The sequence below is a fragment of the Medicago truncatula genome, chromosome 1 (genome assembly GCF_003473485.1).
Source record: "Medicago truncatula cultivar Jemalong A17 chromosome 1, MtrunA17r5.0-ANR, whole genome shotgun sequence".
Lineage (NCBI taxonomy): Eukaryota > Viridiplantae > Streptophyta > Magnoliopsida > Fabales > Fabaceae > Medicago > Medicago truncatula.
In genome coordinates this window covers 14,708,681-14,839,089 of record NC_053042.1, presented here as the reverse complement: position 1 = coordinate 14,839,089, position 130,409 = coordinate 14,708,681, and the positions used below count along the sequence as shown (strand labels likewise).

Sequence of the window (130,409 nt, the reverse complement as noted above, 5' to 3'; positions counted from 1 at the left end):
AGGTATCTTCAATGGGGAAAAAAAAAATTATTGGAAGTTTTAGTATTGTTAAAGGCTTAATTGGACATTTGGTCCCCTAAATAATTATGAGTTTACATTTTGGTCCCATAAATTGTAAAACTCACATTTTGGTCCCCTTGGTTTTGCTCCATCAGTCAAATTGATCCCCTCCGTTAGTTTTTTAATGATTAAAATTTTTGATATTATATTAGCCGTTTGATTGCATGTCCATTATACCTATAGTGAGCCGTCAGCACCTAATTTTTCCAGGACTATCATCTTCTCTCTTCTCCCTCACTCTTGTTCATCATCTAATATTCATACATTCATCACAATTCACAACAACCCAGAAAAAAGAAGAATTTAAACCCAAAAAATTAATAAAACTTGGAAACACACAGATCTATTTTTTTTTTCTTTAGATTCTCGAAATACACCACAACAACAATCAGTTCTCATTTCCCCATCAATCTGAGCTTTCTTCAAATCAAATCCAAATCTATTTCACAAAACCAATCCAGCAAAACAAAACACAACACAATAAAGAAAAAAAGGAAACCATGAGGCTTCAAAGTCCAAAACAGTGAACACAAAAAACATAACAAATGCCAAACTGTTATTGTCCATTGTCCGGCACGGTGGTGGGTCGTTTTCCGGTGCGGTGGTCGCCGAGAAAATTCACCCGTTCGTGGTTTTTCTTTGTGGATTTTGTAGAGAATATGAAGGAGAGTATGTTTATGGTGGTGGTTTGTCATGAAACAATTTGTGGTGGTCTAGATCTAATAATGAAAGTGGCGGTTTGGAGACTAAAATATGTCTCCGATCCAAAATTAAATTTCAGAATGAGATAGAGAAAGAAGAGAGTATGTAGATTATGTATTTTGTTTGACAAAAGATGGCCGGAAACACCACGGTGGGTGGCCAGAAAATTCGGTTGGAAAGGAGGAGAGGGAGAGTATGGCTTTGTTTTGTAGAGAGGAAGAAAGAAAAGGAAATGAAAGAAGAGTGGGGTAGATTTTGTAAAGAGAGGAAAAAATTATGGTTTTTTTTTTCTTTTGGATTTTTGTTCATGAATGTTGGTGAAAATGATATGAATATGATGAAGAAAAGTGAGGAAGAAGATGAAGAAAGGGAGAAATAATTAAGTGTTGTTGACTCACCGTAAGATAAAATACACCTGCGTAATTCAATGACCCTCCTTTTAAAAAAAAAATCAAACGGTTTAAATTAGAATAATTAATAGGATCTATGGTGGACCATTTTTAAAGTCGGTCCACCATAGACATTTGGGGGTTAAAGTTAATAGTTAGGACCTTTTTGACTGACGGAGCAAAACCCAGAGGACCAAAATGTGAGTTTTACAATTTATGGGATCAAAATGTAAACACATAATTATTTAGAGGACCAAATGTCCAATTAAGCCATTGTTAAACTATGTAAAAGAGGTTGTATGTTCAGTTTGTTTTTTCATCAGACAAATTACATGAATGAAAGCAGTTATTTCTCCTTTGTCTTGTTCATTTCCTGCAACTGTTTTCTTGTTTAGTTAACAACACTAATTGATGCAGTTGCAAATATCGGTCATCTGATGAAAGTTACACTTTAAAGCTGATTTGTTGCACTTTAAATTGGAGCTATCCAATCTTCATTGGACAGCTGAAATCAGACGATTTCATAACTGTAGGATTACCTTGACATCGGAAAATCCTTGTCCCTTTTCCCATTATAGTTCACTTTTCTGATAGACCAACAAGTATAAAAGGGTTAATTAAATGATGGCTTATTTGATCCAATGGTCCCATAAATAATTTTAAGTTTTCACTTTGATCCCACAATTAATAAAACGTACGTTTAAGTCCCTCACTTTTTTCTCCGTTTGCCAAATAAATCCTTCGATGTTAAGTTTAACTCTAAATGTCTATGGTAGATCAATCTTAAGAGTTGTCCACCATAGACTTCATTAATTTTTTAAATTTTAACCGTTTGATATGTCTTTTTAAAAGAATGATCATTGGATTACACATATGTATTTTATCTTACGGTGAGGAAACAACACCTAATTATTTCTCCATTTTCTTCATCTTCTTCTTCACTCTTCTTCATCGTATTCATATCATTTTAACCAACATTCATAAACAGCAACAAGATGTTGTCTCTACTGAACTTTTTATCATTCATCAATAACAATAACAACAACAACCATAAACAAATTTACAGAAGTGCAACATCAAAAATCAAAACACGAATTCCTTTATCCATGAATTTCCAGAATTGTAAAATCACATGAATTTCTAGAAATCAAAAATTAAAATAAAAAATCAACATCACATGAATTTCCAAAATTGTAACATTCCTCATTCCTTCATCTCAATATTCTTCATCTTCGTTTCAATCTAACATTCCTCATTCCTTTTTCCATGGAATCCATAGCTTTGAAAAGAACCCACGAAGAGAAGAACGAGATCTGATGATGCAGATCAAGAAATTCATAGAACCTATTAATTGCACCACCCCTAGTATTCATAGGCTCAAGGTCACTTACATCATCCCTTACCTCATTGAAGCCACCATGGTTGAAACACAACCACCTAGCCACTTATGTTGACATTTTATTTCTTGCATTCACATTAATTTTCAGCATTCTACAGTTGCATCTAAGGCCTCTAGGATTACTATAAATAAGGCCATTTCCTTCATGTATCATCACAATTTGAAATATATAAAACTTGAGTTTCTCATTTGAGAGTTAGAGAGTGGATTCTCTCTTGGTTTCTGAGCCATATTGGCATCAGAGCAAGGTTCCAAATCCGGAGTTGAGTTTGAGTGAAAGAATCAACGGAAAGTTTGAGTTTTCTAAGGGTGTTCTTGAAGAAAAAGAGCTGCCACCATCGAAACTCTACTTTGCGGCCATTTTTCGCAAAATTAACGCCGCCATTGCGTTCGGAAGGCCGAAAAACCTTGGACTGGAGGTTTTTGTCACCAACGGAGCCTCCACGAGCCGCCAAACGACTCGCCGGACCACCACCCGCCGCCACTAACCATCGCCGGATGGCTAGAGGTTGAAGACGACCAGTCAGCAGCCACATCAGCTGCCACGTGTCACTTCCAACCAATAACTTACCGCCACGTGTCAACCTGACACATCACCACTGACCTGTCCAGTCATCGACAAGTCAGCCCCCACATCCCTGCCACGTGTCACTCAGTGCCACGTCATCACCCAGTCACCCAACATTTTCAGAAATTGCAAATTTGCCCCAAAACTTTTCCGAAATTTCAGATTTGCCCAAAACTTTCTGAAATTAGAAAATTGCCCCTAAACTTTCAAAAATTGCGGAAAATACCCCTGTACTTTTTGAAATTGCAAATTTTCCCCTATTCTTTCTGGAATTACAATTTTACCCTTGTTCAAAAATTGTGAATTTTCAGGAAATCCTTCCTTTTTAGTGCTATCATAATAGACAATTCCTATTATGCTCTATGGTTGCAGTTTAATCGGATCTTCCACATCAGAAAAGAATTATTCTATTTTATAGTACTTATACTCATTTCACCCTTTAAAAGAAAAAAATAAAAAAATATGCCTCCAAGAAAAAACGACCAAACACTTAGGGATATTCAAATGGAAGAAATGAGAAGACAAATCCAACAGTTACAAGAAACTGTAAATGCACAACAAGCACAATTGGAAGCCCAACACATGCAATCAGACGTTGATGAATCAAGTAGCGAATCATCATCATTAAGAAGTCGTCGTCCACAAAGACAATCATTCAGAGACAACGACATCAAGGTAGATATTCCTGATTTTGAAGGAAAGCTACATCCAGATGAGTTCGTTGATTGGCTCCAAACTGTTGAACGAGTCTTCGAGTATAAAGAGATACTTGAGGAAAAGAAAGTCAAGATCATTGCTGTAAAATTAAAGAAGCATGCTTCCATTTGGTGGGAAAATCTAAAAACGAAGCGAGCCCGTGAAGGAAAAAGCAAGATCAAGACTTGGGAGAAAATGTGTCGAGAACTAAGCAAAAAGTTCTTGCCTTCTCACTATTATCAAGATAGTTTTATTCAACTACAAAACCTTCGTTAGAAAAACTTGTCTGTAGAAGAATACACTAGAGAATTTGAGAAGTTAATGATGAAGTGCGACATTCATGAAAGGGAGGAGCAGACAATAGCTCGTTACCTTGGTGGATTAAACACTGACGTTGCTCATCCAGTTCAGCTCCAACAATACTGGTCATTAGACGATGTTGTTCGTTTGGCCATGCGAGTGGAGAAACATTTACCCAAGAAGCATTCTTATAGGAATTTTTCCTCCACTGAGAATTCTTCTTATCCCCGCAAAACAGACAACGATCAGCCCAGTACTTCTACAAAACCTTCTCCTAAAACCACTACAGAAAATAAACCCAAAGCTACCAAGTGTTTCAAATGTCAAGGTTTTGGACATATAGCTTCAAATTGTCCAACACGAAGAACCATCACCATCATCAAAGGAGAAGCTTATGAAGATGTTGATGAGGAAACAAACCGAGATGAACCAGAAAAAGAAGAAGTGTTAGAGCCAATTTATGATGAAGAGCTCATTGTTGCTGATCATGGCGAGTCTCTGGTGATCAGACGAAGCCTACACGCGATGTCAGCTCAAGAAGAGCATTGGTTGAGCAAAAACATTTTTCATACTCGTTGCACCACTGCTGGAAAAGTTTGTGATGTTATAATAGACAGTGGTAGTTGTGAAAATGTGGTGTCGAACTACATGGTAGAGAATTTAGAGATGCCAGCACAAAGTCATCCTCATCCTTACAAACTACAATGGCTCAACAAAGGTAGTGAAGTGAAGGTTACGAAGTGTTGCCTTGTGAGTTTTTCCATTGGTCAGAAGTATCAAGATCAAGTTTGGTGTGATGTCGTCCCAATGGATGCATGTCATCTTCTCCTTGGAAGACCCTGGCAATATGATCGTCGTGCACATCATGATTGTTATGCCAACGCCTACTCCTTTGTCAAAGATGGAGTAAAAATCAAGTTAACTCCATTACCACCGAGTGGACTTGATAAAAACAAAAATGAGTCCAAGCCATTAGTGTCTTTAATCACTAAGACTCAGTTCAAAGAAGCTGTGGACGAAGTCCAAACCATGAGTTTTATTCTAATGTTCGAAGAAAATGCAGAAACTGTCCTTCCAGTAGAAATTGAACAAATGCTCAGTGAATTCCCAGATGTAGTACCAGAAGACGTTCCACAAGGATTGCCGTCGATGTGAGACATTCAACATGCTATTGACTTTATTCCTGGAGCTGTCATTCCTAATAGACCAGCTTATAGAATGAGTCCACAAGAGCATGCTGAAATCACACGTCAAGTTGAAGAATTGCTAAAAAAAGGACTAATACAGGAAAGTGTTAGCCCTTGTGTTGTTCCTGCAATTTTAGTACCCAAAAAGGATGGAAGCTGGAGAATGTGTGTTGATAGTCGAGCTGTCAACAAGATTACCATCAAGTGTCGATTTCCGATACCTAGACTTGATGATTTATTAGATCAGTTGCATGGTGCCAACATCTTTTCAAAGATTGATCTTCGAAGTGGATACCATCAAATTAGGCTTAGACCAAGAGATGAATGGAAGACTGCATTCAAAACAAGAGATGGCTTATATGAATGGACAGTGATGCCCTTTGGGTTATCTAATGCTCCAAGTACCTTTATGCGTCTAATGAATCAAGTACTTCGACCATTCATTGGCAAATTTGTAGTTGTATACTTTGACGATATCTTGATCTACAGCAAACACAAAGAGGAACACTTAGAGCAGCTTCGACAAGTGCTACAAACTCTTCGCGAACAAAAACTCTATGCAAATTTGAAGAAATGTTCTTTCCTAACCAATGAGGTTACTTTTCTGGGTTACATAATCACTGCTGAAGGTATTCGAGTTGACCCCAGCAAGGTTGAGGCCATCAATAGTTGGCCTATTCCCAAGTCAATTCATGACGTAAGAAATTTTCATGGATTAGCTTCATTTTATAGAAGGTTCATCAAGAACTTTAGCTCTGTTGCTGCCCCGCTTACAGATTGCATAAAGGGAGATAAGTTCCAATGGACCGAGCAAGCACAAAAGAGTTTCGACCATCTAAAACAACTTTTGACTGAAACACCAGTGCTAGCCCTTCCCAACTTTGACCAGGTGTTCGAAGTAAGTTGTGACGCTTCCAATTCAGGAATTGGTGCGGTTCTATGTCAAGAAGGTCATCCTATAGCCTTCTTTAGTGAAAAGCTCAACAATGGTAAACTTAGATACTCAACATATGATAAAGAATTTTATGCCATTGTCCGAGCCTTGCAACATTGGAGTCATTACTTGTTGAATAAAGAATTTATTCTTTATTCTGATCATGAAGCCCTCAAGCATTTGAATTCTCAACAAAAGATCAATCGCAGGCATGCCGCTTGGAGTGAGTTTTTACAAGCTTATCCGTTCTTACTAAAACATAAGGCAGGAGTTCAAAATGTTGTTGCAGATGCTCTTAGCAGGCGTCATACCCTACTTGCCACTATGCAAATAAAAGTCATTGGATTTGAGACAGTCAAAGAGTTATACAAAGATGATCCAGATTTTCAAAAGTTTTAGAATGCCACTGATTCACAATCCTCTCAGGACTACTACAGACATGAGGGATTTTTGTTTAAAGGAAAAACCTTATGTATTCCTCAGTGCTCTCTACGTGAAGCCATTATTTGGGAAGCCCATGATGGAGGATTAGCAGGTCATTTTGGACGAGATAAAACTGTTGCTTTAGTGAAAGAAAATTTCTATTGGCCAAGACTTGAAAGAGATGTCTACAAACATATTCAAAGATGTCGAGTCTGCCATTTGGCCAAGGCCAAAAGCCAAAACACTGGTTTTTACATGCCACTCCCTGTTCCAGAAGCACCTTGGGAAGATGTTAGCATGGACTTTGTCCTTGGATTGCCTCGGACACAACGCCAAAAAGATTCTGTGATGGTAGTTGTGGACAGATTTTCAAAGATGGCTCATTTCATCCCATGCCAGAAGACTAATGATGCCGTTCAAGTTGCTGACTTATACTTCAAGGAAATTGTTGCTCTTCATGGAATTCCAAAAACCATCACTTCTGATAGGGATGTTAAATTCTTAAGTCATTTTTGGAGAACCTTATGGAAGAAGATGGGTACTAAACTTCAGTTTAGTAGTGCTAGTCACCCCCAAACAGATGGACAAACTGAAGCTGTTAACAGGATTTTGGGAAACCTACTTCGAAGCTTTGTCAGTAAAAATCTAAAACAGTGGGATCTCATATTAGCACAAGTTGAATTTGCATACAATAATTCAACTAATCAAGCAACCGGAAAAATGTCCTTTTGAAGTAGCATACGGAACTCGACCACACAGTCCGTTAGACTTAACTCCATCAACAGATAAACATCAGTTTAGTGCAGATGCAGAAAGCAGAGCAAAAGAGATCAAGAAACTGCATGAACAGGTTTGACAACGGATAATCAAGCAAAATTTAAGATACAAAACTAATCGTGACAAGCACAGAAAGCAACAAATCTTTAACGTTGGAGATTTGGTATGGGTACATTTTCGCAAAGAACGATTTCCTAAACAACCAAATGCCAAGTTGTCACCAAGAGCTGATGGTCCCTTCAAGATAGTACAGAAAATCAATGACAATGCTTACAAGGTAGAATTGCCAGGAACCTATGGTGTCTCAGCAACCTTCAATGTTGCCGACCTTACACCATATCTGGATGATGAACTAGATATAAACTCGAGGACGAGTTCTACTCAACCCGGGGAGAATGATGCAGATCAAGAAATTCATAGAACCTATTAATTGCACCACCCCTAGTATTCATAGGCTCAAGGTCACTTACATCATCCCTTACCTCATTGAAGCCACCATGGTTGAAACACAACCACCTAGCCACTTATGTTGACATTTTATTTCTTGCATTCACATTAATTTTCAGCATTCTGCAGTTGTATCTAAAGCCTCTAGGATTACTATAAATAAGGCCATTTCCTTCATGTATCATCACAATTTGAAATATATAAAACTTGAGTTTCTCATTTGAGAGTTAGAGAGTGGATTCTCTCTTGGTTTCTGAGCCATCTGAAATCGGAAGAGAGGAGGTTGGTGGTTGTGGTACTAGGTGGTGCACCGGTTAAGAGAGAAAGAAGTGGAATTCACAAAAGCCCATTAACAAGAAGAAGAAATACAAAGTATGGTGGCCGGAAAAGCCCCTTCCCGCGGCGGAGGAAGAAAAGGGTCGGCGAAAAAGTTGTTCCTTTCGTGAAATTAGTTGGACCAATGGAAAGCCCTAGACGAGAGGATAAAGAAAATGGTCTTACTTTTTCCGATCAGTGCACGTGGTCGGCAGAGCGACTCCGGAATGGGGCGGCGACAGTGGTGGTTTTAGGAGAGAAGAAGGAGGAGATCTATGAACCTTTGTTTTTTATTATTTTTATATATATATAACATGATCCATTTAATCCAATGGTGGCCTCTTTTTAATCCAATGGTTGTTGTTGGAGGATGATTGTAGGATAAAGTAGTCCTTCATAATCTAATGGTAGCTTGTTTTTAAAAGATCAAACGGTCAAAATTTAAAAAATTAATGAAGTTTATGGTGGACCACTCTTAAGGTTGGTCCACTATAGACGTTTGGGGTTAAACTTAACACCGAAGGATTTATTTGGCAAACGAAGGAAAAAGTGAGGGACTTAACCGTACGTTTTATTAATTGTGGGACCAAAATGAAAACTTGAAATTATTTAGGGGACCATTGGATCAAATAAGCCTTAAATGATCTAACTAAAGTACACATTAAAATAAGTCGAGCTGAGTCGAACTTCACAAATCTGGGTTCAACTTGATACTAAACTCGAGTTCGCCGCCAACTTTTTTCAGCTGAACTCGGCTGAATTCAAGCTCGTGATCAACTTAGTTTAGCTCGATAACTCGAATCAAATGAACCAAAAGATTTATATTTTGAAATGATTGTTTAGAAGATCATACGTAGTTGTATCACATGTCGTAATCTAATCTTTGGTTGTTGCATCATTGGTCAATTTAAAAAAGCAATTGCCTTGTTTAGAGAATTGGAAGCATCAAAATACATGCATGGATCCAAGTTTTTATGTTCTTACTTTAATTGACGAAAGAGTGCTGAAATTCGCTAAAGGTACAATTACTCTAATGGTAAAAGGTGGTGTCGAATCTATTGTTGTTAGTTATCACTCAGAGATTGATCGATGAACTATACCAAGGTGAAGGAAGAGTTAATAAGATTGCACAAACGATGGAAACATTGCAACGTTATAAAAAGTGGGATTGTTCGGTGAAGCGTTGACGTTACCAAAAGACAATGGTTGCATTCTTGATGCCGAAGGTATTGTAACTTGTAGAACAATTAGTCACGCTCTTTCTCTAGAACAGTTAGTTTACAAAGGAGCCAATTCTAAAATAATCAAGTCTCCATATAAGCAAACAGAGATATCATGAAGGTAATAAAGGAGCCAATTATCTGTGACTGTTAATAGAAACTCTTAAATGTTAAACTTCTATTTGATGCACGACATTTGCCTTCGTTATTGTATCCGATGAGGACAATACATGCATATTTCTACTATTTTGTTCTGGCCTTGAAGGCAGTAAAATACCAAAACTCTGGCATTTCTGTTATCTTGACACATGGTTAAGTACCGACTTTGCTTTTTCTTGGATTCTACGGAAACATGTTTGGTGTAGCAAGCATTTAAGGAGATCAATGTCATCATCAAGGGAGGAAGAAACCGTCGTAGCGCTTAACACTAAGCAGCATCTGGAGTTCCGTTGGTACATGATAATCATTTATTTTTCTCGTAAAAAAATTCTTTACCCAGGTCAACCATTTACTGTTCATAATATCCATGGATTCTTGGATTGTTGATTTTGGTTCTAGTTCACAACTTCACATATGACATTCCTCAACTATTTCTAGTATCTCAAGATGTTTCTAATAGATTTCAGGCATCATTCTTTATCTTTGGGTGCTTAAAGTCTACTGTCTCACATTATTTCGCTTCTTCTTGAGTGTCATATTTGACCTCTTCCAAAACATAATTAGAAGGTTATCTTTTATCTCACATAATCACTTCTCTAAATCTACCTTTGATGACCAATACAAAAAGAAAAGACAGGTATTGGTATTATTTCTAAAGCAAAATAATATGACTTTACAATACAATATAGGTTCAAGAGAGATTTACCAATACAAAACAGAGAAGCAATGGTATTATTTTTAAAGAACCTAAAATTAGTACACAAACTCATACAACAACAGAGAAATACATTCTCTACCTCCAAATATCTGAGTGAAAGCAAAGAAAACATTCAAACTTAGCTATAATTTATTCCTTATATAAATCACCCCTTTCTCTATCATGTACATGACCTGGAAGATGACTTTGATATTGCGATCTCCTTGCAAACTTGCTCCATTGTAGGGCGACTATGTGGGCTCTCAGTTAAGCAATGAAATGCAATCCTTATAATTGATACCACCTCTTTCTTGATATCATTAGTAGGATAAAGGAGGCGTTGATCCAACATATCAGTCAACAAAACAGCATCAATTGTTTGGCCTACAGAACTTGATTGCAACATTGTAGATACAATGTCTCCAGGATGTTTTCCAAGAAGCATTTCCAAGGTTAATACTCCAAAACTATACACATCACACTTCTCATTTACTTCCATTGTGTATGCAAGTTCTGTAACAAACAATAAGAGTTATCATTTTGATAAACTGCAAAATCATTATGATTCACAATTGTAAAGAAATAAGTCTATTAGTAAGGAAGAATATTAACCTGGAGCAGTGTATCCAAAGGTGCCTACAAAATTAGAGGTCCAATTGGAAGCATTGGGATTGAGAAACTTAGCTGTTCCGAAATCTGAGACATGAGCCACATATTCCAAATCCAAAACAATATTCTTACTGGATATATCGCGATGAACAATTGATGGTGAGCGATCATGATGCATGTAGTATAGTGCATTAGCTACATCCTTAATGACATTCACCCTCCTATTCCAGTCAAACATAGTAGCTTGCTCATCTTCTTTCAAAATCTTGTCCACGCTACCCTTTTCCAAGAACTCATAAACCAAAAATGAGTGCAATGGATGTGAACAATAACCGCATAACTTCACAATGTTTCGATGTCGGATTTCTGTTAAAGCTTGGATCTCACTTGCAAATGCTTTCAGATTGGACATTTCTCCATTTTGTAATGAATGGAGTTTCTTCACAGCTACAACTTGACCTGTAGGCAACTCTGCTTTGTAAACACTTCCATGTCCTCCAACCCCAATGAGATGCTTGTTGTCAAACTCTTCTGTGGCTTCAACAATGTTTTCATACACAATTTTTCCATCAAAACTCCATATTGAAAATAGATTTTCAGTGTGTGATTCTTCTGCAACCTTGGATTCTTTTCTGTTCGAAGTTCGAAATAGATAATAGGAGATCCCATAACCAAATAATGCTAACAAAAAAATGCCTAGAGTGATGGGTAAAATTACCACCAATTTTTTGTTAGTCTTATGAGTATTAGGGTTCCTATTGGATGTTGGACAAGGCTTTAGGCTAGAAGCATTACCACACAAGTCTTTGTTGTTTCTCAGTGCTTCAATTGGAGCCTGTTGGAAGGCTGGAATGCTTGGAATCGGACCCTCCAACTGGTTGTACGATATATCTACAGTTGTCAAGCTTAACATATCAACTGAGCTGAAGAGAATGGTACCAGAAAGATTATTATGTGAGAGATTCAATGTTTCTAAGTGATTTAACTGTCCAAACATTGCTGGAATGGTTCCGTTCAAAAAATTCTCACTAAGATCAAGATCTTCAAGAACATTTAATTGGCCAAACTCGACAGGAATGTTTCCTTCAAACATATTTTTGCTTAAATTCAAGTGTAATAACATTGACAAACTTCCAAGTTGTTTTGGGATTGAACCACTTAAATTATTTGTTGAAAGCTCCAAGGTATCTAGTTTTTGCAATGATGCAACTTGTGCAGGAACTTCTCCTGAAAGATGATTGTTACTTACCGAGAGTTGGATCAACAAAGATAAGCTTTCTAGCTCCTTTGGAATTTTTCCCGTAAGATGGTTTGAAGACAGGTTTAGTTCATGTAAATTTGTTGCTCGGCCTAGTTCTGGCGGTATGCTTCCTGTTAAATTGTTATTGAAGATTTTAAGGCATGTGAGATTCATGCATTTTCCCCAATTCGGTGATAGATGGCCATACAAATTATTATCACTCAATTCCATGTAGTCCAATTTTGGATGCACGCCAAAGGCATCAGTTATATTGTCAGTTAGTTGATTTTGTTGAAGCCTTACTCTATAAAGGCTAGAGCAGTTCTTCAAACTCTTTGGAATTGGGCCTGTGAATTGGTTATTGCTGGCGGAGAACCAAGTTAACTTTCCACCAGCACATATGTTGTGAGGTAAATGACCTGTGAAATTATTATCTGATAATTGCAGACTTTTCAAATTGCCAAGGTTATTCATTTCTATCGGAATATTTCCAGTGAGGGCATTTGAGTAAAGATATAACGAATTAAGTTTTGTCAAATTTCCGATAGTAGAAGGAATTTGCCCCAAGAGGTTGTTATGGTTCAACACGAAATCTGAAAGGGAAGAGAGCTTTCCGATTTCACTAGGAATCCTACCAATGAGATAGTTGCTATTCAGGTAAAGCCAAAATAAACTGCTCATGTTTCCAATTGTAGAAGGGATTGTACCAGTGAGAGAGTTTTGAGAGATATCAACTTCAGCAAGTTGTTTTAGAAATCCAATTTCTCGAGGAATGGAGCCAGAAAGATTATTATTTCTAATATATAGTTTCTTGAGATTGACCAACATCCCAATTTCACTAGGAATCCTACCAATGAGATAGTTTCTATACAGGTAAAACCAAAATAAACTGCTCATGTTTCCAATTGTAGAAGGGATTGTACCAGTGAGAGAGTTCTGAGAGATATCAAGTTCACCAATTTGTTTTAGAAATCCAATTTCTTCAGGAATGGAGCCAGAAAGACTATTATTTCCAATATATAGTTTCTTGAGATTTACCAACTTTCCAATACCACGAGGAATGTGGCCAGAAATTCGGTTGTTATAGAAATTAAGAGTTGATATATTGGTCAACATTACTATTGATTTTGGTATAGTTCCTGTGAAATTGCAAGTGCTAAAATCAAGTTCTGTTAGATTCCTCAGTCTACCTACTTCTTGAGGGAAGGGACCACTAAAACCGTTATCACCTATATACAACTTATTAATACCAACCAATTGGGTTATCTCAGATGGAACAATCCCAGAGAGATGATTATAACTAAGATCAAGATATGAGAGTTTGGATAGATTAGCAATGGTATTAGGAATGATACCATTGAGATTATTAACACCAAGACTAAGAAAAGAGAGTTTGGACAGAAAACCAATGGTACTGGGAATATGACCAGAGAGTTCATTATATGACAACTCAATAGTATCTAGATTGGACTTCACACCAAAATATGGAATAACTCCATAGAAGGAGTTGTTTCTCAAAACTAATTCTTGGATTTTTGGAAGTGATGAGAAATTGAGAGTTTGAAGCGTACCTTTTAGTCCAATATTGGTGAGATTTACCTTGTAGATTGATTTTGATTCATCATCACATGTGATTCCTTCCCAACTACTACAAGGATTATTACCAATCCATGAAGAGAGTAGTGTCTTGCTTTGGTTGTCAAAGCTTGCTTTCCACTTCAACAGAGCATCTGTCTCACTGCTTTTGATTTTTGTTGCAGTATGAGATGATGTGGCCATAACAAACACATAGAAGAACACAAGAAGACACTGCTTTGGTTGTAACTGCTTCATTCTATGAAGCATTTTGGAAATTTGAAAACAATGAGAGTATAGTTAATCACTCAAAGTATAATAGAACAAGAGACTTATTTGGTAGGATTTGTGAATTTTAATCTAAGAAGTGGATGATATTTATACACTTTCAACCTTGGTTGGGTGAATAACCCATTCATTATTCTACTTTAAACTGTTCAAACAAGTATCCTATATATTAGTGTTACTATATTTATGTTGTAAAAATGAATCTTTTGTTTCATTTATAAGTAAATCGAGTATCTTTATGACAATTGCATGGATTAATTCGTCGAGAAGTGTTTGGAATTCGAACACTAGCCCCTGTATATAATATGCAATGTCCCTATCGATTGAGGCAAAGGAACAAAAAATTTTAAAGTTTGTTTGAATATCATTACCTCGTTGGCAAAACTAATTAAAATATGCAAAATTACACTTATTGTCTTTTAACTTAATTTCAAGTAACAAATTTGTCATTTTGTTTATTTTCACGTCATTTTTGTCGTTTTGGCATGTTTGCATATGAGTTTTTATGCATCTAATATAAAATTAATATGAAATATGATTGAAGGACCATAGATTTGAACACTAAAACTCGTATCAAAATAAAATCATAAACTTTAATCTTGAAAATTCATATGAAAATTGATCAAAAGGACGAAAATGATATGAAAAAAAATAAAGAACATAATTATTACCTGAAATTAAGTTAAATGATGATGAGAGTAATTTTTCCTTCAAAATATTATTATTATTTTTTAATAATTTAAAAATAAAAAAAATAACATGACCTAAAATAATTGAATCATAAATATGCACCCATCCAAACTCCAGAGTACCGGGGGACATATTTTTCTTTATATGAAAAATATAAATTCATTTATTCAAAATGATTATCAAATACAACCACAAATTTAGTATAGGTAAAAACGAAAAAATATATATTCATTTATTTAAAATATGAAGTATATCAAATACAACCACAAATTTAGCATAGGTAAAAACAAAAAAAAAATGATGAATCAACAAACAAATTAACAACATCCTAATTAGCAGTATATAACGGCAAAATACTTACAAATATATAATATTATAAAAATCAAATTGGTTAGAGAATTCGTGTTATAAGATTTGCAACATTGACGCTCAAAATTATTGATTGATCATGTAATTTAATAAAATTGATATTTTGATATGAATCAAATGCACATTGAAATTCAAACAACGTTACACCATAAAAGAAGTGAAAAAAGAAATTGATGAGTGATTTCATGTATTATTTTAGCAATTCACATTCATATAAATGATATTATTGTTCATGTACCTCACTCTCACACCACTTGCTGACCTCCATTATGGCTCAATAGTGGACATCGTCCCAGTCAAACATAAATTACATCAACATAAATTATTTTGCAGGGGTTATTATTTATCGTTTCGGGTACAATGCAGGAGTTAGTTTTATCTGGTTGATAAAATAAATTTTAATTGGGGTTGTTGTAATTGTTTTGTTGATTTAATGAGACGAAATGTTAATATGTGTATTTATATATATTTGAATCTTAAAGATTATGTTTGAGTTCATATCTTCTTTAACTTAAGAGTGATCAAGTTGTAGCCAGACGATGATAAGTGCTTTTGATGATTAAAATGAATATAATTAACCTAGATAAGACTTAGGGTTACTAAAAAAAGATTTAGGGGGAGCTTACAACCCTCGCCATATGGACTATCACGCTCAGGGGGAGCTTATAAACCCCAAACTCTGGAGTCAACTCGATAATTAAATTAACAACAATTGTTTTATATATTTGTGATTGAGCATTAGACGTCTCTTGCTTGTGTGCTTGAGCATTTGGAAGTCCCTTGCTTGTGCGGTTGAACAATTTAAATCAATTGCAATTATAGTCAAAGTCCCTTAGAAGTGCAAGGGAACTAGACTACTTTTGAATTGTACGAGGAATCTGTATAATTGTTTTGTGTTGTGTCACTCTTTCTCTCTATGTATTTTATTTATCCGTTGCATTCAGACTCTGCAATCAGATTCTAACTCACTAAGACACTGACCAGACTAAACACTTAAAAAAAGTTTAAGAAAACCAACACAATTAACCCCTTTTTGTGTTTTTGTCTCACCTTCATCTCTAACATTTTCCTCCTCCAAAAAATAAATAAATATTGTGAAAGTCATTATCATTTTACATATACTCCTATTTAAATATGGGTTTTTGTTAGAAGTCATCCATGAAGGTGTCTTTTAACAATCCACATCTTAATGTGTGATTTTCATTTTTTACTTATAACTTTGTTAAAAGACACCTTCATAAAAATTAGTTAGTGTCTTTTAGCAAATGCTCATAGAATAACTTGCTAAAAAACACCTTCATAAAAGGTGTCTTCTAGCAAAATCCTTTAAATATCTATGAAGAAACTCCTATTTCCTATTTATTAACCTTAATAGGTGAATTTGTAGTCAAAAAACTACTTAATAAAAAAAAAAACAACTATAGAGACATTTCCAACACACGTTGTAGAGTGCTAATATCTGGTTGACATGTTACCGACTCCGAAATTTAAATTCTGATTAGAGCCAATTTTTTAACTAAATTATCACTCTTTAATAAACTAAATCATTAATTAAACTATTCAAATCAACTAAAATAACTTTAAACTATGATAAATACATTTATTTAGTCCATAAACTATCATGAAAAACAATCAATTTTATTAATTGAGGAACTAAATAGTTGGATGGACGAGTTATTTTAAGATTTTTTAGTTGATTTTAATAATTTAGAGAGTAAATTAATGATACAATGACGGTTAAGAGACCAAATTGATTTTATTTCTTTCAATTTTTACGATAAATAAATTTCAATTGGTGGGAACCTTTTTTTTTGTTTTTTGAAAGAGGTGGGAACTCTTTTTAACTAACAATCATACTGCGACAAAAAATTGTAAAGGATTCTTCGAGAGAAAAGGTAAAGGAAATATATAGGGAATATTGCATATAGTAAAAAGTTTACTTATAGGAAGAAAATCGAGGGAAAATTGAGAAATGAAATTAATAAAATTTGGAGAAAATTTGGTTTGATTGTTCTTCTAACCATTTACTCTAATAAAAGAGTCAAGCAGTGGATCAATAAACATTGGATCTAACATATATTTGATCTAAATTTCTATAACAGCAATGTTATTTGAACATCTAAAAAGCAACAACTATTTTAACAATGGATATAAAAATATACAATTAATAACTATTGATGTTTCTGTAAAAAGAGAAATAACTAATTGAAAAAGAAAATAATACTTATACCGTATAAATATATGATGTTGAATAACCAAAAAATTAATTGTAGACATAATATTCTTTTTCTATAATGTAGCAAATGAAATTTTAGAAAGTATTCGTGTTTGACAGTGCCTTAATTATCTCCCAATGAAGAAGTTGCCACTTGACATAATTAATTGTAGTTGGGTAGTACGTATAGTAAGGATTAGGGGTGTTTGCGGTCTGGTTTGGATCGGTTTTGAGGTTAAAAATCAACCGATCCAAAATAAAAATTACGTGCGGTTCGGTTCGGTTTGGATGATTATGTTAAAAAAATCCGAACCGATCCGATCTAAATATATGCGGTTTAATTTGGATCGGTTTTTGGATATCCAAAGTGTAACATGTAATTTTTTTTTTAATATTAATATTACTCATACACAATAAAATAATAGGTTTGATACAAAATATGACACAAATTTATTAAAAAAGTTAACATTACACAATGAAAATGATTGATTATATTTGAAATAGATGAAGTAGTAATAATATAGATTAAATTAATGCAATATATAAGATTAAATACCAATAAGCAATATATTAGTGCAATATATAATACTAATAAAATAATAAATAAGAATAAAAATTTACTTTTGCGGTTCGGTTTTGAAAACGCAATCCGAAATCCGATCCGATCATAGCGGTTTTTCCAAAACAACATCCAAACACATCCAAAAATATTCGGGTTTTTGCGGTTTTCGATTTTTTTAGATCGGTTTGCGGTTTTATTTTGGATCGGTTTGGATTTGAACACCCCTAGTAAGGATCCTTGTTTTTTCCTCTTTATGACTAAGTTTGTGTGTCCTAAACTGCAAGACTTTGACTTTTGGAAAGGCAAGACTTTCCTTTTATTGGTTTTTCCTTTTCTTCATATACTAGTAAAAGACCCATTCAATCGTAAGGGTCACGTACATTGCGGTAATTATATAAAAAAAAAAATTTAATATTGTCGAATGTTTTAAGATAATTAACAATATTAATGTAATGTCACCTAAAAAAAACAATATTAATGTCATGTATCTACTAAATATTTTTATCTTATATACACAAAAATCTGTTAAATAATTGAATCACATCAGTTGTTGATTTTATTTGATTATATATGCGGAAAAAAAAATTATGTAGATATGTGAGAAAGTCGATATTATAAATTTTTTAAAACTCGTGGCTATTTTTAAAATATCAAAGTTAATGTAGCGTTTCTATTATAAGTTTGAAACGCTACATTAATCAAATAAAGATACAATTATGTAGCGTTTCTATTTTATGTGAGAAAGTTGATATTATAAAGTTTTTTTTCTTCTCCTCATAAGTTTGAAAACGTAGTTTATGAAAAAACAGTTTATAAAGATACAATTTTCATTAGTGAGAACTTATAAATTAACATAAAAATTTGTTTATTTGCGTAAACTATTTTGCATAGGCTCAAAATAAACTTAATCCAGACAGACAGCATAAAATAGTAGAATAAATTAAGATCATGGTTTAAAAAATGACAATTATAAAATTTTGCTGAAATGTGATTTTTATATATCGTCAGTGGATTTGAGATTACATGAAACTCTAATATCAATGTAAATTTTGATATATTATTTTACTTTTTAAGCAACAAATATAAACACTAGAGGAAAACAAAAACTCATATATCAATATCACTTTTGCTGCATGATTTTACTTTATCAGTGGAAAAAACAAAACATTATTAGATGCATGCATACACAAACTAAAATATCAAAATCACTTTTGTTACGGAACTTACTTTAACAATAGCAGAAAAAATAAGGTTTAATTGTACTTTTGGACCCCTATCTTTCTAAAAGTTGCGGTTATGGACCCCTAACTAATTTAAATACAAAACAGCCCCCTATGTTTTGATTCTTTGGCAGTTTTGGACCCCCAGTCCATTGTTGACTCGGTCAACGTTGACGTGGCACCCTAAGTGAGGTGCCACGTGTCAAATTTTTTATGTTTTTTTTGCCTTGGGGGTCCAAAACTGCCAAAGAATCAAAACATAGGGGGCTGTTTTGTATTTAAATTAGTTAGGGGTCCATAACTGCAACTTTTGGAAAGATAGGGGTCCAAAAGTGCAATTAAGTCAAAAAATAAAAAGTAGATGCGTACAGTATGCAACTCTGTTGAATTGATGTGAAGTTCAAAGAAAATTGCAATGTTGAAAGAATTTTTTTAAAAACAAAAAATTGGAATGTTAAAAGATTTAACACCAAGATTATGTTATGGTGTTTATTTTTTGGTGGTGGTTGAGGTTTAAACCCTGAACTTTGCATATATTATACTTATGGTGTTTATTATATTGTGGTATTTATTTTAATATCCGATAATAAAAAAGAATATTATTTTTTAAATTCGTGCATATCTCTTCCCATACTTTTAGCCCCTAGTCATCCATGATCTTAAATTTCTTCAAAGTGTCTTGTATGTCAAGTTACATTTTGTGTTTCATTTTGTGGCAAAACTCTTTGATCTATACCTTTGAATTGTATCACAAATTATTGATTCGTATAATACTTGAATTGAATCACAATTTGTTAGAAGTTTATTCTAACAAGTCTAGTTCTTCGAAGTGTATTTTTTGTTTTTGTTCAATGTGTTCAAAATCCAATTTTAGTTATTAAATAAATTTGATTTGTATATTGCATTCAATCTCTTGCGATGTTTGGAATCAAGTTTTGTGTTATGTTCAAAATCCAATTTTAGTCATTTGATTCGATTCATATATTGCATTCAAGCTCTGGTGATGTTTGGAGTCATGATTTGTGTTCAATATGTTCAAAATCCATTTATTAATGTTTTGATTTGATTCATGTATATGTTGTATCAATTCATTCAAGTTCTCAGATGTTTGACTCATGAGAATTTATTTTTGAACGAATCTATTCAGAATTCTTTGATTCTTATCAATCTTCATTTGATTGGAATTATAGATTGTATGATTCTTATCAATATTCGTCTGAAATTCATTGATTTGAACCAAAGATTGTCCGATACTTATCAATCTTCATGACAACCTTGATTTCACATTTTACACTATTGAATCAATTCAATACTTTAATGATTCGAATCAACCCTTTTTCGGTGTTATTATGAGCCCAATTTACTCATATCTCACTCCCCTATATATACTCTTACTCGCACACCTGTCTACTCACTTTATCAATTGCAACTATTATTCAAGAGTCTTCAAAGTTCAAACCTCTATCTCCACTTGATCTTCAGAGTAAACACTTTTTCTAAGAATTTTTGTGGTTTTTGAGTCATAGATTGCTAGAGTGCTATAGGGATAGTAGATTGGTTTCTCTCAAGGAACTTCATCAGGAATCAAGGGTCCAAAGGAAAAATAGTGATTTCTTTCCACCTCTAAGGAAATTGGGGGTTCTTTATAATCTTCTCAAGTTCAAGGGGATCTAAGCTCCAGACATAGCAAAGAAGAGTTTGAGGTGAGGAACTTCAAGGATTGCATGGGAGTTTGAGTTTCGAAGACTTGGAGAATCATCACCAATTTCAAGGGCTGCTTGAAGTTTGAGGGTTGTGGTTGCTTAGGATTGAAGATTAGGGTTATCGAGGGAATTCTATGTAATCATAACAATTGTAATCAAATTTCAACAATAGTGGAAATCCTTGATAGAGACATATTCTATCAAGAAAGGTATACGTACCCTGAAGCTATGATGAAAAGGAAAACTACTATAAAAATATTGATGTTATTCTCTTCTCTTTCCTCTTTGATTTTGCTTTATTTGTTATATATGAATTATAATGTTTGCAGTTAGTTGATTTGACTGTGATCAATTTTCATACTTAAACTAATCTTAATTCATTGAATCAAGGTTCTTTTCAAATTCAATTTTATCACAATTAAACTTCAATTTTTCAAATCATTAATTCATATACTTTGTGTTCCTAATTTGGTTTCTTACAAAATATCATGTTCCACAATTTTCACTCAATGTATCATCTTTCCACAATATTTTTGGGTGCTTAAATTCTTGAGAACGTGTGCACTTATTTCTCTTCTTGTTGTCATATTTCTCCTCTTGGAAAAGTTAATTAGGAGGTTATATTTTATGTCATATAACAATTGTCTAAACCTACCTTTGATATATTGTATTGTGATATAAATTCGGAATCGTGAGGATACTCACATGCACTAAATTAAAAATAGTTCAAAATGACTATTATGAATTGTGAAATGTGTATTATTGAATGAGTAATCAAAGAGTACAATGAGGTTATATAGCTAGTTGATGTTGCATACTAAGTAAACATGAGATAGCATCCAACATATAGAAAGTAAACTAAGGCTAAACCTAAGTGACTTGCAAGCTAAGCTATCATGTCAATTGTATTGTTGACATGGTTATTAGGATCTGGTAATAGTGGTGATTGGTAGAGATCTAGGAATCCCAGTTTGGATAGTAGAAGGTTGAAAGACTGAGGAAGCAAAGGCTTAGTAAAGAAGTCTTCAATGTGTTCTTTGGGTGGCACATGAAGAAGCTTTAAGATGCCAGCTTGTAACTTCTCTCTAACGAGATGACAGTCAATCTCCAAGTGCTTGGTCCTTTAATGGAAAACAGGATTAGCAGCAATGTGAAGTGCACTCTAGTTGTTACAAAACAAGATTGGAAGCTTGGTGCAGTGAATATGAAGATCTTTGAGTAAATAGAGAAGCCATTGCAATTCACATGTAGCAAATGCCAATGCACGGTATTCAGCTTCAGAAGAGGATCTGAAAAATCAATTTGTTTCTTGGTTCTCCATGATATCAAGGAAATCCCCAATAAGAAGCATTGTCAGCATCTGAAAACCTAGTAAAATCAAAGAAGAGTTTATGGGGAAGAATAATCATTTTCCAGAACATCCCTTAATGTTGCAAAGTGATGTATTTGAGTAGGCTTGGAAAGAAACTTGCTCAATTTTTGAGTGATAAAGGTAATATTAGGTCTGATATTGTTGAGATAGAGCAATCTTCCAACCAATCTTTTGTATGATGGAATGTCATCAAAAGGGGAAGATGAATCATTGCGAGGCTTAATGGAAGGATCGGAAAGAGTTGAAACAGGTTTAGAACTGATATTGCCTGAATCAGAAAGCAAGTCCAGACAATACTTTCTATGACATATTGATATACCATGCTTAGAGTGAGCTACCTCAAGACCAAGGAAATACTTCATTTTACCCAAATCCTTGATTTTGAATTAGGAATGCAGAATGGATTTGATGTGAATGAATTCAGATAGAAAGTCACCGGCTAAAATGATTTCATCTAAATATACCATTAAAATGGTGAATGAAGAAACAATCTTTTTGATAAAGAGAGAATGATCTGAAGTTGCTTGAGTGTAGTTTTGTTGAATAAGTATGGAGGTGAGCTTCTCATACCATTTTCTGCTAGCTTGCTTGAGGCCATAAAGAAATTTCAGAAGCTTGCAAACTTGGTTTGGTTTAGTGGAAGTGATACCTGGAGGTAAGGTCGTGTAAACATCTTCTTGCAGTTCTCCATGGAGAAAAGCATTGTTTACATCAAGCTGATGTAAATGCCAGTAATGAATGGAAGCTAAAGCAATTACAAGTCTGACTGTTGCGAGTTCAGAAGCTGGAGAATAGGTGTCAAAATAATCTAACCCCTCTATCTGATTATAACCTTTGGCAACAAGTCTTGTCTTATATCTTTCAGTTGAACCATCTGCATGATACTTGACCTTATAAATCCATCTGCAACTTATTGGCTTTACATTATCTGGTAAATCAACAATCTTCCAAGTACCAGTAGTTTCAAGTGCAGAGAGCTAAACTTGCATAGCTTGTTTTCAGCAGTCAAATTTACTTGCCTCAATATAAGTTTTGTGCTCATGGTTAGAATGTATGGACATGATAAAATGAGAATGAAGATTAGACAAGTTATTATGAGAAATATAATTGGAAATAGGGTAAGTAGAAGCATGAATATTGTTACAAACATAATCTTGAAGATAGGATGGAGCATTTATATTTCTGATGGAATGTCTAGTAGTAATGGGAAGTGAAGGAGGTGAATCATTGTTAACAGGTTCAGACAAAAAATCATAATCATCTATTATAGGTGGAGACACAAATGGAATATCATGTGAAATAGGAAACTGAGATGAAATATCAGAAGTAACACTGATTAGAGAAATACTCGCATTTAGAGGTAATAGACTCAGAGTTACAAGGATAGGGAATAATATGTTCATGAAAGACAACATGTCTAGACACAAAAATTTCCCTAGAATGAAAATCCAAAAGAGCGTATCCTTTGTAACCAAATTTATAACCTAACAAAATTGATTTTTTGGCTCTAGTATGAAGTTTAGTTATGTGAGCTTGCAAAGAGGAAGCATAGCATAAACAACCAAAAACCTTAAAAAAAAAAAAAAAAAAAAAATGTCAGGTAGTTTATTGTATAAAATCTGAAAAGGTAATTTATGATTCAGTAAAGGTGTGGTGATTCTATTGATGAAGAAAACAACATGAAGAAGTGCATATGACCGAAATGAAGGAGGGAGTTTAGATTGGAATAAAAAAAGCTCTCCCTACATTGAGGATATGTTGGTGTTTCCTCTCAACTCTACCATTTTGTTGATGAGTTTCAAGTTTCAACACAAGATTTTTGATGAATTATGCCAAGAGAGTTATAAAATGTGGAAAGCATGAACTCAAGACCATTATCAAATCCAACAAACTTAGGGGTGATGTGAAACTGGTTTTGAACCATTTCAATGAATGGTTGCACATGATGAGAAACTCCAGCTTTAGTTTTAAGTAAAATGGTCCAAAGGAATCTGATATGGTCATCAACAATGGTCAAGAAATACTTGTGGCCATACAGAGAAGGAACAGATAAAGGACCCCATATATCAAAATGTATAATCTCAAAAATAGTAGAAGCATGTGAAATACTAGACTGGAAAGCACTGTGTTTTTGCTTAGCAAAATGCCACAAACTGATTTATTATCTAAAGAAATATTTGAATATTTTAAGGTTTGATGCCTGTTTATTTTCTTTCATGCATGCATACTAAGAAAATAGCTTGACAAAGGAAAATATAATAAATGTTGTCAAAGGTTTCAGCTTACTTTTATCTTCCCTTGCACTACATCAAAATTCAATACTACAAGGAAGACATCTTATTCATTCATTGATGAGATAAGTGTCCAAGTATGAAATGCCATATGCTTGTACTACAAGAAATAGTTCTGGAATTATTACAATGATCCTTTATTGAACTACAAACAGCATTAACAAAAACTAAAGGAAGGAGATGAAACTTGTATAATCCATCAACTTGTTTTGCCAATTCAATCATCCTCATTCCTCATGGAACTCTTGTCATGTATAATGCATTGATCAAATGAGAATTGTACAGAACAAGATAAAGTTTGACACAATTTAGCAACAGATATAAGTTTTAATTTGAAACTAGGTGAATATTAATAATTGAGTCTATTTTGGAAAAAAGTACAAAGTAGGAGTCTTGAAATTTTAGTGGCAAACTCTATAAACTGAAAAGAAACGTACTCACCAAGGTCCACAAATGCGAGCACATTTCAAATAAATTGAAAAAAATGTGGTTTAAAAATAATTCAACATATTCCAACAAAGATGTAAATGAAAACTTCAATAATATTGCCCCAAAAAAAAAAAACTAATTGTGACATAACTCAAACACTCGTATAAATTAATACCAATGGATTACAACAAAATTTCATTTGATCAGCCTAACTACATGTGCTAACAGGACCTCCAGTGTAGCATATTCTAATCTAGCAAGCAGGGATTGGTGGTTTTCGTGGCCCAAACAACTACCGTAGGTCTGTTGGAGACAGTCAGCAAAGATATATATGAAACAATCATCATGTTCAGATCATCTCATAACAGACTCTTTCACATACGATCGATTACCTGAACTGCAATGTAAAGGAACGAAGTCAGAATACATAACAAACGAGTTTAAAGGATATTATCTGGAAATTATTTTTTCCGACTCACGTATACTCAAGGTGGATATTCATAAATCGAGCATTCTCTTTGCTTTGTGTCAATGTCACTAAACCGTCGATTACTTGATCTTGTTCCAGCTCAATAGGATCATAGAAGTATACCAATGTCTGTAAAATACAATAATAAAATCAATATCATAAATAAAATACAATTGAACACTATATTCCAACAGATAAGTATAGCTGTAGCACAATACTCATAATATACACTTTGCTGAACATGAAACTAGAAGGCCTATTGAAATTGGAAACTAAATAAAATAAAAAAATCTGCACCTGCTGCCAATGTGTTGGAGGGTCCTCAGGAGCAGTAGATAGGACCAGTGCTTCACTTGGATTTGCTCGCTTTTTTCTCAAACTACCATTCACCTGATGATTCTCAATAACCGATGTAGATGAATGATTATTGGTTGGTGCTATCGTGGGCACATTAAACTCAACATCAAACCAAAATGCAAAACCATGCAGTGGAGCTGTATAAAACAAGAAATAGAATTCAATTTATGCCAATATATTAAAAGATTTCACTAAATGCGGATTTATTGGTTAGTAATTTGAATGACAAGCAAACATTGTGCCCATCCACAAGCAAACATGAAGGAGGTGGCGCAAATATTAGCACTGCTAATATTTTGTGAAATATATATAGACTTACTATCCTATAGTTTCTACGGGACAGCATATCATCGTATCAGTACTAATCTATGCATCATAGATTAGCAGCAAGAAAAATATTCAGAAGTCCAAAATTAACGGAAAGAAAGGACACACAAAAGTAAGTTACCTCGCATCATTGAGTTGAACTTAAAGTTCGATGTTACAGTTTCTAACTCATTGATAGTGACGGAATAACTGTCAATATATTTTACCTGCAATAGTAAATCATCAATTTCTTCAAACTGTGAATTGGGTGGATCAAATGATCCTACAAAAATGTTTAACTATATTTTAATATAAATACGATAATCTAGATAATTGATAGATAATAGTATAAACAAAATTCAAATAACAGCTAGATAATTTGTTTGTTATTTTATTAATAATAGTTTAATATTTATTTATCGTTGCAAGTGATAATGATAGGGCACCTAAGTATATTCTTGAAGGTGTGGGGCCATAAGGGGGAGAATCAAATAGAGCTAGATTCTAGAGTTTGTTAGAGAATGAGAGTATATTGTGAGTGGGGAAGGGGCATCCAGGATTACTGTTAGAGTTGTTAGGAAAGTTTCTCTCTGGTCAGGAGCTATAGAACTTTGGTTAGGAGACTTCTGACTCTGGTTTATCCTTTCATTTCCTATTTCTTAGTTGTAGAGCCTCTGAGGTCATCTTTACCATTCAATAATCTACAGATTTACCTTTTTGATTTTGCGGGTTCTATCACATTATCCCATGAGTTCTATAGAGCTTGGTTAGGAGCCTTCTGACTCTGGTTTATCCTTTCATTTCCTATTTCTTGGTTGTAGAGCCTCCGAGCTCATCTTTACCATTCAATAATCAACAGATTTACCTTTTTAATAACCATATAGAAGTGGCTCATGGTTTTTAATAACCATCGCCAACAATGAAATAACCTTATAAACTAAACATTAAACAGAAGTGAATTGAATAGGAAAACGGTTTGCATGAGCAGAACCAAACTGTTTGTGTTATGTCTAACCAAAACAAACTTTGTTTGTGTTCAGTTCACCGAGTTCGTATATTTCAGAATCGAACCGTTTCGGAGATTAAAGCAGCAAACTGTTTACATATGCAGAACTGAACCAAACTGTGTTAGCTTTCAAGCAAAAATGATTTTATTTATTTTTTTGACAACTGAAATAATATGTTAGAAAACTGTGAGCACTTCCAAAGAAAAATAGAAAATGTGAGAGTACATGCTCATAGAAAGGTTCTTTGTTATAATATAATTTAAACATGGACATTTTTTCACCTGAAAAATTAAATCAATTGTTTGAAAAATCAATAAACAATACGATCCATTCAGTCCAATCAATAAAGCTAGGTGGAAAAAATCCTCATATGTGAGTTCTCTTGACATGACACTCTCCTTCCCTACATACCTTACTCCAGGACAATTGTATCCCTAATCTCTAAGAAAGAAGATATTTCTAATTTAGGGTTCTTGTTAGCAAACAATCATTGAATAGGAAAGAAGGGTGACAGTTTGAAAATTGCAAGTAACAATATGATACTGTGTTGTGAACCTGAAGAATAAATTCTTCTGCAAGTTAGAGAGATCATAAAAAAAATATATAATTACAAGTATTTGTCAAGTGATTTGAAAATAAGTGAGATTGGCAACAATCCAGTTCTTTGATGGTGCAGTTCAGTTCTTTGTGGTTCAGTTCAGGTTGGACTTTTTTTATAACAGTTAGTGAACTGTGTTTAAAACACCAGTTTAGTTTACGTACTGTTAATAACAGTTAGGTTGTTCATAGAGTAATTTGATTTTTTTTTTTATGACAGTCCGAAAAGAAACCCTAGATGACATATTGACTGAGCTTCCGCCCATTTTGTGAAATATACATATATTCATCATATATTGTACATGCAATTATGGAAAACCATCATTCACAGCTTGAAGTTAACCAACCTTTCTTCAAACACAATTCAAGTATGAAAAATAATTACATGTATAACCTTGAAAAGCATGTAATTCAGAATCCGATAGACGTAAAGAGAAGTCATAATAAACAGTGACAATAATACTAGCTTACTCACCACGTGTGGCCATGTCAAAACATTTTCACCAGTTATCGTCTCCACAGCAGGTTCTTCAAATGCACACTGTTTTGCTAATGATAACATGGCAGACACTGCAACCAAAAACAGTAATAAAAACTGATAAGACAAGCAATAGATAGGAAATTGGATATTTACGGATTATTTTACCCAAGTAATAGTATAAATACCTCATTAAAGGTTCAAGGACCATACTTGAAAGATAATCTTAGAATTTTAGTCTAACTTAAACCCAAAATTGTGGCAAGAGGGTTGGCCCTAACATAGGAGTTTTAAGGTTAAGCCTAACTACCAAAATCTAGTTGATTGGGTGAGGGTTACCAACCATTTATAACCACCATCTTGTCCATATCACTAGTCAATATGGGATTTCCAACATACAGGATTCAAAAATTTGCAATTTCTAAGAAACTTGGTTTATCATTTAACTAGCCAAAAAACAAATTTCAAAAATAGGACAGTCTGCCTGCATGGATATTAGACTAAAGTTCATGCATCTACGGGGTGCCAAAAACAATAATTATTAATATTTTAATACAGCAAACACGAGATCTGATCTGAAAAACATTCAAATCAGTCTTATCAAAATTGGAATGTGGAAAATAGTGGAATGCCAAAAGAACAGTAAAAAGTAAATCCAGCTTCAGCAAATGTCTCTACAAAGTACAATAACATAGATTATGAAATCTTATTTACAATCCGGGACGATATCTAAGTTACTGAGTAGTGCACTTACTATCAATTCCATAAACATTGCGCCAAAAGTCAACGCTGTCACTGTATCTGTCAGTATGTGTGACGGGAGCAATGTACAACTAGAGAAAAGTACACCAAGAGGTCAGAACTTGGTCATTTTTTGGTGAAAGTAAATAATAAACTATATATCTACTTATAAGACAAAGTAAATAGAAATACCGTTGCACTCGAAGGAAGAATAAGACCACCAGGTTTGAGCCAGCGATCTCTGGCAGTAATAACACTCCCAAGCATGCTCTGCAAGAAAATAAAATCTCAAACGATTATATTATAAAAGTGAATGTACTGAAAGGATGGGAAAGAGAAAATCATAGCAAGCTGACATCAACGTATCATTTTAGACAGGAGCAGACCCATCTTGAAGTGAAGTAGTCATGCACTTTGACAGGGTGAAATCACATAATTAATATTATAAGAATTAAAAGGGGAAAAAAATAGAAAAAAAAGTTCTAGATCTCGTTTGTTATTTTGGTTCCTCCTCCCAAAAAGAAAATAATTCTCAATAAACTACAATCCTTGCTTTCACATTTCTATAGATGGTAACGATAGAGATAGTACGCCTTTGACTTTTTATCATAAGAATTTAAGTAGTAGTTAGTAATTCGATGAAAACTTTTCATGAACCAACTCTTTCAAAACCTTACGTTTTGGATGAGAGATTTTATATTTTATATGCTGCCTTATCCAATGACGTTGGGCCAGGAATATGGATAATGTACAAGTTCACCCTACCTTTGTCGTACCCTTATTTTTATTTAGAACATTGTTGATGCCTGGGTAGCAAGGTTCGTACCCGTGAGACCACTTGCTCATGAGACTTTGAAACCAGGTTGTGTACAAACTATTCCTAAAAGTTAAGCTGTTAGGTGAAATCACATTAACGCCTTTTATTTTTCACTTGATGATATTGACTGACTATATACATGAAGTGATGTGATGCCGTGTGTTTTGTTAAAAAATAAACAGGTTCGTGACAGGACCATTTCAATAGAAGTCCTCTCTAATGGTTAGACTTGAAAGTTTTTCTTGACCTTTCGTCTAAACACTGTGCCTATCCTCCACTCCACCTTAAAACCTTGTGCTAGCGCTCCAATAGGTCGTCTGGAATAGCAAACCATCGCCATCCCAGGCTCAATTTGATTTTACCATATTTTTTTATATATAAGTTACTCCTTCCTCTCTAACACACTGTTGATTTTATCTAATTCTTTTTTGTCCGCTTATCATAAAACATTGCTAGTTTTGTAACTATGCAATAAAATCTAGTAAAATTTACTCATACGAAAAGAAGAAGAAGAAAAAAAACATGTTGCACTATTTCTAAATCTATTTGGTCAATTATCTAACCAGTGGTTATCTAAAAGCATAATTGATGGATGCAATTAGTGATGGCAGAAATTCCACAGTAACAATATGAGAAGGAGATACGGTTACAATATGAGAAGTCACTTTTCTGTTCTATTATGTATGCAACAAAAATGTGTTTTCACATTCATCTTTCAGATAATAATAAAAGATACTTCAGTTCAATTCCAATTCATTTAAGTAATTAAACTATCGGTCCCCTCAGAGGTTAATTTATGGTTTCATTCACTGATTTCATGATAACTTGTTTTGACTTCTCAAAATATATATTGACTCAGAAAAATCAAAAGTATCCTAAAACGCACCTCATATAGAAGCATATAGCCCATCCATTCTGAAATTATAACATCCACCTCTTCATCAATTTCAACATCCTGCAAAACCCATAAGGCTGCGGGTAAAAATAAAGCTTGATCGTGGATGTGAAGTTGACAAAGGAAAATTATACAAATTTCAGGGTAAGAAGAAATTAAATAAAGTATTAAATAAATTGAACCTGAACATAAATAACATTGATATATTCTATAAGACGGAAAGTTGTTCTAATCTATATTCTATATTGTTGTAAGTTTTGGTTACCACCGGCACAATTATTTGCAGGGATAATAACATTGTAATGGACAAAAGAGTCTTAAATATTTGTTTGGATTAACATTCACCCTGTGACCATTGATCTTTTTTTAGTGGGGGCGATAAATTATAATTTTGAATATCTATTTTCATGACCATTCATACAGGATTCTATACTTAATCATATCATGATGCACACTAATTTTCCTATTTTCTAATATTATCAGTTAAATTATATTAAATTTGGAGAATTGATCCAGTGAGGAAGGGCTTTCAAACAAAGGTTTATGATTGTTTGGTTTTACTGTATTTGGTTGATTTGCAAGACTCAATATAAGGTGGTGTTTCAGTCTAATAAAAATAAATTGATGATATTGCTGAAGAAGCAAACCTGGAATGGTATCGTACGTGTAAGTTGATGGTATTGCTGAAGAAGCAAAATTTGAATGGTATCGTAGAAGAAGCAAAACAGCAGGCTCGGAATTGGATGAACATAAAACTGAAAGGAAACAATTATCCTGCTTCTCTGTGGTTTTTGAATTTAAAGGATATTTTGGCATTTTTCAGTGATCCATTAGTTCAGCATTGAAGTAAAACCTGATTTATGGAAGATGCTACTATATTCCGTGCCATTTATGCTGGTCTAGGCTGGGGTAGCTAATTGGTGTGTATCAGATTCAGGCTGATTTTTATCTGCAAGTGAAGCCTGGTTTGGTTTTCCTGTTTTCCTTCCCCTGGACCTTCGCTGTTCTGTTATTCTCTCTGGCTCTGGTTTGGCTCTCAAGAATTAACACGAGTTTAATTAGCCTTAGTTTTTTTGTATTTATCTTTTTGCCGGTTTTATCATTAGTTTGATGATTTATGATTGAGTCATAAGGCATAACAAATATTCAGTTTTCAGATCAATTTTGTTGACATGGACACTATACTTTTACACTATTTACATGATTAAATAGTGAACTCACTAATTTGCACCAATTATTTTGTCATCTCAATAGCAAACCCTGCAACTTTATTTTCTTTCATTTTACCAAATAGTTGGGATATTATAGAGGTCAAATCTCGCATCAATATTTCAATGATTGAAAAACATGTATTGTTCAGAAGTGCCTACCTCAACTCGTCCATGCAATACAATGACAACATCAGAAAGGTTATTTGCTTTAACAACTTCATTGGCCTGTTTGCAAAAGAAAACAACTAATTGAAACCAGTAACCCAAAGTAAAAAGTGCTATTAAACATCATAAACAACCAACTTGCATTAACAAACTCAACCATTAAACTTATAAAAGACAAACAGAAGAAATATAACAGAAAACCCCAAATATAGATATGGTTTGAGAAGAGTTTAAAAAACATAGGCAATTATCATCATATCAGCTGGTTCCGTGGGATTCACTTAAGCCATTAGCCAAAATTCTTGTAAGGCATCAAAGTCAGGTTAAGTCACTTGAATAATTTAGAATGAATGACTTGCATTATGCAATGGGGCAGTAAAATTGACATATATATATAGACACACACACACACACTCCCATCTATAGGGCCACATCACCCTCTTTACCAGGTAACTGATTTAGCAGGTTGAGAACACTTTTTATCAAAAACTAAATAAAAAAAACCACTGTGTTGCTGCGCATCGTTTAGCTGAGTGGATTTCTATGTTTCTTTCTCTCGGACAAATTGAAGTGGCTATTACGGTGGGTATTATTGATTTTTTATCTGGGTATTGGCTGAATCAATTGAAGAATCATTTATTATTGAACATATCCCATTAGCGGCTGAAAGTTCTTACTTTATAAACCCAACTGACATGTGGGTGTTTCCATTTATTCAAACCAATACTTAATGGACGGGAACAAGGTGTCATGATGATTGTGTGGGGTTGGGGAATAGTTTTGGTTAGGTTAATTTAATTTAATAAATTTAATAAACTAATCAATTTTACATAAGAAATGATTCTGCAATGGAATTGTGTAGAAGATGCGTTGAGAAAATAGCCGAAGAAATTTCGGTGGAGAGTGGAAGATGAACAATTGCCTTCAAATAAAAATATAAATTTTAAATTAATAAAATTTTAAATCTCGATAACTTAGAAACCGGTAACCAAGCAAAAATTATAAAAAGTGAATGATGTGGCCCAATAGATGGGAGTGTGTTTAAGGAGTGTGTTAAAGGGTGTCACCCTAGCATTCCTTATATATGTATATATTAATATAAGGGAGAATGTCTCATAATAAGGAAAAGTAAGAAACTATATCAATACTAATAAATAGAGTGAATAATCTTGATTAAGACTACAGTCAACACACCCCGTCAAGTTGGACCATATATTTCTTATACATCCAACTTGTTACACAATCAGTTTGAGGTCTCTAGAGATTTGGTGAAGATACCGGTCAACTGATTACTGGAGCTCGTTGAAGATGTTATAATGGTGTCTACAGAGGATCTTCTCTCTAACGAAGTGGCAATCAACTTATATGTGCTTAGCCCTCTCATAAAAGACGAGGTTTGAAGAAAGATATCAAGCCGATTGATTATCACAAATAAATTCAGACTTCCCAAATCCCATGTAAAGAACTCCTTATATTGAAAACTACAACAACTACCAAGTCTACTACTGCAGGTAGGGGTGGCTACACAATTCTTAAAGAAAAACTACCCCTTTCAAAAACGCCGTACATAATTCTTAAATAAAAATCAAATTTCAGCACAAAGTAAACACAGTAATATGACTAGAATTCCAGCACATAAAAGTAGATCAATAGAAAGATATTCCAACCAAAAGGAATAGAGGAAGACCTATTGAATGTGAAAAGTGTGTGGTAGCAAGAACTGGGGAGAGTATAATACAGAAAAGGAAATTATTGTCCTATTCTATTTGTATTTTCTATTTCTATTAGTATTATTTAGTGAGCTCGGTTCAGTCAGTCCTTTCTTCCGTCATGAACAATTGGTAACGAGTGGGTTCAATGGAAGACTTTGCTCTAAATGACTTTTTGTTAGAGCCCAGACCAGCAGCTTCAAACTATCCATGCAATGCAACCATGGGCATCTAGTAGAAAACGGGTTGGTTGTTGAATTGTTGTACATTATAACATTAGACAGAGTAAATTGGGTACGAGTTAATTTCTTGTAAACAATGTCATGATCTTGAACATTTTACTTTTATCCATGTTAACTAAATAAAGTTTATATACCAATGAAAATTGTATCTTTGAAATTATTACCTGCAGTGCAATGTCACTGGCATCAACTGCGTACACCTGGAAAGATAAAATTCCATAATATCATCCATGTCAAAAACTTTGGCATAAACCATAGGTTGAAACAACTAAATTAAAATTTAAAAGCTTAATTATGAACACAAAAGACAGAGGCTTCAAAAGAAAAATAAAAATACTGTTTTAGAAATTCTTAATCCAAATAGTTTAAGTCAACTACAGAAAATTTAAATAAACATACACATGATCCTCCACAGTTTAAAAATATTAAACAAAAGGAGTAGAGAAGAATAAAAATTTAAACAATTAAAAGGCAGAAAAGCAGCCTATCAATGGTACAGCCACAGCATCCAGTAACTGCAGATCATATAAATAATATACGGGTGCTAAAACTCAATAAAATTCCTCTATAAATCCTAATACAAACTAAAACAATAGAACAGAATATGCCAGATCTATCTAACTATGTTGATTTAGAAACTAAAAGCAATATTCCTTCTTCTATGATAAAAACATAAAAACATGTAAGGAAAGTAAAATATTGCATGAGGTGGAAACTGGAAAAAGGCTTTACAAAAAAAAAGTAAACATTTTTTAACAAAATATATAATACCATTCTTTCATTATCAACTAAAAGAATAAAATATCAATTTGACAGAGCTTACCCTCTTTGCACCGGCCTGAGCACAAAATATAGAAAGGATTCCTGTACCGCATCCAACATCAACTACGACCTGAAGCCACGCAATACGTAAGAGAGAACAGCGAGGAATGATGTAGAACAGTAGAAAGACAGGGGGACATGAAAAGCAAGAATATAACTTCAATCTAAGAGCGCAATTCATGCAAGAGCCATCAATAGTTAGATCTTATTCTAATATGTGGCATAGATTTAACCTATCAACTGTACAATAACATAACCCCCAACAGTCCAGATGGATCAGAAAGCTACCTAATTCACTTGGAGTTGAACAAAGTCCTCTATTTTGACCAAAAGTTGTAGTAACAATTATGTATGAATAAAAGCATCATATTTATATTAACAATGATTATTAATTTTATCATATTGCAAGAATTCACAAATCGATAATCATTGGCATTTTTTGGTAATAGCCTCCTGAAGCGAACAATTGGGGCCAATTTTTGGCAACAATCAAAATGTCAAAACAATTGTTTTCATTATTTCCATAAGGGTTATGCTGACGAGTGCCCTTAGGACACTAGTTAAGAAAGCAAAAATAGAAATGAAATGTAAATTTGAGGTAGAAATGGTTCATTTTTAAAGTTTCAAGATGTTGAATACGCAATTCCCAAGATAAACTTTCTTTTTTGAACTTCTTAATTAGGGCACTTGTTAGCATTTCCCTTTCCATAAATGCATCACAATGGTTCACTCAAAATCAACATACAAAAAGCATATAAAACTATTTATAACAATCTATGTGTGATAGCGAAATTACTTTGCCAGCAATAAAACTCTGATGCCGCATGATTGCTTCCCTATAAGTTTCAGTCCGCACACGATCCTGTACAAAAATGAAGAAATTACAATGAATAAGATGATGAGGAATCCTCCTTTAGAGGAAAACAAACAAAACTACAATTTGCAAAAAATCCATTAATGAAGCAATGATGTCCTCCTACCCTCAACATAAATGTTGTGAATTGCGGATAGCAGAAAACAGCGGATTATTAAAATTCCACTATGCAATAGTGTTATAGCGCCAATATAACTACTATTTGACAACCTTGTGCACTAAACAGTGTATCAAAAACAAAAGTGGTTTGTACAAATTCCATTACGCTGTAGTGCCGCAATAGCTGCTATTTAACTGTACAGCTTTAAATCAATTTGAAGTACACGATACAATCAATATATTTTAACAATGAAAAACAATTTTAAGGAGTCCAGATCAAATTAACCAAGCTAGACAAGTATAGCATTTACATTTACAAATCAACCACATTTTACAACGAGACAAATGAATTAATGATCTGTGTTACTCACTTCAAGATGAATTAATTAGAGTGAAAACATGAATAATGGAAAGGGGAGGTAAAACAAAAAATTGGAAGATATTAAAGTTTACAATGGGCCTGTTTACATGGCTGATTCGAGCTAATCAATCAGCATAAATTTTGTGAGACTATATGAAAGAATTTATGAAAACAGCTTTTAACATGTTCGTAAGTTGTTTTCACCTTATTTTCATAAATTCTCCAATGTAGCTTATAAAAACACCTTATACGCTAATCATGATAAGTACTTATGCTATAAGCTTCAAATTAAGTTTCTTATCTAAACAGAGCCAACATAAATTGTGTTCCTAATTGTCAAACCGTTCCCTCATTTCCATCAGATATTCAATTCTACAATTCGTATAAAAGGAAAAGTAAAAACTAGCTCTATAAAGCTTTGTAGCACCCACATTTCTGATCGAAGACCGCATATCTAGTGTCTGACACGTGTAACTACTCCGACACATATGATTACAATGAATTAAATCATTTTCTCAAATAATTATCAGAACAGTGTATATGTCAGTGCTAGCAGAATAAGGTAAATTAGGGTTTATGAAATTCAAATTTCAAAAACAATGTGTAACGTATAATTCAGAAACAATCAAATGAAGAAAAAAACAAAATTGAAAAAGAAAAATGGTAGAGTTAAAAACCTTGATCATTTCTTGGTGAATACCGAGATGAGCATAGGAATGAAAATACGCCATATCGTAATCAGTGCAAGGAGATCGATTAGGTAGTTGTTGCTGCTGTTGCGGCGGTTGTTCTGTATCGGAAACCCTAACAGTGGAAGAAGAAGAAGAAACGGAAGCGCGTGAACGGCGAGTGCCACGACGGGCACGGTGAGTTTGCACCATTCCTGACGGTGGTTGTGATGGTGGTTGATGGTGGTGGTAGCCGTTACCGTTACTACTGTTACTATCCTTCAAAAACATCACTCTCTTTCTTATAACTTGCACTGTCTCGTCACAACTCTCGACTAAGCTGTATATATATGATGACGCCACCCACTGTTTTAAGGTGAGGTTAACTAACTACTTTGGTGGTGTACCACTCACTTATACACCATTTGGTGTATATGTTTCTTAAAGTGGTAGGATTTTGTAGTCAAGAATAAAAATTGTAGGATTTTTTATTTTTTTAAATTTCTATTTTTAAATAAAGGTGTATTATTTGAACAATTATTTGGTTGATTAAAGACCATGTACATCATTTATTGAATGAATCTAAAAGGTGAAAAGTTTCTTACATTTGAGACCAGAGGGAGTATGAGATAACCATAGATTTACAAAGAAAAAGTATGTATTGACACAAAAATCAAAGCAACAGATAGATAAAGTAAAAACATGATATGAATATCAGAGAGAAAGTTGTCACAAAATTGTCACAAAATAGTTGTACAAATATCATCTCTCATTTAAATAAATAAAATTGTAATATAATTTTTTAATGTTAAATTAAATATAAAAATATTATACCTTTTTTGTCTATAACTTTCTCGTTTTTTGCGGAAAGAACCATGATAACTCGGAGTACAGTGGAAAGAAAAGTAAAATACAATCGATGATCATTTGGCAAGAAAATGATCAATTTTGGAAGTCAGTTTTGTAAGATGGAAAAAAAGAATTATTTATTTATTGTTTTGCGTGACTTTGTTTTCTATTTTTGTAAGTAACAAATTCGACTTTAGGTTAAGTTAATCCAACCCTAAAGGGGAATATTATTATTATTATTTTAAAATGGAGTTGTGATGAGATAGATGTGACTAGAGCAGTGTTTCATTGGTTTTGAAAGTTATGGGGTGATACCTAAAAGCATTATGATGATCATGTCAGTGAGGGATCACAAAGTGAGAGGTTTCAAGATTTTGAAAGTTATAGGGTGGTACCTAAAAGTACTCTGATGCTCATGTCACTAAGGGATCACAGAGTGAGAGGTTTTGAGATAGAAATAATGTATGTAACTTGTGTTGTTATGAAGAAGGTATTTATACAGTGTCGAAGAAGTCATTAGGGGAGTTAAGAGGGATATGTTACAAACGACACCCTTTAATGGCTTGATCTAGTAGCAATTGACAAGCATTGAATCAATTGAGGCGTTCCAAATTGTAGGAATCCTTGACCAGGTGGATTGGTTTAGAAGGCAAGCATGCTTTGAAACTCTTGTAACCATTCAAAAGTCTCACTCATTATGTATGTATCCTAACCTCAAATACATACTTGTTTCAGACTGATCCAAGGTTTAGTCTCTCGTGACCTTGCACCATTTGGGCTGCAGTTATGATATGTATCTAACCTACATAAGACTAATTAACACACACACACTAAAATACAAAAATTAGTCATAGTATAGTTTAGAAAATAAGGCGCCTATTACAAATGGCTTGGTAAATGAAAGTGCAACATTCTTACCGCATGACGAACTCTTGTGTCGACGCTCTAGCTAATATTGGTTTTAATTGGATCAAATGAAGGCTACTTAGCCTTGTTTGGTTAATTGATATGAAAATTGCTTTTTGACATAGAATACTTCCTATTGACACAAGTAATTTACCAAAAAAACCCCAACAGCAGTTAACAACTGTTAGGCCATGCGCCGATAGTTAACTGCCGCTGACTTCCATCGGTTGTTAACTGCCGTTGCTTTCTGTTATATGAACAAAACAACATAGGAGTTTCCAAAACTCCACTGTTATGTTTTTGGATTTCTCAGGTGCGAATTTCACAAGCATAAGCCATTCCAAGCCAATTTCAAGCACAAAATCAAGTAAGTTTTTTGAATCCTATTGCATTGTTATTTTGTGATTGATTTGTTAGTTTTTTTTTTTGTTAAATTGCGATTATAGAGATTTATTGATTTTATGATGTTATTATAGTTTAGGTTGTTTGAATTGTTAGACCTTTATCCCTTTTTGCTATTAAAAATAAACTCATTAATCTCATTACAAACTCAATATCATTTTAATATATTTTCAATCCTTGGTGGTAACATAAACATACTCTTCTTCTCTATACATTTTAGTTTTTAGGCGTCGTGTCGGTTTAGCTTAAGCTAAGTTTGATGTTAACAAATTATTTGGGCAAACAAAAAAAATTGGAAATCACACTTCTCAAGTGCAACTTCCCTTACGAACAAATTAAAAAAAAAAAACATAACAAAAAATTTAAGAAAAAATTTGCTCTATATTAGGAAATCAAACTTTTAAATGTGTTAAAAATAGGATTTGAAAGGTGAGGAATATTATATTTTGAATTGGATAGTTTGACTAGAATGTGGATGGGATATTCAAGCATTCCACCCTTTGAAGTCTCGTGTTTGGGGTTGTGGACTGGATGGATAGTTTGGCCCACGTACCTATCACTATAAAAAAAAAAGGACATATATAATAAGAGAGTGATAAGACTCGTAATCCGAACCTTGAAGCCCGAACCTTGAAGCCGCTTGAGGGTTAAGTCTCCATCAATCATGGACATAACTAGAGAAGCAAGTAGGTGCTGCCTAGCTACTGCTGAGCCACCAAAGGGAAAAACATAATCCTCCCCTATATATAGAAGCTCAAGTTAAACCCTAATTCACACTTTACCCTTGAAATACTATACTCAGTCGACTTAGTATTTGTTACCCTGTCTACTAGGTCTTACCTATTCTAAACAAAATATATGGATGTTTTGAAGGAAAAAAATATTCTACAACTAAGAAAACAAATTATCACATTTCTTACTGATGAAAGATCCTCTACTCATACCATTAAAATGTGTCATCTCTATTAAATCTTTAAAAACAAACTCATAATTTAAAATACCCATCATTTAACTTACCTGCCTCCGCTTCTCCAAACACTAGGCTTTGTTTGCGAGTTTGGAGGGGAGGGAAACGGAAGACTTTGAGGGGTGAAAAATATGAGGAAAAATGGAGAAATCTTTCAAATTATGTATTAAAGTGTTGCAGTTATAGTTATCATTCATATGATGATAAATTACCAATCTGTTCAGCTTGATTAAACAATTTTGTTGTCCTAGTTTGTAAGATTTTGATTAATTTATGTAAGGTATTATTTAGAAGCAAGCTAACCTATTTTACACAATCAAACATAAAAGGGTGGTTTTCCATTACAAAATTATGCACAGAAAATTTAGTTCTGAAAACATTCAAACAAAGCTAAGTTGCTAGCCCAAAGTAAAACCAAAGGGTTTATTTCCTCTTTATTTTACAAATCAGATATGCTCTTTTTTGTTGCATAATAAAAATTAAAATTGAGTCACTTCAAATCATGTTACATCTGAGACAAAGCCAGAGTGTAGGCATCAAGAAAGGGATAGGTGTCACACCACTTGCTCATAACTCATCTTTTGACGTTCCATCTTTTACACGTTCATCGAAGGATGCATATGCTTTAATAATTGACTCATATACTTTGATCCCTTTCAAGTATTCATCTTTGTGAAGATACTGCATGTGAAGAAGTAACACATAAGTCGAAGTTGAACTCTAAACTAAATGCAAGTACAGTAAGGTGAATGACATTAGGATACAACCAAAAAAAAACATAAGGTGCATACTTTTGTTATTTTGTGTAACCACAATGTTCTGGCACAACCTTTTCGGTTAGGATACAACCCAACTCAAACAAATCTACAGCATTTTTCAGAACACAAAGTTGAGGCAGTTGCATATTCATTGACTCTTGTGTTACATGTTTATGGTGAACACTTCCATTTACAAAAAAACTTATCCCTGATGTGGCAAATAAGCCATAGCAAAAGAGACTAACTCAAGCCGAATATGCAACAATTGGATTGGTTTTGTTAAGAGTCTCACACTAGATTTTACTATATGACATGAAAAATATTTATAAGAGGGAGGCATCCATTACCATGCAAGCCGGTTTTGTGGAGTAGAGTTAGACTTAACTCAAATTCTAAGATGATATCATAGTCTATCCCTGTTAGGCCATCTGTTGCTAGGCCACGCTAAAGATGTTCAATCCTAGTCGTGAAGGGTGTGTATTGAGAGTCTAACATTTGATGTGAAATACCATAAAAATGTGTTCATAAGTGGGAGACATCATTCACCTTATAAACCAGTTTCGTAGGGTTGGGCCGAATTCTAAGAAGTATTAAGAAACATATCAACAAAATAAAGGAAAGAATCAACCTGAATATTTTTTGTACAGGGCTACACTGTTTTAGGCATAACATAGCTAATGCAACTCATCTTCATGAAAGCCTTATATTGGACATAGTGCAAGACTCACTTTCTAGTTCTAAATAAAAGTTCAGATGTATAATCCTACAGATAATGACATGACTTATGATAAGCATACTAGCATCAATTAAGCATGCAATATATTATAAGAGTCACCTCATTGTGGTCATGGAGTAGAATAGGAGTGTTTGCCATAGGTGAGAATCCAATAGCAGGCAATCCAACACGGCGGAAATAGCGGGCATCTGTGGAAGCAGGAAATATCTCCGGCTTACCAAGTTTCCCACCAGACTCTTGGACAGCATTTTCTAACAATGCCCACCAGGGATTGGAACTGTCAGTTTTGGTGATGACTGGTTTCCCGGACGCATCAAGCACAGACAGCTTCTGTTTAAACTGCCCGAGCTAAAATATATTAGAGGAAGAATCTAATAAGACGTAATTTGTTCTCAAAAAAAGGAAACACAAATAATTAACAGTGTTATCTATCAAATTTTGAGAGAAAGCGATTGTAGGTGAAACAGTGATAAAATTTGATACCATCGTTTTCATTATCTACTACCTCTTGCCTTCTCCATAATAATTTAAAAAATGTCAACAAACAAAAAGTTGCACAATTACATTCATCGGAACATGTTATGCAAATACATCGACATTCACATATGTACAGTTACATCTATTTCAGCCCTGTTTTTCAGTTGTTTTCTATGTTCTATACATAAACACCCAAATGCATCAACCATAACATAAGCTTTTCACATAGAAAAGATGAAAAATTGCAGAGAACATGCAGGTCATGATATGAAATGTTCTAATATACAGATGGTGGATCTTAAAAAAACAAAAAAAAAAAAGAGGAAAGTTTCAAGCTTAATGATAGAAATATTTCCTATGGCTACAAATTTCTATAGAAGTGAAAGACAGCAGTAACCTATTAGCTGAGATTACTGTGTATTTACAAGACATGGATGATAAATATAAAGCATAATGGACATTTAGTTAATTACCCTGAAAGACATATTGCGGCAACTAGGTGCCCACTCTTCGGCAATTCGCCTCTCTAATGATTCTGCATCAGCAGTTGGTGGCACTCTAATATCAAATCCAGCTTCTGCTTCAGATGGCTGCAAATTCATGACAAAACCCTGGTGCACAGCAAAAGAAAGATAGAATCATTAGTGGGGAATTCAACAGTAAAAATTGCTGAAATTTCTTAGCGCGCGAGCACAAACATGTGAAATGTATCATTTCAAAGGTAAGCATGGCATCATAGGCACACTCCACTCAAATGTATAACAGAACATTGATATGATAAGAGGAAAAAATGATTTTAAGCAAGAACATGTTTTCGATTATATTCTACTCATGGAACAATCAATCTTATGTGTTACTTAAAGTTTGAAATTGCTGTCTGCAATCATGATTGTGGCCGCAATATTTGTAGAATGGTAACCCTAAATGCAATGTGATGGAATTCAATTTGCAATTGTCTGCAATATCGAAGATTATGACATAACCGCGCAGAACTATAATTTAAGTTTTACATTATACAAGACATGTTTGATGAATTTGATGGAGTATTGGAGTCGTTTGACTTACAGTTGGAGATGGAGTTCCAGCCTTCAAAAAGGCCATGTTAATAGAAACAACATCCCCTTCAGCCTTCAAGCCGGCCTTGATCAAGTCAAATTGTGAGGCGCGAAACCTTCGGATGCTTTCAATACTCTTCAAGAGATTCTCCATAGCAGAGTTGTCATAAAGCTTGGAGCCATGTCCAGGGGCCCCAACAGCCTTGATCACCAGCCACCATGGGCTCCTCTCTGCATAGAATGCCCTATAATGCTCATCCGGAGAAGCCAGCCCTGTTAGTTTGTAAGTGAATAAAAAGTTGGAATGAGTTTAATAATGAATAAAATTTCAAGTCAATGTTCCAAAGTTAGGTATATCATTACAAAATTAGTGTGTTTAGGCAAGCTTTCCATAAAAGTTATTTTGCATGAAATTGATTATATTAATAAAAAAAGAGTTCAAAGAACAACAATTCGTATTTAGACGATTTCACTCTCAATGCAAGTTAGATGCTAAACCAAGAGTAAATTTATTTAATGTCACACAAAATCCAAGGTTTGGAACCAAAATCAAGTTTGCCTAACAGAAGCCAAAGAGCATTTCTACTAAATCAGATTTGTCTCAAGTAAAGATCAATTCTAATGATTTCCAATGTAAAACCAAACACTCTTAGCACGCATTTGGAAACTTCAAGTCACCGCAGCACTATGCAGCTAATCAAAAGCTACACTTTGGAGTTTCTACCAATTGTGTGCTAAGCACATGGTAGCACACGGTCACTACATTTCCAAACACACTGTTAGTCTTGCATAACTTGTATTCAGTAAATTTTCCTTTCAAATACCTAAAAGCTAAAACCTACCCAAATCAATTTTCTATTAATTTAGTGACTCAAATATCTAAATTTGTGGCAACACAAACAAATATTGTGTATCACTACTAATGAATTATCTTCTACTTTGTATTTATGATAACAACGAATAGATCAATGCTTTGTATAGTTAATTTGATAAAACTGTTATTCTCTTTATTTCATTTATAGATTATCCAGTGTGAAATAACCTAATGTAACATCATAATGAGACGGAACTAAAAACAAATACGTGAAATCTCACCACATGCCATGAGGAAAATACTTTTCTTTTTCTTTGAACATAAATAAGTACAACTCAGACTCGAAAAGGCTATCGTGTACATCACTCCTAATGAATTATCTTCTACGTTGTGTTTATGATAACACCGTATAGATCAATAACACCTAATATAGTTAATTTCATAAATAAGTACAACTCAGACTCGAAAAGGCTACCAAGACATTTGATATGTCGCGACGTGGATTTGAACTTGCAATTCCTCACTTTAACACACTAAAAATTAAAACAATGTATTTTACCTTCATCAAGCACTATACCAACATTCAAGTCCTGAAAATCCTTCGAAAGCGAAAACTTTTCAGCACCATCATGACCACCAATCTCCTCATCAGGAGCAAAAACCAAATAAACAGTCCTCTTAGGCTGAAAATCCCAACTTTTAAGAATCCTAACAGCTTCAAGATACTGCATACTAACACACTTCATATCTTGGGACCCTCTTGCATAAATCCTTCCTTCATCATCCACATGGGCCTTGAAAGGATGATGGACCCACTTATCATGTTCAGCGGGGACCACATCAGTGTGAGAGTAGAGCATGATGGAAGGCAGCTCCGGGCTTGTACCGGCCCATTTGAGAATGATGATGGGTTTTCCGGGTACCAATTCGATTGTTTGGGATTCGAGTGAGAGTGATTTGGATAGTGATATTAGAAATTGGGAGGATTGAGTGTAGTTTGGGGTTGGATGGTTGGTTTTGATTTGTAGGTATTGTTGGAAACGGGAAATGATGTTTGATTCTTCTGAAGACGATGATGATGAAGATTGAAGAGATGTTAATGTTGATAGTAGAAAAGCTATAAGGAAGATGCTTCCACGGTTCAACTTCATCATCTGCAGGTGGTGGTGGTGGTGGTCACTGGTCACTGGTTGGGTCAAACGATGTTTTTTGGTTTTTGTTAAACATATAAAATGGCAATAAGTAAGGTTTGGAGCCCCGATCAAATCCTTTAACAATTTTGATATTTTTATCGATTGATATAGAAATGAAATAAATTTTTTGAATGAGACCTTGGTTCACATCAATTGTGATTCTTAAATGCTTTTCCATGGTGGTTTCGTAGGTCAATTATTTTGGATTGAGTTTTTCTTTTCCCTAAAAGATTAAAAAATGATCTAAATATAAGATAAATAGATGATAAGGGGATAAAAATAACACGTGTTTGATTAATTGTGTGGTTTTATATTGTATAGAGTAGGAATTTAGAGTCAAGACTATTTCTAATAATTGAAACGACGTATTGTATATTGTCTAGTCTCGCTCGACTATTTATGTTGGTATTGTGTTGGTTTTTCCTCGTTGAGGATTTTGTGGAGCCCTGGACCGTCAATCTATTTCTCATGGCACAAATGTCCTCCATAAAGGCTTAGGCTCCTTCTAGAAGGGCTTCTGAAGCCTAGGCGTGTTCCCCCGGGCCGCCGCCTCAACAAGCTTCTAGAAGCATCTAGAACACTGTAAAATCACTTAAGGCAAAGTTGTTTGGGGCTTAAGTCACGGAAAAACAAGCCCACGAAGAGCTATAAATACCCATCTTAAGAGCATTCTCAAGGCATGACGAAAACATACTAAACCCAGTTTAAGATATTGTACTCACTGCAAGTACAGTTGGCGCCCACCGTGGGGCCTCGGTAAAACTAACCTAGGCCACACCTCTGAATGGTAATCGTGATTTAGAAAACAAGGTTGTGATCTTTAAATTGTAACCTTAATCGTGATTTAGAGAACAACAAATCACAACCTTTATATCGCAACCCTCGTCGCGATCTAGAAACTCCTTATCATTCTTCCATCACCACGATGACTGACTCATCCGATCACGACGCCGTTGAGGTGATGAAAATTCAGATTGCATAACTGCGAGAGAGGAACGAAGCCATTCAAGCTTCTGTGGAGACTATCCAGCAGCAACATCATGAGCGAGAAGAATCTGCGACTTGGGTGATGCATATCCTCATCCCCTTTCAGCAGAAATCTAGAACACACTAGTCCCAGAGAATTTCAAATCGCCCTCCCTCACCTCTTTCGACGGCAAGGGCGACCTAGTGGAGCACGTCAGTGCATTCAACACCCGCATGGCGTTAGTCGAAGCCGCTGATTCCCTCAAGTGCAAACTGCCGGCGGGAACCTTTCATGACGTCGCCCTCCGTTGGTATATGAACCTTCCACGTGTCTCCATCATCGGATACTAGGACTTGACGAGGAAACTCATCCACCAATTCTTCACTAGCAGACATCGTAAGGTCTCCCCCTGTAACACCCCGACTTCCCAACAGTTATATTAATAAGTAAAATCAGAGTTAAATCAACAACGGAGTGTTACACTGCTTTTCAAAATTTCTTAAATAGGATATAAACTATTTAATAAAACATCCTTCATAAATAGTAATAATTTGCAGCGGAAAATATCTTTCAACGTTAAACAACTTCCAATAAATCCTTGGCACTTGGCCTCAACAAAATATCTTTAATGATTAAAATCAATATCAACAGGTTCATAATGATACATAAGGAATGAAAACATGACAACGATATCCCATCCCGTTACGTATCAGAGCCCTAAGACACTTGAGCCACCACTTCTAATATTCTTCAATACCTGCAAGTTACTCATACGAAGGGCAACAATTCCAAGCAGAAGGGGTGAGATTCACAAACAATAATAATAGATATATATATAAATCATCAACTTAATTAAATAACATAATTAACAACATATACCCAATGATAATATTCATACTTCTTCAATTTTAATAACACTTACTAATCCAATCAACAACAACGACACGTCAGTATTTATCAACGACTACAACAGCTCATTCAACAACACTCAACAACATCAACCACAACAACTCTCTCAACAACATCTACAACACCAACTCGCTCAACAACATCTACAACAACAACAACGTGGTACTAATTTCAACGGGTTGAATGACTAAGCATTCCGGGGCATAAGCCCCCAACAATTTGAATGACAAGGCATTCCAGGGCATGAGCCCTCAACAGTTTGAATGACAAAGCATTCCAGGGCATGAGCCCCCAACAGTTGAATGACATAGCATTCCAGGGCATAAGCCCTCAACAGATTCCTAATCATGAAGGACTCAACTTGTGTATATCAGCATACAACTCAACTACGACAACGATAACCAACGACAACGACCGTGCATAATAACTATGACTCACTCCCCAACTTGATCAACATCAACAACCTATGACTCCGTTACTTAGAACGACAACTCGCCACTTACAACTCGAACTAACACATTGAACATTCTAATTGAATGCAGTTAAGTATAAACCAGCGATCATTAACAATCACAATCAATCAACAGCAACACAACAGTATACAACGGCATGATATAACAATATCTTATACAATCCAACGATGTCTAGCATTTTCACATAATCCAAGTATTACTTATACAATTTTTATCACGTTAATAACCTCAATTTACCCTATCCAGCTTCACAGTTCATCATTTAAATCCTATACATCTTTCATTGCTATCTCAAGGTTCAACTCACAGCCTCTCGTGCGACAAAGTCACATGAAATCCTAACAACGCAGTCTGTCAAGCACTAGCTCGCGAGGCGAGAGCCTCTACTCGCCACGGCGAGTTAGGGTATAACGCTCAAGGATCCATTCTGCCTCATTTCCGAGTTCAATCTCATTCTAAAACTTTGCCTAATCATTAAGGTACATGTTCAGGCCCTCATAAACATCCAAGGTTAAACTCACAGCTCAAAAATGCGAAATTGTGCAAGCTCTCTGCCCACACTCGCTACGGCGAGTAAACTTTCTCGCTATGGCGAGCTGCGAAATGCAACTCGCGAGGCGAACAACTCCTGCTCGCGAGGCGAGCGATGATCTTCATCACTCGCTATGGCGAGGATCATCACTCGGGAGGCGAGCGATGAATAACAGTACGGCCAGGTTACAGTTTTTCTCAAAAATTCACCCAAACCCATTGTTCTAACCTTAAAACTGATTCTAAACATCAATATATGAAACATTTAAGGTCTGTTCATCATTTCTACATCAATTCACCCTAATTCCATCATTTAATCATCAATTCTCATCATAACCCTAATTCCCAATTCTCCAAATTTATTCATAACTTTTGTTAAAACATAATCAGAATCATATACACTAAAATTAATGTAAGTTAGCCTCACCCTTACCTTAGATAATCGAAATCGCAGCCCTTCTTGGTTCTCTTCCCTTTTCTTGACTTTTCTCCCTTTTCTCTGTTGTACGTGAAAACTGCCTCTCCCTTCTATTTTCTATTTCTTAATAAATATATAACCTCTCAATATTCCTTAACTCCTCTTAATTCTATTAAATTCTAATTTAACCCCCAAACTCCAAAATAAATCCTAATTCTCACTTATTCTATTAAATACTAAAAATAACCATTTTATAAAATACACCACACCACAAATCAACATAAATGATTTAAAAATCATATAAAATATTTTAAATCAACTAAAAATAATTAAATAAAATAGGGGCGTTACACCCCCCACAAGCCTTTTCAACGTCTGCCAAGGACCAAACGAGACTCTACGAGACTACCTCGCCAGATATAATGACGCAACCATCAAGGTAATTCAACGAATCACTAGCACAGACACCTGCAGACTCAATGAAGTAAATCATGGCAAGGGTCGAATGTTATATCAAGGGAGAAGAAAGCAAATACCACAAAATAAAAGGCCACACTACCGACGATTTCATACATCCAAAGAGGGAGATTGAGAAATTAATACAAGATGGAAAGCTTTGAGGCTACGTAAAAGGAAACCATGGCGAGGAAAGAAGGCTCCTAGAGGAACCCAACAAGGACAGAAAGGACGACCGCGACATGGATCACAAATAAAGACACACTCTCAACACCATTCCAGGCGGCTTCGCAGGGGGAGGGGAGTCGAGTTCTTCCCTAAAAAAAGTATGTAAGGCAAGTTATGCTTATCGACGATAGAGTCGATCAAATGCTGGGGTGGGAGCCCAACATTACCTTTTCAGCAAAAGATTACGAGGGCGTCGTCCCCCACGACGACCCAATGGTTATTACCCTACACATATTTAATTGGGATGTCAAGAGAGTCATCATAGGCCCAGGTAGTTCTGCCGATATACTTTATTATAATGCCTTCGAAAAAACGGGACTAGATCCAGAGCAGCTACAACCTTTCAAAGGGACCTTATCGGGATTCACCAGGGAACATTTCATGTGCGAGGCTACATTACTTTAAAACCACTTTTGGAGTAGGCGAACATGCTAAATAAATTCGAGTAAAATACCTTGTTGTTAATTCCCTTGATAACATTTACAATATCATTATAGGTCGCCCAACCTTCAATCTCTTAGGCGCCTTTCTATCCATTAAATTCCTAATAATGAAACATCCACTGGACAACAAACATATATGAATGATTCGGAGGGACCAAAAAAATTCCAGGGAATGTTACCTCAACAACCTAAGACTACAAAAAGGAAAGGATAGTAAACCTCATAATGTCAACATGATAGACATAGACCCCATAGAGGAGTACCAACATGAACGTCTAGAACCCACTGAAGACCTAAAAGAGATCCACATAGGATCTCAACCCCATCAAACTATCAAGATAGCAAACTCCTTGGACCCGACTGAGGAGCAGGTCGTGATAAACTTGTTGAGAAAAAACCTAGACCTTTTTAAATGGCAGCCCTCTGACATGCTTGGGCTTATGATGATGAAGAAAGAGGAAGAGGAGGAAGAATAAGGAAAGTAAAAAAAAAAAATGGTGGTGGTTCACTGTTAGATATCATAGACCCACAATCAAACGGTTAAAATCATATCAAGAATATTAGACATTAAAAAAATAACAGAGATGATCAATTTGACTAACGAAAGCGTATATAAGGGACATAAAAGAAATTTTTTAAAGTTATGAGACCAAAATGAAAACAACAAATAAGTTCGGGGACCAAAGGTTCAATTAAACCTAATATTAATTAAAGAGAACAATTAAAAAAACAATTATGGCCATATAAAAATTTAGACTAAGACTCATCTTGGAACAATTTTTTTTAAATATAACCATTATAATGAGGTAAAGAGAGCATTAATAACACTTAGTCAAGACAATAGTCAAATTCAAAATAAAGTTATATTTTATTTCCAAAAGAAATGATTTAAAAAAACATAAAATAATAACAATTAGTGTAAAAGTCAAATATATAATAAATATATATCACAAATAAATAAGTTCTTGAAGGGGACAAAAATAAAAATAAATAATAAAAAATGGTCCACAAATCCTAGCTTAATTGACAAAAATATTGAAATTGTTAGGCTGGATGTCGTGGCCGAGGTTTGAACCCCGAGGCATGTACGCGTTGTGTACGAGTTTTCAATAACTATTGTCTTTTCGTCTATATACCAAAAAAATATAATAAAAAACCAAATATAAAACAAATTTAAACCCTGAATATAATTAAATAAAATAAAAAACTGAAACTTTAATTGTTCTCTCCCTTATTCATCAGTTATTGACTTTTTGGTCCACATTTTTCTTCCTTCGTCATCATTTTGTCATTATCATCATCATACCATTCACCACCTTCGGTTACGTTCATCACTACATATACATACTCATTCACAATTTTATTTCAATCAATCTTTTCTTCACTACGCTACATTTTCATGGATTCTCATGAACCACAACAACCACACCCTCACCCTCACCCAGACCACCTTCAATTGGAAAATGTTGTACTAGTGGATCCTAATCCATTCACAAACACTGTTTTGACCACCATGATGGAACCGATCACTGCTCGATTCCCTCAACTCCACATGAACACTAACCAACCCCCTCATTCCGAGCCTCTCAACAACAACATTCCTTCTACCTTGAAACCATGTGTGACTGCTTCCTCTGGATCTGGTTCAATCCATAAAAAAAAGGGTCGACCGAGGAAGTATTTTCCTGATGGAAACATTGCTTTGGTCTCAAGCCCAGCCCTGGATGCTACCATTACTTCTCATTCTTCTTCCATTGCCAATAAGAGTACTAGGGGAAGAGGAAGGCCCCGTGGATCATTGAACAAGAAGAAGAAAGTTGAAGTGTCTGGTATGATAAAATAAATTCTTTTTCATTTTTTAAATTTGAATTTTGTCGATTATTTAATTTTTATTTTTATTCTGGATGTTTATTTTTTAGGAGTTAGTGGAACTGGTTTCTCTCAACATGTGATCACTGTGAACCCTGGAGAGGTATGTAAAAGAACCTATACTTAATTTCAATGTTAAGATGTCATATATATGATTAATTTCCTTTTACAATTTGAATAATTTGGTTACTTTGTTAATTGAAATGCTCATGTAGACTTTGATGATGTTAAGAAGGTGGTTACTAATGTATGTTGAAATGGTAATGTAGATTTTGGTTAAATTATAAGTTGAAATGATGATGTAGACTTTGATGATGTTAAAAGGGTGGTTATCTTATAGTCTTCTTTGATAAAAATGGTTCTAACAAAAAGTTTATCTTGTTTTGTTTGTAGGACATTGTTATGAAACTTAAGACTTTTTGTCAAGGAGGACCTAATACAGATATGTGCATTCTTTCTGCTCATGGTTTAGTTGGTACTGTAGCTCTTCATCAGTCAGGAACCATTGTTCTTCGTGAGGTAGTCCTTTTTACATATGTTTTTATTAGAATACATTCAATAACAATATATTTGATTATGAGAAATTTCCATTAGTACTAAGTTAATTAGGAGAGATCTGAAATATGATGATGAATTTGTTTGATGGACATATATTCTTAAGCAAACATTTGGCATGAGACAATGTTGTCTTTGCCTAATTATTGATACTAAACATTAAAAAAGCTTATGGAAGAGACATGGTGGATATAATTGGCATTGTGGTTCATGACAACTCGCACATGAGCCACCATGCCATAATGAAAATTTTACAAGCACGAACACATCAAGAGTCAAATGTTTTGCACTAAATGTATTTGACTTTTTTAATCTCTTTTACGTATATTTTGTTACATATATGTTTTGCACAATCTAATTTTAACCATGATACCTAATAGTACAGTACTTTTCATAGAGAACATTAAAATGCAATCTTTTTCACATTTTTTCTATCAACAATATTGAGCTTTTAAAAATGAAATCTATCACTATCATTTATCAATTTATCAAAAAGGAAAGTGTACTTTGTAGGATTCTATCACAAAATAAGTCATTTTTATCCTTTTTTATTGAGTCTTTTATCTTTTTTTATTGAGTCTTTTATCTTTTTTTTTTTGAAGGAGAGTCTTTCTTTTATAATGCATGAGGTGTACAATAGGGTGTATGATTAAAGGGTGTTCATGTAACATTTTCCTTGCTGGAACTACTAATAGGAGGAACTAGCATTTTTAGTTTTGTTTATGTTTAAATTTTTATTGTGTACGTGTGAAAATGTCATTGTGGGTACTTTGATAGTTAATTTACATAACTAAATGTGTTAGTTCAATTTTCTTCTTATGATGTTATTTTTCATTACAGGGTCGATTTGAGATTTTATCTCTATCAGGAATGTTAGAAGAATTTGACAACAAAAATGGCTTTAAGACAATGGGTTACTTTAAGGTGTCTTTAGTGGATCCTAATTTAAACGTTTTGGGAGGTGTAGTTGCTGATAAGCTTATTGCGGCATCCTTCGTAAAGGTATTTCTCTCAAATGATAAATGATTTATGTTGATTTTTTTTTTTTAAAGCAAAATGTGAATGTAAGTTCTTGGGTGTCTATAGTATTTTCTGCACGACGAATTGAGCAAATTTTGTGGGACCGATTTATGACTTTTTAAGAATCATTTTCAGGTTATAGTGGGTAGTTTTACTTTGGATGGCAAAAATTGTAGCTCAAGTAACCTGAAATTGGGGTCTTCTTCAATGACGATATCTCAATTTGCTGCTCCTAGGACTCCAACTAGTGCTGCTGCCTCTCAAGGGCCTTCATCTATGTCCTATGGCAACAATGAGAATATTCCCTTCGATCAAGTGCTTGGAATCTACAATAATGATAGTGAACCCATTCCTACATTATCGATGTACCAACAAATTGACTCACCAAACTCGAAGTGAGGATGAGCTTCTAGGCTCATCGGTGTAGAAGCAGGTTATTTGCATGGTGATTGTTCGATGTTCTGGCTGGAGGTTGAATTCTAAAAGGGTGATTTGAATAATTGGGACAATTTTATGGGAGTTTATCTATCAGTTTTTATTATGTTTCTTTTATATTTTCTGCTGATTTGGATTTAAAAACCATTTATAAAACATTTCAAGCGATGGTTGCTTTTGTTTAATCATATTATTGAGGTTTTAGATCCTCTTATGACAATGTTAGAAATATGTGTTCTAAACCCTCACATCATGTTTTTCCTAAAAAAAATCACATCAAGTTTTTGTTTTGGGTAACTGAATCACATCAAGTTCATATTTTTTACATAAATATATAACATTTCTTATGTTAATGTCAAATTCGATTGTTCGTCCACAATCTTGCACCAATCCATTCAAATCTTTAGTTTAATGTATAAAAGATAATTATTTAGGAATGTTAGTTTCAAATCAATTTGGTAGGTTTCTAACTTCATTTCAAAGCAAGGATAATATACTTTATGCTTTTTTACTTGTAGCCTCTTAGGAATATGGTTTTGCTTTGTAATTTTTTATATGTCCTAGTTTATCAGCTTGTATATTGTATGGGATATGCTCCAAGGGTCTGACAAGCCTTAGGAGCTTGTATTTTGTATTCTCATTGTCCTACTAGAAAAGAACTTTCAATTAATTAAGATATGATGTTCATTCAATGTAGATAGATAGTAATTTAATTTCAATGTCGTTTCTTTTGTTTCATTAGTGCATGGAAACAAGGGAATCAAAACCCTTTACTTCATATAGTAGTATCTCCCATTACCATAATCATATCCTTTTTAGTTCAAACACTAGCAGCTCCCCTTACCATCGTCATCTCTAAAGCTTAAGAGAATCAAAACCCTTTGGATGGTAATTTATTGCAAACGAGGTTGTGGATGAAGCAAAAGAAAGGAAGAGAGACTAGTTTTTTTTTAAAGTCAACTTTGAGAAGGCTTATGACTCCATGCATAGAGTGGGGTTGTCTAGAGATAGTTATGGTAAAGATGTGTTTCTCTTGTAAATGGAGGAGGTGGATTGTATAATAAGTTAGTATAGCTAGTGCGTTAAGCCAAAAGTTTTGGTGCCAAAAGTTCTTCTTTTCTTCTTCATTTAGGTTTTTGCTTCAATGATGCCAAAAGTTTTGGTGTTAAAGCTATTTTCCTAAAGAGCCTATATAGGTGTTGGTGTTTGCGCCGGTTCTTCGTTTCTTTTATTGAGGCGCGATTTTCACTCATAAACCTATGATGCAAATCCAGACTATAGGACTCCATATCTTATAGGTCTTTGTTGTCATCTCTTGTCCATTTGAGCTATCTTCTTCACTTTCAAATTTTCCCTCTCTACTTTCAACATCGTCCTCCTTCACCACCATTTTGTTCTCCCTTTGGGTTATCTAAGATAGTTCTGCAGAATCCTACTATAGACATATTAGAAAGTTGTGTGGAAATCCTCCCAATTTGTGTCTCGAGACTCTTGATTGATGCTTCATTATTTCTCTGAGCTTATTTCTGATTTTTTTGAGATGGCTTCAATTTGACTTTGTGTTGTTCGCATGTATTGGGTTAGGACTTCTTCCAATCTCTTTTTAGGCGGATGCTGGTTTGATGTTTGAGGTGGGTTAAGAGAATTGTTTCCTCTCCATGAGAAGTTCAGATGTTTTGTCTACACTGGATTGCAAGTGTTGAATAAGGATTTCTTTGTTGCCTCGTGTACACACCCATGTATTTTACTTGCTTCTTGGATAACCCCAAACTTTCTGGAAGACATGCACTACTTTTATGAGATTGCTCAAAAAAGTCATAACTTACACCATTTTTTGACAACTTTGCCACGTTTTACGCTTCCAACTTCTTGGCTAGTGCTTCGATTTTGTTGCTAAGAAGTTTGTTTCTTGCTATTAATGCATCATGCATTTCCAAGTTTGGAACTCCATGCTTCTTAACAACACCCCTATACTCGCTTTGAGGGAAATACTCGTTTCAAGGACATGTTATCAATGAGCTCTTGGATTTCTATTGCAATTTTGTTCTTCATGGTACCTTCAGTTGATGCGTCTAAGAGCATGCAGGTTGTTGGCTTAAGACCATATGTGAAAGTCAATGCAATCTCCATTTTTGAAAACTTATGCCTGAGACAACGCTTGAGTAGTAACTTGTATTTCTTCTATGCATCATAGAGATTCTCTCCATCTTCTTGTTGAAAACCGGAAATCTCCTTCCTTTTCTCGAGGTACTTTGCAGTCGGGAAAAAGCGACAGAGGAATGCTTTCTTCAAATCATCCCGAGTATGTTGTTTGCTCCTACTGCATGAAGAGAGGACATGAAAAGAGAGGACATGAGGATTGAGTAACCTTGTAAGAGCCAAAAGCAACCCTAGAAGATGATTATTATGATGATGTCTATGTTCATTAATCAAAGTATACAAAAGAACTACTCAAGAAGTTCAATTTGATGGATCGTAAACCAATGGCAACTCATATGCATCCCAATTGCAATCTAGATCTAGATGATAGTAGTGGTAAGGTAGACTCAAAGGTTTACAGAGTTATGATTGGATCACTTCTTTACTTAACCGCTTCAAGAGCATATATTTTATTTAGTGTATGTTTGTGTGCAATATTCCAATCAAATCTTAGAGAATCACACTTAAGTGTTGTTATGAGGATTTTTAGATATTTAAAAGCTTCTACTAATCTTGGTTTGTTGTATAAGAAATCTAATGACTATAAGCTAGTTGGATTCTGTGATACTAATTATATTGGATATAGAATTGAAAGAAATAGCAGAAGTAGTTGCTGTCAATTCATAGGTGAAAACCTCATCTACTGGGCTAGCAAAAGACAACAGACTATTGCTTTATCAACAACAGAAGTAGAATACATCTCATCTGCAAATTGTTGCACACAGCTTCTCTAGAGGAAGCATTAACTTGAGGATTATCATATAAGTGAAAATAGTATTCCAATTTACTATGATAATACTACTATTTGTTTATCTATAAACCTCATTGTACACTCAAGAGCAAAACACGTTGAAATTAAACATCATTTTCAGAAACTATGTTTAGAAGGGTATTCTTGATATAAAATTTGTTATTTTGACAATCAATGGGATGATATCTTTACAAAACCCCTAACTAATGATAGATTCAATTTCATAAAAAAAAAATTGAATATGCATTTTTATCGAAGATTAAGATGTTTAAATGCAATTTCTAAGATCTGGTGCAATGTGAACACTGTTGAAAAATTAATACTCTCTGGATCACTCACTATTCCTCTATACTCATTGACCCTCTAAGCTAATGAAACTCTGGATCATAGTGACCAAGTGAATCATCTGTGTTGACTCGTATGAAGTCTTTAGAACTTCTAGTTAGTGATGACTGATGATATAGAAAATTGTAATAGAGTTAAATATGTTTTTTGTCTGTGTTTCATGCATAATTGTTTTTAGGGTTAAATATGTTTTTTGTCTCTATAAATATACTATCTTTTCGTTTTAGTCCCTCTAAAATTTTCCTTCAACTTTTAGTCCCCAAAAGTTTTCCATCTTCACTTTTGGTCCTTCTTTTAAAGTAAACTCATATCTAGAATTCATATTTTTTAATAAAATTTTGCAGAAAAATTCATAATATTATAATAATCTCTCCAAAAAAAAATAGAATTTTTTAACAAAACATTAATTTAATATGAATTTTTAATTTAATTTATATTTTGTTAAAAAAATCTTTTTTTTTTTTGGTAAAGATTTTTACAATATTCCACACATTTCTGCACAATTTCATCAAAAAATACTAAAATTAACTCAAAAATAGGGACCAAAAGTAGTTATTAGAAATTTTATAGGGACTAAAAGTTGAAGGAAAATTTTAGAAGGACTAAAACGAAAAGTTGATATATTTATAGGGATCAAAAACATATTTAACCCTTTTTTCTAATTCTAGTGTGCACAAAACCTCTATTTAAACATCACCTCACTCACACTTTACACACAACTCACAAATCAACTCTCATACTTTCAGTTTTCAAACCTCCATTGAAAAACTCCTTTTCAAAGTTGTTTGTTTAACCCTAACCAAGTTTACCACTAACCTTTCATCCTTCCAATGGCGTCATTTTCTGCTCAACCAATCGAAACTATTAGAAAAACAGTCAAGATTTGGTTGTTCCTCCAAAGACATTGAATGTTGATGTATAATCCTTGGTGGTTCTCTGGGAAGAAATAATGGATTTTGGTAATTTAGATGTAAATGGGTATTTTATTGCAAAACTGTGAAATCAAAATTTTCTATAAATTTTTTACGAGTAAGAATAATTGCAAAAAAAGTGTATAAATGTATACATTATAATTACACTCAATAAAAAAAGGGTTAATTAACTTTTTGGTCCTTATAAATATCTGCAGTTTTGTTTTTAGTCCCTATAAAAATAAATCACACTTTTTAGTCCTTACAAAATTTTCTGTTAGTGTTTTTAGTCCCTGTTAAATTAAAATTTGTTTAATTATGCTTAAATTTCTAAATTTTTGAAAGATTTTTTACATACATATTCATAACATCGTAAGACTCTCTTTTATAAAAAAAATTTAGTTTTTTAACATGTAATGAATTAAATATGAATTTTTCTAAAAGTCAGAATTTTAAGATTATATTAATGAAAATTTGGACCTAATAATAAAATTTTAAGTTACTTTTTACGGAGGAACTTTGTATAATATTCTAAGTAAGTATGTGAAAAATATGTTACAAATTTAAAAGTTTAAGCACAAGGGTTAATTAAGTTTTTAGTCCCTATAAATATTCACAGTTTTGTTTTTAGTCCCTACAAAATAAAATCACACTTTTTAGTCCCTGTGACATTTTCCTTAAGCATTTTAGGGACCAAAAATGTTGATGGAAATTTTTGAAAGGGACTAAAAATGCTGACAGAAAATTTTATAAGGACTAAAAAGTCTAATTTATTTTTATAGGGACTAAAACCAAAACTGCAGATATTTATAGGGACCAAAAACTTAATTAACCCTAAGCACAATTAAGCAAATTTTAATTTTACAAGACTAAAAGTATGTGTTGGTCCCTATTAAATTGAAATTTATTTAATTATACTTAAACTTTTATATTTTTAAATGATTTTTAACAGACATGTTAAGAACATTATAATAATCTCTTTTATAAAAAATTAGAATTTTTTAACATGTAAGGAATTAAATATAATTTTTTTAAAACGTCAAAAATTCAAGATAAAACTAACGAAAATTTGGACCTAAAAATAAAATTTTGAGCTTATTTATTGTGGCGGAACCTTTTATAATATTTTAAACAAGTATGTAAAAAATCATTAAAAAGGTTTAAAATTTTAAGCATAATTAAACAAATTTTAATTTAACAGGGACTAAAAATACTAACGGAAAATTTTGTAGGAACTAAAAAGTGTAATTTATTTTTATAGGGACTAAAAAGAAAACTGCAGATATTTATAGGGACCAAAAACTTAATTAACCCTAAAAAAAATTATATTGCTTTAGTAAGTTATATCTAATTTTCGGGTTAAATATGTTTTTGGTCCCTATAAATATACCAACTTTTTGTTTTAGTCCCTCTAAAATTTTCCTTCAACTTTTAGTCCCTAAAAAATTTTCCATCTTCACTTTTGGTCCCTTCTTTAAAGTAAACTCATATGTAGAATTCATATTTTTTAGTAAAATTTTGCAGAAAAATTCATAATATTATAAGAATATCTCCCAAAAAAATTTAGAATTTTTTAACAAAACATGAATTTAATATGAATTTTTATATTTTTTATGGTTAAAAATTCATATTAAATTTATGTTTTGTTAAAAAATTCTAATTTTTTTTATGAAATATTTTTATAATATTCTACACATTTCTGCTAAATTTCATTATAAAATACTAAAATTAACTTAAAAATAGAGACCAAAAGTAGTGATTGAAAATTTTAGAGGGACTAAAACGAAAAGTTAGTATATTTAAGAAAAGAGAAGTGGTGATAATGTTAAGTTCAAAAAAAAAAATTAAATGTAAATGTCATACTTCCTTTGGAATAAAATATAATCATAACTTTATCAAATTACATATATTAAGAATGATTCTTTTTTGACAAAATATTAAGAATGATATTCCTGATCACATTTATAATCTAGACGATCTAAATAAAAAAAAGAAAATTAAGTCTATTATATGAGATATTGATCCTGCAGGACTAATAAATTGATTTATTGAAAATTTTAAAGTAAACTTTTTCTTATTACTCATTTCAAAGAGAGTAACAATTTTTATAAAAATATTTATACTTACGAACCTCGTTTTTGCACAATAATTTTTGTATTTTAACATTGACTTAATTGCATGTTTGATTCCTTATGTTTATTTTAGGTTTTAAATTAGTCTATTATGTTTTAAAAGTTTCAAGTTAATCAATTATGTTTTAAAGATTTCAAGTTGGTCCAAAACGTTACTCACGTTGGAATAAGTTAGTCTCTTCCGCAAGATGATATTGAATTTAATAAAAATAAATTTACAAAATGTTTTAAAGCTGATTTTTTTAAACAACTTAAATTTCATCAATATTGTCAACCCGAATCTTTAAACGATCAAGTGACGGAAGAGACTAACTTATTCCGACGTGGGTAATGTTTTGAACCAACTTTTAAAACATAAGGGACCAACTTAAAACCTAAAATAAACATAAGGAACTAAAGATGCAATTAAACCTCTAACATTTTAGTTATATTAAAAAAATATGATAAATGAAAGAAAGGTAATGATTTTTTTTCTTTGAGAGGAAAAATAAAGGGAATGATAATTTTGCTACTTTATCTTTATTAACCATTGATGTATTTCCATTATCATAATCCAAAAGGAAAATAATAACTTGAGACAAATTCACATAATACTAATTAATTAAAGAGAGAGATTGAAGAAAAAAAAATTATGACTACATTAAAAGTTAGAGTGCGACTCATTTTTATTTTTGAAACAATTTTCTTTAAATATGACCATTACAATTAGATAAAGAGAGCATTAATAATACTTAGTCAAAAATAATAATCGTAAACGATAAAAAGTCATATTTTAGTTCAAAGTCAAAATAAAGTTATATTTTATTTTCAAAAGAAAAGATATAAAAAACATAAAATTATTTTTTTGACCATTCACCACCTTTGGTTACTTTCCTTAGTCATCATTTTGTCATTATCATTATCACACCATTCATCACCTTTGGTTACTTTCTTCACTACATATACACACTTATTCACAATTCACACTTTTCTTCACTACACTACATTTTCATGGATTCTCATGAACTACAACAACCACATCCTCGCCCACACCACCTTCAATTGGAAAATGTTGTATTAGATAGTCCAAATCCAGTCACAAACACTGTTCCGCTCGCCATGATGGAACCGACCATTTTCCCTCAACTCAACATGAACACTAACCAACCCCCACATTTTGAGCCTTTCAACAACAACATTGTTCCTTCTACCCTGAAACAATGTGTGGGTGCTTCCTCTGGATCTGGTTCAATTCAGAAAAAAAGGGGTCGGCCGAGGGAGTATTTTCTTGATGGATACATTGCTTCAATTGCAAAAAGGAGTACTAGGGGAAGAGGAAGACCTCATGGATCTTTGAACAAGAAGAAGAAAGTTGAAGCACCTGGCATGTTAAACTTTTTTCTTTTTCATTATTTAAATTAAAATTTTGTCGATTATTTGATTTTGATTTTTATTCCGTCTGTTTAATTTTCAGGAGTTACTGGAACTGATTTCTCTCAACATGTGATCACTGTGAACCCTGGTGATGTATGAAGATGAACCTATAATTAATTTCAATGTTAAGATGTCATATATATATGATTAATTTCCGTTCACAATTTTAAAAATTTAGCTACTTTATTAACTGAAATGCTCTTGTGGACTTTGATGATGTTAAAAACATGGTTACTTATATATGTTGAAATGCTAATGTAGATTTTGGTTACTTTATAAGTTGAAATGATAATGTAGATTTTGATGATGTTAAAAGGAATGGTTCTAACAAAAAAATAATAATTTTTGTTTGTAGGACATTGTTGCGAAACTTAAGACATGTTGTCAAGGAGGACCTAATACAGAGATGTGCATTCTTTCTGCTCATGGTTTAGTTGGCACTGTCGCACTTCATCAACCTGGAAGAATTTTTATTTGTGAGGTAGTCCTTTTTGCATATGTTTTTATTAGAATACAATCAATAACTATGTATGTGATTAGAAGAAATTTTTATTGGTACTGAGTTAAGTGGAAGATATCTGAAATCTAATGTAAGATGAATTGATTGATGAACATACACCCTCCGGTCATTAATATAAGCAAAAATTCACTTTTTAGATACATTCAACTAATGATGTATGTGACATATAATAAAGACCACATACATCATTAATAGAATTTTGTTTATATTAGTGACCGGATGATATATATTCTTAAGCGAACATTGAGAATGAGACAGTTTTGTTTTTGGCCAATTACGACCACCAGACATTAAAACAACCTATGGAAGAAATATGGTGGATATAATTGACATTGTAGCTCATGGCAACTCGCACATAACCCACCATGACATAAGAGAAATTTTACAAGCAGTGGCACATAAAAAGTCAAATGTTTTGGATTAAATGCATTTGACTTTTTAGATCTCTTTTATTTATATTTTGTTAAATATTAAGTACATAAAACAATGCATATGTTTTGTACAATTTAATTTTAACCATGATACCTAAAAGTACACTACTTTTCATATTGAACATTAAAATGCAATCTTTTTCATATTTTTTCAATTAACAATATTGTGATTTTAAAAATGAAATCTATCACTGTCATTATCAATTTATCAAAATAATATTGGTATTTCAATATTATTATATGTGATGTGATCTCCCTTTAAGTATTTTTGGGGTTTGATCTCTCATGAACTAATTTAAAAATTAGGATTTGGTTACCTTTTCTACTTGGCTTAAAATGAATGCAACCTGAAGATCTAATTAATAGTAAATATTATGGTAAATGATATTAAGTAGGATCACTCATACAACAATTGTGGGATCATAAAATTTAAATCATTAATGGCACCATTTAAGCATATTTATTTTCATTATTGCAACTATATTTAGATGTTGAATATGTCACACGCATTTTCATGTGTTATGTTTATATTAAATAATGTCACTTCCTATAGTTATTTGAAAGTAAAAAACAATATTGCTCGGATTTTTATGAAAAGGAAGCGACATTTTTAGTTTTGTTTGTGTTTAAGTTTTCATTTTTGTACATGTGAAAATGTCATTATGATACTATGATAGTTGTTTTACATAACTAAATGTGTTTTTGTTCATTTTTCTTTCTATGATGTTATTTTTCATCACAGGGTCAATTTGAGATTTTATCTCTCTCAGGAATGTTAGAAGTATTTGACAACAATAATGGCTTTAAGAGAATGAATTACTTTACGGTGTCTCTAGTGGAACCTAATTCAAATGTTTTTGGAGGTGTAGTTGATAAGCTTATTGCTGCATCATTGGTAAAGGTATTTCTCTCAAGTGATACATAATTTATGTTGATTTTCTTATAAGCATATTGTGAATGCAAGTTCTTGGGTGTCTATTGTATTTTCTGCATGATGAATTGTGCAAATTTTTGTGGCATCGATTTTATGACTTTTTAAGAATCATTTTCAGGTCAAAGTGGCTTGTTTTACTTTGGATGACAAAAATGGTAGCTCGAGTAACCTGAATTTGGGGCCTTCTTCAATACCAATATCCCAATTTGCTGCTTTTGGGACTCCAACTAGTGCTACCACTCAAGGTCCTTCATCTATCTCCCTTAGCAACAATGAGAACATTCCTTTGGGTTTAGGGCATGGAATCTACGGTAATGATAGTCAACCGATTCCTACTTTGTCGATGTACCAACAAACATTGGCTCGCCAAACCCAACAGTGAGAATGAGCTTTTAGGCTCACCGGTGTAGAAGCAGGTTATTTGCATGAGGATTGTTCAAAGTTCGGGCTGCAGGTTGAATTTGAATAATTTGGACCAAATTTTATGGGAGTTTATCTATCGTTTTTATTATGTTTTTATTTTATTTTCTGCTTATTTGGATTTAAAAATCATTTATGAAACATTTCAAGCAAGGGTTGCTTTTGTTTAATAATATTATGGAGGTGTTAGATCCTTTTATGACAATATTCGAAATATGTGTTCCAAACCTTCTCATTTAAGCTGCATATTTTCAAACTACATTCATGAAATTAACCTCTTTCACCCCTATTTCCAGTATTATAATGAGAGAAAAAAGAGATACAATTTTCTGATTACAAAATATTTACATATATACTAAGATAACTCTAGATTTTAATTATAAGATAGTCTATGTTATACCCTGTTTTTGGACCTAAAAATACTGGGCCCAATTTCATTTCAAACTTTGTCAATTATCAAATTTCAACTGCACAGTTCAATTTGTCTCTACCTCGCAGTATTTTCAATCACAACTTCACCTATGTTTTTCTTGCATAAAAACCTTTTGAAGTGTCTTTACTTGTCTTATAAGTCATTCAAAAGTGTCTCTGAATCATTGCATTGCTTTTTCTACAGTTTATTTCAAAATTTGCAAAAAGTCATACAGAAGGGTATTTTGGTCATTTCCTGCAGTGGGACCCATTTTCATCCTTGTGACTGTCTCTGAGTCTTTTCAAATTGTTTTTTTTCATTTCATCAGTAAACTTTGTTAATTTCGTTTCAAACTTGCGTCTGAGTCAGTGTCGAGTCAATTTGAATCTGTTTAGGTCAATTTTAGCCCTAGGGGCATTTTGGTCATTTCACACGAAATTTTGGCATAGAGAGGTTACTTTGAAGTACCTCATTTAGGCCATTGGTTCGTTTTAGTCCGTTTTGTCAGTTTTATTTTTGTTTCGCTTTACGTTTAGTCAAATTACATATTTTAATTCATTTTTATTTTTACTTTGCATTTTAATCCTTCAACTTTTTAAATTTGCATTTAAGTCCAAACTGTCCAATCTTTATGTTTTTTTAGTTCTATTTTTAAAATTGCAGTCCAGTCCCATATTTTACAAAATTGCAGGGAGGTCCTCAAAGTCCAAAATTGCAAAGCCGTGCCATTTCCTCTCCAGATCCAGGTGTCCTGTTCTCATTGGTTCAGATGCACACTTGTCAGCTATAAAAGCAACACAGTGGCAATGAATTTCACACGTTTTTCCATTCATCAAGTGCCAACTCATAAACACAGAGTCACACTCTCTCTCTTGGCAGTTACAAATCAAACAGAAAAAGCTTGAAGCCTTCATCAATGGCGCAAAAGAACCCTAAACCACTTCCAGAACAAAAAATCCAGAAAAGTTGAACTAATTTGTTACTGCAATTCTCAGTGATTCAATTGAATCATCATCACTGAATTGCAGACTCTGCAATTCGAAGCACGAGCTCTTCACCCATGGCGAAAAGCTACGAGTGCTGATCACAGAGATTTGAAGGAAGAAGAAGGAAAGAAGTTAGGGTTTACACCGAAGAAGATGAAGATTCAAGGCTAACAAGAACCACACTGATTTATTTTCAGTCTCCAGAAACGAAATCAGATCAAAACAGAAACAAGATTTGAAGATTTTCCGAAGAAATCAACAATCTCCATACAAACTCAGGTAAACACGTGAATCTTCATCATTCTCATCATCAAAGCCAATAACAAACTCAGAGAAGATGTAGATCTGTGAAGTTGAAAACATTTAAGCCAAAAAACCTAAAAGATTTCCAAAAAACCGTAACACCAAAAGCACAGATCTACATCATCCAGGCCGTTAATCTCTTCATCTTTTCGTAACAAAGATCATCAGTACGTGAATCAACAGAATCTTAAAAAGATTCAAAGAATTTTATCAAAAAAAGCAAACCCTAATTTTACGAAAAACGTAAGTGAGAAGACCAGATTCACGTTGATTCACGTAATGTTTGTAAAAGCCAAGGCCAGAATCGTAATCGCAATGAAAAGACGAAGAGAATGATATGATTTTCATCAAATTCTGGGTTGAAAGCTCGCCGGAACCCTAGGGAGCTCACCGGAGAAGATGAAGGTTCCGGCGAGCCTACGGTGGCTCCAGCCAGACCTTCATCTCTCACGGCGGCTCAACCCAGAATCCGGTGAGCTCATGCTAGAGAGAAGGCAGAGCAATTGTGGTATAGAGAGAGAAAGACAAGGGGAAAGTGAAACCCTAGGTCTGTCTCACCTCTTTTATAGAGGTTTTATCCTCTAAGCCCAATGGGCTTACGCTGTTGGGCCTAGGGTTTCAGCTTTCCCTTGGCTTCTCTTGCTATACGCGCGCCCCCCTTTGCTTCCTGTACCCCTGCTTGTTCCAAATTTTTATCAATAAATTCCAAGAAATTTACTATGTCATTTTACTATTCTTCTTGATAATTTTCAGTGGTATTTTACTTGGAAAAGTTGGTAAAAATTTTTAGTGTTGTTTTGTCAAGGGTTTTTACTATTTTAAGTCATTTTTCTCGCATTTCTACCCATTACTTCATGTGCATAATATTCGTGTTCGTCATGTTTGATTTGCATACTTTTCCATGTGAATTTTGCTACTGTTTGCTATGCATATGTCACTGTTTTGATGTGTTGAGTTTTATTCTTGCATCATGCGCATTATTCATCACATGTTTCCGGCTTATTCTTATCGTCACTTTACCGTCTTACGCCATACTTTCTTCTATCGCTTCATGCCATATTCTTTTTTACTACTTGCTGCTAACATTTCCTTTCATGTTGATCACTTCATAGCGCTTCATTATCTTCACTATTGTCTCCGTTAGTTTAGTTTTCTTTTTTTTACAAATTGTAATTCATTCGGTGATGTAATATTTTACCATTGGTTTGTAGCTTGGCAAAGAGGCCATAGAATGTATTTAGGCAATTTTTGTAATATGGACTATGGACACTATGGCGCACCGACACGCACACACTCACCTTAGATGTATGCATAGGATTGTATGGTTAGATAAGCGCTTAGGTTTTAAACACTTAGAGAAAATCCATCTTTTTTTTTTTTTCAAAAAAAAAAAAAAACAATTGAACTTCACTTCAAAAATTTTCATAATAAATATGAAGTCAACACTTCATTTTTCCTTTCTTTTTTTTTTCTTAAGAAAAATTCAATTCATCTTAATCATTTAGACTTTCTTTTCAATCACTAATCAAACCTCACTTTTTTTGCTAAATCTCATGCTCATGAAGCCTCCCAATCTCCTTCTTCAAAACCATTTTCAAAACTAAAATCAAACAATTAAAACGAAAAAAACAAGTCTTTTTAGCAAGAACTACGCCGGTTTTGATCCCGTAAAACGGTACGTAGGCAATGAGTCAAAACTCATCCAAGCCGAAATAAAATCAAATTCTACTTCTTCTCACCCCTATTCTTCACTCAAATAAAACTTCTTTTCTTTCAATAAGTAGGCAATAAAAAAATAAAGCGTAGAAATCAACTTAGGAGAGCGGCTCTTATGGAGTACCATAATCGCTCCGGGTGCCTAACACCTTCCCGTAGCGAAAACGACCCCCGAACTTAGAATTTAAGGGTTTTTTCTCAATTTTGCCCTTCCCAAGAAAAAACAGAGAATATCAACGGTCAAAAGGTTCAAGTCCAATTAATGGCTTGGCACCCAAAAACCATGATAACAGTCTATATTTAAAACCACATCAAGTTATTTTCTAGATTATATTTAGTTAAAAAAAATTACATAAATATTTCAAGAAGTTATAGATTTATTTGATTTTGATGTATGTATAATTTGGTAGGTTTTTTTTTACTTCTAGACTCTTAGGAATATGGTTTGCTTTGTAATTTTTTTTATGTCTTGGTTTATAAGCTTGTCTGGGATATACTTAAAGGGTCTGACAAGTCATGGTTCTATATTTTGTAGCATATGAACCTTCAATTTAACCCAATATTGAGTATGAATTCATTTAATTTGAAAACACCAATGATTTCTAAACTACTAAGATAGATTACAATTGGATTTTGAATTTTAAAGAAGCATATATGTAACCTCTCTATCTTGGTCTTGAATCTAGCATCTTCACTTTCCATATAAGATCAAATTTCTTGTAACAATTCTTTCCCAACAATTTATTTTCTTCATCGTCGCAATCTAAATACCAACATATTATCTCGAAAATCCCCTGTAACCCTTGGATTTAGCATTTACCACTTGAGGTGATGGTTTCCTAGCTAGAGGCTCCCCCAAAAAATAAGCTCAACACTAATCCCCAAAAAATGACTAACTCTCTCATATCATATACTAAACCTTCTGACCTTGATCACGACACCGTTGTTGGCAAGGTACCCCTTAAGTTGTCTTAGCATGAATATTTGGATAACAGTAAAACTCTTCCTCGGCCGCATCTTGTAGGTGAGAAAATCACAAGAAATATGGGTTTGAATATGTATTTAAAAATAAATAAATCCTTGTGTTCGAAGAAAATAGGTTTGGTGTTAATTGAAATGTGAGAATAGGGAAACAACACAAGTAATTTGTATTCACTCCAAACTTGGAAGCTACCTCTAGTACTCCCTTTACAAAGAGATTTTGCCTCAAAGCCCTTGAAGAATTAATCCACTATAACATGAATTGCTTACGAGAACTAAGGTATATTCTTATCTACCTGACAATATCTTAGACTTATTTTTATTTTTTATTCTTAAGAAGCTAAATTAATCCACCTAAATTGGCATATATAAGAATCAAACTTGAGACCTTCATGATGAGCACACACTAAAAGAAGATTTATTTCTACAAAGTTATGACTAGCCTCTTTGTCTTTTCAAAGTCCGGGTATAACTTAGCCCTTTGAAGAGTTACAAACGATGGTAAAATACAACGATTGTGTTGTTGTACACGAGTTACTCTCACAAAGAGGGTAATATAGTTTAAGGTTAATTAAGTTTTTGGTCCCTATAAATATCTGCAGTTTTGTTTTTAGTCCCTATAAAAATAAATCACACTTTTTAGTCCCTACAAAATTTTCTGTTAGTGTTTTAGTCCCTGTTAAATTAAAATTTGTTTAATTATGTTTAAACTTTTAAATTTTTGAAAGATTTTTTACATACATGTTCATAACATCGTAAGACACTCTTTTGTAAAAAAATTTAGTTTTTTAACATGTAATGAATTAAATATGAATTTTTCTAAAAGCCAAATTTTCAAGATTATATTAATGAAAATTTTGCGGAGGAACTTTGATAATATTCTAAGTAAGTATGTGAAAAATATGTTACAAATTTAAAAGTTTAAGCACAATTAAGCAAATTTTAATTTTACAAGGACTAAAAGTATGTGTTGGTCCCTGTTAAATTGAAATTTGTTTAATTATACTTAAACTTTTATATTTTTAAATAATTTTTAACAGACATGTTAAGAACATTATAATAATCTCTTTTATAAAAAATTAGATTTTTTTAACATGTAATGAATTAAATATAATTTTTTTAAAACGCCAAAAATTTAAGATAAAACTAACGAAAATTTGGATCTAAAAATTAAATTTTGAGTTAATTTATTGTGGCGGAACCTTTTATAATGTTTTAAACAAGTATGTAAAAAATCATTAAAAAATTTAAAATTTTAAGCATAATTAAACAAATTTTAATTTAACAGGGACTAAAAACACTAACGAAAAATTTTGTAGGGACTAAAAAGTGTGATTTATTTTTATATGGACTAAAAATAAAACTGCAGATATTTATAGGGACCAAAAACTTAATTAACCCTATAGTTTATAGCTTGATACAAGTGTTATCTTTCAAAAAGGAAAGTGTACAACAATGTGTTGCACTTATAGATTTCTTCTTGAATTTCTCTTGAGAACATATTTGAGTAGGATTTGACTATTTATAGTGATTTTTAAGGTAGTACAATTTAGAATGAGTTTATTTAAGATGAAATCAGGTTGACCCAAAATATTTGTGGAATAGTGACTTTCTTATTACCGAAAAATAATTTTTTTTACTCAAAAATGATATGTGTGCAACTATTATGAGACAACCATCTTCTTTCCCCTTCTTTTGGGTAAAAAATAATAGACACAGAGACAAAGATAGAGATAGAAGAGGGAGGGAGGGAGGGATAGAGAGAGATATGTCCAAAAAATTATTTCAAAGTGTTGTACAAAAGAAAAAAGGATGGAGCAAAACAAAAAATTCATACCAAACAAATTTAATACTACCTCTAAGTCTGTAGGACTACTCAACTTTTAAATAATGTTTTCTATTTTTCTTTGGTGTATACATCGTGATTTATATGTAGCCATAATAAACTCATTTTTAGCGGCAGACGGTACTTTAAACTGATATCTTGTCATTCGTCAAATTGTCTATATTTCAGTGTTAATTGAAATGTGAGAATACGGAAAAAAAAAAAAAAAAAAAAAAACACAAGTAATTTGTATTCACTCCAAACTTGGAAGCTACCTCTAGTCCTCCCTTTATGAAGAGATTTTGCCTCAAAGCCCTTGAGGACTTAATCCACTATAACATGAACTGCTTACAAGCACTAAGGTATATTCTTACCTACCTGACAATAAAAGAAGATTTATTTATACAAAGTTTCGACTAATTTGAACCTTTTTGTCTTTTTAAAATCCAGGTACAACTTAACCCTTTAAGGAGTTACAAACGATGGTAAAATACAACGATTGTGTTGGTGTACACGAGTTACTCTCACAAAGAGGGTAATATAGTTGATAGCTTGATCAAGTGTTATCTTTCAAAAAGGAAAGTGTACAACAATGTGTTGCACTTTTAGATTTCTTCTTGAATTTCTCTTGAGAACATATTTGAGTAAGATTTGACTATTTATAGTGATTTTTAAGGTAGTACAGTTTAGGATGAGTTTATTTAAGATGAAATCGGATTAATCTAAAATATATGTGGAATATTTTTTAGTGACTTATTATTGAAAAATAACTTTTTTTACTCAAAAATGATGTGTGCAACTATTATGAGACAACCATCTTCTTTTCCCTTCTTTTGGGAGTGAGGGAGAGAGAGTTGTCCAAAAAATTATTTCAAAGTGTTGTACGAAAGAAAAAAGTATGGAGCAAAACAAAAAATTCATACTAAACAAATTTAATACTACCTCTAACTCTGTAGTACTACTCAACTTTTAAATAAAATTTTCTATTTTTCTTTAGTGTATACATCGTGATTTAGATGTAGCCACAATAAATTCATTTTTAGCGGCAGACAGTACTTTAAGCTGATATCTTGTCATTCGCCAAATTGTCTATATCCCTATCTTCTTAAAAAAGTTGGGAGAGAATTTTCATATATCATGAATAATATTGAGATTTCACTTTTAATTAACCATATAAAAATTTGAAATCAACATATCTTGCTCAGACTCTATATTCATGATTATATAATTATAGGGTACTACCTCAAATTCTGGAGAAGCATATTGTTGTTGCTTTTTCATTTTAGAGTGGTTTTCCATTACAAAAATATGTACAGAAAATTAAATCATGAAAACATTCACACAAAGCTAAGTTGCTTCTGCCAAAGTTTGTTTCCTCTTTACTTTACACATCAAATTAACTGCATACCAAAAACTAATATTGAGTCACTTCAAATAATGTACATCTGAGACAAAGCCAGAGTGTATGCATTAAGGAAGGGGGGAGATGCTACACCACTTGCTCATAACTCGTCTTTGGACCTAGCATCTCTTCCATGTTCATCAAAGGATGCATATGCTTTAATAATTGACTCATATATTTTAATCCCTTTCAAGTATTCACTTTTGTGAAGATACTGCATAGAGAAAAAGCAACACACAAGTCAAAGTTGAAATCTAAACAAAATGCAGGTACAGTATGGTGCATGACATTAGGATACAACCAAAAAACAATAAGGTGCAAAGTGTCCGAAAAAAGGTGCAATGCATTGTCATTTTGTGTAACAACGATTTTCTGGCACAACCTTCTTCAAGTAGAATACAACCTTAACTCAGACAAACATACAACGTTTCTCAGAATACAAAGTCTGAGGTAGTTTTTATATATTCATTGACTCTTTTCTTGCATGTTTATGGTGAACACTTTCATTTCCAAGAAACTTATCTCTGATGTGGCAAATAAGCCATAGCAAAAGAGGCTAATTCAAGCAGAATATGCCAACAACAGATGTATAATTAATAATCCTACAGTACAGACAATGACATCGCTTGCGTCGATAAACATACAATTAGGAACACAATATATTATAAGAATCACCTCATTGTGGTCATGGAGTAGAATGGGAGTGTTTGCCATAGGTGAAAATCCAATTGTCGGCAATCCAAGATTGCGGAAAAAGCGTCCATCTGTGGAGGCAGGAAAAACCTCTGGCTTACGAATTTTCCCACCAGCCTCTTCGACAGCATTTTTTAACAATGCCCACCATGGATTGGAACTGTCAGTTTTGGTGAAGACTGGTTTCCCGGACGCATCATGCACAGATATCTTTTCTTTGAACTGTCAGAGCTAAAAGATGTTAGAGAAAGAATCTAATAAGGGGTAATTTGTTCTCAAAAAAAGGAAATTCATAAAATAAATAATCACGTTGTGTATGAAATTTTGAGGAACTGTCATAACATTAACCTTTTCACAGAGAAAAGAAAAGAGGATAAATTGCAGAAGATTAAGGCAATGATCTGATATGTTCTAATATACATATGTTACGAAAGACGAAGCAGACACCTATTAGCGGAGAGTATTGTGTATTTACAAGACATGGACGATAAAAATATAAAGCGAAGTGGATAATTAGCTCCTTACAGTGAAAGACATATTGCGCGAAGTAGGTGCCCACTCTTCAGCAATTCGCCTCTCCAATGATTTTGTATCAGCAGTTGGTGGTACTCTAATATCAAATCCAGCTTCTGCTTCAGATGGCTGCAAATTCATGACAAAACCCTGGTGCACAGCAAAAGAAAGATAGAATAGAATCATTATCGGGGAATTCAACCTTGATAATTGATGAAATTTCTTAACATGTAAAATAAAGTGTCGTTTCAAAGGTAAGCATATATTGTTGGCAGACTCCACTACAATTTCTATTCTATTCATGGAATACTCAATCTTATATATTACATAAAGTTTTAAACTGTTGTCTGCAACCATGATTGCGTCCGCAACATCAAAGTTTTAGAGTGGTCACCTCAACTCTAATGCAATTCAATTTGCACTTGTTTGCAATATCAAAGATTGTGATATAACGTAACGACACATAACTATAATATAAAGTTTTACATTATACAAGACATGTTTGACCACTTTGATGAAATATTGAAGTCGGTTGACTTACTGTTGGCGATGGAGTTCCAGCCTTCAAAAAGGCCATGTTAATAGAAACAACATCCCCGTCAGCTTTCAAGCCGGCCTTGATCAAGTCGAACTGTGAGGCGCGATACCTTTGGATGTTTTCAATACTCTTCCAAAGATTCTCCATAGCAGAATTATCATAAAGCTTGGACCCATGTCCTGGAGCCCCAACGGCTTTGATCACCAGCCACCATGGGCTCCTCTCTCCATAGAACGCCCTGTAATGCTCATCCGGAGAAGCCAGCCCTGTTTGTTTGTAAGTGAAAAAAAGTTGAAATGAGTTTAATAATGAACTGCATTACAGTAAATAAACAGTACTTCTACAAAAACAGAAACAGTTTGTTTTATCTCAAGGCAGAATCAATTCTAATGATTTCCAAAGTAAAACCAAACACACTTAGCATGCGTTTTGAAATCTTCAAGTCACCGCAGCACTATGCAGCTAATTAAAATTACTCTTTCGAGCTTCAACCTATCAAATGCTAAGTAATGGTCACCATGTGTTACAAACACGCCATTAGTCTTGAGTAAATTTTATTCACTAAATTTTTCCTTCAAATACCTAAAAGCTAGAACCTATCCAAATCAGTTTTCTAACAAACTTTTTGCAACACAGACAGCCAATTGGATTGCTTTACTATTTTAAAATTGCACGTCCTTCGTTGAAGAGTGTCACATCTGTCAAATGACACCTAAAAGCTAGAAATTTGAAATTTCTTCCTTACTCTATACAATGTGAATATCAAATTGGTTCTTAACTTTTTTTTTAAAATTTTGCAAGTTGGTCCCAATTTTTTAAAACTTTCAAACTAACCCCTATAAATTTTCAAAAAACTATAAATTAACCCCTAAAATTTTCAAAAATTGCAAATTAGTACCTATTTTTCAAATTTCAAGTATGACTCAAAACTTTTAAAATTTATAAAGGCAACCCAAAAATGTTAACAATACATTTTTTTTATTACTCTCCAAATAAAAACATTTAGAAATAAAAGAAATTCAATTGAATCATTTAAATTACCTAAAATTCTAAATTTCCAATTACTTCATCCAAACACGCCTCATGTCATCAAGAAAAGATTTCCTTTAGTGTGTAGACAAAGTGACAAACATTACCTTAAAACTCACACACTACATTTCTTTGAATTGAATAGATATAGATAAGATACATTAGCACATAAATAACCACAATGTTTTAAAGTACCTTCATCAAGCACTACACCAACATTCAATTCTTGAAAAACCTTTGAAAGAGAAAACTTCTCCGCACCATCATGTCCACCAACCTCCTCATCAGGAGCAAAAACCAAATAAACAGTCCTCTTAGGCTGAAAATCCCATCCTTTAAGATTCCTAACAGCTTCAAGATACTGCATACCAACACACTTCATATCCTGTGACCCTCTTGCATAAATTCTTCCTTCATCATCCACATGGGCTTCAAACGGATGATGATCCCACTTGTCGTGCTCGGCGGGGACAACATCAGTGTGAGAGTAGAGCATAATGGATGGAAGGTTTGAATTTGTTCCTGTCCATTTGAGAAGGATTAGTGGCTTTCCGGATACGAATTCGATGGTTTGAGATTGGAGTGAGAGGGAGTTGGCTTGTGTTGTTAGGAAATTGGTAGATTGAGTGTAGTTTGGTGTTGGATGGTCTGTTCTGGTTTGTAGGTATTGTTGGAAACGTGATATTATGTTTGATTCTTCTGAAGCTTTAACATATGTTAATGTTGTTGTTATTGTTAGCAGAAAAGATATAAGGAGGATGTTTTGATGGTTGAACACCATCTTCCTCCGCTGGTGGTGGTGGTGAGTGCTGACTCCTTACTCTTGAACTCGTTGGTTTTGCTGTTTATCACCACCTGGCTTTGACAACCTCAAATGTACGATTCTTTTCTGGATTTTAGTTAGGTTCTGTTACGTAAGGGGAAATGAAACCAAAAAAGAGAATAGAAAATCGAGTCAATAGGCAATTATCCTCTAAAATTGTAAGTTTCGTCGATTACCCTGAAATTAACAAAACTTCAATTACCCCTAAAATTTTAAAACGTTAATCAACTTACCAATTTCGCTACCTTAGGACCGTTATAGTTACGGCCGCCGTTCACCGGGGCTTCGGTCGCCGGCTTCCCTGTCATCAGGTCACCAACTTCCTTAACCTTCCGGCACTGGGCAGACGTCAGCCCCCATACATGGTCTTACGACTTTGCGGAGACCTGTGTTTTTGGTAAACAGTCGCCCGGGCCTGGTCACTGCGACCCCCTTTGTGAGGAGGCACCCCTTCTCCCGAAGTTACGGGGCTATTTTGCCGAGTTCCTTAGAGAGAGTTGTCTCGCGCCCCTAGGTATTCTCTACCTACCCACCTGTGTCGGTTTCGGGTACAGGTACCCTTTTGTTTAAGGTCGTTCGAGCTTTTCTTGGGAGTATGGCATCAATTACTTCAGCGCCGGAGCGCCTCGTACTCGAACCTTGGCTGGAGCCATTTTCTCTACCCCTTCTTACCCTGAAAAAACAGGGGGCACCTTGTGTTCTTGAACCGATAACCATCTTTCGGCTAACCTAGCCTCCTCCGTCCCTCGGGACCAACACCGTCAAATTTTTTTGTTAGTGAACATGACTTTTTGCAAATACCTCCTAAAGTTTTGCACTTTTGTGCAAAATGTCCCCGAACTAAAAAATTTATATTATTTTTTTCTTAAAGACAAATTATTAACAGTTAAATATTAAATCTAACTATTAATTTTGGAGTTTGGAAAAACTACATGCATATATCCATCAAAATAGGCATGTACTTGTTTGCTTTTTCCATAGTTCGTTTTTTTTTTTAAAAAAAAAAATTGGGGAAGGGAAACATGTGTATTTTTTAAAGTGACAATAATGGTTATTTTTACAAAAGAAAAGATCAAACCTCAAATTAGTTTATATTTTTAAGATGGTATCATTCATTCACTTCTCCTGATTAAATTTAATAAATCAATCATCAAGGAAATCACTATGTTACCTTTCTGTCCTATTTCCCCCCAAATAAATAAATAAAAAAGAACAACAATAGTTCTCATTACACATGAAAAAAAATATAAATTTTAAGTTCGGGGCATTTTGCACATAAGTGCAAAACTTCAGGGGGTATTTGCAAAACGTCATGTTCACTAACAGAAAAATTTGATGGAATGGGTAAATTGATTAACGTTGTGTAATTTCAGAATAATAATTGAAGTTTTGTTAATTTCAGAGGGATAATTGACGAAACTTATAATTTCAGGGGTAATTGTCTACTTACTCATAGAAAATCTCTCTTTTATCCTATGAGTTAACTCAGTTGGTACGGATATTGCATATATTTATATGCAGGAGCCGGGGTTCGAACCCTGGACATCTCTCATTTCTCCACATTTAAAATGTGTGATCTCTAACCACCACCAGGCTACTTGACAAAAAAAAAGTCACTCTTTTTTTATTTATTGTTTTTAAACCAAAGTATCTTATTAATAATAATTTATTATTTATACTTATGCTTGACCATGTATCTTTTCCTTTAGACAGAGCTTGAGCATCTATCTTATAAATATTGTATTTTAAAATAAATAAATAATGAGTAAACCATCAATTTTGTTATTAAACTGTAACTTTCTTATCAGTTTAGTCCTAAAACTATTAAAATTAATAAAATGTCCCTAAACTATGAAAAATACATCAGTGTAGTCCCTAAACTATCGTGAAAAACAACCAATTTTGTCGATTGAAGAACTAAATAGTTAAATTGGAAAATAGTTTATTAAGATTTTAGTTGATTTTCCTTTCAAAATTTTTTTTAGTTGATTTTATTAGTTTAAGGACGAAATTGATGAAATGGTGATAGTTCACGGACTAACTTTACTTTTTATTCAATAAATAATTTATGATTCTAGTTGGAATCTACTTACTCATATTAATTTATAGAGTAACTAAAAAATTAAATCAAAAATAGTAACAAATTTTAAAACTTTAAAAGAAGTTGAATATACATTTTCCAAGAGAATATTACTGCATTGGTTTCCTTAATTTGTGATTTTAGATCATCGACAATAAGGTAGTAAAGGACATTGTTGAAGATATTTGAAGAAAATCAACAAATCAGAAGAGATTTTCCTAATATAAGAAGTCATTTCAATGATCAATAAGGTAAAGAATATTATGGTTGGTCAAAAAAAAGGTAAAGAATATTATTTTTTTTTTTTTATGGAAAGGTAAAGATATTGTTAATACTAACATTTGAACTTATTTTATCTAAAGAGCTTAGCAGCGAAACTCACGTACACTAAATGCTGAGAAATGGAAAATTATAGATTCAAACTCGTGCCCCTATTTATCAAATATCGCTGCAACCTTTCATCATATGAGCTGAATTTTCGAGACTAACCTTTGTATTTATACTTACAGCTGTTAATAACCATTTGATATCATACACCTAGGTTTTATAACATCAGAAAACAGTGCCACAAGCAATCACACAGTCTTACATGTGCCAAATTTATGGTTAATTAACTATTAGCTTAATGTGACAGCAACCTAGGCAACCCCAACTTTACCTAAACATAATCATCTTCAAAGCGAGATCAAATCATGACCAAAACTGAACAATCACTGCCAAAGAAAATACTCCTCCAATATACTCTGCATATCCATGTAAACCATATGCTCCAGCATTTGCTTCTAACACCAACAAATTCTTTATTTTTACTCAAGAACTCTGTGAGGTTTTATAATTCTGAACTCTTGGCATAAAATCATGAATTTTAGACAGTCTATTACCTTCATTTTATGGTAAATTAGTGTAAAACGCCTTTGGTTGCATGTCAATTGGTCTCCCATCCATGATTTGTAACAAAATACCGCTTCCATTCAATTTGGATACTGAAGCACATTGTGTAATAAGTTAACGCCACTTACCTATATTTTTTTATGGGGTTAAGTAATAAAAAAGGATTATGACATAAAGTTACTGAATAAATGAATCAGCCTTTACCTATATGATGATTTTTGAACTGATTCAAAACATTTTCTGAGAAATCTGAATAAATGAATTGCCAATCAAATATAATGGTAAGAGTACGAAAGTAATTACCACAAGAAGTATTCCCAGAAGCACAAAGAAGGAACTTCCAGTACTCTTCCTTAGTCCAGCTCATGGCAGGGTAACTTAGTTTTATGTGTGTCCCTCTGGCGACGGTGCAGCAAAGTAGCATGATGGGTCTCTTTATGTAGAGGTTCAAACTTATAATGCAGATGCAACAATAGGAAAAGAATACATTAAAGACCAGAGTCCAGAACAACAAAGCTTGACAAAAGTTAGCAATCATTCATATTTAGTTATAACCAACCCGTCCCCGACTTGTAGTGGGTGCAAGATTAAAAAATCTAATTATTTGTAACCAAAACATTAAGTATGTGGGGGTAGTTGCCCCCGTTTAGTACATGCAGCACTGTTTCTGATTTGGAGTGTGACTCGAGTGGACTAATAGTGGGTGACCCAACGGACCTTGGAAAGATACTATACTATCTTCGAATTTTGGTTGAGATTAACTCGACCCTATAATAGCATCTTATAAGATGAAGGATGTCTCTCACTCAAAAATATTATTCTAAACCATATCAAATCTAATGTGAGACTCTCAATAGAGCATCCTCATTTTATAACCAGACAACCAAATGCAATCAAAGGGAACTTCATTTAGTCACAACCCTTGAATTTTCTTTTTCCACATATTGATTACCAGCTTTTGAGAAGGAAAATCAAATAGAAAATGATGAGGCAAAAGTACTGGGAGAGGAAACAGATATTGAATACCACAGATTACCAATAGTCCTTACATGAGCAAATCCCATCTTTGAAATGATGAAATCTATATCCATCTCTCATGATAAGTTCCCTTGAGGTAACTAAAGACAGAAGCTTTATTACCAAGTGACAATCATCACATACTCGAAGATTCTTCATTACATGTATTGGCATCCAAGATGGAAGGTTAAGCAACCCAAAAGCAAAGGCCAGCTTTTCACTGTGATATTTCTTACTCCTATGAACAGAAGATTCTACGGTAATATATTTTCCAGTATCTTCTATCATCTTCATCATCTCCTCCAGTTTTAAATAAACTTCCTTTATCTGTGGATGACTGGTTTCATCTACAGTGAAAACATGCACTCTGTTATCAACCTCTATCCAGCTACAACCCCGACTCGTTCGAATTCCTTTCACTTTCATAAGTTTTCTCATATCAGCAACATTGTCTAACTCTCCAGATTCACTATACATATTTGATAAAAGGACATAACCTTCGGAACCTTCAACATCTAATTCCATCAACTTCTTTGCAGCAGTTTCTGCTAGCCTCAAATCATGATGGACTCGGCATGATCCTAGTAGCGCACTCCAAACAGTAGCGTTTGGCTTAAAAGGCATTCCTTCTATCAAATCCTTGGCTTGTTCTAGTAACCCTGCTCGTCCAAGCAGATCTACCATACAAGAAAAATGCTCGTTTGTCGGAGAAATGCCGAAAACTCGAGTCATCGAATCGAAGTAATGTTTGCCTTCAGCTACAAGTCCCATGTGGCTGCAACCAGATAAAACAGAAACATAGCTAATATGATTGGGTTTACATTCTGTCTTCAACATATCCTCAAAAGTATCAATTACTTTTATACCTAAACCATTTTGAGCAAATGCTGCAAGCATAGCATTCCAGGAAATCAAGTCTTTGTCATCTATTGAGTCGAAAGTATTCTTTGCTTCTTTGATTAGTCCACATCTTGAATACATGGTAACAATACTATTTGCAACAGAAACGTTCAAACTGAGTCCAAACTTGGTAGCATGAGTTACAACTTGCATTCCAAGTTTAACTATAGCCAAATCAGCGCATGCCCGGATTGAAGTTGTGAACGTGATCCAATCTGGTTGGACTCCGTTGCTCCTCATTGAAACATACAGCTTGAGACCTTCTTCAGAGAAGCCATTTTGAACATATGTGCTTAACATGGAATTCCAAGTTACGATATTCCGTTCAGGCATCATATCAAAATATCCTCGGGCTTTGCCGATGTCTCCACTTCGAGAGAATGCAGTGATCATGGCGGTCCATGATATGGTATTTCTAAGTGGCATTAATCTAAACACGAGATCAGCTTTGTCAGTATCTCCACACTTTGCATACATTGTGATGATTGCATTCCCTACAGGAGCCGAGGAACCCATCCCGCTTTTGATTGTATATCCATGTAGTAGTTCCCCAGTAGAAGCATAATCTGGACCTGAACAAACCCCAAGAATGGTGGGGAGAATAAATTCATCCAACACTACAGAACTCCGTCTCATTTGGTTAAACAATATCAAAGCATCTTCGCCAAGGCCAAAATGCACCACACCAGTGATCAAAGAATTCCATGAAATATGATCATGTTCCCTTAAACTCTTAAACACACGCTTAGCCAAATCTAAGCATCCACACTTGGCATACATATCTATAAGACCGTTACCGAAAACCAAATCCAAGCTATGTTCCATGCGAAGAATCCGAGCATGCAAATGAGCACCCCATTTCAAATCAGAAGTGCTAGCACATGCACTAAGCACACTGCCATATGTCATAAAATTTGGGCTAAATCCCTGATTACACATCTCTACAAACATGGCAAGACACTGAACCCCAAAACCATGTTGTGAGAAAATCGAAATCAACGTATTCCAAGAAACCTCATCACGTTCAGGCATTCGATTAAATATCTGAAGAGCTTTATAAGGTCCATACATTTGAGAATAACCATAAATCATACTATTCCAACAAAACAAACTCGGTCTTTCAATATCAAAGAAAACCGTCTCAGCCAAATCAACATCTCCACACTTAACATACATACCCACAACCGAATTCTGAATACAAGTTTCCATTCCAAAACCTAACTTGCTCACCAAGGCATGTAACTGAATAGCCAACCGACTATCTCCAAGTGATCCACAAGCTTTCATTACACTCGTAAATGAAAAGGGGTCGTAATTTTTCCCTCCATCATTCGTATCCCTTATCATTAAACTAAAAGTCTCAAAACTACGTGAATGAAAACCATTTTGACTATAACCCGATATCATCGTAGTCCACGAAACAGAATCTTTAACTCTCACGGGCATTTCATCAAACAGCTTCTCTGCATCACTCATTCGACTGGAACTAACCAAAGCACGAATCATTGTGTTCCAAGTAAAAATATTACGATGATGGGTCTCTTGAAAAACTTGAAAAGCATCATGCGTTAAGCCACAGTTGGAGTACATGTGGAGAAGATTGTTGAGCAAGAAAAGGGAAGAGTCTAAACCAGAGAGAATGAGTTGAGCGTGAAGTTTGCGAGCAATGTGTGGGGATTTGTGGGTGAAGCTACATTGCTTGAATGCGTCGTAGAATTTTTGAGATATTTGCATGTATGACATTTTTGGTTTTTTTTATTTGTTGTAAAATGAGTGGAACTTTGGTTATATCATTATGCATGATGTCTCATTTTCAACCAAAATATAACCATTGACATATTCAATATAGTATTCCACTTTACAAATATTCTAATATTGAATAAATCAATTTTCATCCCAAAAAAATATTGAATAAATCAATATTTCATAAGGGTGTTTTAGTAAAATTATTTTTCTCTCTTTTAATTATATAGTTGTCTTAATCCGTGTCAATGGTTCGATCATTGTGGAGTGAAGGGAGTAGTAATATATAAATAAAGATTAAAAAAGTTTTTCGTCCATGTAAATATATCAAATTTTGATTTTAGTTTCTAACAAATAAAATGAGATGTTTTCATCCTCATAAAAAAATTTGTTTTATTTTTGGTCCTTAATCGATATAAGTTTAACATATTTTTGACATTTTATGAACATAATATGAGTATGTAAAATATTAACATAATAAACGGACATTATATGGATACAATTTGAACATAAAAGAATTATAATCTCGACATTCATATGAACATAAAGTGGTTATTAAGGACTAAAATCAAAATAAAAAATTTGTGAGGATGAAAACATTCAGTTTAATTTTTTAGGAACTAAAATCAAAATTAGTTATATTTATATGGATGAAAAACTTATTTAACCCTATAAATAATTATGTGTAGTATAGATATAGCCGTATAGGCATCTATGCATCTCACTACGGTAGTTTATAAGAAAAAATGCATGCGTGTTTAGTCCTCTGTTTGATGGTGGTTTTTTCTCTATTGTTACATTCACTATCACTACCAAACAAGAGAGAAAGAAATAATAAGCTACAAATTATAAGAGGAGATTGAATTTAATGGATCAGATGTAACAGTTAAAAAAGTTGAGATAATATTCTAACAAAGAGAATATATTTCTCATTTGAAGTTCTAAACAATGATGAAATTTTTTACCAAAGCATCAAATACAAAATTAACATGGATTAGTTATTTTGTATAAACCAAAAATTGGTAGCTTATTTTATTAAGACGGGAAACATTTAACAATGGGATCATCCCTTTCAAAAAAAAAAATAATAATGGGACTATCCATGACCCTTTTTACATGGAACCACAGTAGAAATTACTACACGTCATATATATAAGAGTTTCTTTTTTCTTTAAAAAAAATATAAGAGTTTTTTTTTTAAAAAATCGTTAGTATTGTTAGTTTTTATCAGTAAAGAGATGAACATCGAGATTTTTTTTTTTTTTTTAAAGAAGCACGGTGACTTATCATCACTCAACTTCTTAAAGCCAATGAGACTGGTCAAGGTATTTGCCACACTACCGTCGTCATGTGATTGTACCTTGCTATGAGATCGAAAGACAAATATTTCCATACACACATATAGATGTCTTTTCAAGTTTATAATGTGGCTTAGGTTAAGGATTTCCTATTTAAAAAACTATCTTCCAACTTGTAACTTTGATTCAAAATCTGTCACAACCAATGTTTATGAGGTATTAATTTTTATTCAAGAAGAAAATGGGTACCGGTAGAACTTCTTATTCTCTTTTATTTTTAAGAGTAGAGTTTTGTTGGCTTTTTTTTTTTTTTTAGATCATCATCCTCATGTTTTATTTACATTTTTTTTCATTATTTTCTTTTCATAATCAAGTTCTACCGGTACCCCTCCTCAAATTCAAGATGTTGCTAATTTCAAAGATCAATCTCAAATTAAATTTCAAATTATCACAAGTATTTCACTAATCTATCTAACTCTAAAATAAATCAAACATATATATCATTTTAGGGTTTAAAACTTGTGACATGATTCAAGTCACATAAGTAACAAAGAAAGAAAATTTACATGGAGGTGCAAAATGGTTTCATAAAGGATATAACAAAAATAATAATAAAAGGTGGGTTGAAAGGCTAAGGTACCAGGCTCAAATGAACAATTTCAATAAGAAGTAGGATGATATGAAATCCAATATCAAGACTATTCTGGAGCTACTCAAGAACGAACCTTAGACTTCAACCCATTTATGTTTTGTTTTGGTCTCGTAATCTTAATTTGCATATGATCAATTTTTTTTTTTGTCAAGTAGCCTAGTGGCCAGAGCTCACATAATTTAATTGTAGAGAAATGGAGTGTTCGGGGTTCGAACCCCGACCCCTGCATATAAAATGTGATATCCCTATCAACTGAGCTAAGCTCATGGGGATCCATATGATCAATACTTATTTTGCTTATAACATGAATATTTTTCTGCTCTCATTTTATTTTATTTTTTCATGACAGAAGGGGAGTAGGAATTTAAGAAGTATTTAATTTTTTTTTTGTTACAAGAAGTATTTAATTTTGAGTCTGAATGCAAAACAACTTAGAAAAATTTAAATCGCTTAGAGCTTTTACAATGGGAGAGTCTTAAACATTTAAGATTTGGTATCTAATAGATACCTATTGTGGAAAAAAAATTGAGGGTCTTAAAAGATGCAATGTCTAAATTAAGACCTCATTCTTAAATGGGCTCACATCACTATTTTAATAAAATAATAATTAAAAAATGTATTAAAATAAATAGTGTATTAAATAAATAATATTGGTGGAACTCAATTAAACCTTTTGTTAGAGGGTCTCTATTGGAGTGGTTAAGTACCTATTAGGTACTATTATTAAAAAATGATGTGTCAATGTGGGTTTAATTTAAGACCTCAAAGATGAGAGTCTCCATTGTGGATGCTCTTATATATTAAGTCAATTGTGCTCTGACTATTTAAACTTGACTATAGAGAGTTTTTATGCTCTAATATGCGCTTAAAATTGAATTAACTTAATTAATCTGGATAAGATTTAGGGGAGCTTACAAATCTCACTCTTTAGATTATCAGACTCAAAATAAGCTTACAAACCTCAGGATCTTAAAACCTTGAAGTGTGCTCCTCTCAAAATATTAGGTCCGGTTCTCTCGGTTACCGCTTTCGATGATCTAGCTAATTTAACTTTTTCAAAAACAAATTGTGTTGCTAGATAGATTAAACTATAAAATCATTCAAATCTCAACCATTTATTTTTCGATCCACATGAATTTATAATTTGGCATTTCATCTTTTGAAAGTTGAAACACACCCACCCGTTGTAGACTTGTCCTGTAGTTCATTTTTATAAAAAAAAAAAAAAAATAGTTTAGAAATTTAAAAAGTTAAAAGAGTAGTTGTAGCACTGTAGCAGTAAATATTAGTGTGGGAAATTGGTCATCTAAACCAAAATTAATAACTCATCTAAACCAAATTCAAACTGCATTAAAGCTTTATTGTTGAAGAGTGAGATTTTCAAGATTATTAGTTGTTTCTTTTGTATCCCATTGGTTCTTTAGTTGAACGCGTGATGATAAAATGTCAGTGTCTATAATAAATCTTCTTCCATTCCACATGCAAATCAAAGTCTTCCTCAATAAACCCACCATCACATCACTTCTCTTCTCAATTTTCATCCACCCTTTCCTCTCCTTCTGTCCATTTCTTATTCACTATTGTTACCTTATACATGCATGCACCATTCTCCTTCATTAGACATATTTGTTCATCAACGTTTTCTAAGAGCAACAACCTCACTAGCAAGATATATGTAGCAAGGTGAAGGTAAATTTAATTTGAGCCATAGCTATACCATAATTTTTTAGATTTTATTTTGGTTTTGATAGTCTTTTGTGTTTACAATGTTGAAAACTCACATCACAAAAAACTTATTCATTTTATTTTATTTTTGTATAAAGTAAATATATATATATATATATGTTGTTCATTTGCATGCATCTTATGTGAAAATCATATTTAGAAAATAGTTTATAAATCATGTTTTGATCTTAAGAAAAATATGCAACTGAAGTACGATTAATCTAAGTGGTAATACCATAATTTTTTTTAATTATTATGTTCTTGCAACAAAGATTGAGACTACATCATCCACATTTTATTTTGATGTTGTCTCAATATTTATTTGCAGATTCGATTTAAAATTAAATTTGTTAGTGAGTTAAGAGAAATCGCGGTGACATCATGATTTTGTTCGAAGCATGTAACTTTTGTTAAATTACATTGACCTATTTTGATTTCTTCATACTAAACTTCAATTCAAACATGCACTAAACATGTTTTTTTTTTAAACAAAAAGCGTCACAAAAACTAGGTTTTTCCAAATTATATATTGAGATTTTTTTATTTTTTTTTACAAATATTGAGAAAATGTTCTTAATCTATTTTTGAAGTAATTTAATTTCAGGTAACTTGAATCAATGGCTGGAATAAGGGAACAAGACCAGTACATGCCAATAGCAAACGTGATTCGTATAATGCGACGAATTCTTCCGTCGCATGCAAAAATCTCCGACGACGCAAAAGAAACCATTCAAGAATGTGTATCCGAATACATAAGCTTCATAACATCCGAAGCAAACGATCGATGCCAAAGAGAACAAAGAAAAACAGTTACAGCAGAAGATATACTATGGGCAATGGGGAAACTTGGTTTTGATGATTATGTTCATCCTTTAACATTTTACCTTCAACGTTACCGTGAAAGTGAAGGTGAACCTGCTTCTGTTCGACGCACTTCTTCTCTTGCTTTGCCTCCTTCTTTTCCATTAATGCAGCAGCATTCTTCATCGTTTTCATCAATGCCACTTCCTCTAATTAATAATAATAATCATAATAGCAATGGTTATGGTCATGGTTATGGTTTTGATTTTGATCAAGGGTTTTATAGAGATGGTGGTGATGATGCTGCTCCTTCTTCTGCTAGTTTTGTACCAAACTTTGATTGTAATTTTCTTCATCTTAAACGTGATAATCATAATAATAATATGTGATTGATGTATGAGTGCTAGTTGCATGCATATATGGTAAGATATGACTATGTGTCTTATTACTATAAATGAGTTCAAGTTATATATTCAAACTCATGCATGGGGTATAGCTCGTTTTATTAGCTTTCATTTTTATTTTGTTTTTTAATTTTAATTTTTTGAGTTGTATTTTTTATACTTTGTTTTTTAATTTTAAATTTGAGTTGTATTTTCTATACTTTGTTTCTGTTTTTTTACATTGGTATAATTTTTTTTTAAACAAAACAAAAATATATTAAATAAAAAGAAAAAGATACAAAGACGGGTGGACGTAGGACTTGACTTAGGAAAACTCAAACGGGAATATCATGATAAATCAGCCTAAGAGGATTTACTCTAAACAAAAATTCACTAATCACAGGCGCAACCCAACGAACTCGCGTACGTGCGTGAAACAAGGTTACAAAAAAGAATGAAAAGTGAACATTTACAAAGAACAGTTAGAGTGTAAATATGGCAAATGGATTGACTGCAAACACGGGAACAAAATCCAAGCGCCAACAGCTCCCTGAACAACAACAAGCATAAAACTCTTTAGAGCAAACAACGCGTAAGAACACATAAGAACACTAATATGTAAGTAACCAGACCCTTTTTGGTTAAACGGACCAGACCCTTTTTGGTCAAACAGAAACACCAAAACAACCCCAAGACCATTGGCGTGAAAGCGGCGAATCGGAAGCCAAGAAATCTGCAGATCTCAACAGATCTTAAAGGAACTAGAAATCAAAGGCCTTGACGCAGCAATGAACCACACACTAACTCACCACCCGAAAATTCATCAACCAACACCAGAAAACACGAATCCAAATCAAACCATCCTCACACCATCAAAACACGGCAACGCAAAGTTGGCCACATCGGATGAATAGTAAAGGGGACTGGAGATTGTCGGAGGAAAGGAGTGAAAACCCCAACAAAGGGGAAGGAGGTGGTGCGGTGAAACATCTCTCGTCGCACCACCGGTTGAAATGACTACATCTTAATGGTTGAATTTGGAAAGAGGGAAGATTGGGCAGTGGTTGTTTGGTGAGAAGCTAGAGAGAAGTGAGAGGATGATCAAAATTTCATATAATGGAAACCGTTAAAAAGTGTCTACCAGACACTAATTAAGGAAACAAAATATAAATACTTATGTAGTCAAACTCATAAAAATATGTACTTTTCTCCTAAAAAATTTAAAAATTGCTTCTTTTTTAAAAGAAAATTTAGTTTTTTATGGTTCTTTAACTAGGGTCTCATAGGTACGTCTTGAGTTGTTGGCATTTGACGGAGGAACAATCATGGTAAAGATAAAAGATATAAATTTGATCCTATAATTTTAGATTTGGCCAAACTCAAAATTTAAATTACTACCTCCGTCCATGTTGAAAAATATATTTGGACAAACCGTGAAAAAACTATTTGCACATTAAGGGTGTGATTTGGCAAGTTTGACTCAACAATATAAAAACATCATCTTATTAATCTCTAACCCAAAAATAAGGGGTTATAAAACCTCGTCTCCTCCTTGTATAATTCATCTTCGTCCTCCATCTTCTTCTTCATTTATTCACTTCATCATGTTCAGCACTAGAGAATCTTGCTCGAATCGCAGAAGCAATGAAAATCTAATATCGGTGCAAACCTGCCCGAACTAGGAAGTAACTAAGATTCAAATCTAAAATCATTACTTCAAGATGAAGAGGGAGTTGTTGTTTATTTTTGACTTAAGGGTGTAACTAAGAATCATTAGTAATGAAAATCTAAAATCATTACTTCAAGAAACTCAACTTCCTCAGCAACACAACAGTGACAAAATTTAAGATTCAAAACCTCATTTCCCTCTATGTGACTCATGTCATTGATGAAGAGGGAGTTATTGTTTATTTTTGACTTAATCCATCTCTTCAATCCTCGACAACCCTATCTCTACCACATATCAAAGTCCAAATATACATTTTCTATTCCCACAAATCTGAAGAAAAAAATTTCAAATTTCTATCAAGCCAATTTTATATTTGATAAAATAGCATGCATTAGGAATAAAAAAAAAATATGGGGTCGTTTTCCATATCTGGCTTTTTGTCCCTCTTACTCGTCTCAATGCCTTTTTTTTATTTTTTTTATTTTGGGCTTTTATTTTTTTAGTTTTATGAAGATAGAAGTGAGAAGCTAGTGATGGGTGTAAATTTTGTTGTTGTTGTAGAACTCGCTGCAATTGTTGATAAAGTTGTGGTTTTTGTTGTCGAAATTAAGTGTTTGTGATTGTTGAAAAGGTTGTTGTTGATGATAAGAAGAAATTGTTGTTTGTTGCTGTTGAAAATAGAGGATTTACTTAAAATCTTGAATATGTTGTTGGAATTGTTTTGAGAAAAATGGATGATGAATTGTATTGTAGTTTCAGTTTTTGTTTTGGGTATGAATTTTTGTGTTGCTGTTTTTTTTTTTTTTTGTATGAAGTTGGGAGATTAAGAGGGAAGAAGATGAAGATTGATGGTGAATTTCAATTTTTATTTTTAGGAAAATCAAGAAAAATAGAAATGATCATATGTTGTGAGCCCATTGTATACTTGTGTACTTTTCAAATCAAACCCTTGATCATCAATCTTAAGGGCGTGTTTGGTAAAAAAAAAGCTATAAGCTAACTGATAGCTGATAAGCTAGCTGATAGCTGAAAAGCTAGCTTATAGTTGATGGCTAATAGCTGATAGCTTATAATTGAAAAGTTAGCTGATTAAAATTAAAAGTATTTGGTAAAATTAGCTGTTGAAGTGACTATAAATATAAAATGACATAAAAGGACATGCTTGTTAATTTTTTTTAATATCATATATATAATTTTTATTACTTAACACATTTATTTTTAAATATTTAAATATATTTTAAATTATTTTCTTTTCCAAAATAATAAATGTATTTATGAATTCAATCAAATTTTTTTATTTAACAATTTTTATTTTATTTTTATGAATTTTATTTAACTAAACTTGCTTCACTATTATAAATTTTATATAAAATTATATATTATATGAATTATGAGCAAAGTAAAAAAAAACAAAAAAGTAGACAAGAAAATTTAAAAAACCATACATGGTAAATGTAGTTAGTTTAAGAAGATAGTGGGTAGTTTTTTTTATTATAATAAAATAAAATAAAATTAAGAAAAGGTTAAAATGGGAAGAAAGTATAAAAAGCTACAAGCTATAAGCTAAAAAGCTACTTGGATTAGCTTCTTTAAAAACGCTATAAGCTAGTGAGAAAAACTTTTTACCAAACACATTTCATTTTATCAAAACAAGCTTATAAGCTAGTCCAACAAGCTATAAGCTAGCTTTTTTGTGTTACCAAACACAGCCTAAATGACATGTGGACAAGAGTTAGCTGTTTTTGAAAATAAACTAACGGAGAGGACCAAAATGGTAAACGAAAGAAGATTTATGGAACCAAATTGAGACATTTTATAGTTAGAGGACCAAAATGAAATTAAAAAATAAGTTAAGGGACCAAAGCATGTATTAAGCCTATATATTTGTTGGAAGAAGGAGATTTTAATTGATATAGTTTGTTGTGAGAAAGTACACAGAATAGTCAAGGAGAAGGTTTTACCCCGTAGAGGATAAGGAAGGATGGAGAAGGGTTTACGCAGAAAGAAGATAGAAAGAAAAATTGCGTGCTCTTTCCGGTTGCGGTTATGGTGCATAAGGATTTCCTTATGCACCCTGCATAAATTTAGAAATGGTTTCTGTGAGTTGTACTCCAAAACCATTAGATGTACTTAATGGTTTCCAGCACCCTGCATAAATTATAGTATGATTTGTATAAAATTATGCCAAAACCATTTTGCCTTGGAAATGGTTTCTGTGAGTTATACTCCAAAACCATTTCTGGATTTATGCAGGGTGCATAAGGATTTCCTTATGCACTACAACCGCACCCGCTCTTTCCAAGCATGTACACTTTCTAATTTGGATCGTACACATTAATCTAATGGTCAATTTTTATTCCTCTCATCTCTCATAATAAGATGTCCTCTCACTTGATACTATATATATATATATATATATATATATATATATATATATATATATATATATATATATATCATACGATCTAAGTAAAAAAGTGTACATATAGATATTATAAATGAAAAATTATTCAAAAAAGTATCTATTATAAATGAAAGTTTTAGATTTTAGGAGGCGATGGCCTTCTTTTGTTCCTACATTAAAAAAAAAAAATCAAGTTCAATTAACAATTCTTAGGGGGTGTATTGGATTGAGATTTTAAAAGACTGTTTTGATAGAAATTTTTTTGAAGATTTTAAAAGACTTTGTTGGATTGTATTGATTTTGTGGGATTTTAAAAGACTTTTTTAAAAGACTTTTTACAATCAAGATTCTTTGCAAGATTTTAATGGATTCATGATATAGATTTTAATGGATTTTTAAGATTTTAAAAGGGTCAATAAATTTAAAGATACAATACAGTATAATACCATTAGATGTATAGATCAGTTGCCAAAAAATCTCAAAAACAAAAGTACAGTTATAAATCAACCGGAAAAAAAAACATTGAATCAATGAGTGTATAGACTATTATATAATATTTCTTCAAAAAAAAGACTATTAGATAATATACTACTAGTAGGTTGATTGATCTTAAAAATTCTGGACATATGATATCAAAATAAATAGACCTAAAAATAAGTTATGTTAGTTTATTGATTATAATAATTTGATTGAAAAATGCATGTTACAGGTAGAAAATGAAGGTGAGAAAAACACAAGAAGGAGAGTTGAATTGTGTTTTCTTTTTCTCTTTAATAAATCTTCTTCTGGTATTAATTCAGAAGTTAGTTGAGAGTGCTTCTGATGTAATGTTCAGAATCAGATATGCAGCGGAATAAAACAGAGCAGAGAAAAGAAAGAGAGACACAAGCAATTATCCTGGTTCATTCCACAAACCGGAAGTAGTCCAGTCCCCCTTGCACTTCCAAGGAGATTTTCACTAATAATCACACAGATTACAAATGCTCAATACTCTCTAAGTATGAGACTTCTCAAAATGCTCAAGCACGCAGGCGAGAGACTTCCAATGCTCAAGCACTAAAGCAAGAGTCTTCTAATGCTCAAGCACGCAGGCGAGAGGCTTCTTAATCAAACAGAATTACACAAAAAATGTTTGACTTTGAACACTTGATATACAATCAGTGGTGTTCACAATACAATGCAATAAAGACTCTAGACTTAAGAATTTCTAAGATATATCAAATCAGTGCAGAAATTCAAAGTGCTTTTTGTAATCAAGTTTGGCAGAGTTTTAGCGCTTTTAACTTGTGTTGATGTCTCTTGCCAATCTTCAAGTCTTCACTCCTTTATATAGTGGTGAGTAGAGAGACGTTGAGATTTTTAGCACGTCTAAAGAGTCGTTGAGTTCCTTTGATCATCCACCAGTAATCTTTTGCCTGATTTGGGTGTAGTCCTATGAAGGATCAACTTCAAATTCATTCCTATCTTGAAGGAACATTTCTGCAGGCAGAGCTGTTGTCTTGTCTTGTAGCGTAGACAGAAACAGAGTAGTGGAGGTAGTGGTTGTACACTTGTACTTTGTCAACTCTGATAAAGAAGGACAAGCACCCAGTGCTTTTCAAATGACCGTTGATACCTCCCTTTTAATTCTTCGTTCTTTTAGACGAGGTTAGAACGAAAAACAGCTCCTTTGAAACTTCAGTTTAAATTTACTGATCAACTGTAGCTTCTGGTGATGATATAGCTTCTGATGAAATCTTGCTTCTGATGGACTTCTGCTTTTGATGAACTTCTGCTTCTGATGATGTCATCACTTTAGAGGCACTAGTTACTTCAGAACCACTTTAGAGCTTCAGACACAGTTTTCTTCAGATGCTTTGGGTTCCTTTGCTCTCTATTGTTCTTCCAAGACCTATTGAAATTGATTAACTTTGCCTATGGTCCTGTACACTTGAACAAATATTAGCAATAACCAATTGACAATTTTTAATACCTTATTATCATCAAAACTCATTAAGGTTTATTGTGAAACACATTTTGTTCCAACAGAAAAATGCAAGTAGAAAAATTATTATAATACCAAATTATATATATATATATATATATGGGTTTGCTAGAACACACCCACTAGTTTTTCCGTGTGAGTGTTTTAGCAAAGCTACACCTTAAGGTGTATTTAACCACTTTTTAGTTATTCACTTGCCAAAATACTCCTTCTAAAAAATAAGTGGGTGTATTCTAGCAAATGCCTATAGGATTTGCTAGAACACACCCATTAGTTCTTATGTGGGAGTGTGTTAGCAAGCTACACCTTAAGGTGCATTTAACTATTTTTTAGTTATAACTTGTTAAAACACACCTTCTAAAAATAAATGGATGTATTCTAGTAAATGGCTATAGGAGCTGCTAACATGCACCCATTTATTTTTTAGAAGATGTGTTTTAGCAACATTCACCTTAAGGTGTATTCAACAACTTTTTAGTTATATCTTTGCTAAAACACTCCCACATAAAAACTAGTGAGTGTATCCTAGCAAACCCCTTTATATATTAATATGAGAAAACTTAGGTACAATTCCTTAGGTGTTTTTCGTATGGTTCTTAACTAAAAATACATATTTTTTGGATATAATAAACTTTGAGAAAATTATGGATTTGAGGAAATCATGGTGAATTTAGTTAAGAACCATACGAAATGCATCTAAGGAATTGTACCTAAGTTTTCTTCATATGAATATATTGCTTTCAAATTATAACTATGATTATCTATTTCAATGAAACCAATCATACAACAAAAATATATAATCTAAATTCTTATTTTTTGAATGACATCAACAACAATCTTTATTATAGAGAAAATTGTTGCTTAAGGGTATAATTGGATAACGAAAAAGTAAGTATAGATACACTCATTTAATTTGTTACATTTTTTAAATATTAAAAAAAAAATAAACATTTGTATTTGTTACACTTTTATTTTAATATTTAAATTTATTTTTATCCATTTGTTTATTGAAAATTAAGGATATTCTTAAAAAAAAAAAAAAAAATACAGTCCAAATGAGTAATTTTTTTTATATATATAATATAAATTTTTGCAGTGAAGAACAATCAAATCTGAGAGAATAGGCGGTTATCATTCTTTCAGCTCAGTATACAAACACTTGCTAAGTACTAACTAACCAGTGCCAACTCTTTCTTCATCACTATACTCAAATTCAGTTAGGGTTTATCGTAATCCACCACAAAACCCTAATTTCGCTAACCCTAACCCCAAATTTCACTGCAAAACCCTACCATGACGAAGGTTTACGGCACCGGAACCTACGATTTCCGTCGCCACAGAGTCGCAGAGTATCCCCTCGCCGAACCAAAGCCAGTAGAATGGAGTCAAAAATCCGGTGGAGGAGGTTTACCGAACAACATCACGGTTTCCGAGATTCAACGCGATCGATTGACGAAGATTGCTGAATCGAATTGGTTGAAAGGTAGTGAGAAGAAGAAGGAGTTTGATGGTGAGCTTGTTAAGAAGATTTATGAAACGGAGTTGTTGGTGAAAGAAGGACAAGGGAATAATAAGCCTGTTCCGCTTCAGAGGGTTATGATTTTGGAGGTTTCGCAGTATTTGGAGAATTATCTTTGGGTTAATTTTGATCCTGAAACTGCGAGTTTTGAGCATGTTATGTCGATTATTATCATGGTTAATGAGAAGGTTGGTTTTTTATTCTTTTATTGTTGGATTTCATTTGTTTACACCGACGACAGTGTAACTTTTTTTACACTATCAAGGACCTGTTTGAATAAACAGCTTATAGCAAGTGCTTATCATGATAAGAGCTTATGTATAAGCTGGCAGAAACTATTTTTATAGCAAAAGATAGAATAATGTTAAATTGTTTTTGTATCTGTTATAAGTTGTTTTTGTAAGCTATATTAAGTTGATAAAAGTTTATGCAAATTGTCATAAGTTCTCCAAAATAGTCTCACGAAACTTATGCCAGTAGATAAGCTCAAATAAGCCAATCCGAACAGGCCCCAAGTCGTGTGGATATTTTTGGAGAAATTTCAGGAACTAAGCTATAAAAGTGGCATTATGGTGTGATTTGATTAGATTCGTGTGTAAAAAAGTTTTTACTTTTTACACTGTCGGTGCATAGAAATTAATCTCTTTATTGTTTGTTTTATGTTTGATTTCCTGTGAATTTAATTTGTGGGTGGAAAATTTTATGGAGATATTGTGTTTGTGTGTGAATTGCAGTTCAGAGAGAATGTTGCTGCTTGGGTTTGCTTCCATGATAGGAAAGACGTTTTCAAAGAATTTCTCGAGAGGGTTATTCGCTTAAAGGAGGTATTTATCTCTCTATCTTTATGCATTATTATTTTCTATGTAGTGCGACACTTACAATTGAAGAAGTGTTGGTGTCTGACACGCACTGCATTGAAACTTGTGATTACATACAATGACTTCTATTTTATCAAATAATTACCAGTGTTTTTATGTCAGTGTTTATCTAGCTCTATATGCATTATTGTTTCCTATGTAGCACTTTTAGTGAAGGCATGTTTGACTACTGTCAATCAAATTATTACCGGTGTCTATGTGTAGCTGTGTGTCTGATGTTCATGGTTGCGTCATATGTTTGTTTCTCTCTGTTTGAGTTTGAGATGATATTTCACATATTTCGACAATGATGGATGTTTTGTGGTTATTACACAGCATATCTCGAGACGTTATGATTTCGTTTATTATGGATTGCTAGATTTTAGGATTTCACTATTTTGTTACGTTAACATTTGTTATTTTGATTATTTAGTCGGGCTTTCAAGTGTTTGGTAGTTTTTCTTTCTCTTTCCATTTATTTGGCGACGTGATAAGCTGGTATTTGATGGTTGAATCATATATTTATTGTGACATGTTGCTGAATCTTAGGTTAAAATCTTACTGTAGGGAAGGGAACTGAATATTGCAGAGAAGACAAATTACCTTGTTTTCATGATAAATGCCTTTCAGGTATGCTGTCACTGTACTAAATCCTCTAGGCCTTAAGTCATAATGTTGTTGGTTTTAATCATGCATGTTTATGTAGTTGGTGTACAGGTTTATTTTATCAGTTTTTGTTGAACAACGAGCTTACATTATTGTAGAATTGCCATATTTTTGCATAATCATTATGGTTTCAGCAAATTTTCCATTCTTTTGTTTTTTATTATGCCAGAGATTCCAAAAGTGAGACGGATAAGGGATCTTTTTTCATTTTGTAGAAAACTGCATCATCGTAGAATGTTACTGTATTCAATTCAAAAAATTAGGTCAGTATTTCTTGGTAAATGGAAGAAAGACTGATTGATGAAGAAAGAATTTGTAAATTCTAAAGTCACATTCTTGTGTCTGAATATGTACTACGCTGGTCCATTGTCCCACCCCAAGCATGTTCATTCGGAAATTAGGATTTATCTTTTCGCTAATGATTGCCTGTTGGTCCTGCTTGAAAAATTGACAAGGCAAGTCCAATAAAAGAATGAAATGGAATTGTTATTCAATTATCCTACAAGACTTTTGGAACGGTCATTTTATTGCATCCATTTCCTTTCTCATTCTCATCAAAATAATTAATTATCCAACTAGACTTTTAGAATTGTCATTGTTTACTGTAGCTGAACTAATAATCTTGCATTGCAGAGTTTAGAAGATGAGGTTGTTAACGAGGCAGTGTTAAGACTAGCAGATTTGAAGTCCTGGTTCAGTTTGTCTTATGGTCGTTTTCAGGTAAGACACTTTCTTTTGAAGATGAATTATTATTACCACAGTTAAACTTATTATTTTTTTAAGATTTTGTGATGAATGTTAAATATTATTGTTTGTATGCTAACTGCATTTTGGGTCTTCGGTCTTCTTACATGCAGATGGAGCTTTGTCTTAATCCAGGCTTGGTCAAGAAATGGAAAAATATGTTAAAGAAGGAACCTGTGAAAGGGGGAAAGCATTTGGATCCTTCAACTACAGTTGAAGTGACGTTTTTGAGAAATCTTATAGAAGAATTTCTGGAGGTTGTAACTTGTTAAGCACTTTGAATCTATAGACAGCAATCATTTTTATTTTATTTTATGAAGATCATGATATTCACAACCATTTGAACATACTATTTAGACACACATATGTACTTAAACACAATATATATACTTGAAAAATGATAAGAGAAAAAAATAATAATATACGTTTTTAAAATATTAATTAATATATATTTTTTGTGTGAACAACCGAATGTTTTGTCCATTAAAAAAAAAAGCCAAATAATTTAACTTGGAAGCAGTAGTCTGAATTTCTTGATTTTTTTCTTTCTATTTAGATACTGGATTCACAGGTATTTTACCAGAGACAGCTGTCTGGCGAGGATGATGAACTAATTAATGAGACTGGTTCGTGGCTAATTAATGATGCTTGTGTCCTCTATTGTGAGAGGTTTATGGAATTTCTTATTGACCTCTTGAGTCAATTGGCAACAAGAAGGTATTTTAAAATGTTTATCCACTCTTGTTAAAAAAAAAAAAAAGTTTATCCACTGTCTCTCACTTATGGGTTCTGTGTTTAATTTAATATATTTTAAATTTTCAAATTTATACATATTTTTGCATTTTCAAGTGATATAAATGGTTTATTAAATTACTGATTGAATTAGACATTATCTTTTTCTTTCTTGGCAACTATGGTTGAAGTGAAAATTGGATTCAATTTTTCGAAGACTTGATGAAGAAAGAATACTTTTAGGCAGCCCTCATTTTTCTCTTTGTAATCTTAGAGGGTGAACATTTTTCAGTTTTCTTAATATGTCTTCTACTCTGTTTTTCATGTGTTATAGGTATTTGAGACCTCTAGTGGCTGATGTAGCTGTTGTTGCCAAATGCCATCTGAGTGCACTCTATAGGCATGAAAAGGGGAAACTTTTTGCCCAGTTGGTTGATTTACTACAATTTTATGAAGGGTTTGAGATTAATGATCATACTGGGGTACAGTTAACAGATCATGAGGTTGTTGAATCCCATTACAGCCGACTGCAGTCATTCCAGCTACTTGCATTTAAAAAGATAGACAAGGTATGTGCATATATAATTCTGAATGAATCTTACCTCCCCCTGATATCATGCTTGTCAGTAAAATCTGATTATAATAATTTCTTCTTTCTGCTGTGGTTGTAGCTGCGGGAGCTTGCTTTGACTAACATTGGTTCAATTCACACGCGGGCAAATCTATCCAAGAAATTGTCTGTTCTTTCTCCTGAGGAGTTAAGGGATCTGGTTTGCTGTAAGGTGTGTGATTAATATGTTCAACTCTTTGCTCCTCTGTTTTTTATAATCTTGATTTGGATATTCAGTTGTTCCGTGTACCGCATGCAAATGTTCACAAATAGAAATGGAATTAGAAATGATTGTTACAATGTTTTAATTGCTGTTGTAATTACAATGACTTCATTTAAAGTACACTTATTCTTCCTGTCATGCTCTATATTATTACTAGTTCCTCCTCCCCTCCTTTTGTCCACATCTTTGGTGAGAATTGTGCGAAATGAGAAATACATCAAGTTCAGAAGGCAAAGGATTTTTTTTCTTCTTTCAATTCAGTTGTCATTACTGTACTTATCTAGATAATTACTGTACCTAATTCAGTTCGATCTCAACTTAAAAGCTTGTTTAACCCTCCTTTCTAAATGCATACCTCATTCCTTACTTTTGATTGAAGAGTTATGATACTAGAAGTGGAATCGATCTTCTGTATATTTAAACTGTTAGTGGGCTAGCTATTGTGAGTGTTATTAAACAACTGACATAGTTTTTATACTGGTTTTGGTGAGTAGTTTTAGAAATAGTATTACAATGCTTGCAAGTTTGAGCAATACTTTGAATTTCAATGCTGTTTCTGTCATTTCTGACATTGTGTCTTTATGCAGCTCAAACTGGTCTCTAAGGATGATCCCTGGTCAGAGAGGGTGGATTTTCTTATTGAAATAATGGTGTCTTATTTTGAGAAGCAACAATCTCAAAAAGAAGCTATCAATGCTCTTCCTCTTTATCCAAACGAGCAGATTATGTGGGATGAAAGTGTTGTACCAAGCATAAATTATTCTGGAGAAGGTTGTTTAGCGTTACCAAAGCTGAACTTACAATTTTTAACATTACATGACTATCTTCTTCGAAATTTTAATCTCTTTCGACTCGAATCAACATATGAGATACGCGAGGACATTCAGGAAGCTGTTCCACATCTTCTTGCATATATTAACATTGATGGAGAAACTGCTTTTCGCGGTTGGTCAAGAATGGGTGTACCAATCAAAGAATTCAGGATCGCTGAAGTAAAACAACCCAACATAGGAGAAGTCAAGCCATCATCTGTGACTGCAAAAGTTACCTATAGCATTTCCAGCTATAGATCCCATATTAGATCTGAATGGGATGCACTAAAAGAACATGATGTATTGTTTTTACTAACTATTCGCCCATCATTTGAGCCTCTTAGTGCAGAAGAAGAAAACAAAGCCAGTGTGCCACAGAAGCTTGGCCTACAGTATGTGCGGGGGTGTGAAATTATTGAGATTCATGATGAAGAAGGGACCCTTATGAATGATTTTTCTGGTAAAATTAAGCGGGAGGATTGGAAGCCACCAAAGGGAGAATTGAGAACAGTAACAGTGGCTTTGGATACAGCACAGTACCACATGGATGTCAATAACATTGCTGAGAAAGGGGGAGAAGATGTTTATGGTACATTTAATGTGTTAATGAGGAGAAAGCCAAAAGAAAACAATTTTAAAGCAATTTTAGAATCAATAAGGGACTTGATGAATGAATACTGTATTGTTCCTAAATGGTTGGAGAATATTTTTCTTGGTTATGGGGATCCTTCAGATGCTCAGTGGACTAGTGGGTCTAAACTATTACCTGATCTATTAGAAACAGTAGATTTCAAAGATACCTTTTTAGATGCGGATCACTTGAAAGGAAGTTTTGGTGATTATGAGGTTGGTATTTCATTTTCAGATTTATAGATTATTATTATTATTATTTTGCATGGATATGATTGTTATCTTCTATCGGGAGTTATGGTATGAAATTAAGATATTGACTTGACTTGTGGCTTACTTCTTGTCTGTATCTTTCAGGTTACTTTCGTAAATCATGATGGCACTGAGAACTTGAACCCAAGCCCTCCTTTTAAAATCAAGATTCCTCGGACGCTCAAAGGAAGCAATGGTGCCCTTCCTGGGAGGGCAGTGTCTACTTCTGGTGCAGCAAATGATATCAATATGGTTGATACTAATCATCAGAAAGAAACACTGGTAATTGAGACATATACTCCTCCTGACCCTGGTCCATATCCTCAAGATCAGCCAAAGCAGAATTCAGTTAGATTTACAGCCACACAGGTGCACTCAGCTCTTGAACTCAAATTGCATGATGTGACTTTTTATGTATAATAGTGTTATCTGTTAAACCATTGTGCCCCCTTATCCCCATAGAATAGTGAAATTTGATGGAATCCAAGTTATTGTGAATGAGATGGCTAAATTGATGCCTCCGCAAAGTACTAGCACAATGCTACATCGAAGTTGTTTATTTGGTTACTATATTTTTTGAAAATAATAAAACAAACCTGCCCTATAAAGTGGGCAGATATGCTTAATGGAAGGTGACCTGTTATTGCCTCAAACTTCCGTGGTCTAAGCGGCCATAGTCCCTCTAAGAAGCTGGCCGTGGAGGGTTACCTCCACATAGCTATTTAGCAGCATTTCTTAATCGATCACACATTTATTTTATTTTATTGTGATATATACATCATATTTTGAATCACAACTCACATCCTATTTCCCTTGAGTATCATCAGTATTGTGAAATGAGGGTCATGTTTTTCATGACTCTTGAGTATATGTTTTTTCTCATGTATTTGATTATGTTCGTCACTTCTTTTTGATGTTCTGTTGGTGGCTATTTCAAAGCAAATTCCACTACTGATATCCAATAGAATTGGACAGCTTTGTTTTTTATTTATTTAATTTGGGCCATGTTGGCTTGCTGTTATTTTTGTGCCTTTCCGTCAGCTGTTTCCTTATCCTTTGATTTGGATCACCTTCTGTGCAACCGCAGGTGCAGTTAGAGAGAGAAATGTAAAAAGTATGGGGTCCAACATTCTTACTAAATACGACCTATTATTACTACGTCTCTCTCTAATTGCAGCTGCAGTTCGCCTTCCTTGTACTTCACTCATATTTACTTTTTCCTTTTTCTTAATATTATATTTTCACTGTAAATTCTGAACTGACTAAAAAACATTGAATATTCAGGTTGAAGCAATTATATCAGGTATTCAGCCTGGCCTAACTATGGTTGTTGGGCCACCTGGTACAGGAAAGACTGATACAGCTGTACAAATTCTAAATGTTCTTTATCATAACTGTCCTTCTCAGAGAACCTTAATAATTACTCATTCAAATCAAGCTTTGAATGACCTATTTGAGAAGATAATGCAGGTATGATGTTTGATTACTTCTCTGATTTATGTTCAATTTTTCTCTTTCTTTTTTTCAGATTTTTTAATTCGAATTTTGTTTAGCTTTTAATGTGGTAGTGCATGGTGTGTAATATTTACGGAGTACTTCTATCATCCTACACTGTACCTTATTCCACATCTGCCTAACCTACTTATGTAATACCAGTTCCATGTAGTTTCGGAAATTCCTGGGCTATATCATTATTAAACGACTCTAATAATCTTAATGTTGAGCTGAGTCTTGTACTAGCGAAGGCCATTATGCATGTAATATCTTAAATTGCATGAGCTTTTGATGTCAAATGACTATTGCTTGAATTAAGATATATCAAACTAATCAGTAACTTTGTATATTGTACAATTTTTTGTTATTTATACAATACCTGTTCCACGCAAATTAAGAAATTCCTGGGCTACATCATTATTGGATTACACTAGTAATTAATTTTTACCAATCAGCTGAGTCTTAATGAGCTGAGTCTTGTACTAGAACTATTGTTTTAAGTAAGATATATCATACCAATCAGTAACTTACATAATACAATTTTTGGTTACTTATTTTAATATTTTTAATACTAATGAGATCATCATAATATCATGCATGTAATATCTTTAATTATTAGATATTAGAGTTTGCAGTTGAACTAAATTAAGAAGCAATGCATGCAGTAGATCTCAGTCATTTTCTGAATTGGTTTCAACTAATAATTAATTTTACTGAAGGTTGCCCAGTACTTTGCTATTGTTTATCCCCTTGGGATTTACCTATACTAATCATTTGAGAGTCTGATGGCGTGCTTAGTAACTAAAGTTCTCTTTCCTTCTGTACAGAAGTTTATGGTTTTAATTTTACTCTTTTTTTTTTAGAGAGATGTACCTGCCCGTTATCTTCTCCGACTTGGTCAGGGAGAACAAGAGCTTGCTACTGATCTTGATTTTAGTCGGCAAGGTCGCGTCAATGCTATGCTTGTTAGACGGTTAGAACTGCTAAGTGAAGTGGAGAGGCTAGCTAGATCTCTTCAGTTGCCAGAGGATGTGGGTTACACTTGCGAAACTGCAGGGTATTTCTGGTTGCTTCATGTTTATTCACGCTGGGAGCAATTTCTTGCTGCTTGCGCCGAGAATAAAGAAAAGCCAACATTTGTTCGAGATCGTTTTCCCTTCAAAGAGTTCTTCTGTGACACACCACATCCTGTATTTACCGGTGAGTCTTTTGAGAAAGACATGCGGGCTGCTTTGGGGTGCTTTCGTCATCTGAAGACTATGTTTCAAGAACTTGAAGAGTGCCGGGCTTTTGAATTACTGAAGTCAACAGCAGACAGAGCTAACTACTTAATGACTAAGCAGGCTAAGATTGTGGCAATGACTTGTACCCATGCCGCTCTAAAGAGGAAAGATTTCCTTCAGCTAGGTTTTAAGTATGATAACTTGTTGATGGAAGAAAGTGCCCAAATTTTAGAAATTGAGACTTTCATTCCAATGTTACTCCAGAGGCAGGAGGATGGCCACGCACGGCTTAAACGCTGCATTCTAATTGGTGATCATCACCAACTGCCTCCTGTTGTGAAAAATATGGCTTTCCAAAAGTACAGCCACATGGACCAGAGCTTATTTACCAGGTTTGTCCGTCTGGGCATTCCTTACATTGAACTAAATGCTCAAGGAAGAGCCAGGCCAAGTATAGCCAAACTTTACAACTGGAGATACAGAGACTTGGGAGACCTTCCTTTTCTAAAGGAGGAAGCAATATTCAATAGGGCAAATGCTGGATTTGCTTATGATTATCAGTTAGTGGATGTTCCAGATCACAATGGTAAGGGGGAGACAACCCCATCTCCATGGTTTTACCAAAACGAGGGAGAAGCTGAATATATTGTCAGCGTTTATATATACATGCGTTTATTGGGGTATCCTGCCAATAAGATATCAATTTTGACCACTTACAATGGCCAGAAACTTCTCATCCGCGATGTTATAAACAGGAGATGTGTTCCATATAACTTCATTGGTGCACCAAGCAAGGTATGCTATGCATCCATGATCCATTACGTATAAATTATGTTTTAGTGTAAATCCATTTATGATTTCTTTTATGAAGGCGGTGTCAATTTCGAGTTCAATACTTTTGAATACTTCTACTATCTTCCTTATACAATGTTCCTGTTTATGACTGTTTTAGGTTGCTACAGTGGATAAGTTTCAAGGTCAGCAAAATGATTTTATACTGCTGTCTCTTGTGCGCACTCGATTTGTTGGTCACCTACGTGATGTAAGGAGGTTGGTGGTTGCCATGTCACGTGCTCGGCTTGGTTTATATGTCTTTTGCCGCCGTTCCCTTTTTGAACAGTGCTATGAGCTGCAGCCTACATTTCAGCTTCTTCTCAAGAGACCAGACCATCTTGCCCTTAATATGAATGAGATTACATCATATACTGAACGGAATGCTGAAGATCCTGGGCCCAGGCATCATGTACATCTCGTCAGTGGCATTGAAGAGATGAGTAGTATCATAGACAGGTTGTATCAGGTATGTCTCACGTCTCACGATACTAGACATAATATTCAGATACATCATGACACTCAAGGATATGACAAAAATTGAAAGTTATAGAACATGGCATGGTTATAACAGAACTTATGCTTTTTGTATAAACTGAATGAAAAAACAGAGATCAAATCAAAATAGGGAATTAATGCTTTGAAAATTATCTTATTACTGTATTGTTTCCATCTTTATTATTTATGAAGGTTTAGAAAGAAAAAAAGTAAATAAGTTATGAAATGCAGCCAGGAGTATCTGGCGTGTTCCCGTTGGTCGTGAATATAATTTGTGTGGCTATTATTCTGAAGTGTGTGTGCGTGTTGTCGGGGACTCGATTCAGATTCATCAACCTTAGAAAATGATTTTCAGTCATTCTGATTCTTATCCGAATATCTTTTTTATAAAAGAAGAAATTTATGAAGACAAGAAATCCATTTCGTCTTAACATAAGAACAGAACATGAAACAATGCAAACTGCTCAATTCTGCAACATATTAGGGAAACATCACAGGTGATGTGGATTACACCAAATAGAAGCGTGGGTATCTCTTAAATCAAGTCGTGCCATGGCAATATCAATAAAAATACAAGTCATGCTTCAAAACGATACACTACAGAGTAGTGCAGTTTGCCCATCGCCAGATAAAGTATTGCCTCTTGTACTAAATTCAGGAAGGGTAGTGATCAGATGTTAGTGCAGGAAATTAGATAATTTTGTGCTAGTGGTTTTTGTTGCTTTGATCTTTGTCTATTGTTCTTTGCTTTGTCTTATCCGGATTTCATTCCTGTGTTGGCAATCTTCTCTACTAATAAAATCTGTTATAAAAAACATATATGGTTTCTGGGTTCTTCTATTCCAAAAAAAACCAATGAATTATTTTATTGTTTCCAGGAGAAAATGAGATTTCAATTTGAGCAAAATGGATCTTATTTTAGTCACCTAGAGCCATCAGTAAGTACAGATTTGGTACAAAATGGGCAGCAGACCGCGGATACTCATCAAGAACAGTCAGTAGATACAGATACGGTACAAAACAGGCAGCAGATTGCAGACACTGATATGCCTGAGCAACATGAAAGCAGTGAAGCTATAACTGTTGATAACCATGTTGCCAGAGATATACCATCTGAAAGGAGCATGGAAGATGGTACTATAGTTGATGGTAGTGCTGGTGTTGAAAACGGGAGCATAGCACCATAGAAGAAGCCCTTCAAACAAAGCAACAGGGGTTGTGCGGATTCCTAATGTCAAGATAAATCAATACTGAACTGACAAATGTAGCAATAGAAAATGAGGTTTTTTCATGTTCAGGTTAAAAAGTGAGGTGGAGTTGAGGATTTAGTGTATTGTTAGTAACAATTGTTGTTAGTCTACTATGGATGGGTTTATTGGTCAGGAAGCAATTTTTGTCCATCACATTTTGATGCACTGATGAATTTTTACTGTAGAATATATATTCCTTATTAGAAATTGGATGTTCTGTATTTTTGGTCTGTCGGCTGTTCTAGAAAGCAAGACATAAGCCTTACAATTTGGCTCTTAAATTCAATTCCAACCAGGAACAAAGTATCCCTATAAAATACCAACAAAGTATCCCTAAAAAAAAAAAGACCACTAGTAATATTGATTAGGTAAATATTTATATCTCTAAACCATGAGACAACTGATTATTGCTCGTACAAATTCAATGATCAAAATGAGTATTTACCTATTTTTCAAGTGATCTCCCTCAAAAAAAAAAAAAAAAAGTGATCTATAAGTTCCAATAAACTACTACTCTAGTAATATTGATTAGATAAATATTTATATCTCTAAACCATGAGGCAGCCGATTATTGCTTGGTTTTAGCAAAAGTGACTAGTTCTCTACAACCTTTGGTGAACTATGGCTCAAATTTATGTTGGGAGAGCTGTCTATATGTCTGGTGTTTGATAATACCTTGAACAGTTTCCAATGAAAAAAATCGACTATTTCTTCTATCCCACAATGATATATCGAAAAAATTGTTGTATCCATCATGACTATTAATATAAAGTGAAAAATACTACTACTATATTAAAAGTGATGTATACCGTCTAAAATTCAGATATCTTTTTTCTGAACAACCAACACTCTGATTTTGATATTAAAGGAACATACAATTTTTGAACAAAGAAAGTACAGTTGAGTTGGTCGGAAGGAGTGGTGGAGAAAGGGTAATCTCTACAATAAAAAGACTCATAGTTTATATCTACTTCAGCAATATTAAATGTATAAAGCTAAGATACTTATACCAATAGTTTGATATATCAAGTGGTTTCTTAACGATGGTGACTGAAATTGCAAAAATAATGCACAACTATTTATGTCGGTCCTATACGGTATCGTAGATTAGCTCCCAAAATATATAACCATCAATTGGCTGCTTTATGAAATTAGTGACAAAATAGCTAAAGATGTGAACACCTATCTTACCATCTAATCTAATTATTTAATGATATTTGTTAGAAGGTTTTTAAAAGAGCCTAGTTCATCAATACAAAATAGACGTGTAAGATAAGAATTACTCATATTTATATATATATTTTTATATTTTTAAGTCATTTCTCATTTAATGTAAAACTTTTTGCATATTATTTTTTATATTTATCTCGTTACAGACGAGTGTGTAGTTATTATAAGAACATTTTATACATGTGTTTAGATTTGAATTAGATTTCCACTCTTTCCTTTATGTATAAGTGTGTTTGACCACTAGAAAACTTATCTATAAAATTAAATTATATTTAATTATTTTGAAGTTAATTTTAATTTTGAATTAATTATTCTTATAAGATATTTTATAGATAAGAAATTTCCAAGACAATATCAGATATTTGTTGCATGAAACAACCTTAACTGACCTTTTCTCATGTCCTGATCTGACCAGAGTTGGAAGTATGACTAGAGTTAGAATTAATTATAGTAACTCATATTTGATGGAGATTGAGCTTTTTCTATAGCTCTGGAGTTGTTGCGGGGGTACAAGAGCAAGTTTTTTCATTCTTTCTAGTCAATCCTACGTTAAGATATTCCCTCCGTTTTAAAATGAGTGTCGCTTTAGCTAAAAAAAATTATTTTAAAATGAATGTCATTTTCAGTTTCCAATGCAACAATAACTTTTTATTTTCAATTATACCCTCCAATTAATAATCTGCACACTACTTTCAAAGTATTATTTTTAAAACTAACCAATAGTTAATAAGGATAATTTGGTAAAATAACCATTCTTTTTCTTTTAATCATTGCATTTCTTAATATGTGTGTAAACACCTAAAACGACATTCATTTTAAAACGGAGGAAATAATATTTATATTCAAACTTTTAATTTCAGGACCAAAACAAATATCACAACCTGAACCTCGTTTGTACAAACTTTACTGTTAAATTTATACACAAAAAGTGAATAAAAATCCTAATCAGTTTTAATATTTTTGTAGGCAAAAATTATAGTATATTTACCGCGTTCTATTTTAGTTGTTTCGCATAAATTATCTGTCATGTCAAACACTAAATATGAGTACATCTTTTAGTTGAGATTCAAATATTATGAGAGTTTAATGCTTTCTGATCCAGTTTATCATTTATACTTACACTAACTCTATATATTTCCTTTCACAATCAGATTCAGACTAACATCATTTCAATTATGGATTGACAAATGACAGACCAATCTTAAAACAATAATATGCAAGTTTGAACTAATTACTTAATAGTTATATTCCAAAATCTTATCTTATTCTTAATAGTTAACAATAAAACCTAGTACGTAGATCTACAATTAAGCAATTATATCATTCCATAGTTGGGATATTATATCTGTAAAGATAGATATTTGTATAGATACTTTAGAAAGCAATAATACAATATGGTGAAATGAGAGTGCTATAGCAAACACTCTCCAACATATATATACATTTTAAAAACACTCTATTCTATTGATTAAATTTTATAAGTCAAACAAAATTATATGAGACCTGAATGAATTTCAACTAACACAAAAGAGTGTGTTATGATATATAACTCATTGCTTTCCATGTGCATGCGTATCAATTGGATGTAGCTACCTTAACCAATAGAAGTTACATTTTGTTTGTTCGCTAAAGAATCTCGAGAGACCAATATTTAAGGACAAATGTTTAAAGTTGTCAACACAATTCCAACTTTCTTTTCTTGTGTTTCCTCCACCTTAATGTATTGTGATTTCAACCATGCAACAAACATTTTTAGATGTGCTATGGTTCAATGATATTAACAAAATTCTCACGATGGGACGTTAAGATCAGATAATGGCTCAAAGTCCTTATATTTTAGTTGCATTAGACTTTGACTAAGCGACATAAGGTTTCATGATAGTTTGTAATTCAAAGTTTTGTTAAATTTCAATTGATACTCTTTGAGATATGCATTTTTGAAATGACGCTTTTTCTTCATTGTGTTGTAGTATAGTATGGTCATGATATGGAATGGGATTTGGTGCTGTTACAGTGTCATGCTGTAACAGATCTCGGCCGTCTGATTTTCATCGATGGCTGAGATCAAACTGTGTGATAATTGGCCAAACAAATTTAAACCATTGAATCATTTATATATGGTTGAGATTAACTACTGCGTATAACTGCGTGAAGCAATTACAGTAAGGGATCTAGATCTGTCATGATATAATATAGAATGAACTTCTCAAACGCTACATATAACCCTATGCTATCTAGCAAGATCCTCTTCAAACTCCAATGTGTAGACTCGACCTATTAGTTGTAGTGTTCCCTCAATGTAAAAAATACAAGGATTTCTATTCTCTCGAAAAAATGAAAAGAAAGAGTGATAGATATCAATATAAGAGAGTAAGTTGCTAATTTTGTTACACCCACTCGCTAGGACCCTCTATTATTTAACAAAAATAACTTACCTAAATGAATTTGAGAGAGAATTCATTTTCAAAATAAAAAATAAAAAATAATTCGAGAAAGAAATAATATTTTTTTTACGGACATATGAAATATTAAAGACTAGTTTTTTTTTTTTTTTAAGGAAAACACTAAAGCTTATTATTTAATTCTCTTGTGTTCGGACAATTCGGAAAGAGCGGAATAATAGAATTTTTAGCAATAAGGAAGACTTAATTCATCATCATCTCTTGGGCAAAGCCAAGTTACTATCTTATTAGTGACCGAAGGCAAAATATGTTAATGTAGCTTTTAGTTATCATAATGAGTGACTTTAGTCCCTTTTTTTGTTTGGGCGTTGACTAATAACTCTATTTTATTTGTTCCCTTTCATGTTGGTTTGATTATCTTTTGTAAGACTCTGCTGTTCTTCTCTAGTACTCTTTGTACTAGGAAGAATGTTTTTTGCTGGTAATATATTTCATTTTGACTTGTTAAAAACATGTATAAATTGGTGGTTTACTGGAATAAAATGAAATAAAACTATATGATTTTCCATTGTATTCATTTCATTCCCCCTCTCTCTTTTTTTTCTTATAAAAAAAATGTTTCATCCTTGTGATTTGACTTAAATGGTTATAAGCTTCGTTTAATATGAATTCCAGAAGAATTTGAGTTAGAATCTTGTTCAAAATAATCTTTAAACAAACATTATTTACCTCCAATCAAATTCTGTATTATTATGACCATAGTCCCTATCTTAAGGCCAAAAAAATTCCCCTCTCTTGTCCCCAAAACGAATTTAGCCGCAATGTCAGCATAATCCTTGGCAAGTATGGAAGGTAACAACTAATAACAATATCCCTCAAAAAAAATTAATAACAATTGTCTCCTTCCTTAAAAAAAAAAAAAAAAATTGTCTCCTATTTGCCTTTCTTTTATTGCATGGACCACACTCCACTTGCACACATTTTCAGCAATTTAAATATGAAAAACAATAAGATACCCTTAAAAATTCTACTTCTCAACAAACAGAAAGTTTCAAATTTTCTTTCTACAAGACCCATGTCTTTTCTTCCCTCACAATGTCAAAGGTTCTCTATATATTACAACATTTAACTACCAATGTAGAAATTGTACACCTTCTTTACATAAATTAAAAGTCTTCTTCCTTCTCAACTTCCTCTACCTCTCAACATGATATACTCTTCAATACTTTATATTAATCATTATTAATATCCACTGTTTCATATCATGACTAGAAAACTAGCAGAAGTAAGTATCACTTTCATTTTTATTTAAATTTCTTACCAATTGATGAAAAACAATTAAATTTCTTACCAAAGGGTTTTTATATTTATAATTTGTTTAGGTTATGTGGCCTGCATTAGTGGCTAACAAGATACTAAACAGGAGACTTGGAAGCAGAAATTTCATAGCAGATTATCCAAGTTATACAGATCCTTTATTGTCTACCAATAATGATGATCAATTATCTCTAAGCACCAAATCCATTAATGATCATAGTGATACACAAAAGTACAAGTAAGAAGAAAAATCATCATCATGCAATAATTTTATATTCTTATCTATTTGATATATCATGTGCAGCATATGCTGAAAAGGTGCATATGGTTTGTGGATTTTAATGATTCTTTATGTATCTGATATCTTCTTTTTTTTTTTTTTTTAATTTATTGAAGGGTTTTTGTTAGTACATGGAACATAGGTGGAATTGCACCAGATGAAGGGTTGAATATTGAGGATTTGTTAGAGACATGCAGCAAGTCCTTTGATATCTATGTATTTGGGTAATTTCAGCACTCATTTCTTGCTTTTCTAGCATGGAAATAGAAATATTGAAAAATGGCAATAAATTGAGATTCTTATGAGATATCTACGAGAAAAAGTTGAAAAAACGACAAAAAATTACGTACAGAAGAGAAAAATTATCACTAACTTTGACAACTCTACGACAAAATTAGAGATGGATGTCATATTTTTTTCTTCGTCTCTAAATTTCGGTAGCTATATTTTTTAATGATGATTATTTCCATTATGCATGTTCATATATATATGGTTTAGATTTCTTATGCTTTATTAATTTTTTTACAAACCAGGTTTCAAGAAATTGTGCCACTAAATGCATCAAATGTATTGGGATCAGAAGATAGTAAGATTTCAACAAAATGGAATTCTTTAATTAGAAATGCTTTGAACAAGAGAACACATCACTATTGTTGCAAAGATATTGAAAGGGATGATGATGATAATATAGAGCAAGATTTGAAGAATATTTGTCAAGGAAATATTCCAGCTCAGCAGTGTAAATCAGCCCCACAAGATTTTCATTGTATCATTAGCAAGCAAATGGTTGGTATTTTGATATCTGTGTGGGTTAGAAGTGACCTTAGTCCATTCATTAGACATCCATGTGTCTCATGTGTTGGATGTGGCATCATGGGCTGCTTAGGCAACAAGGTGACCTAACCAAACCCCACTTTTAATTCATCTTACTTTAATTATCACTTGAAAGTTATATAATTATGTATTTGTTAACCACTAATCTCATCACTGTCAATATCAACTTCCTTGATTAGTGTCCAATTAGATTAATCTAACGTATATAGAGTATTATATCCCGGCTGTTAGATTATTCTAACGACTGAGGTGAAGTAAAAGAGACAACATAAAATAACGTGTCAAAATTGTTATATTTAGGAAAAAAAATTTAACCTGAATCCTCTAGAGCCAGGCGGTCCAACTGAATCTCAACTGTTGGATCGAGATGTGTTGGAAATCCCTCCCCAAGAGTGAGGGGGTGTGTTGGTAATCCCACCTTAATTGCGATCTGCTCTCAGTTGCCTTGTGTTGGCTTGTCTTTGAGGGGTGGATTTAGTCTTGCATCGGTTAGATAGGACGCTTGATAAGAGTTTATAAAGAGGAGACACCATTCATTTTACAAGCTGGTTTTGTGTTAGGCTCAACCACGATTTCCAAGAAGATGCAACCTTGAATCAAATTGTTATTTTTAGGATTTTTTATTTTTTTTTAACCTGGATCATCTAAAATCAGTCCAACTGAATTTCAACCGTTGAATCTAGCTGCAACCTAGCTCGAATCCAACATATTGAAATTTGGTTGGACTGACTGCACAAAGGATCTAGGGTAGGGTGATAATTTTTGTATTTTTATTTTCGTGTTTAACCTTTTTTTTTTTTTTTTTTACTATTCTGACAAATTGCAGGGTTCTGTATCTGTGAGATTTCTATTACATGAAACAAGCTTCTGCTTTGTGTGCAGTCATCTAGCTTCTGGAGGAAAAGAGGGAGATGAGAAGCACAGGAATTCTAATGTTGCTGAAATATTTTCTAGGACAAGTTTTCCCAAAGGCACTATTTTGAATTTACCAAGAAAGATTCTTGATCATGAGTAAGTAATATTACTAATAATTAATTACAATTAATTTGTTAGAAACCGTCCAACCAATCAACCTCAATAATTTGTTTTTAGTTTCCTTTTAACAATTAGGTTCCTTTCCCACCAAATCATGAAAACAAAGTGCTAATTAATATTGAATAATTTTTTTGTTTTTTCTTGTATTTTTATTGCTGTTAAAATAAAAATAAGTTGTTCAATTTAAGCATTATTATTGGTAGTTTCCAGCTTTGAATTTGTCCTGCTAGATTGAAGGCCGCCAAAATTAAACTATACTATCATTAGTAAATTAATTAATCAACTTTATAGTAATGAAATTGTTGTACTACTATAGTGGGACAGAGAGATATTAATTTACCAACAAAAAAGTTGCATAAACTACCAAATAGAGTAAAACAAGCTAAAGCATAAAAAAGAATAAAACACCTTAAAGAGGTACATAGATTTATAATTAAAAAGTTAAAATGATATTTGACCTCTTTTAATTACTGAATAATAAAAGTGAACTATCTTTCTGCCGACTTATGCTTAAATTAACTTTAGCAAACAATGTTGATATTTTTGACATACATGTTGTATTATTATAACCTAAATTTACTTTGACATACATGTTGCAATTTTTCTACATACATGTTGGACTATTATAATGAATTAATTAATGTTGACATGTTTTGTGCAGTCATGTAATATTGCTTGGAGATTTAAATTACAGAATATCTCTACCAGAAGAAACCACACGCTTACTTGTTGAAAAAAGAGACTGGGATTCCCTATTAGAAAATGATCAGGTATGTCTATATACTATGTATGCATGTATCCATGTTTATATATATATATATAGTGTATATATGTGTATGCATGTGTAAACACAAAGAGGAATATTAGTGATACATTTTTTTAAATACAATATTAAAAAATATACATAGAAATATCGAGGAAATCTTACATGGTCACAAACCTATTGATACACTATTTGAACACCCAGACGCAAAAATACATATCATTCAATTAATTTAAAATACATATTGTTATTGTATTATTTCTCTTTCTAATTTTTTTTCAAATGTGTAAGTGTGTATAAATAGTGTCCAAATACTTGTGACCATTTAAGTATTTTCGAGAAAAGTGAACATTTTTTACTAGGCAAATCCTAGTATAAAAGATTATTGATACCATTCCTAGTAGATTTATAAGAGAAGTTAAAGACTTGGAATATATTTGTATATTTTGCTAACTTAAGAGTGAATGAAATTGAAGCTAAAGATGGAGCTAGAGAGTGGACAAATGTTAAGAGGTTGGCATGAAGGAACAATTAAATTTGCTCCAACCTACAAGTATTTTTTAAATTCAGATGAGTACTATGGATGTTGTTATCATGGAATGAAAAAGGCAGCAAAGAAGAGATCACCAGCATGGTATAAGAAACATATCACATTAATTAATATATATAAACATTAATGATGCATGCATGAAGTTTTAAAATAACTAAGTTTTTTTTTTTCATTTTAGGTGTGACAGAATTATATGGTTAGGCAATGGTTTAAAGCAAATTGAATATGCTAGAAGTGAATCAAAATTATCAGATCATAGACCTGTCAAGGCATTGTTTACAGCAGAAGTCAAGGTTTCATCAGCATTGAAAAGCTTCCCTAGCTTGTTTCTTTCAGAGAGATTTGAACAAATTAAAAATGTCTTTGAAATTTCTCCTACGAATGAGTTTGTATGTAAAAAACAGTCAAGTTTCCGGTTGTAAATTTTAATGGTTTTATATGTTATATATACATAATTATACATAGCATGAGTTTAGTTTTTGTAACTTTTTGTAAAGATGAAGGGCAAAAAGATCTTATTTCCTTAAAGATAGAGGGGCAACAAATCATATTTTCCTAAAGTTAGAGTGTCAAAAGAGCATATTCCCCTAAAGATAAAGGGCACAATTTTTTTTATTAGGGACTAAAATCGCAACGTTTTGAAACATAAAGGAGAAAATTGTATTTAAGCCAATTTTTTTTTTTTGAAAAAGCCAAAATAAAATTATATAACAATGCAATCCCTAGAGCACAAGGTGTGCCATAGAGACTGCAAACAGGAACCAAGAGTTACAACAAAACAACCAACCCAACAGAGCTACATCAGCCTATACCCAAACACACAAGAGGGCATGACCACCACTGCTGAGTACCAAACACAAAATAGCTTTTTTAGCTTTCAACCAAGCTAAGGACAACATCTTGACCTTGTCTAACAAACGGGGAATGAGAGTTATTACATTATTAAACAGACGATTATTTCGCTCATTCCACACAACCCAAGCACAGAGAAGCTAAATAAGTTGCATAAAAGAACGTCTAGACTTAACACAGACGATTATTTAAGCCAAAATTATATAAAAAATAATTAAAAGAAGAAAATCCAAAGGAAATATTTAGGATAGCCCTAATTCAACTTCCCAAAACATCGAACGATATACTCCAATTAATATATTCTTTTTAAATTTCGCAAAAAAAATATTTTTTCATATCATATAAGATATACTTTGATGTCTTCTAAGAATTTTGATTAAACTAACTCAACTTCACAAAAATATCTTGTAAGGTGAGAGATATCTCCCTAATAAACTATTTTTTTTTATGATTAGTATTTTTAGCCAAATGAAGCATTGAAGTTGGTTGTTGGTTGTTGATGTTGATATCTAGTTATGTGCATGATAGATGATTAATTGTACATTAAAAAAAATTAATATTAAATAAGTTTATTGTGTTTGAAGCTGAATCTTCAAATATATATGTTAGTAACCATGAAAATCACCTTCTGGTCACTATTATAAACAAAAATATATATTTTATATTCATTTAATTAATGATATATATGATCTTTTTTATAGACCACGTACACCATTTAATGAATAATAAGGGTTGAAGGGTGTATGTTTAAAGCTTTTCAATTTTAACAAAGAAAACCTATGTGACATGAAAGTCAATTATACGTTGCAATTTCAAAGGATTCTCCCATAAGGTATAGCTTGATATTGATTAGGACGTTCAATGGAGTATTAAGAAAGAGGTTTAGAATTCGATCTTTGCAACTAACAAGTTTTTTTTTCCTTCTTCTATAAACTATAACCATTAGCATTTGTAGATAATTCCAACTATATATGATATTAAAACATGAAAAAACAAAAATATGCATTAAAAAAATGAAAGTCGGTGAATTATAAGCCAATTATTGAGCAAGTTCGTTATTACTATACTTCCAAAAAATCGTTAACCACATGCATATATTGTTCAATGATATGAAGTTAAAATTTCCCAATAAATATGATTTTAGAAATGCAACTTGTGAGAATAAAGAACTTTGGGTGTGTGTTTGTGTGTATTGTTTTCATTCAATGATATGAAGCAACTGTTAAATTTTTTTTCCTTAGAAATATAATTTTAATAATGCAACTAGTGAGAATAATTAAGTTTATGTATGAATTTTTGACCGATACTATAGTTGTGGCGTGCAGTTTTTCTATGAAAAAACAATTAAATTAAAAAAGCACATATGTACAATGTACTATAAAGTTTTGCATAAATATAAGTTGCTTCAACCCCATCTTATGCGGATCTAGATTCGTATATTCAATTACAATTTGCTTATTAAATACTCCATCATATGCATGTCTTTTAAAAGATCCAAGTATATGTTGACACAAGTGTCAAACTCATACTTCCACTATTAATAACTCTTTGTAAAAGACGATCGAATTAACATATTAATCATCTTATATTATGATGATCATTTATACAAAACTTCAAACAACTTAGACAATTGTTGGTATATATTTTAAAATTAGCTATTTGCATGTTTTATACTCCCATTGACATATGATATTTATCGGATTTGACTAATTCACGTAAATTAAGAAGAAAAAAAATGATAAATTGAAGAGAGAAAAGAACGATGATTTCACTCAATTGCATATATTAGTTATTATGGAGGGAGAATAAGGTGTTACTAGATGATGATGTCATGAGATTTCATATAGTTCTAACATGAACAAATACATATATTAGTTTGAAAACGACGAACATGAACAAATTTTTATGAGAAATTATTTACTAAAATTATCAGCAACCAAAATGAACGGACGAGTATTCAAACAAATCGTCAACAAAAATACACTGAAGATGAAAATCTAACAAGCTACTCTATATTATGTTAATATTATTCATTATTCATTTGTTTTACTTAATTCACTTTAGGAGAGATTTTTACATAAATAAAATCTAAACAAATACGAGAAAATCAATAATGAAATAAAATAAATTGTCTTGTCGAAAATATCAATATCCGGCAATGACGTCAATAACTTTATATGATTATATTTGAATCGCTTCATTTTAAATGAATAATTGTGAATGAGAGGAGTTGTACTTATAGGTTGATTTCCTAGTGAATTTGGGCGGAAAAACTGTGCTATTACCTCCAAACCCGTAGCTGAAAACAACAAAAAGTTGTTTTCCTCCTGGATGCACGTGCACATTGCGCATGGAGGCATGCGCCGCACATTGCACCTTCTTCCAACATCTTCTTTCAAACTTGTCTCAAAGAGAATTTCTCCAACTTGCAAGTCAATAGGTTGTAAATGAATTTTCAAAAAGAAACTAAAACTCAATGAATTTGTTGATACACAAGGCCGACCTTGTAGCCAGAGAGAAAATATAGATTTCTTCGATATTTTTTCACCCGCCACTAAAATTATATCTATAAAATACTAATTTCACTAGATGTTATTCATAACTTGGTATAACACCAAATGGATGTTAAAACAATTTTTTTAAACGATGACTTAAATGAAGAAATCTATATGGAGTAATCTGAAAATGTTGTGATTCATGGACAAGAAAGCAAGGTTTGTAAGTTAAATAAGTCTTTATATGGTCTTAAACAAGATCCAAAGCAATGACATTAAAAGTTTGATAACTTGATTATATCGAATGTATTTAAAGTGGATGAAAGTGACAAATATATTCATCACAAATCTGAAAATAACATTTGCACATCTTATGTCTCTATGTCCATGACTTACTAATATTTGACTCAAACATGCAAGTTGTGAAATCATTGTGTAACAGCTTTGATAGGAAAACGAAGTAGTTGTGACTTTTCTGAGCAATGGTAGTATCTTCTTGGCATGAGCAGCGCCTCAATACAGTAGAATTCCTCATCAAATCTGCTCAAGTAACTACTAACTAACCATTCTTTCTTATTTCTCTTGTTACTTTCTTCTCATAATCCTCTTTTTACTTTCTTCCATGTAATGTAGCACCTCCAAGTTTCCCCCATTGTTAAGTACTCCGCATTCTCCTTCTTCGCCGATCGCTTCTTTTCTTCATTACCAACGTAACTAATCTCGAACTCTATTCTTGCAATGTACTCGTGTCGTGTGTGTTCGCATAACTGTCTTTCTCATCAAATATATATATATTACATTTTGTAGTTTCATACAACGTGGGAGTTCATCAAGCTGGCTACTGAAACCTGTTACTGAAAGTACCTTGCAGCTGTTTGTGCTTATTTCTCTATGGATTTCAACCAAAGTCAGTCAGGGTTTCAATTTTCACACTCTCAATCCATTCTTGTGTGTTTTTCAATTTACTGTGTTGTTCATATTTGTTTGTAGATACATGATTTGAAACCACTCTCTGTTGCAAGTTTAAAGGCTTTGGCAGATAAATCCATCAAGGAACAACACTTTACAAATCGGAATTTTCTAGAAGCAGTAAGGAAACAAATCCATTGAGTTGATTATGTTTTTATTTCATGAAAAAATATTGTCTTTATTGTTTTCGTACTTCATTTAAATTTTATTCGTTTTCAATTTGACTTTGCACTATGAGCATTAACTTGTTTTACATACGCATCAAATCGTATTTTTGAACATATTGTAAGAAGTAATATCAGAAAGCGACGTCGTGATGAGGTAGGGTTGGATATATGTTATTGTTTTTGAGTTGGGATCCTCTCCATTTCCTAAATAAAATCTAAATGTCAATTACTATAGCTTTGAACAAAAAAAAAATGATATAAATGAATATATTTCTAAAATTGGAGACATTAGTTGAACATTTATACATGAAAACTTTGGTAATGGAACAAATGGAGAGGATCTTAACTCATTGGCTTTACTATTTAGTGTATAGTCATTAATTTTTTGTAATCTAGTATAGTATCTAATGAAAATAATGTGGTTTTGGTCCCTCTCCATGCACCAGGATATAAATGTTTCTTTTACATATTTTCGATTTAAATTTAAATGGGGATTCACCGTAAAATACATTATTCTTTTTGTTTTTAATTTTGATATAGCATGAAGCTTTTTGTTTTGTATTTCTCTCAAATTTTAAGTTCTTGATTTGCAGGAGGTGCTCTTCATGCAGGTATAAATTGAAGTTGTGGACTCTGCCGAGGTATCATCAAATTTTGACATCGTTTGAGATTTTCTCAGGTGCTGAACTTTGAGATTGGGACAACAAATATTGTCTTTTCAATCCTTGAAGAGCTTTGGATTCAAATCAAGTGAGCTTGAGTCATATTCTTAAGATGGAGACGTCTTTAATTTTGATATTTGAAGTTGAGTTTCTTACATGAATGAATGATTCCCTCTTTCAAACGGTTGAGCTCAGGGGAGTGGCAAAAGTTGGTGAATTGATTAACTTTGAAGCTTGCATGGAAATCATGGATCTTCTCTATGAAAAGGAAAAGACAACGTTTCTTTATAGGTCGCCTCGCTCCCTTGCTGCATCAATCTTGGTGATTTATTAATTCCTTAGCTATTTCCATATACTAAATAATGTCATATAAGCTTTTGATTTTGGAAAACTCTGATATACTTTTGCAGGTTGTGTCATATGTAATGACGGTCCCTAAACAGAGATGGGAGTTCCCAGTTCTTGCATGGGGTAAGAAAGTGAATCTAGATTCAAATATAGTGTTTTCAGGTTTAATTTTCTATAATCTTATTCATACAACTATATGAACAAACTTCACATACCGAGTAACTGACAAAAGGATTTTGTTGTCAGTAAATTTTGCGGCATCGTGTAAGGAAGAAGATATCATAAAAATGGTGACAGAGATTCTCAATCATGTGCTTGAACCTTCTTGAGATATCAGGTATGCGAACTTTGAAATGTTGAATCACTTTTGGTACGTAGATAGTCTTGAACTTGTTATCTCTGAAAATCTGTCTGCATGTCTGTTATCGTTGCAGTGTTCAAGTTTTGCTATTAGGCATGTTCAGAATATCTGGTTTTAGTGAAGTAAACCAAAACCAAATCCAAACCATATTTAAAACCTGTGTATTGAAATTTATTTTTTAACCTATCCATTTTACTTTTTAAATACTAATATAGATATTAATTATACACATTATCCTTTTCCATATCCTTATTATTTTCAAATCCTTAAAATGTCGAGTTTCTTTCTCCATTCCACAGCGGCCTCCTTCCGTCATTAAACCTAGAGACTCTAATCCCTTTTCTAGGGCTGTGCATGGTTTGGTTATTCATAAAACCAAGCCATATCCAAATTGCAACCAATAACAAAAGTAATATATTTCAAATTTGAGCCTGATATTCCCCCAAAACTGGTTTAATTTTAGTTTAAAACTGAGTTTGAACTGGATCAGAACAGTTTTTGAGACAGGTTTTGATAATTGATTTAAAATTGGGTTTTCAGGCTTTGAACAAAAATCCAGTTTCGGACATGTTTTAACTGGTGTAGACCCAAACTTAACAGGTCAATAAACCGGTTTCGAACTAAGCAGGTGTGTCAGTGGATTTGGAACAATTGCTATAGAAAAACAAAAATGTCAAGTGTTGCATGATAGTAGTATCTTGCTCACCAATAATATCATATCATGCTTTAATATGTTTAGCAAACATTTTCAGTGAAGTAAAAAATTACATGTTTTAAATATATAATACCTTAATTCAATAGAGCTAACAACAGAACCTATTGATGGAAGAACAGATATAGGTGTAACAAGGATTTGGAACCAATATGTTGTCGTTTTACTGCTGAAATGACCGATACAATTTTCAATCTAGTACTGGGAAGATAAAATTGACAAACAAGACTCAATTGATTAGATTGGTTGCAAACTGAAATATTCTTGCTTCTTGAAGGCAAGCTGACTGTGCATCAGAACATTGCTTTTGGTAAATTGTCATTCCAATGTTTGTTTTCAGCGTGCTTGTCATGGACAATTTTTTTACAAAATATCAAAGAAGAAACCTGGTTTTAAATACAGTTTGGAAACTGGTTTGACATAACCAAACAGGAAGACATCTGGTTCGGTTTTGAAATGCAATCCTTATTATTTAGTTTCAATTTGGATATAGTTTGATTCAGTGAATATCCAGTTTATGTACACGTAAACTTCTAATTGCAATCTGCTGGATCTTATTCCTGAGGTTGTTTGTGAAGGGCGCATATCATCTCATGAAAATAATTTAATGAAGTATTGCATAACCATACTCTAATTTAATGAAAATAATTTTATTCTTTTGGTATACATTACAACATACTCTATTTATTCAGTTACTAGACATTCTTTCTTTCTGAGCTTCTGGCCTTCTGGTTTCTAGATATTTGAGCACCCTTTCAAAGTGAAGTATAATGCCATAATGTGCAGCAAGCACCTATGAAGCACGGATACGGACACGACACAGACACGGACACGCCGACACAGCTAATAATTTGAAAAATCACATAATTTAGTGTAATTACAAGTGTCCGTCAACACGTGTCCGTGCTTCCTAGGCGAGCACAATATATTGAAAATACGACTTCTGGGTTTCTTTTATTTCTTGCTTTATCCCTACTATTTGGTTGCAGGATTAGGGTGATATCTTGAATGAGCTGAATCATCATATTCTTAGTTTGGATGTATTTTGGGTAACCTTCTTCACATTCGTCCGCCAGAATGGTGTTTTAGCAAGTGTGCATGGCTGCATACGAAATTAGACATCTAGGATTGTAGAAGACAGAAAGTTTAGGGATTACATGTAACCATACTGGAAAAAAAATCTTCAACGAATTTTAAAATTGAATAGATATTATGTTTACCTATTGTTTGCAGTCAGTCATCAACAAAATAGAATTTAGTGATTTATTCACGTCTAACTTGGTAATAGAAGGTGAATTGAAGAGAATATGCATAGGAAAAAAATGGAAAAAAGAAACTTACAGCATAGGCAAGTGCAGGGGAAAATAACATCATCATAAAATAAGTATAAACAGCCTTTCCAACTATAAATACTGAAGTTATGGCTACAAGGTTCACGAATTTCAGTGGTTGTGGCTTACCCTCTTCACTGGAGAGTGTCTTTTATGTTAGTCTTATACAATGTGGTGAATTAAGGTTCGAATTTCAGCTAGAAGAGGTGTCCATGTTTAGTGTCGAGGGTTACCTCCCGTGGAGAGAACTTGTGGGAAATAAAAAAGTGGCTTCTAGGCTCTGAGAAATTGAACAGATACAACTTCTGGAAATTTTAATCAAACTTTCAATGGAATCTGATTCAAGGACAATTTTCATCGATACTTGGTTATCTACACCGCTTTGCCAGTCAATTTTTTTTTCTTTTTCTACTTATTTTATTTATGTTGATAATTTAAATTCCAATCTTGGTTTTGGGCCGACCTTAGTTCAATTGTGATTAATGGGACATAGCAGAGACAGTTCTGAGTCTGACTCTAGCTATATCCCTAACTAAATTAGTTACACAATTTAGCTTTCTTTGAAGTCTTGTACTATAAGTTAAATAAATAACCCATTTTATTCATAGAGCTTAACATTAATTTTGAAATCCAATGCTCCTCTCTCACTCATACAATTCATTTCTTGCAATTTCTTCCTACTTGTGGACAATTGTGAAACCTTCCATCTCTTACATTCCTCTTGGCTCAATTAAACAAACCTAAAAAATTGATTCATTCAATTAATGATGTATGTGATTCATATTATAATGTACAACTTTTTCTTATAAGAAAAATTTAACGTGAGGTTATGACGTCCAAATCAACTCAATCAACGTTTATAAATATACTCCCTCAATCCTAGAATAATTGAGTCATTAGCAATAAAACATTGTACCAAAATAAATGATCAATTTCACTTTTCAATACAATATTAATTACTTTTTCTCAATTATAATTATAATTAATATTACTTTTATCATTCTCAATTCAACTTCCCCCACTGCATTTATAATAATGATGAATACACCAATACTTGATAAAAAACATTTAAAACTATTTTTTTTCTCTTTCATTTATACATTTTTTTTAATAAATGTGAAATAAAAATAAAACTCGGTAATTTTAAAATGGAGGGAGTACTTTATTTACTTCCCTCTAAAGACGTCAATCGAGTTTAAATTCAATGTTTGTGATTTTTTTTCTTTCGCACCGGTTTCCGACCCATCAATGGTAAACGATTAATCCGGTTCGTGCGTAGAGGCATGCGCACTGGTCAAACGTTGTTTCAATTGGAAATCGAACCTGATATTTTCCAGATACGTCCTTGGAAGAAACTCCTTGCCACTGGAGCTCAAGCAACTTAGTTAATGTTTCTAATCTTACCAATAGACTAAGCTTTTTGAATTGACTATACTTCCGTAAATAATTTATTATACTTGTACATGTTGACTCATGACTCTATTTTCATTTTTTAGTTCAGCATTGTGGACCTTGGTCGATTCAAAATCCTAACTCAATTAACTATGTCTACATTCCACAGCCACAACCAAAACTTTGCTGACTATTTGACCACCGTCCTCAACCAAAAGGACCAATATATTTATTTGTTACGTCACAATATCTGTACTATACACCAAAAATGCACACCAAAATCACTGCTGACACCATCCTTTAAATATGAAACCTTCAGTTTCCAACAGCAGCCAAACCAACCCAACTCACCAATTTCTATTACTTGCTAGCTGTTTTCGATTCTTCTGTCGGTAGAGTGTGCACTTTGACCATAATAATTTTATAAGAAAATGACCACAATAATATATATTTCATGCAGGACCACCATTTCTTTTTTGTGTTTGTTAAGAAAAATATTACAAAATCAAATACATTTCAATATTGGGCGTGGAAGAGACCTAACTCCAAGAACATTTATAAATATAGATATTGGGTGTGGACTAAAGTATATATTATTAACTATGTACGATCAACATATTTGCACGGTCTGATCTTAATCAAACGAAGTAAATTTTAAAATTAGATTTTTATATAAAAAAAAGAAATCTAAAGTTTGTGTTTAAATATAGATCGGTTTGATGTGGTTTGCTATATAGTGACACAATTTGGATTTCGGAAAGACACTTATGTGTAGAGGTAAAGATAGATATTTATGGTGGGCTAATAGGAGGCTACATCGAAACGTACTTTATGCATTGGCTAAACCAGACTTTCTTTCATTTTAGATAAATAAGCCTAAGACTCTTAAAAACTTTATTTAACTGAAGAGGTCGGGACTTGAGCCACAAAGTAAAATAACTCTCTAAATTAAATAATTTAAGAATACAACTAAAAAATGAATGAGGGTCGAGGAAGTATTTGTTAAACTCAAGTTCATCATAACATTTATATTTCATTAATAAAAGGATTTAATTTGTATAAGTTGGATTTAAATGTGAGTGTTTAAGTCTCATATCATTAATAAAAGTTTAGAACGTTAGATATAAATAAAGACGATTCAAATATCTAATGTTTTACTAAGATTTTTGTGAAGATGTGACGTTTTTTTCCTTATTTCGGTAAACCAACAACAATCGTTACATCATTATAAACATTGGAATATTTTTCTAACCATTTTTAAAGTATTACACAATTGATTGTGATCCATTGAAAGTGAAAAACAATTTACATTAACAGTAAAAGAAAATTAAACTCTTCTGGTTAGGGAGAACATTAGTACTTGTAGCAGTTCCAGCTGTTTATTGACCTAACACCGTATTGTGTCCTTGACCAAATGCATGCATGGCATTGCCTCCACTCCTTAGTACGTACGTAGTACTTACTTCCAAAACATGCGGGGACAGACAGTGTGTTCTCATCAACCTACAGAATCCTAGGTAATTTTACTTTGTTCAAATTTACCTCTGTACTGTACATATAGATAATAGATTGTTGTCTTGTCTTGTTCCAGAAGATCACTCACAAGTCACAAGCCACGCAAAGAAACTTCAGATTTATTTTGTCTACAAACTCATTTTAAGCAACTTTCTGGGTCAAGGAATAAATATATTATTACTAGTAACAAACATGTGAATACGTTCCAGTAAAATGACGACCAATTATTGGATTTCATCCGAGGTGGTTTTTTTTTGTTTTTGACAAATTATTACTACAATAATAATGAGAGAGGATGGATATATTCTTCCAATAACATTAACAATGTTTTTTGTGTAATTTTTTTTTTTTTTTGATACAAATGTTCATTGTTTAATTGTTGGTTACAAATAAAGAGATAAAATCTTGTTCAAAAAATAAAGAGATAAAATAATTAGAAATATTATGATAAAAACATTTGAAGATTTGAAAGGGTCCTACTAAAGAGACAAGAAGATTTCTCAAGATGATAATATATTTCGAAATGACATTAGTACCATATTAGAGTATTTTTTTGACAAGCCATATTAGATAAATTGTTGTCAATTAATACCCTATCTTACGTCTGAAATAATAATACACATGAGTTTTAAAACGTGACTTCGGTGGTAAAAATTTAATCTTACCTTTCGAAAATGATTAGTGTCACTTTTTAATTAAAAAATCCATTCTTTTGGTAGACTCTATTTATTCTCCTTCATTAAGTTTTTATGAACTTACTTCAATAATCTTAAGTTTTACTACTATTTTTACATTCCAACTTTAAAGTAAAATTTGGTAACTGACAAACGAATATGCACGGTTGTTCATACCCTTACAAGGACGACAAATACTTGGATAAATAAAAGAGATTATTCCTTCTTATATCGTAACTCATATCGATTAATTATATGAGTTAGACTATGTTGTTGTTTTTGTATTTAAGTACTCATTATCCTTTCTTTAATTCAATTATAACTATAGAAAGAAAAAAATGGTGGCACCAGTCAACATAACCTCATTAGTATGGTGCACCGGCAAACATGCACCTAGAATTTAGGATAGTGGATGTATTATTCGATTAATTCTTTTTGCATGAATCCAAACATTATCTTTCGATATCAATTAAGTTGTAAAGTAGAAAAGGCTATGAAGATATTTGTTTTGATCTTCATGCATGGTACTCTTCCTACTTGTATTCAATTAATGGGGTACACAATGCCACGAATTTTGGAACAGGATGCCTAACAAATAGGCTAAATTTTTATATCATGATCAATTGAAAGTCATATATATATGAGACAGATAACATTCACTAATATTAATTATGTCCTAAATCATATCTTGTTTTGAAAGAAAAAAAATTATCTCAAATTATAAGTTGTTTTACTATCTGAATAAAGCATTAATGTTATTTTTTTATTATACTTTTATTGTCTATGCCACATCTCAACTTAAAATTTAAGGCATTCAATACATAAACTCTTTCACTTATGTATTGATCAACAGTTATATACTCAATGTAAAATTTTAAACTAATACTTAAGAAGCTCCATCTCACTTTAATCATGTTAAGAAATGTGTTGAGGTCACTCCTAGGTGGGACCACTACATATAAGAAAAAGATTTAAAATAAAATAAAAAGGGTTAGTGTGTATTTGTTTAATGGGATTGGTCCATGTGGAGACAAAGTAGGGATTAAATCCATAATTATCTTAAGTTAAAAGCAAAAAGGCAGCAGTAACACTGTCACAATGTCTCATTAATAAATCCTCATTGACATCACTATGGTTTGGTTCATGTGATGGATGATTGTACAATTAAAATTGTCTCGTTTTTACTTGTTTTACAACTGAATTTTACAACTAAAATTAGAGGTTCAAAACCAAGAGAATGTTGATACGCTCTAAAAAGTTGAGAGAAAAAAACATTACTATCATCCACTCGTGGGAGTATAAATTATTATCAAATATCAATTATGCTTTCATAATAAGTGGAGATCTATTTTAGTTCATCATATTTTTATACCGAAAATAAATTAATCTTTATCTTAATATAATAGATGGATTAATTTATCTTCGATATGAAATATCATACATTACTTTAATTATTATTTTTTTATCAAAATACTAAATTAGCCCGCACGAAAATATAATACTCTTTCACAATAATGCCAATAATGACATGTCAAACTCCATAATTTTCTCATTTCCATTGATCTTGTCGACCTATGATTCCAACTAGCTCAATTTCTTTCATTTTTCATCACTTTGGATTTAGAATAACCCCACACATCCCCACCAGTACAGAAAATGTACAACTGTCTTATAGTTAGTTCAATTTCTTATTAATGTAATAATTAGTCAATCTTTTAAAATAAAGTATAAGACATAATAATCTTTCTCTTATTCCATGGACCCAAAATAAAATGATCAATGGACATTTGCCTGATACGTAAAGCTAATTTTTTACCTTTCTGCAAAATATAGTTCACTATGTAATGTATGTACGTGTCTCTTGTTGTTGATGATATGATTTTTAACTGACTCCACATTGTTGCTTGGTTGATGCATGTCCTTGTCTTGTCCCCATATATATGCCTTTCTCTTTGGCCGGAAATTGCCTAAAGAAGCATGATTTGTCATCATGAATGTATCTATGCTTGAGTACCATTAAAGTGAAGTGACTCCACGAAATAAAGAAAGATACATATGCTCCACCAAAAGTAATTTTTTGATAAAAAAAAAAAAAAAAAAAGTAATTAGGTTTACGTTGCAAATTTGTTGAAAATCACACCAATAAAAACTTAATAAGTGGAGTAAATTAACCAAGCAACTAATATCAATGTGGGTAACAATTATAAACGCAAGCAAACGTTAAAACAACGAGAGAGAAGAAGAAAAAACATAAGAGAATTTGTTTATACATTCGGTCCATTACTGACATACTTTGGGGGAGAGAGTGGCTCTTCGTTCCACTATAATGATGAATAACTTTACAAAAGATTTCAAAGGGTTACAAGAATAGTTTCAAACCTAATTCTACCCAAAGTCTCGAATCTCTTTCCGTGACCAAGAGACTAAATCCTAATAGTGTTTCTCCAAGGTGAATCAATGGTGATTCAATCTCAAACCTAGTGTTTGTTGCCAAGAGAAATCTCTACAAACCCTAGTTTTGTTGTTGGCTTCTAATCCTTGACTCTTTACATATTTCATGATACATGATCTGTATTTATAGAGAAATATAACTCGTAAATTTGGAACAAATATCACGCTGAAGATACGTTTTCTTCCTTCAACGCAAAATATATTTGCATCAAATATTCCCTTTAAAAATATATTTGCATCAAATCTTCCTTCATACGGTACAAAAATATATTTACTATTCATAAATATATTTTCAACAACAATCTTCCTAATTTAACTGAGCTAGTTGAGCTTTTCACATAGATTAAGAAAAGTGTATAAATGAAATAGAGAGAAAAAAAATGGTTTTGAGTGTCTTTGTCAAGTATTGGTGCATTCTTCTTTATCGTAAATATAAAGTAGAATATATTGAATTGGGAGTGGTGAAAGTAATATTAATTACAGTTATAATTGAGAAAAAATAATTAATGTTGTATAGAAAACTGAAATGGGTCAAAATTCCTGTGACAATATTTTTTCAGTTATTACGAGACGGAGGGAGTATATGTTTAGTAACAATCTTCTTCATCCATCAAATTTTAAGTCAATTTCAACGATTTATATATTTTTATTTTAAAAAAAAAATAGAGGATGAAAAATTATAATTAATAAAAGATACATTAATTAAGGCCCGTTATGAGGAGGGATATACATATTTTTACACAAACTTTTAAATTTAATCAAAATAGCCAACTTTAAATAAGCAATTCCTCTATCCAAATAAAACATTTGAATTGCTTAGACATATAAATTCTATTGAATTTTCAATTATCTCATTCAAAAGTATATTTAGGACAAGAGTATATTTATTGACAATCGCTTCCCAATGGTAATAGACACTATTTTCCTGTTTAATAATAAAAAAAGTATACTATTTTTATCCTAAACCATTTCTCATTCATCTCTATTATACACAATAAAAAAAATATATCTCTATTTTTATCCTTCGTTTCATAATACTTGTCGCTTTTGAGAAATTTACGCATACCAAGAAAACAAATAAATTTTGTTATTTTTGATGATATTCTAATGTTATTTTCTATAATATCCGTAACCATTTAATATTTCGTTCTATTATTTTTCTCTCTACAATAAATAAGTAAGGGTTTTTTTTTTTTTTTGAAGAAGCTAAAATGAAATTTATTCAAAATGCAAAGAATCCTAGCGAGCACAAGGAATGCTAGACTAGGAATCTTAAAGTAGCAACATACAAAGGAAAAGTGTGTCGTATATATGCGGAACACCCAAACAAACAACCATACATCAAATATAAACTTCTACAAACAAACTAAAAATACCCTCAAATAAATCAAAAACACCCTCTACTGAGGCCCTTGAAACCAAAAAAATTAAACACCAAAATCAAGAAGTCATCTCCAAAAACTAAAGTCTAAACACCCGCGCAATAGCAGAAACAAATCTTGTGCCAAACCATTGCAAAACCCCTCCAAAATAACCATCAAACCTACCAAAAACTCGCGTAATCGCACATTGCTTCTCTTCAGCAGTTGAGCGCAATTAAGCACATGTAAACACCCCAAAAATCACCACCAAGAAAACACATACAACCCCACAAGATCATATGAACTGGCTTGAAACAAGCAACATCGTCTAACAGGTATTTGAAAATCTCATCAACGATAAACCCATTGAAGAAAACCCACAAAAAATATAACTACCACAAAAAGTCAACACTGGCCACTACAAGCACCAGCACACTACAAGCACCAGCACAAAAACCAGCACCACCACCAAAACTACCACTAACCACCACAAAAACCACCATTAATTCTCACCAAAAACCAGCACCAACCACCACTAGCATCACCACCAAAAACTAACACCAGCCACCACGAGCATCACCATAAAAAACCACCACGAGAACCACCACAAAAAATCCAATATCAACACCACATGAAAACCACCACGAACCACCACAAACCAACACAACAAAAAATTCATCAAAACCATAATAGATCATACGCAGACACACATCACCACGTGATCGATCTATCACCACCTACATTGCGAGCGAGCAAAACCTACATCCACCGTCAAGAAAAAAAAAACAGATCTAATATCAACCACCGCATACCAAAAAGACAAACTCAAGCCATCGATGTTGAACGGCCAGAGAAACAGAGTCGTGATACATTTCACGACTCCACAAGAGATCGATAGTCGGAACAACCGCCAAAACCACCGTACAGGACCATCGGCGGATCTGAAGGTAGGTGGTGCGGAGGCTTAAGCCGATCGTCGCATCACCAATAACGGCCTCTACATCATAAGAAGATTGATTGGATTATTGGACGACGGTGGCTTGTGAAAAGAGGGCAGAGAAAAGAGGCGCTAGGTTTAACAAACCAAATTTTGTCAATAAGTAAGGGTATAATTATTGACAAACTGGTAATTAATGTTGCATTGAAACTTTAAAGTGACAAGTAATATAAAACAAAATTATTCAAAAAAAAAAACGACAAGAATTATGAAATATTTGATTTTTTTTTAAGGGAAATGCTAACCGGTGCCCCCGGAGCACCGGTTAAGGGTATGAAAAAGGAAATTATATTGTAGTTAATGCATTAAAATTGTGTAATTAATTTATAATAATGTCAAAAACAATTTCCTTTTATGGTAATAATTCCCTTAATGGTATGCTTAACCAGTGCCCCGGGGCACCGGTTAGCAGGACCCTTTTTTTAATTGATAAAAATTGAAGAAGAGAAAAATTAGTATGGACTAAAGCGTCACTTATCAATGTTATCATCGTTTCATGTGAGATTCTAACTTCGCCCCTTTTAGTCATCAACGGAGTTCCTAAATCTTCTCAATTCAGGTGAGGACAAGAAAATAACATTAAGTGGTCCTCTATGGTAGTGCATTCCCTAAAGCAAGTATAGATGTCATTAATCATTATCATCATCATTAGATAACAAATACTAATACTTCTAAAGACAAGTTGCAACAGAAAATTAAATCAATATGCAAAAGAAGAAGAAATTGCTTCATAAGAAAATCAAATATTAGAGTAAATTTTGTTACACTATTCATTGAGAGATTCTTGTTCACGTATTTTGTTTTATGATGTTAATTACGCGGTGATTGATTATTGAGAAGTTGCACTTGTGTGGATTTGTGAATTGACAATATAGTGTATTAGTGTCTAAATTGGACTTGGACCTTGTCGCAACAAATATTAATATATTTTTTTTGTCAAGTAGTCTAGTGGCTACACAATTTAATTGTGGAGAAATGTAGTGTCCGGGGTTCGAACCCCGATCCCTACATATAATATGCAATATCTCTACCAACTGAGCTAAGTTCACGTAGATTCTTTTGAAAGAAAATATTAATATGTTTTGGTTATTTATTAACCATAGTTATAATTTTTTTTTAAAGAACCATAATTATAATAGAAAAGAAGGTTATAAAACAGTGTTAAATAAGAGAATGTAATGCTTAAAAAAAGAGAAGATGTGATGCTTAAATAAGGGTGGAAAGTACAAGTATCCCTATACATTCGGGGTATCTAAGAATTTGTTAATTCCAATTTGAAAGTGGCTTTTTTTTTTTAATCAGTTTGTGTTATTGGCAATTAGTGTATAAAATTATGCACTTGGGTCCATACTTAGTGTATCCAGCTATGGTTCCTTTGTCTTGTCTTGTGTTCTTATCCTTTGCCTTTAAACCTTTGGCAGTGAACACCTT

General features: G+C 33.0%; 11 protein-coding genes and 1 non-coding gene across 16 annotated transcripts; 7 read left to right on the top strand and 5 right to left on the bottom strand.

Moving 5' to 3' along the window:
* Nucleotides 1-10,382: 10,382 nt before the first annotated feature.
* On the bottom strand, nt 10,383-14,021 carry LOC11423621 (probable leucine-rich repeat receptor-like protein kinase At1g35710). Its single transcript, XM_039832953.1, has 2 exons — nt 10,886-14,021; nt 10,383-10,786 (listed from the first exon to the last, which is right to left on the bottom strand). The coding sequence occupies exons 1-2, from the start codon at nt 13,965-13,967 to the stop codon at nt 10,455-10,457; spliced, it is 3,414 nt and encodes a 1,137-aa protein (XP_039688887.1). The 5' UTR covers nt 13,968-14,021; the 3' UTR covers nt 10,383-10,454.
* A 10,785-nt stretch (nt 14,022-24,806) lies between these two features.
* LOC112421984 (probable protein arginine N-methyltransferase 6) lies at nt 24,807-37,076 on the bottom strand. Its single transcript, XM_024784498.2, has 13 exons — nt 36,664-37,076; nt 35,449-35,514; nt 34,654-34,722; nt 33,995-34,030; nt 31,874-31,939; nt 30,495-30,563; nt 28,984-29,061; nt 28,805-28,883; nt 28,048-28,142; nt 26,111-26,195; nt 25,603-25,799; nt 25,316-25,434; nt 24,807-25,233 (listed from the first exon to the last, which is right to left on the bottom strand). Exons 1-13 carry the CDS (start codon nt 36,943-36,945, stop codon nt 25,191-25,193), a joined length of 1,284 nt encoding a protein of 427 aa, XP_024640266.1. The 5' UTR covers nt 36,946-37,076; the 3' UTR covers nt 24,807-25,190.
* A 3,008-nt stretch (nt 37,077-40,084) lies between these two features.
* On the bottom strand, nt 40,085-44,887 carry LOC11420656 (aminoacylase-1). 2 transcript variants are annotated; one of them, XM_013611457.3, is made up of 5 exons: nt 44,178-44,887; nt 42,815-43,077; nt 42,223-42,360; nt 41,372-41,620; nt 40,085-40,459 (listed from the first exon to the last, which is right to left on the bottom strand). In XM_013611457.3, the coding sequence occupies exons 1-5, from the start codon at nt 44,770-44,772 to the stop codon at nt 40,346-40,348; spliced, it is 1,359 nt and encodes a 452-aa protein (XP_013466911.1). In that variant the 5' UTR covers nt 44,773-44,887; the 3' UTR covers nt 40,085-40,345. The 2 variants fall into 2 exon arrangements, with proteins under 2 accessions (XP_013466911.1, XP_003589759.2); XM_003589711.4 differs by having other exon boundaries at nt 41,372-41,611; nt 44,178-44,881.
* Nucleotides 44,888-50,486: 5,599 nt separating this feature from the next.
* Nucleotides 50,487-53,335, top strand: LOC11424929 (AT-hook motif nuclear-localized protein 10). Its single transcript, XM_003589712.3, has 5 exons — nt 50,487-51,065; nt 51,156-51,208; nt 51,499-51,624; nt 52,501-52,662; nt 52,816-53,335. The coding sequence occupies exons 1-5, from the start codon at nt 50,636-50,638 to the stop codon at nt 53,077-53,079; spliced, it is 1,035 nt and encodes a 344-aa protein (XP_003589760.2). The 5' UTR covers nt 50,487-50,635; the 3' UTR covers nt 53,080-53,335.
* A 1,917-nt stretch (nt 53,336-55,252) lies between these two features.
* LOC112418769 (small nucleolar RNA R71) lies at nt 55,253-55,358 on the top strand. The gene has a single exon (XR_003008857.1). It is a non-coding gene; the product is annotated as a small nucleolar RNA R71 (small nucleolar RNA).
* A 5,085-nt stretch (nt 55,359-60,443) lies between these two features.
* On the top strand, nt 60,444-63,133 carry LOC11433890 (AT-hook motif nuclear-localized protein 10). The gene is made up of 5 exons (XM_003589714.2): nt 60,444-60,816; nt 60,907-60,959; nt 61,222-61,347; nt 62,560-62,718; nt 62,870-63,133. The coding sequence occupies exons 1-5, from the start codon at nt 60,444-60,446 to the stop codon at nt 63,131-63,133; spliced, it is 975 nt and encodes a 324-aa protein (XP_003589762.2).
* Nucleotides 63,134-70,642: 7,509 nt separating this feature from the next.
* On the bottom strand, nt 70,643-74,488 carry LOC11429277 (aminoacylase-1). Its single transcript, XM_003589715.4, has 5 exons — nt 73,765-74,488; nt 72,544-72,806; nt 72,015-72,152; nt 71,472-71,711; nt 70,643-71,010 (listed from the first exon to the last, which is right to left on the bottom strand). Exons 1-5 carry the CDS (start codon nt 74,348-74,350, stop codon nt 70,897-70,899), a joined length of 1,341 nt encoding a protein of 446 aa, XP_003589763.1. The 5' UTR covers nt 74,351-74,488; the 3' UTR covers nt 70,643-70,896.
* Nucleotides 74,489-77,078: 2,590 nt separating this feature from the next.
* Nucleotides 77,079-81,103, bottom strand: LOC11429279 (pentatricopeptide repeat-containing protein At2g13600). 2 transcript variants are annotated; one of them, XM_024784698.2, is made up of 2 exons: nt 77,667-81,103; nt 77,079-77,491 (listed from the first exon to the last, which is right to left on the bottom strand). In XM_024784698.2, exon 1 carries the CDS (start codon nt 81,021-81,023, stop codon nt 78,396-78,398), a length of 2,628 nt encoding a protein of 875 aa, XP_024640466.1. In that variant the 5' UTR covers nt 81,024-81,103; the 3' UTR covers nt 77,079-77,491; nt 77,667-78,395. The 2 variants fall into 2 exon arrangements, with proteins under 2 accessions (XP_024640466.1, XP_024640462.1); XM_024784694.2 differs by having other exon boundaries at nt 77,079-77,455.
* A 4,203-nt stretch (nt 81,104-85,306) lies between these two features.
* LOC11429280 (nuclear transcription factor Y subunit B-4) lies at nt 85,307-85,904 on the top strand. Its single transcript, XM_003589718.2, has one exon. The coding sequence runs from the start codon at nt 85,316-85,318 to the stop codon at nt 85,886-85,888; it is 573 nt and encodes a 190-aa protein (XP_003589766.1). The 5' UTR covers nt 85,307-85,315; the 3' UTR covers nt 85,889-85,904.
* Nucleotides 85,905-93,044: 7,140 nt separating this feature from the next.
* Nucleotides 93,045-104,532, top strand: LOC25482853 (RNA helicase aquarius). Its single transcript, XM_013611454.3, has 14 exons — nt 93,045-93,646; nt 94,193-94,282; nt 94,883-94,945; nt 95,615-95,701; nt 95,839-95,982; nt 96,282-96,442; nt 96,792-97,026; nt 97,129-97,239; nt 97,878-98,948; nt 99,090-99,353; nt 100,269-100,454; nt 101,342-102,496; nt 102,654-103,001; nt 103,909-104,532. The coding sequence occupies exons 1-14, from the start codon at nt 93,233-93,235 to the stop codon at nt 104,215-104,217; spliced, it is 4,638 nt and encodes a 1,545-aa protein (XP_013466908.1). The 5' UTR covers nt 93,045-93,232; the 3' UTR covers nt 104,218-104,532.
* A 4,416-nt stretch (nt 104,533-108,948) lies between these two features.
* On the top strand, nt 108,949-113,176 carry LOC11424926 (type IV inositol polyphosphate 5-phosphatase 9). Of its 2 annotated transcripts, none has more exons than XM_039834343.1 (8): nt 108,949-109,197; nt 109,325-109,467; nt 109,626-109,733; nt 110,043-110,403; nt 111,170-111,354; nt 112,040-112,148; nt 112,618-112,775; nt 112,870-113,176. In XM_039834343.1, the coding sequence occupies exons 1-8, from the start codon at nt 109,177-109,179 to the stop codon at nt 113,111-113,113; spliced, it is 1,329 nt and encodes a 442-aa protein (XP_039690277.1). In that variant the 5' UTR covers nt 108,949-109,176; the 3' UTR covers nt 113,114-113,176. The 2 variants fall into 2 exon arrangements, with proteins under 2 accessions (XP_039690277.1, XP_003589749.1); XM_003589701.4 differs by having other exon boundaries at nt 109,295-109,467.
* Nucleotides 113,177-116,252: 3,076 nt separating this feature from the next.
* Nucleotides 116,253-121,172, top strand: LOC11420655 (cyclin-J18). 2 transcript variants are annotated; one of them, XM_024776276.2, is made up of 10 exons: nt 116,253-116,586; nt 116,672-116,748; nt 116,846-116,945; nt 117,029-117,127; nt 117,768-117,785; nt 117,854-117,924; nt 118,032-118,158; nt 118,247-118,307; nt 118,431-118,521; nt 119,380-121,172. In XM_024776276.2, exons 1-9 carry the CDS (start codon nt 116,521-116,523, stop codon nt 118,511-118,513), a joined length of 702 nt encoding a protein of 233 aa, XP_024632044.1. In that variant the 5' UTR covers nt 116,253-116,520; the 3' UTR covers nt 118,514-118,521; nt 119,380-121,172. The 2 variants fall into 2 exon arrangements, with proteins under 2 accessions (XP_024632044.1, XP_003589751.2); XM_003589703.4 differs by having other exon boundaries at nt 116,254-116,586; nt 120,247-121,172.
* Nucleotides 121,173-130,409: the final 9,237 nt, after the last annotated feature.

Coding starts and splice junctions, on each gene's coding strand:
- LOC11420655 (XM_024776276.2), top strand. CDS start 116,521: ATGGTAGTATCTTCTTGGCATGAGCAGCGCCTCAATACAGTAGAATTC. Junction 116,749..116,845: donor TTCTTTTCTTCATTACCAAC/GTAACTAATCTC, acceptor TACATTTTGTAG/TTTCATACAACGTGGGAGTT. Junction 116,946..117,028: donor CTCTATGGATTTCAACCAAA/GTCAGTCAGGGT, acceptor ATTTGTTTGTAG/ATACATGATTTGAAACCACT.
- LOC11429280 (XM_003589718.2), top strand. CDS start 85,316: ATGGCTGGAATAAGGGAACAAGACCAGTACATGCCAATAGCAAACGTG.
- LOC11424926 (XM_003589701.4), top strand. CDS start 109,177: ATGACTAGAAAACTAGCAGAA. Junction 109,198..109,294: donor TGACTAGAAAACTAGCAGAA/GTAAGTATCACT, acceptor TAATTTGTTTAG/GTTATGTGGCCTGCATTAGT. Junction 112,776..112,869: donor AAGAAGAGATCACCAGCATG/GTATAAGAAACA, acceptor TTTTCATTTTAG/GTGTGACAGAATTATATGGT.
- LOC11424929 (XM_003589712.3), top strand. CDS start 50,636: ATGGATTCTCATGAACCACAACAACCACACCCTCACCCTCACCCAGAC. Junction 51,066..51,155: donor GAAGAAAGTTGAAGTGTCTG/GTATGATAAAAT, acceptor TTTATTTTTTAG/GAGTTAGTGGAACTGGTTTC. Junction 51,209..51,498: donor TCACTGTGAACCCTGGAGAG/GTATGTAAAAGA, acceptor TTTTGTTTGTAG/GACATTGTTATGAAACTTAA.
- LOC11433890 (XM_003589714.2), top strand. CDS start 60,444: ATGGATTCTCATGAACTACAACAACCACATCCTCGCCCACACCACCTT. Junction 60,817..60,906: donor GAAGAAAGTTGAAGCACCTG/GCATGTTAAACT, acceptor TTTAATTTTCAG/GAGTTACTGGAACTGATTTC. Junction 62,719..62,869: donor TTGCTGCATCATTGGTAAAG/GTATTTCTCTCA, acceptor AATCATTTTCAG/GTCAAAGTGGCTTGTTTTAC.
- LOC11420656 (XM_013611457.3), bottom strand. CDS start 44,772: ATGATGAAGTTGAACCGTGGAAGCATCTTCCTTATAGCTTTTCTACTA. Junction 43,078..44,177: donor TGGTATAGTGCTTGATGAAG/GTAAAATACATT, acceptor ACAAACTAACAG/GGCTGGCTTCTCCGGATGAG. Junction 41,621..42,222: donor GCCGCAATATGTCTTTCAGG/GTAATTAACTAA, acceptor AATATATTTTAG/CTCGGGCAGTTTAAACAGAA.
- LOC11429279 (XM_024784698.2), bottom strand. CDS start 81,023: ATGTCATACATGCAAATATCTCAAAAATTCTACGACGCATTCAAGCAA.
- LOC11429277 (XM_003589715.4), bottom strand. CDS start 74,350: ATGGTGTTCAACCATCAAAACATCCTCCTTATATCTTTTCTGCTAACA. Junction 72,807..73,764: donor TGGTGTAGTGCTTGATGAAG/GTACTTTAAAAC, acceptor ACAAACAAACAG/GGCTGGCTTCTCCGGATGAG. Junction 71,712..72,014: donor CGCGCAATATGTCTTTCACT/GTAAGGAGCTAA, acceptor TAGCTCTGACAG/TTCAAAGAAAAGATATCTGT.
- LOC11423621 (XM_039832953.1), bottom strand. CDS start 13,967: ATGCTTCATAGAATGAAGCAGTTACAACCAAAGCAGTGTCTTCTTGTG. Junction 10,787..10,885: donor CTTTGGATACACTGCTCCAG/GTTAATATTCTT, acceptor TGTTTGTTACAG/AACTTGCATACACAATGGAA.
- LOC25482853 (XM_013611454.3), top strand. CDS start 93,233: ATGACGAAGGTTTACGGCACCGGAACCTACGATTTCCGTCGCCACAGA. Junction 94,946..95,614: donor TCATGATAAATGCCTTTCAG/GTATGCTGTCAC, acceptor CTTGCATTGCAG/AGTTTAGAAGATGAGGTTGT. Junction 100,455..101,341: donor TATTTGAGAAGATAATGCAG/GTATGATGTTTG, acceptor TTTTTTTTTTAG/AGAGATGTACCTGCCCGTTA.
- LOC112421984 (XM_024784498.2), bottom strand. CDS start 36,945: ATGTTTTTGAAGGATAGTAACAGTAGTAACGGTAACGGCTACCACCAC. Junction 35,515..36,663: donor TTCACCAAGAAATGATCAAG/GTTTTTAACTCT, acceptor ATTTTTGTACAG/GATCGTGTGCGGACTGAAAC. Junction 28,884..28,983: donor TTCTTCCTTCGAGTGCAACG/GTATTTCTATTT, acceptor ACTTTTCTCTAG/TTGTACATTGCTCCCGTCAC.